Source organism: Coregonus lavaretus, assembly GCF_964263955.1.
Source record: "Coregonus lavaretus genome assembly, chromosome: 12".
Classification (NCBI taxonomy): domain Eukaryota; kingdom Metazoa; phylum Chordata; class Actinopteri; order Salmoniformes; family Salmonidae; genus Coregonus; species Coregonus lavaretus.
Window position 1 is genome coordinate 31847230 of NC_139999.1, and position 144179 is coordinate 31991408.

The 144179-nt window shown below is 44.6% G+C and overlaps 3 protein-coding genes across 3 annotated transcripts; 2 read left to right on the plus strand and 1 right to left on the minus strand.

The window, feature by feature from the left end:
• Positions 1-2389: 2389 nt before the first annotated feature.
• On the plus strand, positions 2390-30710 carry LOC311138598 (scm-like with four MBT domains protein 1; the record flags this gene model as incomplete). The annotated part of the gene is made up of 21 exons (XM_084173351.1): positions 2390-2465; positions 5560-5655; positions 5738-5829; positions 6105-6348; positions 6520-6608; positions 8361-8613; positions 8860-8954; positions 9051-9152; positions 17117-17276; positions 19419-19501; positions 19589-19715; positions 19946-20059; positions 20173-20215; positions 20355-20419; positions 20492-20631; positions 22622-22731; positions 24786-24961; positions 25103-25278; positions 30027-30251; positions 30345-30473; positions 30570-30710. Exons 2-21 carry the CDS (start codon positions 5631-5633, stop codon positions 30708-30710), a joined length of 2589 nt encoding a protein of 862 aa, XP_084029477.1. The 5' UTR covers positions 2390-2465; positions 5560-5630.
• An 11423-nt stretch (positions 30711-42133) lies between these two features.
• LOC311138587 (ruvB-like 1) lies at positions 42134-59176 on the minus strand. Its single transcript, XM_084173338.1, has 12 exons — positions 58775-59176; positions 49487-49649; positions 49227-49313; positions 48814-48946; positions 47768-47919; positions 47424-47513; positions 43876-44025; positions 43589-43652; positions 43180-43378; positions 42946-43048; positions 42714-42805; positions 42134-42612 (listed from the first exon to the last, which is right to left on the minus strand). The coding sequence occupies exons 2-12, from the start codon at positions 49625-49627 to the stop codon at positions 42453-42455; spliced, it is 1371 nt and encodes a 456-aa protein (XP_084029464.1). The 5' UTR covers positions 49628-49649; positions 58775-59176; the 3' UTR covers positions 42134-42452.
• LOC311138581 (selenocysteine-specific elongation factor-like) lies at positions 49922-76000 on the plus strand. Its single transcript, XM_084173330.1, has 7 exons — positions 49922-50728; positions 62772-62979; positions 63080-63167; positions 65168-65332; positions 66093-66764; positions 68608-68764; positions 72941-76000. The coding sequence occupies exons 1-7, from the start codon at positions 50425-50427 to the stop codon at positions 73120-73122; spliced, it is 1776 nt and encodes a 591-aa protein (XP_084029456.1). The 5' UTR covers positions 49922-50424; the 3' UTR covers positions 73123-76000.
• Positions 76001-144179: the final 68179 nt, after the last annotated feature.

Here is a 144179-nt window from a genome sequence, read left to right on the forward strand (position 1 = left end):
CACTCTTGGATTGCGTCCTACCTGACCGGTCGCTCCTACCAAGTGGCGTGGCGAGAAGCTGTCTCCGCACCACGTGCTCTCACCACTGGTGTCCCCCAGGGCTCAGTTCTAGGCCCTCTCCTATTCTCGCTATACACCAAGTCACTTGGCTCTGTCATATCCTCACATGGCCTCTCCTATCATTGCTACGCTGACGATACACAACTAATCTTCTCCTTTCCCCCTTCTGATAACTAGGTGGCGAATCGCATCTCTGCATGTCTGGCAGACATATCAGTATGGATGATGGATCACCACCTCAAGCTGAACCCTGGCAAGACGGAGCTGCTCTTCCTCCCGGGGAAGGACTGCCCGTTCCATGATCTCGCCATCACGGTTGACAACTCCGTTGTGTCCTCCTCCCAGAGTGCGAAGAGCCTTGGCGTGACCCTGGACAACACCCTGTCGTTCTCTGCTAACATCAAGGCGGTGACCCGATCCTGCAGGTTCATGCTCTACAACATTCGGAGAGTACGACCCTGCCTTACACAGGAAGCGGCACAGGTCCTAATCCAGGCACTTGTCATCTCCCGTCTGGATTACTGCAACTCGCTGTTGGCTGGGCTCCCTGCCTGTGCCATTAAACCCCTACAACTCATCCAGAATGCCGCAGCCCGTCTGGTGTTCAACCTTCCCAAGTTCTCTCACGTCACCCCGCTCCTCCGCACACTCCACTGGCTTCCAGTTGAAGCTCGCATCTGTTACATGGTGCTTGCCTATGGAGCTGTGAGGGGAACGGCACCGCCGTACCTTCAGGCACTGATCAGTCCCTACACCCAAACGAGGGCACTGCGTTCATCCACCTCTGGCCTGCTGGCTCCCCTTCCTCTGCGGAAGCATAGTTCCCGCTCAGCCCAGTCAAAACTGTTCGCTGCTCTGGCACCCCAATGGTGGAACAATTTCCCTCACGACGCCAGGACAGCGGAGTCACTCACCACCTTCCGGAGACATTTGAAACCCCACCTCTTTAAGGAATACCTGGGATAGGATAAAGTAATCCTTCTACCCCCCCCCCCCCTAAAAAAAATAATAAAAATAAATAAATAAATTGTAAAGTGGTTATCCCACTGGCTATAGGGTGAATGCACCAATTTGTAAGTCGCTCTGGATAAGAGCGTCTGCTAAATGACGTAAATGTGGTGGAAAACGCTGTCTCAGGCGCCGCTCCAGAATCTCCCATAAGTGTTCAATTGGGTTGAGATCTCACATACACAGACACCTCTTTCAAAGTCACTGAGATCTCCTCTTTTAGCCATGGTAGCCAAAATAATGGGCAACTGGGCATTTTTATACATGACCCTAAGCATGATGGGATTGCTTAATTAACTCAGGAACCACACCTGTGTGGAAGCACCTGCTTTCAATATACTTTGTATCCCTCATTTACTCAAGTGTTTTCTTTATTTTGGCAGTTACCTGTGTGTGAGCAAGTCTACAGTCATTGGAACAAGCACTGAAAACACTGTTTCACCTGCACGTTATTGTTTTTTTTATGCTTGAGAGGTATTTTGTAACCAAATTTAGGTTTTGATTAATAAAATCACAGGTGGATTTTGGCTGATTGTTTTGTTGTAGCCTAGGCCAGATTACATAGTGCATTAGGGCATCTTGTTGTCCCATATTGTTGTCAAAAACATAGCTAAATAGTACAGTTTAGTTTTGCAGAAAGCGCATGCAATGTATCTACCAATTTACTCTGCATGATGGCAACGAATATTGTCTAGTATCAATAATTGAAAATTCAATGGAAGTAATTGAGTCGAGTTTCCCACCACCCCACATATATCCTTTCGTGCGTCTCTTGATGCTGTTGCCATGGAAACGGAGAAGACCTACTTACTGCTGGAGTCTCCACCCTGCGAGAAGAAAAAAAGTCTATAGTCATAGGGAATCCAAAATGTCCTACCTGCCGTGTCTAAACCAACTTAGTCTTTTGGCCTACAGAAATATACCATACAAATGAAAAGTTGCATTTAGGCTATAGAGAATGTATGCGGACAAGTCAAAAAACAGGGTATTGAATTGCATTTTTTTGCATTAACTAGCCAACTAGTGCTGTATAATGTATTGCATGGCTCACGACGACAGGCTGTGTAGGCCTATTTTCTTTATGCTTATCCTTGACAGCGCGTCGTTGTTTGTTCGCAGGATGTGTTTGTTGAATTGATTTAGATATGCTTTTGTAGTTGAAACAACGACAACACAATGTTTTGGGCAGAGTATGTTCATATTTTCTCTCTAATCGCTGAAATATATGAACAAGTCCATCTGTGCGGGACGCCTTTTCCTCTTGACAGCCCCAGGTTGAAAAAGTGAATGATCGAGCATGCGCAGTTGAGGTTCGTGCCATATCGCAAGGAAGCAGAGAACAAGAGAGGGCGACGTTTTAAATTTACTTGGAAAAACTAGGAAAAGGTGAGATTCACGTAAGTGTATGAAATACTTATCTAATATTTACAATGTACTAACGGGCAAACGTATTTTCAGCTGCCTTGGTGGCTCACGTGTGTTTTTTCTTGGTGTTAAAGAAGCTGTTTTGTGCTCGATTGAGGACGCAGCGCCATACCCATACTTGACATTTCAGCTGCTAACTTGCTCGTGGACAGTGGAAACGGTGCGCTAGCTTCGCGCGCCCGATCATTTTCATTGCGCAGATTAATATCCACGATAAACATTGCAAAACCGTCAGAGGCACGCCAGGTTTTGTTTTCAATGTGGTGAATTCAATTTTACTTGATCACGACCACAATATACAATTTAAAGTTGCCTTTGCCTGCAAGATTGTGTCAACAGATTGTCATATTGCTGATGCTGACATAAACTTTCCCTGAAAAGTCTGACTAGTTTTTTTGTAGTCAAGATGAGTGTTTTAGCTCATGGTTGTTTAGCTTGCGATGTATCAATGCAAGCGTCTGATGTAACATTGTAAACATTTGTAACATTGTAATATTAAATACAGTGCAGCCTGTTACACTGTTTCACGCTAGTCTGTGGCTATATGTGACCAATACTAGACAGTGTCTTACATCCATTTTCGCAACCAAACATAAACAAAATATTAATTTATGTGTAGGCTGGCATTTTTGTGCTGGGTTTGAAATGCCATGGTCAACCAACCCCTTTTCTGAGATGGGACCTCGTTAAGCTACTGGCGGGAACACCTGTCACTGCAGGCGTGAGGCAGAGGCAGCTATAGTGCAGTATATAACCTCAAAAGTGAAGATTTACACACACATCGCGATCATCGTTTGATGTCACTGCTTTGTCACATTGACATTATCGGAGGAGGGAGTCAGGCAGGGATTTCTCAGGGTGAGTTCAGTTAATGACTTCTCATATTGATGAAGATGTCAACAACTCACAGGCTGATCGAAGGCTGTGTGGGTGTGTGGTATGAATGGGTCTAGGCCGGATAGCCTGCTTTAATCATGGCTCTAATCCTGCCTGAGATTGATCTCCCCTGACAGAGAATGGAGAGAGCACCTGTCCTACAAGAGAGTGAGAGATGGACAGAGAAAGAACGCCTAAAGGCAGGGCCGATCTTTGACGTTGAAAAGACGTCTAAAATACGTATTTTCCAGAAATTGAAGTTAGGTTCAATTTAGGTTCTGAATTATGGGGGAAAATACGTATTTTCCAGGACGTTGAAAAAGCATCAGACGTTGAAAAATACGTATATTCCGGATGTTGAAGTCGGGTTCATTTTCGGTTATGAATGAAAGTTTAAAATACTTGTTTTCCGGACGTGGAGAATATGTATTTTCCAGACTTTTAAAATATGTATTTTTCGGACGTTGAAATCCTGACCGGATAAAAATCCATGTCTGTGGATGTTGAAATCAAGGCCGGTCTGGACCACACCAAATCTGAAGCAAACATAGACGTCTATGATTGGTTCAGATTTGTTCCGGAACGGACCAAAAACCAATGTCTGTGGATGTCGAAATCAAGGCCGGTCCAGACTGCACCAAAAAAAAGACGTCCAAAAGGCGACGTCGTGGTAAGCCTACCGTTTGTAAACCACCACAAAAAAAATACTTCCAAAAGACGTTGGCTCGTGTTTACTGGTGTGTAGCCTACCATGTCTGCCAGCAATGGAATTTTATGGATGCCCATCCATGTGGTAGGCCCGCCATTTGTAAAACAGGCCATTGCATTGGCTTTATTAGTCATGATTCCTGTGACTAATCATTTTGGCTATTTAAACTCTGAATATCAGCTACCCAATTTTTTTGGAGTTATCGTGTACGGATACAAACTTCAAACCACTGAACATGTCAATGGGGTGAAACTCCTGGACAACAGTAGCAATTCCATATTGTCCATTTTACTTTGACCTGTCTGTTTTTAGGATATGTTTGTTAACGTGACAGCGCATTTTATATTTGATTGGGCGACATTTAGGTTAGGCTATTTGATCGGAGAAACCTGCATGATGGAAAAAGTGTCCGTCTCAATATATTGTCATACATTCTATCTCCAGTCTGTAAGCTACAGAAAATATGATTTTTTTTGTGGAACGTCGCAGCGATGCATTTCTCCAACAGCACACTAGAGGGGCGCACGGGGAATGGACAAAGTGGGCGCTGCTTATCATAGGACGGCATCAGCGCTCACCTAAAAAGACCATATGCCACTAGTTGAGAGAAATTGTCATTTTTTGGGAGGCAAAATGTGAGGTTTTATGTTTTGTTGTTAAAATCAAATCAAATTGTATTTGTCACATGCGCCGAATACAACCTGTGTAGACCTTACAGTGAAATGCTTACTTACAAGCCATTAACCAACAATGCCTTTTTAAGAAAAATAAGTGTTAAGTAAAAAAGTTGAGAAGTTAAAAACTACAAATTAATTAAAGAGCAGCAGTAAAATAATAGTAGCAAGGCTATATACAGGGGGTACCGGTACAGAGTCAATGTGCCGGGCACAGGTTAGTCGAGGTAATGGAGGTAATATGTACATGTAGGTAGAGTTAAAGTGACTATGCATAGATAATAAACAGAGAGTAGCAGCAGCGTAAAAGAAGGGGTGGGGGGAACAATAAAAATAGTCCAGGTAGCCATTTGATTAGATGTTCAGGAGTCTTATGGCTTGGGGGTAGAAGCTGTTAAGAAGCCTTTTGGACCTAGACTTGGCGCTCCTGTACTGCTTGCCGTGCAGTAGCAGAGAGAACAGTCTATGACTAGGGTGGCTGGAATCTTTGACCATTTTTAGGGCCTTCCTCTGACACAGCGTTGTATAGAGGTCCTGGATGGCAGGAAGCTTGGCCCGAGTGATGTACAGTTTAGCTCAGAAAATGCCACCGTTGCCTAATGAGTGGGCCGGCCGTGCCTGAAGGTCCCACATTCAAAAGGGACAGCTTTCCAAATGCAACTCTCCTCTCAACCTACCTAAATCTACATGATTGCTAACCTTTTTGTAGTCTTGGAAGTGGAACTGTATAGTGTGTAGTAGCCACTGAGTACCAGGCCCTAAACACAGACGTGTTTATTTAACAGCTTGACTTTGTATCTTTTTCAGTTGGATCAAAGTGGTTTTAGCTACTGCTAATACAGTCTTCTGGGTGGTGTTGGGAACACAGTGGGGGCATCATGAACCCCGAGGCACAGGAATCTGGTGAGTCTCACAATGGTTCAATGGCAGTGGTGTATTCAGGTGTATTTTTCTGTCTTTATAAATTCGTTTGTGTGTCTTTCAGCAGGGGGCTCTGAACTGGAGTCTGACTTCAACTGGGATGAATATCTGGAGGAGAATGGAGTATTGGCGGTTCCACATCACGCCTTCAAACATGTATGTCTTATTTCACTGCATCAGGGCCCATTTGCAGATATGGTACTTATATTTTTTTATTTTACTTTTTTATTTAAAAATAAATGCATTGTTGGTTAAAGGGCTGTAAGTAAGCATTTCACGGTAATGTCTACACCTGTTGTATTCGGCGCATGTGGCAAATCAAATTTGATTTGATTATTTAGGGCCCAGAGTTTTTCCTGGCCAGGGCCCTATTTATTGTATATCCACTCACACATTAATTATGGTTGTGTTTCCCCTTCCCTCCCTCTCAGGTGGACCATAGCCTGCAGACAGGGCTGACTCCAGGGATGAGGCTGGAGGTGTGTGTGCGTTCGGAGCCTGACCAACCCTACTGGGTGGCCACTATCATCACCACCTGTGGCCAACTGCTGCTGCTGCGCTACAAGGGTTACCATGACGACCGACGAGCAGACTTCTGGTGTGACGTCATGACCTCTGACCTCCACCCTCTGGGGTGGGGTAGGCAGCAGGGGCGACCAATGAGACCGCCCTGTGGTGAGGAGGGGGTGACAAAGGGGTTAAGGGCAATATACGCTTGTGTTGCTGTAGACCGTTTGGGCCCTGTGCTCAAATAAATGTATTGGAATACGCTGTTAAAGCTTTTCATATATACAGGCATTAACAGCATAAAGATGTACACAATATATGAATGTGATGTGAGTCCAGGTGTCCGTAAGAAACATGGTGACTGGGAAGCTGTCCTAGAGGAGGCTCTGGCTCAGGGAGGGAGCGCACCAGCACACCTACTGAAGGGGGTGAGTCTGGGGGAGGGAGGAGTGGGGACACCAGGACCATAACTATAGCTACAGTGGGGGAAAAAAGTATTTAGTCAGTTACCAATTGTGCAAGTTCTCCCACTTAAAAAGATGAGAGAGGCCTGTAATTTTCATCGTAGGTACATGTCAACTATGACAGACAAAATGAGGGGAAAAAAATCCAGAAAATCACATTGTAGGATTTTTAATGAATTTATTTGCAAATTATGGGGGAAAATAAGTATTTGGTCAACAACAAAAGTTTCTCAATACTTTGTTATATACCCTTTGTTGGCAATGACACAGGTCAAACGTTTTCTGTAAGTCTTCACAAGGTTTTCACACACTGTTGCTGGTATTTTGGCCCATTCCTCCATGCAGATCTCCTCTAGAGCAGTGATGTTTTGGGGCTGTCGCTGGGCAACACAGACTTTCAACTCCCTCCAAAGATTTTCTATGGGGTTGAGATCTGGAGACTGGCTAAGCCACTCCAGGACCTTGAAATGCTTCTTACGAAGCCACTCCTTCGTTGCCCGGGCGGTGTGTTTGGGATCATTGTCATGCTGAAAGACCCAGCCACGTTTCATCTTCAATGCCCTTGCTGATGGAAGGAGGTTTTCACTCAAAATCTCACGATACATGGCCCCATTCATTCTTTCCTTTACACGGATCAGTCGTCCTGGTCCCTTTGTAGAAAAACAGCCCCAAAGCATGATGTTTCCACCCCCATGCTTCACAGGAGGTATGGTGTTCTTTGGATGCAACTCAGCATTCTTTGTCCTCCAAACACGACGAGTTTAGTTTTTACCAAAAAGTTATATTTTGGTTTCATCTGACCATATGACATTCTCCCAATCCTCTTCTGGATCATCCAAATGCACTCTAGCAAACTTCAGACGGGCCTGGACATGTACTGGCTTTAGCAGGGGGACACGTCTTTCACTGCAGGATTTGAGTCCCTGGCGGCGTAGTGTGTTACTGATGGTAGGCTTTGTTACTTTGGTCCCAGCTCTCTGCAGGTCATTCACTAGGTCCCCCCGTGTGGTTCTGGGATTTTTGCTCACCGTTCTTGTGATCATTTTGACCCCACGGGGTGAGATCTTGCGTGGAGCCCCAGATCGAGGGAGATTATCAGTGGTCTTGTATGTCTTCCATTTCCTGATAATTGCTCCCACAGTTGATTTCTTCAAACCAAGCTGCTTACCTATTGCAGATTCAGTCTTCCCAGCCTGGTGCAGGTCTACAATTTTGTTTCTGGTGTCCTTTGACAGCTCTTTGGTCTTGGCCATAGTGGAGTTTGGAGTGTGACTGTTTGAGGTTGTGGACAGGTGTCTTTTATACTGATAACTAGTTCAAACAGGTGCCATTAATACAGGTAACGAGTGGAGGACAGAGAAGCCTCTTAAAGAAGAAGTTACAGTTCTGTGAGAGCCAGAAATCTTGCTTGTTTGTAGGTGACCAAATACTTATTTTCCACCATAATTTGCAAATAAATTCATTAAAAATCCTACAATGTGATTTTCTGGATTTTGTTTTCTCAATTTGTCTGTCATAGTTGACGTGTACCTATGATGAAAATTTCAGGCCTCTCTCATCTTTTTAAGTGGGAGAACTTGCACAATTGGTGGCTGACTAAATACTTTTTTTCCCCACTGTAGGACCTATTCAACATTACTACTCATGTCAGAAAAGCTTGATTTTTTTGTATCGATAAATGTTAACATTTTCTAACATTCTCTTGTCTGTGTCCAGGCTCAGACAGGGGGAGACCCAGCAGACCTGTTTCCCCCGGGGTGGTGTGTGGAGCTGCAGGACAGTGTGGACCCAGGGGTGGCCTGGGGGGCTCAGGTGGAGGACAACATAGGGGGCCGTCTGTGTCTGCGCTACGCTGGGACAGAGGGGCTCACCCAGTCACAGGCCAGGCGCTGGGTATTCTACCTGGACCCCCTCCTGCAACCACCTGGCTGGGCTGAGGAGAACAGCTGCTCTCTCACTCCACCTGCTGGTAAGGAACAGAACTGCCTCTGCACCTTGTGCTGTTGACCAACCCTGGTCCTGAAAAGCAACAGAGTAAACACAAATACACCTCAATCAATGAATCATTAAGACCTTGTTGAATAAGGTGTATTAATGTTGGGCTGGTTGCATGCTGACCACTGTTGTAGTGTGTTTGTGTTTGTTTGGATGCTTTTCTTTGTGTTTTAAGTATTAATGACAGTTACTTAGTGATAATGTCACTGCTGTGTTTCAGTGCTTTGTGGTTTGCGCAGCGAATCAGAGTGGGAGGAGGTGAGAAAGAACATTAGACAGCCTAAAGAAGAAGCTTTCAATCGAGACTTTTTTAAGGTATACTTTACATCTCGCTCTCTCACTCTCTCTCTTTCTCTCTCTGCCCTCTTTCTGTCTCCCTCTCCCTCTGACATATCTTCTGTGTGTTTGTAGGACCGGCCAGTCCTCTCTCCTCACTGCTTCTCTGAGGGGATGAAGTTGGAGGCAGTGAACCCCGCTGCCCCCTTCAACATCAGCCCAGCTACTGTCACCAAGGTAACGCCCTCATGTCACCACCAGGGTTAGCGTTAATTTGACAAATTCAATTCTTATTCAATTCCCTCTCCCTGTAAATTCAATATAATTCAAATTCCAGGTCAGTCTTTGAATTCAGAGATAATCCAATTCCTCTCAATACCAATTTTAGGTCAATTCCAGAATTCAATTCCCAATTCAATATTATCCCCAACAATTCCACAAATTCCAATTAAATTCCCTCAGTCTTTCAGGCTGATCGTGTCACTGTTCAGAAAGCTATACTGGAAAAAGTCACTTTTTTATACTAAGTGCATTCATTCCATTAACTGGAAAATGTACTAATATTTAATCCCAATTCAATTCCAAAGATTAAACGTTTTTACAATTCAAGTTCAAACAGTCTAATTCCAATTCAATTCCAGTTCCATAACTTTGATTGTTGAAATTCAAATTGAATTAAACGTAAATTCTCCACTTCATGAGTGAATTAAATAATTGAATTGGAATTTCTAATTAAAAGGGAATTGACCCCAACCCTGAGGCCTCATTTAAAAACGTTGCGTACGAGCAAAATATAGGCCAAAACATGCGTGTGCCAGTTTTCACACAAAAGTTGGAATTTATAAAAATGTGCTTATCCTCCCACAGACTTCAGACCATGCGTACACACAGTGTCTAGTGGTTGAAGTATTGCATTGCAAGAAGGCAAAAGTAGCCTAGTAGTAGCCTTGTGCAGGAATATATTATGACATTCTTATTTATAACAAAAAAACTGGTAGCTAAATATAATAACAAGATACAATCATTTGCTGTTAGCGAGAAGAGCAAAAATCTATTTATTTTATCTTTGCATTCTAAAATAATTAGAAATATAGTGGGGAAAAAAAGTATTTAGTCAGCCACCAATTGTGCAAGTTCTCCCACTTAAAAAGATGAGAGGCCTGTAATTTTCATCATAGGTACACGTCAACTATGACAGACAAATTGAGGGGAAAAAATCCAGAAAATCACATTGTAGGATTTTTAATGAATTTATTTGCAAATTATGGTGGAAAATAAGTATTTGGTCACCTACAAACAAGCGAGAGTTCTGGCTCTCACAGACCTGTAACTTCTTCTTTAAGAGGCTCCTCTGTCCTCCACTCGTTACCTGTATTAATGGCACCTGTTTGAACTTGTTATCAGTATAAAAGACACCTGTCCACAACCTCAAACAGTCACACTCCAAACTCCACTATGGCCAAGACCAAAGAGCTGTCAAAGGACACCAGAAACAAAATTGTAGACCTGCACCAGGCTGGGAAGACTGAATCTGCAATAGGTAAGCAGCTTGGTTTGAAAAAATCAACTGTGGGAGCAATTATTAGGAAATGGAAGACATACAAGACCACTGATAATCTCCCTCGATCTGGGGCTCCACGCAAGATCTCACCCCGTGGGGTCAAAATGATCACAAGAACGGTGAGCAAAAATCCCAGAACCACACGGGGGGACCTAGTGAATGACCTGCAGAGAGCTGGGACCAAAGTAACAAAGCCTACCATCAGTAACACACTACGCCGCCAGGGACTCAAATCCTGCAGTGCCAGACGTGTCCCCCTGCTTAAGCCAGTACATGTCCAGGCCCTTCTGAAGTTTGCTAGAGTGCATTTGGATGATCCAGAAGAGGATTGGGAGAATGTCATATGGTCAGATGAAACCAAAATATAACTTTTTGGTAAAAACTCAACTCGTCGTGTTTGGAGGACAAAGAATGCTGAGTTGCATCCAAAGAACACCATACCTACTGTGAAGCATGGGGGTGGAAACATCATGCTTTGGGGCTGTTTTTCTGCAAAGGGACCAGGACGACTGATCCGTGTAAAGGAAAGAATGAATGGGGCCATGTATCGTGAGATTTTGAGTGAAAACCTCCTTCCATCAGCAAGGGCATTGAAGATGAAACGTGGCTGGGTCTTTCAGCATGACAATGATCCCAAACACACCGCCCGGGCAACGAAGGAGTGGCTTCGTAAGAAGCATTTCAAGGTCCTGGAGTGGCCTAGCCAGTCTCCAGATCTCAACCCCATAGAAAATCTTTGGAGGGAGTTGAAAGTCTGTGTTGCCCAGCGACAGCCCCAAAACATCACTGCTCTAGAGGAGATCTGCATGGAAGAATGGGCCAAAATACCAGCAACAGTATGTGAAAACCTTGTGAAGACTTACAGAAAATGTTTGACCTGTGTCATTGCCAACAAAGGGTATATAACAAAGTATTGAGAAACTTTTGTTATTGACCAAATACTTATTTTCCACCATAATTTGCAAATAAATTCATTAAAAATCCTACAATGTGATTTTCTGGATTTTTTTCCCTCATTTTGTCTGTCATAGTTGACGTGTACCTATGATGAAAATTACAGGCCTCTCTCATCTTTTTAAGTGGGAGAACTTGCACAATTAGTGGCTGACTAAATACTTTTTTTCCCCACAGTAGGCATCTACAGTTGTCTGATGTTTACATACACTTAGGTTGGAGTCATTAAAATTAGTTTTTCAACCACTCCACACATTTCTTGTTAACAAACTATAGTTTTGGCAAGTCGGTTAGGACATCTATTTTGTGCATGAAACAAGTAATTTTTCCAACAATTGTTTACATACAGAGTATTTCACTTATAATGCACTTTATCACAATTCCAGTGGGTCAGAAGTTTACATACACTAAGTTGACTGTGCCTTTAAACAGCTTGGAAAATTCCAGAAAATGATGTCATGGCTTTAGAAGCTTCTGATAGGCTAATTGACATCATTTGAGTCAATTGGAGGTGTACCTGTGGATGTATTTCAAGGCCTACCTTCAAACTCAGTGCCTCTTTGCTTGACATCATGGGAAAATCAAAAGAAATCAGCCAAGACCTCAGAAAGAAAAATTGTAGACCTCCACATGTCTGGTTCATCCTTGGGAGCAATTTCCAAACGGCTGAAGGTACCACTTTCATCTGTACAAACAATAGTCTTCAAGTATAAACACCATGGGACCACGCAGCCGTCATACCGCTCAGGAAGGAGACGCGTTCTGTCTCCTTGAGATGAACGTACTTTGGTGCGAAAAGTGCAAATCAATCCCAGAACAACAGCAAAGGACCTTGTGAAGATGCTGGGAGAAACAGGTACAAAAGTATCTATATCCACAGTAAAACGAATCCTATATCGACATAACCTGAAAGGCCGCTGAGTAAGGAAGAAGCCACTGCTCCAAAACCGCCATAAAAAAGCCAGACTACGGTTTGCAACTGCACATGGGGACAAAGATCGTACTTTTTGGAGAAATGTCCTCTGGTCTGATGAAACAAAAATAGAACTGTTTGGCCATAATGACCATCGTTATGTTTGGGGGAAAAAGGGGGAGCTTGCAAGCCGAAGAACACCATCCCAACCGTGAAGCACGGGGGTGGCAGCATCATGCTGTGGGGGTGCTTTGCTGTAGGAGGGACTGGTGCACTTCACAAAATAGATGGCATTATGAGGAAGGAAAATGATGTGGATATATTGAAGCAACATCTCAAGACATCAGTCAGGAAGTTAAAGCTTGGTCGCAAATGGGTCTTCAAAATGGACAATGACCCCAAGCATACTTCCAAAGTTGTGGCAAAATGGCTTAAGGACAACGAAGTCAAGGTATTGGAGTGGCCATCACAAAGCCCTGACCTCAATCCTATAGAACATTTGTGGGCAGAACTGAAAAAGCGTGTGCGAGCAAGGAGGCCTACAAACCTGACTCAGTTACACCAGCTCTGTCAGGAGGAATGGGCCAAAATTTACATTTACATTTTAGTCATTTAGCAGACGCTCTTATCCAGAGCGACTTACAGGAGCAATTAGGGTTAAGTGCCTTGCTCAAGGGCACATTTACGTCATTTAGCAGATGCTCTTATCCAGAGCGACTACAAATTGGTGCATTCACCCTATAGCCAGTGGGATAACCACTTTACAATTATACATTTTTTTTTTCTTTTTCGGGGGGGTAGAAGGATTACTTTATCCTATCCCAGGTGTTCCTTAAAGAGGTGGGGTTTCAAATGTCTCCGGAAGGTGGTGAGTGACTCCGCTGTCCTGGCGTCGTGAGGGAGCTTGTTCCACCATTGGGGTGCCAGAGCAGCGAACAGCTTTGACTGGGCTGAGCGGGGACTATGCTTCCGCAGAGGAAGGGGAGCCAGCAGGCCAGAGGTGGATGAACGCAATGCCCTCGCCTGGGTGTAGGGACTGATCAGAGCCTGAAGGTACGGAGGTGCCGTTCCCCTCACTGCTCCATAGGCAAGCACCATGGTCTTGTAACGGATGCGAGCTTCAACTGGAAGCCAGTGGAGTGTGCGGAGGAGGGGGGTGACGTGAGAGAACTTGGGAAGGTTGAACACCAGACGGGCTGCGGCATTCTGGATGAGTTGTAGGGGTTTAATGGCACAGGCAGGGAGCCCAGCCAACAGCGAGTTGCAGTAATCCAGACGGGAGATGACAAGTGCCTGGATTAGGACCTGTGCCGCTTCCTGTGTAAGGCAGGGTCGTACTCTCCGAATGTTGTAGAGCATGAACCTGCAGGATCGGGTCACCGCCTTGATGTTGGCGGAGAACGACAGGGTGTTGTCCAGGGTCACGCCAAGGCTCTTCGCACTCTGGGAGGAGGACACAACGGAGTTGTCAACCGTGATGGCGAGATCATGGAACGGGCAGTCCTTCCCCGGGAGGAAGAGCAGCTCCGTCTTGCCAGGGTTCAGCTTGAGGTGGTGATCCGTCATCCATACTGATATGTCGGCCAGACATGCAGAGATGCGATTCGCCACCTGGTTATCAGAAGGGGGAAAATTCACCCAACTTATTGTGGGAAGCTTGTGGAAGGCTACCCGAAACGTTTGACCCAAGTTAAACAATTTAAAGGCAATGCTACCAAATACTAATTGAGTGTATGTAAACTTCTGACCCACTGGGAATGCGATGAAATAAATAAAAGCTGAAATAAATCATTCTCTCTACTATTATTCTGACATTTCACATTCTTAAAATAAAGTGGTGATCCTAACTGACCTAAGACAGGGAATCTTTACTAGGATTAAATGTCAGGAATTGTGAAAAACTGAGTTTAAATGTATTTGGCTAAGGTGTATGTAAACTTCCGTCTTCAACTGTATTTCCTATTATTTATTTATTTAATTTCCATGATCATTATAGAATAAATTCCTCACCTTTTCTGACTGTGATGGTTTCATATTTGCGAAATAGCCTGTAGGCCTACAACAAGTTAGGATAGGCTACCATTCGTCCCATCTCTCTTTTAATTGGACCCACTTCACAGTAGTAAATAGATAAGCTATTTTAAGTATTTTACTCTATGCGATCTGTTCCGAAGCACAGTTTAATGTAGAATAGACGGTTCACCTTTTCCATTGACGTTTGTAGGCTACTACAGTGGGGAAAAAAAGTATTTAGTCAGCCACCAATTGTGCAAGAGAGGCCTGTAATTTTCATCATAGGTACACGTCAACTATGACAGACAAAATGAGAGTTTTTTTCCCAGAAAATCACATTGTAGGATTTTTAATGAATTTATTTGCAAATGATGGTGGAAAATAAGTATTTGGTCAATAACAAAAGTTTCTCAATACTTTGTTTTATACCCTTTGTTGGCAATGACACAGGTCAAACGTTTTCTGTAAGTCTTCACAAGGTTTTCACACGGTGTTGCTGGTATTTTGGCCCATTCCTCCATGCAGATCTCCTCTAGAGCAGTGATGTTTTGGGGCTGTCACTGGGCAACACAGACTTTCAACTCCCTCCAAAGATTTTCTATGGGGTTGAGATCTGGAGACTGGCTAGGCCACTCCAGGACCTTGAAATGGTTCTTACGAAGCCACTCCTTCGTTGCCTGGGTGGTGTGTTTGGGATCATTGTCATGCTGAAAGACCCAGCCACGTTTCATCTTCAATGCCCTTGCTGATGGAAGGAGGTTTTCACTCAAAATCTCACGATACATGGCTCCATTCATTCTTTCCTTTACACGGATCAGTCGTCCTGGTCCCTTTGCAGAAAAACAGCCCCAAAGCATGATGTTTCCACCCCCATGCTTCACAGTAGGTATGGTGTTCTTTGGATGCAACTCAGCATTCTTTGTCCTCCAAACACGACAAGTTGAGTTTTTACCAAAAAGTTATATTTTGGTTTCATCTGACCATATGACATTCTCCCAATCCTCTTCTGGATCATCCAAATGCACTCTAGCAAACTTCAGACGGGCCTGGACATGTACTGGCTTAAGCAGGGGGATATGTCTAGCACTGCAGGATTTGAGTCCCTGGCGGCGTAGTGTGTTACTGATGGTAGGCTTTGTTATTTTGGTCCCAGCTCTCTGCAGGTCATTCACTAGGTCCCCCCGTGTGGTTCTGGGATTTTTTCTCACCATTCTTGTGATCATTTTGACCCCACGGGGTGATATCTTGCGTGGAGCCCCAGATCGAGGGAGATTATCAGTGGTCTTGTGTGTCTTCCATTTCCTAATAATTGCTCCCACAGTCGATTTCTTCAAACCAAGCTGCTTACCTATTGCAGATTCAGTCTTCCCAGCCTGGTGCAGGTCTACAATTTTGTTTCTGGTGTCCTTTGACAGCTCTTTGGTCTTGGTCATAGTGGAGTTTGGAGTGTGACTGTTTGAGGTTGTGGACAGGTGTATTTTATACTGATAACAAGTTCAAACAGGTGCCATTAATACAGGTAACGAGTGGAGGACAGAGGAGCCTCTTAAATAAGAAGTTACAGGTCTGTGAGAGCCAGAAATCTTGCTTGTTTGTAGGTGACCAAATACTTATTTTCCACCATAATTTGCAAATAAATTCATAAAAAATCCTACAATGTGATTTTCTGGAAAATTTTTTCTCATTTTGTCTGTCATAGTTGACGTGTACCTATGATGAAAATTACAGGCCTCTCTCATCTTTTTAAGTGGTAGAACTTGCACAATTGGTGGCTGACTAAATACTTTTTCCCCCCACTGTACGTCTGAATACTGTAATGTACAATTTCTCAAGTAGACAATAATTTGATTTGATATTTCATTTATAAACAGAATGCATATATCGTAACCATTGCAGAATAAATTCCTCACCTTTTCTGGCCATGACGAGTTCATATTTCCGAAGTAGCCAAACAACAAATGACCATGCGCATCTCTCATTGCGCCTATTATATATTATAATTTCAAGTTTTTGCATCCGAAAGCGGGAGAAGTTTCTAACATACAGTAGAGTTTAACAGACGTTAAACACTTTTGCATTGAAGTGTGTAGGCTACCACTGTAAGTAGTAGGCCTACTGTAGTTTTCATTTTCTTCAGAGTAGACAATGTTTCAGAATTTGCGGGCAGTGCAGCATATTTAGGTTTGGGAAAAAGTAAATGCAAAACATTATTGAATTCAAACGATCTGTTTACAGGTCCACAACAATGTGTAATTGGTTTGGTCTTTCAGACATGGTCAGATACAGCAAAAGTCACTGCAAAATAAAACATTCTGCCACCCCCCTAAGTTTGCCATGCATTGCTATTTCCTTAGATACTGTCTTGGCCTAATTCCAAAACTTCCAAAGTATACAGCAAATAAGGGCGTTATTGTCACCATAGAAGGTGAATGATGGGCAGTTTTCAGGTGGAGTTATAATGCTCGTTCACGACAGGTCTAATTTATAACGGGAAACATGGGTATGTATGGCATGCGCCAAGTTTATAAATCTAAATATTTTGGTGCATGCGCAGTCTTTTCAGAAATGGCACACACAGATATTTAGTGTTACATTTACACAACGGTTATAAATGAGGCCCCTGGTCACCACGGTAACATCCCCACTGCACCCACACACAGCATCCATCTTCTTCAGTTTTTATCAATTACATATAGTGTGTGGTAGGTTGCCCCTAGTTGTATGGGGCTATAACAGTGATGTCATCATTGTGTCCCCCAGGTGTTGAGCGACAAGTACTTCCTGGTGCAGATGGACAGCCTGCAGGGAGACAGTGAGGGGGCGGGGCCTGACTCATCCTTCCTCTGTCACCATGGAAGCACCGGAATCTTCCCTGTCCATTGGAGCCTTAAAAATGGGGTACCCCTCAGTCCCCCTCCAGGTAAGGCAGAATACACCAGAGGTGTGGACTCAAGTCACATGACTTGGACTTGAGTCTGACTCGAGTCACAGATTGAATGATAAAATAAAATAACTTCAGACTTGACTTGGAGCGTCAAGACTCGGGACTCGACATTGACTTGAGACTGATGACTTGAAATTATCTGGCCAGGGTTTTGTAACGTTTTGTCACTAATTTTTTGGCACAGTCTCCGGATATTCAATGTCTGCTTTTTTTAAAAACTTTTACCCATCTAGCAATCGGTGCTCTTCATTGCGAGGCATTGGAAAACCTTCCTGGTCTTTGTGGTTGAATATGTGTTTGAAATTTACTGCTCGACTGAAGGACCTTACAGATAATTGTATGTCATTCAAAAATCATGTTAAACACTATTATTGCACACAGAGTGAGTCCATGCAGCTTATTATGGGACTTGTTAAGCACACTTTTACTCCTGAACTTATTTAGGCTAGCCATAACAAAGGGGTTGAATACTTATTGGCTCAAGACATTTCAGCGTTTCATTTTTAATTAATTTATACAAATTTGAAAATACATAATTCAACTTTGACATTATGGGGTATTGTGTGTAGGCCAGTGACACAAAATCTCAATTTAATCCATTTTAAATTCAGGCTGGAACACAACAAAATGTGGGAAAAGTCAAGGGGTGTGAATACTTTCTGAAGGCACTGTATAGCCTACCATTTGTATTTTATATTTATGCCTTTGCTTATTCAATCTGGCCACTAACATAGGCCTACAGCGTTGCACGGAATTCTTCTTTCAAAAACATCTAATCTGTGCTTCAGAACCAAAAAGTTGTGCATCTTGACTGTTGACCAATGACCAGTCATCAGCATTGTCGCACAAAGGCGGGCGTACATATCCAGATTAATGACCAGAAAGCACTTGTTTCATTTTCTAAGGTTTTGCCTGGCACTTAAAAAAATATATATATAAAATACAGTTTAGCAATCTGCTACCGACATATCTTTGACAGAACAATAGGCTACCTGGATATTTCAGATAGGCCTAGTTTGGGTGGGTTAATTATATACCTCAGTGGTGGGTAGGCCTACTGGCTAGAGATAGTTCTAACATCAATACTCATGGGATGAAGATGTAACATATTCTGGCGAATTAATTCCGATATTTGTGAGGAAGAAAAAGTCTACAGACAAACCATGCTTTCCATCCGATCCTGCAACCTCCGCTGCATACAGGTAGGCCGTATGATCCTGCTTGCCTGGACTCAAAGTGCAGGTGTATCTTGTGTTTTTAAATGCAGCACCATTTATATCTGTAATGAAAGGCAACATCTTCACAGCAATTGTGTGCACGTGCATGTGCATGCACTGGGGGTCGCAAGCTTTGAAACACTCCTTTTTGGGGGTCGCGGGTCAAAACGTTTGAGAACCACTAAGCTAGTGAACAGATGGCTGATTTTCTGTACAGCTATAGGATCGGCTGCAGCACAAACGGCAAATTGTAGGGAGAGAGGATTGCCATAAATATATATGCAGCTCTAACAATTGTTTGGTGATCAAGAATAATCAAGGTTTACTTTGCAAGCTCACCAGTATTTCCCACGGGGGGGCCAGTATGAAAAATAAAATTACAATAAAAAAATAATGTATGCACTCACTAACTGTAAATCGCTCTGGATAAGAGCGTCTGCTAAATGACTAAAATGTAATGGGGCATCAATCAACAATGACTAACATAGGCCTACTGGTCTTTTGGTATGTCAAAATTGCATGAAATGGATCATTTACTCATGAAGCTTGCGTTTGGTATTTGTTGTTAAATTAACTATTTCATAATCAAAATATGCTGTAGACAAAATAATGAAAAGGGCTGTCTGCTAGCCTAAAGAAAATGTATAAAGTTTTATTTTTAACTTGACTTGAAAAAACTTGACTCGACTTGCTCTTAGAATGCACAACTTGAACTTGACTCGAGAATCGACCGGTTCCACTTGGGACTCGACTTGAGACTCGGACCTTGTGACTTGCTTGTGACTTGAATAATAGTGATTTCGTCCCACCTCTGGAATAGACTCATCTCAGGCACTGTACTGCAGTCACCAGTGAAATGGATCTCAGATTTGACTGTGTTCCTGGGTATGTGGGTGTGTAGGTTACCAGGGTCAGGACTTTGACTGGGCGGATTACCTGAAACAGTGTGGAGCAGAGGGAGCGCCAGAGAGCTGTTTCCCTGTGGTGAGACACACAAACACACACACACACACACACACACACACACACACACACACACGCACACCACTCAGACAAGTGTTTTTCCTCCAGGAGCAGAGTGATCATGACTTTGTTGAGTCCATGAGGCTGGAGGCGGTGAATCCCGTCTCTCCTGAGTACGTCCACGTGGCAACTGTAACCAGGGTCAGAGGTCAGCACATCTGGCTGGGTCTAGAAGGTGAGAACAGAACAGCTGGAGGAAGGAGAATAAGTGCTGGGTTGTAGAGATGTAAGGGTTTTTAGGGAAGGATGAGAAGGATGTTGATCTTGTGAATATTATCACTATGACCAAGTCCATTTTGGGTGTTAATTTCAGCTACCTGAATACTCAGTGTTGTTCTATTTACATAGTGTTAATGTGTTCAGCCACTCATAACCTCCTCCCTCTGCTCTGTGTGTTCTCCCCAGGTTTGAAGCAGACTCTGCCTGATGTCATCACGCATGTGGACTCTCTGGACATCTTTCCAGTCAGCTGGTGTGAGAGTAACGGCTACCGACTCCAACATCCCTCTCAACCTACAGGTCAGGCTCCAAACAAGACCCTCCTGTCCATTTTGGCGATTGGTCTATGTCAGTGTTTTATCTGACGGTTACTGGCAGGTGTAGATTTTGACTTTTGACCTCTTCTGTTGCAGCTCAGAAGAAGAGCCGTGTGGCCGTGTTGCAACCAGAGAAGCAGTGAGTTTTTGCAGACCTTGCATATTACAGAGAGCGAGAGTGGGTATAAAAATGTAAAAAACTTACTTCCTCTAGTCTTAACCAACTTTGTGACTTTTATTTCTAACTGTATGTGTATTTGGGTTTGATCTGATGGCAGATCTCAACTTAAAGCCACGCCCCCTGATGCAGCGAGGCAGCAGGATCTGAGCCAATCAGAGAGCGGTGAGTGTAATTCCTTGTGAAAAATAATTTGTGAAAAAATAATGCGTATGACGTGCGTGTCTGTGTCAGCAGCTCAGGGTAACGGGAAGTACAGCTGCCCAAAGATCTTCTTCAACCACCTCTGTTTCTCTGGCCCCTACCTGAACAAGGGCCGCATCGCTGAGCTGCCCCAGAGCATCGGCCCCGGCAACTGTGTCCTGGTGCTGAAAGAGGTGAGAGAGAGAGCAGCACACATCTGCCAGCTCCTCTATCTAAAAATATCAAGGCCATCAGGCCAATATCCAATCTCCCCTTCCTCTCCAAGGTTTTGGAAAAAGTGCTTGCTGTACAGCTCCAGGACCATCTCAATCTGAACAACCTACAGTATTTGAGAAGTTCCAGTCAGGTTTCTGGCCGGCCCACAGCACTGAAACGGCCTTACTCAGGGTCACCCACAACCTGCTGATGCAGGCTCATCCTGATCCCCCTGGACTTGAGCGCAGGGTTTGACGGTCGCCCACCCCATCCTCCTGGAACATCTCCTGGACACCATCGGACTGTCTGGACCAGCTCTGAGCTGGTTCCACTCCGACCTCTCAGACAGGACTGAGTATGTGTCGCTAGGTGGGTCCAGGCCCCTGCGGTGTACCACAAGGATCTGTTCTTGGACGCATCCTGTTCGTTCTGTACATGCTCCCCCTCGATCGTGTCGTTAGCCGGCATGGAATCCCATTCCACTGCTATGCTGATGACACCCAGCTGTATGTAAAAACTGCCCCAAGTCCCTCTGATGCATGTGCCCATCTGAACACCTGCCTTGAGGAAATGGATGAAGCAAAACGTCCTTCAACTGAACTGCAGCAAAACCGAGGCCCTACTTGTTGGCACCCCCCCACCAGGTCCAGCCCTCACCATTGCAGGACAGAACATCCCTCTCTCCCCCTCAGTTTCCAATCTGGGTGTAAAGCTTAATTCCTCCATGACCTTTGACAGTCACATCAAACAACTGTGTAAAGCGTAATTCTATCACCTCAGGAACAATGCCAAACTCCGTCCCAGCCTCACACAGTCTGATGCAGAGAAGCTCATCCATGCCTTTATCTCCTCAGGGCTGGACTGCTGCAACGCACTCTTCATCAGGATCCCTGGCAGGAGTCTCCAGAAGCGCCAATACATTCAGAACAGTGCTGCCAGGATCCTGATGAGAGTGCGGAAACACCATCACATCACCCCTATACTGACATCTCTGCACTGGCTCCCCGTCTCATTCCGGATTGAATTCAAAACCCTCCTGCTGACTTTCCAGTGTATTCATGGCAATGCTCTCCTTATCTCAAAGATGCCCCTCCATGTCTCCCAAGTGGCGCAGTGGTCTAAGGCGCTGCATCGCAGTGCTAGCTGTGCCACTAGAGATCCTGGTTCGAATCCAGGCTCTGTCGTAGCCGGCCGCGACCGGGAGACCCATGCGACGGCGCACAATTGGCCCAGCGTCGTCCAGGGTAGGGGAGGGAATGGCCGGCAGGGATGTAGCTCAGTTGGTAGAGCATGGCGTTTGCAACGCCAGGGTTGTGGGTTCGATTCCCACGGGGGGCCAGTATGAAAAAAATATATAAAAAAACATAATGAATGCACTCACTAACTGTAAGTCGCTCTGGATAAGAGCGTCTGCTAAATGACTAAAATGTAAATGTAAATGTAAAGAACTGCTCTCCCTCCATAACCCCACCCACACCCTCTGGTCAAGCAATAGCCTGCTCCTACACGCAGTTCCGCTCCTTGGGGAATGGGTCTTTCAGCTCGACCGCCCCCCAGCCTCTATAATGCCCTCCCGGACCACCTGAAGGCACCACAGACTCTGGGCTCCTTTAAAAGGGGCCTAGACTTTTCTCTTTAGGAAGGCTTTCAGTTGATAGCTGTGCTCCTTGGTGTCCTTGTCTCTTGTAGTGTCAGCTGTGTTCTTTGTGTCAGTTGCCCTGTCTAGGTGTCAATATTTATTTATTTGGTTTTTATTTTTTATTTTATGCACTTTGAGATTATTCTATATAATGAAAAGCGCTTTACAAATGTAATTAATTATTCATTATTATTAACACACGCACTACTGTAGATGGCAACTCACTATTATCCCCATACAGATGCATCATCTTCTGTGCTGTACCCTACCTTGTATCCTACAGTGTGTACTTCTAACCCCCCTGTATCCTCTCCTGTCCTGTGGTCCAGGTGTTGACTCTACTGATCAGCTCAGCCTACAAGCCCAGCCGGGTGCTGAGGGAGCTGCAGCAGGACCCAGAGCTGAGGGGGCACGGCCAGGGAGAGACTCTCAAGGCCAAGTCAGTCTACCCACCACACTATAACACTAGAATAACGCTAACGTTACATGATGATATACACTCACACTGTTTATAGGGATCATTAGCTATATGCAGAGCCAGGGAGCGATGCTTCAGGCCAAGTCAGTGGACAGACCACAGTATACACCATAACAACAGTGAAATGATAGTGATATCATGACTGTTTAGATTATACTATTTATGGTACAGTATTGTGATAAAATGAGAAACAGTACACACACTAATCCATACAGTTTCTGTACGCGGTAGAGTTACTTTGTTCTTGGTCACTATGTATGCACCATAACACTACTGTACATGGTAGTAGTCGAGTGACACTGAGGATATACATTCTCTCTGCTCCATAATCATCATACTGGATGCAGGACCTGGGAGAGATGCTCTTTGCCACATTGGTCTCTGACAGACCGTATTAATGGGTGTACAGTGAGGGAAAAAAGTATTTGATCCCCTGCTGATTTTGTACGTTTGCCCACGGACAAAGACATGATCAGTCTATAATTTTAATGGTAGGTTTATTTGAACAGTGAGAGACAGAATAACAACAAAAAAATCCAGAAAAACGCATGTCAAAAATGTTATAAATTGATTTGCATTTTAATGAGGGAAATAAGTATTTGACCCCTCTGCAAAACATGACTTAGTACTTGGTGGCAAAACTCTTGTTGGCAATCACAGAGGTCAGACGTTTCTTGTAGTTGGCCACCAGGTTTGCACACATCTCAGGAGGGATTTTGTTCCACTCCTCTTTGCAGATCTTCTCCAAGTCATTAAGGTTTCGAGGCTGATGTTTGGCAACTCGAACCTTCAGCTCCCTCCACAGATTTTCTATGGGATTAAGGTCTGGAGACAGGCTAGGCCACTCCAGGACCTTAATGTGCTTCTTCTTGAGCCACTCCTTTGTTGCCTTGGCCGTGTGTTTTGGGTCATTGTCATGCTGGAATACCCATCCACGACCCATTTTCAATGCCCTGGCTGAGGGAAGGAGGTTCTCACCCAAGATTTGACAGTACATGACCCCGTCCATCGTCCCTTTGATGCGGTGAAGTTGTCCTGTACCCTTAGCAGAAAAACACCCCCAAAGCATAATGTTTCCACCTCCATGTTTGACGGTGGGGATGGTGTTCTTGGGGTCATAGGCAGCATTCCTCCTCCTCCAAACACGGTGAGTTGAGTTGATGCCAAAGAGCTCGATTTTGGTCTCATCTGACCACAACACTTTCACCCAGTTCTCCTCTGAATCATTCAGATGTTCATTGGCAAACTTCAGACGGCCCTGTATATGTGCTTTCTTGAGCAGGGGGACCTTGCGGGCGTAGTGTGTTACCAATTGTTTTCTTGGTGACTATGGTCCCAGCTGCCTTGAGATCATTGACAAGATCCTCCCGTGTAGTTCTGGGCTGATTCCTCACCGTTCTCATGATCATTGCAACTCCACGAGGTGAGATCTTGCATGGAGCCCCAGGCCGAGGGAGATTGACAGTTCTTTTGTGTTTCTTCCATTTGCGAATAATCACACCAACTGTTGTCACCTTCTCACCAAGCTGCTTGGCGATGGTCTTGTAGCCCATTCCAGCCTTGTGTAGGTCTACAATCTTGTCCCTGACATCCTTGGAGAGCTCTTTGGTCTTGGCCATGGTGGAGAGTTTGGAATCTGATTGATTGATTGCTTCTGTGGACAGGTGTCTTTTATACAGGTAACAAGCTGAGATTAGGAGCACTCCCTTTAAGAGTGTGCTCCTAATCTCAGCTCGTTACCTGTATAAAAGACACCTGGGAGCCAGAAATCTTTCTGATTGAGAGGGGGTCAAATACTTATTTCCCTAATTAAAATGCAAATCAATTTATAACATTTTTGACATGCGTTTTTTTGTTGTTGTTATTCTGTCTCTCACTGTTCAAATAAACCTACCATTAAAATTATAGACTGATCATTTCTTTGTCACTGGGCAAACGTACAAAATCAGCAGGGGGTCAAATACTTTTTTCCCTCACTGTACCTATTCTGCTCTGGACGGTGTTGTGGTGTGTAGGTACAAAGGGAAGAGTTACCGGGCCACTGTGGGGATTTCCCGTACGGCTGACCAGGTGGCTGAGTTCTGCAGGAGGACATGTGTGAGGCTGGAGTGCTGCCCCAACCTGATCGCACCTCACATGGTGCTGGAACACTGCTCGGAGAACTGTTTCCTGCTCACCAAGACTAAATACAGTACGTGCTACCTTACACATACACATGCGAATGCACGTACACACAGACAGATTGTATTTACAATGTACTTATCAATATTTAGCTATACAATCATATGAATAACACTCCTGTTATTATTTTTGGTGTCTATGTGCTCTTTAGCTCATTACTACGGTAAGAAGAAGACCAAGCGCATTGGCCGTCCCCCTGGCGGTCACACTAACCTGGAGAGCAGCACCAAGCAAGGGAGCAGGAGGAAGAAGAGGAAGCCCCTGTCTGTCCACAAGAAAAAACGCCTGTCTACATCTGTGGACAGCACCCCTGCTTGCTCCCCACTGGTACTGCATATACTGACATTCAACTCATTAAAGTAACTGTCCAGTGAAAATCTCACTTTTAAAAGTGTATATTCTGTTGACCAGTGGCGGTTGATGCTGTTTAAGATGAGGGAGGATGATTTTTTTTCTTCTCAAGAACATGGCCTTATTTCTATTCCAGCATATTGGATGACTGTCAATTAATATTCCATTCACCCAGTTCAATGTAACAGCGATAGGTTTAGGCTACTACGTGATACTCATATTTTCCCTTTACCCATCATGAGGTTGCTACAACCTAGCCTATGAATGAAAGTTTACAACGTAGGTGTACACAGGTCGAGAGAAAAATGTAAGGTGACAGACAGGGACACATGGACAGACAGTGACACATTCAATACCGCTTTGCACACTCTTGCCTGCATCTAGCTGATCTAGGGTGTAATCCTAAATCCAACAGTTGCGAACAAGAGTTTCAATTGGACAAATCCAGGTATGTTAATCCCTGTTTCGTTCCGTTTGCTTCTGTTTAAGAAACATTTTACAACAGAATCGGTGGAATGAATACACCCCGATCACACGTAAACACAGTTCACTTTCATAGCAGCCATGTTGTATTCCTTCTCGCTTCTATGTGCTCTCCTCCTCTCACCTTTTCCCTTAGCTTGTGGACTTCAATGCACAACACATCAGCTGTATGTGACCAGGCGAGAGAACCTTTCCAAGCCAAACCATATCATAACCGCTACACACAGCCTACATCGTTGTCACCATATTAGCTAAAGTAACGTTAAAATCAACATAGCTAATAGAACTAACGCATTAGTAAACCCACTACAATCATGCAGTAACGTTACAGTGTACAGTCAGTAAGCAGTTCAAAAAGCAGTTTAGCAGTTACATCGACGGGCCCTGGTGGCAATAAATTAGTAAAATTAAAAGTGTTGGATAGTGATAGCCAGCTAGCTAACATAGTATCTCTCTGTTTGAGCCGGGTGTTTGAGTAGGCTAAACTAGCTAGTTAGCTGCATTTGCTAGCTAAGTAAGTGAAACTGAAAGTAAAAAATATATATATATCTCTCTCGCTCTCTCTCTTCCTTCTCCTTCATTTTTTAAGAAATGAATTTGTTCAAAACTGTTAAACTATTGTATTTCTCTCTCTTTGAGTCAACTACTCACCACATTTTATGCACTGCAGTGCTAGCTAGCTGTAGCTTATGCTTTCAGTACTATATTAATTATCTGATCCTTTGATTGGGTAGACAACGTCATTGTCACGTTGTATACTGATAGACAGGCGCAGGAATACGTAATAGGGTGTTTTATTACTCAACCCAACATAAGGTACGTCATGGAAAAACGACGTGGATGAAGCCCAAAACAAACACGTGAATATATAACACAGGGCAGTAACCCAAACAAAAGAGCGAGGTGTAAACCTCTAAATAATACACGGGACGAGACCCGTAATAACAATTACGCGGCATGTAAACTGTAATACAATGTACTCACAGGACCAACGGACATTGGACAGTAATTGACCAGGACAATGGGGAACAGAGGGCACATACAGTTGAAGTCGGAAGTTTACATACACTTAGGTTGGTGTCATTAAAACTCGTTTTTCAACCACTCCACAAATTTCTTGTTAACTATAGTTTTGCCAAGTCGGTTAGGACATCTACTTTGTGCATGACACAAGTAATAATTTTTCCAACAATTGTTGGACAGATTATTTCACTTATAATTCACTGTATCACAATTCCAGTGGGTCAGAGGTTTACATACACTAAGTTGACTGTGCCTTTAAACAGCTTGGAAAATTCCAGAAAATGATGTCATGGCTTTAGAAGCTTCTGATAGGCTAATTGACATCATTTGAGTCAATTGGAGGTGTACCTGTGGATGTATTTCAAGGCCTACCTTCAAACTCAGTGCCTCTTTGCTTGACATCATGGGAAAATCAAAAGAAATCAGCCAAGACCTCAGGAAAAAAATTGTAGACCTCCACAAGTCTGGTTCATCCTTGGGAGCAATTTCCAAACGTACCACGTTCATCTGTACAAACAGTAGTACGCAAGTATAAACACCATGGGACCACGTAGCCGTCATACCGCTCAGGAAGGAGACGCGTTCTGTCTCCTAGAGATTAACGTACTTTGGTGCGAAAAGTGCAAATCAATCCCAGAACAACAGCAGAGGACCTTGTGAAGATGCTGGAGGAAACAGGTACAAAAGTATCTATATCCACAGTAAAACAAGTCCTATATCGACATACCCTGAAAGGCCGCTCTACGGTTGCAACTGCAACTGCACACAAAGATCGTACTTTTTGGAGAAATGTCTTCTGGTCTGATGAAACAAAAATAGAACTGTTTGGCCATAATGACCATCGTTATATTTGGAGGAAAAAGGGGAATGCTTGCAAGCCGAAGAACACCATCCCAACCGTGAAGCACAGGGGTGGCAGCATCATGCTGTGGGGGTGCTTTGCTGGAGGAGGGACTGGTGCACTTCACAAAATAGATGGCATCATGAGGAAGGAAAATGATGTGGATATATTGAAGCAACATCTCAAGACATCAGTCAGGAAGTTAAAGCTTGGTCGCAAATGGGTCTTCCAAATGGACAATGACCCCAAGCATACTTCCAACGTTGTGGCAAAATGGCTTAAGGACAACAAAGTCAAGGTATTGGAGTGGCCATCACAAAGCCCAGATCTCAATCCTATAGAAAATGTGTGGGCAGAACTGAAAAAGCGTGTGCGAGCAAGGAGGCCTACAAACCTGACTCCGTTACACCAGCTCTGTCAGGAGGAATGGAGCAAAGCACCCCCACAGCATGATGCTGCCACCCCCATGCTTCACGGTTGGGATGGTGTTCTTCGGCTTGCAAGCCTTCCCCTTTTTCCTCCAAACATAATGATGGTCATTATGGCCAAACAGTTCTATTTTTGTTTCATCAGACCAGAGGACATTTCTCCAAAAAGTACGATCTTTGTCCCCATGTGCAGTTGCAAACCGTAGTCTGGCTTTTTTTATGCCGGTTTTGGAGCAGTGGCTTCTTCCTTGCTGAGCGGCCTTTCAGGTTATGTTAATACAGGACTCGTTTTACTGTGAATATAGATACTTTTGTACCTGTTTCTCCCAGCATCTTCACAAGGTCCTTTGCTGTTGTTCTGGGATTGATTTGCACTTTTCGCACCAAAGTACGTTAATCTCTAGGAGACCGAACGCGTCTCCTTCCTGAGCGGTATGATGGCTGCGTGGTCCCATGGTGTTTATACTTGCGTACTATTGTTTGTACAGATTAACGTGGTACCTTCAGGCGTTTGGAAATTGCTCCCAAGGATGAACCAGACTTGTGGAGGTCTACCATTTTTTTCCTGAGGCCTTGGCTGATTTCTTTTGATTTTCCCATGATGTCAAGCAAAGAGGCACTGAGTTTGAAGGTAGGCCTTGAAATACATCCACAGGTACACCTCCAATTGATTCAAATGATGTCAATTAGCCTATCAGAAGCTTCTAAAGCCATGACATCATTTTCTGGAATTTTCTAAGCTGTTTAAAGGCACAGTCAACTTAGTGTATGTAAACTTCTTACCCACTGGAATTGTGATACAGTGATTTATAAGTGAAATAATCTGTCTGTAAACAATTGTTGGAAAAATTATTACTTGTGTCATGCACAAAGTAGATGTCCTAACCGACTTGGCAAAACTATAGTTTGTTAACAAGAAATGTCTGTAGTGGTTGAAAAATGAGTTTTAATGACTCCAACCTAAGTGTATGTAAACTTCCGACTTCAACTGTACTAATCAGGGGGAATGGGAACCAGGTGTGCGTAATGAGACAAGACAGTCCGGGGTTGGTGGTAATGAACCAGGTCAGTGACATCTAGAAGGCCGGTGACGTAGACCTCCGGAGCTGGTGAACGGAATGAGCAGCAGTACCGGGGGGATCCGTGACAGTCAGTTCATGCTGCAAGAGCTCTGATAGGTTGGAGGACATCCTCCGGAAGTTGTCATAATTACTGTGTAAGTCTATGGAAGTGGGTGAGAACCATGAGCCTCCTAGGTTTTGTAGCTGTCCTAGCTGTCCTCCGGCTACACCATGGTGCTATCCTACAGAGTGCTGTTGAGGCTACTGTAGACAGTCATTGCAAAACAGTGTGTTTTAATCAATTATTTGGTGACATGAATATATTTAGTATAGTTTTGTCTAAAAAGGATAACTTTTTTAATGTTTTACTATTTTTATTTTTATGAAATTCACTGAGTAGGATGGTCCTCCCCTTCCTCGTCTTGAGGAGCCTCCACTGCTGTTTACTCATATCCAAACATTGTTGTAGACTCAACCTATACTCTGTTTGTGGCCAAAGCATAAATTGTAGAAAAAGCACTTCAAACTGGTATCTCAAACAGACAGTTTAAAAAATGCTTGCTATTTCCTCATAGAGGATGATGTCATCCTCCTGATGAGGATGAGCTTGCCAATCAGTGGTTTCCCTCAACCACTGGTCCAAGGTCAGAGATTTTCTAATGGTTAAGGTTAGGATTTGGGGTAGAGCGCAGTGCATCTTGTTGTTTTTATCGCACTGCTTTGCTTTATCTTGGCCAGGTCGCAGTTGTAAATGAGAACTTGTTCTCTACTGGCTTACCTGGTTAAATAAAGGTTAAATAAAATAAAAAATAAAAATCTTATGGGCAACTTTTATATGGAAGGAGCCAGTAATCGAACTCATATCTGTGCTCTTTCTTTGCACCCCAGGGTAGTGGAGAGGAGGAGGACCTGGATGAGGACTACTTTCTGAGTGAGGAGGACTCGGGCTCAGAGCAGCAGGATGACTCTGAGGTGTCAGAGAGGAAGTCCCAGCCTGCCTCTCGCTGTCCCACCCCTACAGAACCACGCCCTCGGGAAGGACCCCGCCAGTGTAGGAAACCCCCCCACTTACCCTCCTACTCAGATGATGAGAACCAGCCCCCCTCACCTAAGGTAGCGGCTGTTGCATAATTATATACACACACACAAACACACTGATCCTAGAACTATATATGTGTAACCTCCTGTGTTTGTGTTCTGTCTCAGAGTGGGCGGCTGGAGGTGCAGGAGAAGCTGCATCTGGACAGCAGTCCTCTGGGCTGGAGCATCACTGATGTGACCCACTTCATCAGAACCACTGACTGTGCCCCGCTGGCACGCATATTCAGGGACCAAGTAGGAGTGACACACTCACACACACACACACCAGACACACATACACACACGCACAGTGCACTCATTTTCTGAGCCATGTTGTTTGTGTGTTGACAGGAGATAGATGGCCAGGCCCTGCTGTTGCTGAGCCTGCCCACAGTTCAGGAGTGTATGGGGCTGAAGCTGGGCCCTGCCATCAAACTGTGCCACCTTATAGAGAGGGTCAAACTGGCATTTTACCAGCGCTTTGCCGGCTGAGAAGTTTGTGTGAAGTGTGTGTGTGTGTGTGTGTGTGAGTGTGTGTGTGTGTGCGCGCATTATGTACACTGTTGTTTTCAATGATGTGTATAAACCCTGGATGACTGATAAGGGGCGTTGTATTGAAGCCACCGCACAGCCATCTTGGTACTCCTCCATTGTAAAAAAAAAGATTTTGGAAGCTATAGAATTGTTTTTTGACATGTGGCCAATACAATGGCCAATACATAACATCAGCAATCCAGGGTTTATATACATCATTGGTTGTTATGTGCAGTATGTGCTGCTCCAGGATGGACACAGTTTATAGCCTCAACTGAACACCCCTGTAATATGTGACTGGATTCTGTATCTTTCAGGGATTTCATGTTTGAGTTTGTTTACCATTTGTTTGTACACAGTTGAGGGGAATTGAAAAGCACAAGGTAATTGTATGGAGTCATGATGGAATTGTTTTCCATCCATTCATCACTTAAGACTTCGTTTGAAATGAAAATCCAAGGTAAAGCATTTCAACAAAATAGATCTGGAGACCGGTTTAGGTACTAGTTCCCCTCTTATTAATGCAAAGTCCCCTCATTGTGAAACAGTCAAAATATTGAATCTGTATAATGTGAATAACAAACAGCACCTGATGTGGGGAGACATATTTGCACTATCATCGCTAGGTTTTTACGTCGGTCTACAAGGTTAGGGTTATCAATTTGACTGACTTCTACTTTAATATGAATATCAGCTCATCAGACTTTTGGGGCCGATTTCCCACACACAGATTAAGGCTGGTCCTAGACTAAAAATCATGTCTCCATTGAAAGTGGTTCAGTCAAATTGATAACCCTAACCTTGTAGACTGACGTAAAAACCTAGTCCGCGAAATGCAATGAATCTTAAATGCATCCTATTAGATTCTCAACAGGTTAGGCTGTTCTTGACCTTTTGTCTTTATGATGACTATGATCACTTTAGTTGTGTGTACTATAGTTAGTCAGTCACTAGTTATGTGTGGTCATGGGGTGGTCGACAGGGTTATAAGACGGTCCTGATAATTATGGACGTCTCAGTTCAAAAAGTATTTTATTATCGATTATTATTATTGATTATTGAGGACCTGTTGGTCCTCATTTTACTTATTGTATATTGCAGCTTGATCAAAGTATAAACTGAACCGTTTATTATTATTTTTTAGGTATTTCTAAAGATTGAATGTCAACTATGTTTAAAAGCGTTTAGCAGATTGCTTTGAGTAAAACATTTATTGATGTATATTTTAAAAAGTACAGTATGTGATGTTTTTGAGGATAATATAATACACCCATGCTATCTCCAAAAACCAAACGGTACTCAAGGCCGGACTGTGCCATGTTTGAGACATTCCCTGTTGTTTATGCTCATTATCACGTTCCACATCAGCTTGGTGTTTCATTCAGGGCTGTCATTGAAAGTCTTCATGTTCCTATTCCCGTTCATTTGATCAATTACTTGATTTTACATTCCTGTTGCTCATGTTGAAAATAAGTTCTGGTCGATAAAAGTAAACTAAAGGGGTTTCCCATGAAACAATCTCAAATGTAAATGTAAATTGGTTTGTGGATGTTTCCAATGTGAATATGTTTGCAGAATGATTTTTATTTAAAGTTATTGCTTTTAAAAGTAATAAGATGATAAACTTCGATTTTATCTTATATTACCAGTGTTGTGTCGTTTTCTTAATCCCAGGAAGCTATCTTCACTGAATATCTCATTCATATTTAGTGAAGTTAGGGTCCACCTTTGAAAACCATTGCCTAGCAGCACTGTGAATGATAACATGAGTATTGTATTGGCTCTCAAATGGCTAGAGGAAGATAGATGTAAGGTGGAAAAGGCCTACTGTTGCTCAAGCTGTTCTTGCCATGATTCACAGTGTTAAAGGTCCTACCTACTAGGTTTTATATTGGACTTCTCTCAGCCCCCCTCCTCCAAAATCCAGAGGAACAGAATAATGACAGAACAGAGGAAGGAAAGGGGGGAACGACACATACCTCTTGCCATGTTAGTAATTTCTCTACCTTTTGTTATTTGTTTGCCCATTGAATGACTGAGATATGGACACATGCATACATGGTCAAGTGTTGCTCTATGTTTGACTGGGTTGAGGCTCTTCCATCGAGTGTTGAGTGTAACCGTTAGATTGGTCCCTTCAGTTGTTATTGTCAAGGACAGAAAGATGCGTCTTGAACTCATTTCATTTGTGTTCTAGTGACAAGTAGAGGGGAAAAGGAGGAGGGCCATGAGAGAATGTCGCCATAGTGGAGGAGGAGTTGAGTTGTAGACTTGGATTTGTGATATTTTATTAGTCTGTGAGGAGTTGCTTTAAAAGAATGCAAGACTGTTCCAACTGAAGAGGAGATCACGTCATTCACTCCCCAATGATAGTCCACCCTGAGAACAAACAGAACCAGAGAACGAGAGAGAAAAATGGGTGAGGAGTCCATTGACCCTCTGAGTCATCAGCCACTGGGCCTGTGAACAGACAGCCCACTGGAGAGATACTGGGTGTATCAAATCAAATTCTATTTGTCACATGCGCGAAATGCTTACTTACAAGCCAGCAACGCAGTAAAAAAAAAGTGTTAAAGTATTTACTAAATAAACTGAAGTAAACAATAAAGAAAAATGAAGAAAAATAACAAATAATTAAAGAGCAACAATAAAATATCAGTAAAGAGGCTATATACAGTGAGGGAAAAAAGTATTTGATCCCCTGCTGATTTTGTACGTTTGCCCACTGACAAAGACATGATCAGTCTATAATTTTAATGGTAGGTTCATTTGAACAGTGAGAGACAGAATAACAACAACAAAATCCAGAAAAACGCATGTCAAAAAAGATATGAATTGATTTGCATTTTAATTAGGGAAATAAGTATTTGACCCCTCTGCAAAACATGACTTAGTACTTGGTGGCAAAACCCTTGTTGGCAATCACAGAGGTCAGACGTTTCTTGTAGTTGGCCACCAGGTTTGCACACATCTCAGGAGGGATTTTGTTCCACTCCTCTTTGCAGATCTTCTCCAAGTCATTAAGGTTTCGAGGCTGACGTTTGGCAACTCGAACCTTCAGCTCCCTCCACAGATTTTCTATGGGATTAAGGTCTGGAGACTGGCTAGGCCACCCAGGACCTTAATGTGCTTCTTCTTGAGCCACTGCTTTGTTGCCTTGGCCGTGTGTTTTGGGTCATTGTCATGCTGGAATACCCATCCATGACCCATTTTCAATGCCCTGGCTGAGGGAAGGAGGTTCTCACCCAAGATTTGACGGTACATGACCCCGTCCATCGTCCCTTTGATGCGGTGAAGTTGTCCTGTCCCCTTAGCAGAAAAACACCCCCAAAACATAATGTTTCCACCTCCATGTTTGACGGTGGGGATGGAGTTCTTGGGGTCATAGGCAGCATTCCTCCTCCTCCAAACACATCGAGTTGAGTTGATGCCAAAGAGCTCGATTTTGGTCTCATCTGACCACAACACTTTCACCCAGTTCTCCTCTGAATCATTCAGATGTTCATTGGCAAACTTCAGACGGCCCTGTACATGTGCTTTCTTGAGCAGGGGGACCTTGCGGGCGCCTCAGGATTTCAGTCCTTCACGGCGTAGTGTGTTACCAATTGTCTTCTTGGTGACTATAGTCTCAGCTGCCTTGAGATCATTGACAAGATCCTCCTGTGTAGTTCTGGGCTGATTCCTCACCGTTCTCATGATCATTGCAACTCCACGAGGTGAGATCTTGCATGGAGCCCCAGGCCGAGGGAGATTGACAGTTCTTTTGTGTTTCTTCCATTTGCGAATAATCACACCAACTGTTGTCACCTTCTCACCAAGCTGCTTGGCGATGGTCTTGTAGCCCATTCCAGCCTTGTGTAGGTCTACAATCTTGTCCCTGACATCCTTGGAGAGCTCTTTGGTCTTGGCCATGGTGGAGAGTTTGGAATCTGATTGATTGATTGCTTCTGTGGACAGGTGTCTTTTATACAGGTAACAAACTGAGATTAGGAGCACTCCCTGTAAGAGTGTGCAAATAGTCTGGGTAGCCATTTCGTTAGCTGTTCAGGAGTCTTATGGCTTGGGGGTAGAAGCTGTTAAGAAGCCTTTTGGACTTAGACTTGGAGCTCCGGTACCGCTTGCCGTGCAGTAGCAGAGAGAACAGTCTATGACTAGGGTGGCTGGAGTCTTTGGCAATTTTTAGGGCCTTCCTCTGACACCGCCTGGTATAGAGGTCCTGGATGGCAGGAAGCTTGGCTCCAGTGATGTACTGGGCCGTACGCACTACCCTCTAGTGCCTTGCGGTTGGAGGCCGAGCAGTTGCCATACCAGGTGGTGATGAAACTAGTCAGGATGCTCTCAATGGTGCAGCTGGATCTGAGGACCCATGACAAATCTTTTCAGTCTCCTGAGGGGGAATAGGTGTTGTCGTGCCCTCTTCATGACTGTCTTGGTGTGTTTGGACACCAAGGAACTTGAAGCTCTCAACCTGCTCCACTACAGCCCTGTCGATGAGAATGGGGGCGTGCTCGGCCCTCCTTTTTCTGTAGTCCACGATCATCTTCTCTGTCTTGATCACGTTGAGGGAGAGGTTGTTATCCTGGCACCACACTGCCAGGTTTCTGACCTCCTCCCTATAGGCTGTCTCATTGCTGTCGGTGATCAGGCCTACCACTGTTGTGTCGTCGGCAAACTTAATGATGGTGTTGGAGTCGTGCTTGGCCATGCAGTCATGGGTGAACAGGGAGTACAGGAGGGGACTGAGCACGCACCCCTGAGGGGCCCCCGTGTTGAGGATCAGAGTGGCAGATGTGTTGTTACCTACCCTTACCACCTGGGGGCGGCTCGTCAGGAAGTCCAGGATCCAGTTGCAGAGGGAGGTGTTTAGTCCCAGGGTCCTTAGCTTAATGATGAGCTTTCAGGGCACTATGGTGTTGAACGCTGAGCTGTAGTCAATGAATAGCATTCTCACGTAGGTGTTCTTTTTGTCCAGGTGGGAAAGGGCAGTGTGGAGTGCAATAGAGATTGCATCATCTATGGATCTATTGGGACGGTATGCAAATTGGAGTGGGTCTAGGGTTTCTGGGATAATGGTGTTGATGTGAGCCATGACCAGCCTTTCATAGCACTTCATGGCTACAGACGTGAGTGATACGGTCGGTAGTCCTTTAGGCGGGTTACCTTGGTGTTCTTGGGCACAGGGACTATGGTAGTCTGCTTGAAACATGTTGGTATTACAGACTCTGTCAGGGACAGGTTGAAAATGTCAGTGAAGACACATGCCAGTTGGTCAGCACATGCTCGGGGTACACGTCCTGGTAATCCGTCTGGCCCTGCGGCCTTGTGAATGTTTACCTGTTTAAAGGTCTTACTCACATCAGCTACGGAGAGCATGATCACACAATCGAACAGCTGATGCTCTCATGCATGCTTCAGTGTTGCTTGCCTCGATGCGCGCATAGAAGTAATTTAGCTCGTCTGGTAGGCTCATGTCACTGGGCAGCGCGCGGCTGTGCTTCCCTTTGTAGTCCGTAATAGTTTGCAAGCCCTGCCACATCCGACGAGCATCGGAGCCGGTGTAGTAGGATTCAATCTTAGTCCTGTATTGACACTGCCTGTTTGATGGTTCGTCGGAGGGCATAGCAGGATTTCTTATAAGCGTCCAGGTTAGAGTCCCGCTCCTTGAGGCAGCTCTACCCTTTAGCTCAGTGCGGATGTTGCCTGTAATCCATGGCTTCTGGTTGGGGTATGTTCGTACGGTTACTGTGGGGACAACGTCATCGATGCACTTATTGATGAAGCCAATGACTGATGTGGTGACTGATGTGGTGTGTGTGTGTGTGTTGGGCTGGACTGGACAAAGAGGAATAGAGAAAGCAGAGTGGGAGAGCGAGACAGAGATCAGCAGTCATTCTGACCACAACAGCTTTTATCCAGGAGGTTCATCCACTACTTAAGAGTCAGTCACCATGTCTCCGGTAAGACTGCAGTGCTGGGCTAGGGAGGGACATGTAGTTATGATGACATGATCTCACCAAAGAGCTCACTGAAACTTGCCTCGAATGTTTCTGCCTAGTAAACCTACTGGAGAACTCTACATGGGAACTTTTATTTCACTTTCTTCAGTGTTCCATTTCTTCTGTCTTCTTCTCCAGCCTGGAGAGGGTGTTGAGGGACAGCTGAAATGTCCTGAGGTGAGGGAGGAGGATCACCTGAGAGCAAAGGGCTCCAAAACTGGGCTCCAAAAAAGAGCTGAAAGGAAAGACCATAGAAGTGATGGAGGAGTGTGGTGAACAATGTTGCTTTTATCGGCATGACAGATTTAGGGGGTCATGTCTAGGGGGCATTAGTGTGAAGTTAAAAACCTTCCACCTCTGTTTGACGTTTTTGTCGCTGACAGTTAAGATTGGAAATAGGTGTATACAGTGCATTCGGAAAGTATTCAGACCCCGTAACTTTTTCCACATTTTGTTACTTTACAGCCTTATTCTAACATTGATTAAATTGTTTTTTCCCTCATCAATCTACACACAATACCCCATAAGGACAAAGCAAAAACAGATTTTTAGAAATGTTTGCAAATGTATAAAATAAACCGGAAATATCACATTTACATAAGTATTCAGACCCTTTACTCAGTACTTTGTTGAAGCACCTTTGGCAGCGTTTACAGCCACAAGTCTTCTTGGGTATGACGCTACAAGCTTGGCACACCTGTATTTGGGGAGTTTCTCCCATTCTTCCCTGCAGATCCTCTCAAGCTCTGTCAGGTTGGATGGGGAGCGTCACTGCACAGCTATTTTCAGGTCTCTCCAGAGATGCTCGATCGGGTTCAAGTCCAGGCTTTGGCTGGAACACTCAAGGACATTCAGAGACTTGTCCCGAAGCCACTCCTGCGTTGTCTTGGCTGTGTGCTTATGGTCGTTGTCCTGTTGGAAGGTGAACCTTCGCCCCAGTCAGAGGTCCTGAGCACTCTGGAGCAGGTTTTCATCAAGGATCTCTCTGTACTTTGCTCCGTTCATCTTTCCCTCGATCCTGACTGGTCTCCCAGTCCCTGCCGCTGAAAAACATCCCCACAGCATGATGCTGCCACCACCATGCTTCACAATAGGGATGGTGCCAGGTTTCCTCCAGACGTGACGCTTGGCATTCAGGCCAAAGAGTTCAATCATGGTTTCATCAGACCAGAGAATCTTGTTTCTCATGGTCTGAGAGTCCTTTAGGTGCCTTTTGGCAAACTCCAAACGGGCTGTCATGTGCCTTTTACTGAGGAGAGGCTTCCGTCTGGCCGCTCTACCATAAAGGCCTGATTGGTGGAGTGCTGCAGAAATGGTTGTCCATCTGGACGGTTCTCCCATCTCCACAGAGGAACTCTGGAGCTCAGTCAGAGTGACCATCGGGTTCTTGGTCACCTCCCTGACCATTTGCTAAAATTTGTGAAAACCTATTTTCGCTTTGTCATTATGGTGTATTGTGTGTAGATTGATGAGGGAAAAAATGAATTTAATCAATTTTAGAATAAGGCTGTAAAGTCACAAAAAGTGTCTGAATACTTTCTGAATGCACTGTATGGAGAACAGTGTTATATAACAATAGGGAGTTAGTGTGAGTAGAGTTCCTTGCCATGATTACGTTTCCACTCCATATACAGCACAGTTGAGGATGGTCAAGACAAGAGGGAGACTCACTGAACTATCAAATACAGTGCTCCCTTCCCCTCTCCCTGCTGCATGAACTATAGATGTTTATGTTTATACACTCTTCGACTGGAGCTACTTGACTTCAGAGTGAGTGGGTGATGGATCTACAGTATGTTGTGTTCACAGAGCGTGCGGGTAAAGTCACCCTGTCTGTGTTCAGTGGAGCACGTTCAGGAGGAGAGACTGCCTTCAACAAGCCCCAGGCTCAACCAATCAGGAAGTAGCAGAGGCAGCAAAGACACTTCTTATACTCCACCCTGGCCTACATCGAAAACCACACTGGTGTGACTGAATGTGCCTTGTTCTGGTCAAGTATTTATTAACTTTTTTATTAAAAGCTTGAATCCTCATTCTGTAAGGAGTCTGATTGTCAAGAAAGGAGTTTAAGTGGGCATTAACTGGGTGTCAAGTTGAGTAGGCGGTATTGGTTCTTTATGAATATACACTGAACAAAAATATAAATGCAACATGCAACAATTTCAAAGATTTTACTGAGTTACAATTCATATCAGGAAATCAGTCAATTGAAATACATTCATTAGGCCCTAATCTATGGATTTTACGACTGGGAATAAAGATATGCATCTGTTGGTCACAGATACCTTAAAAAAACGGGTAGGGGCGTGGATCAGAAAACCTGCCAGTAGCTGGTGTGACCACCATTTGCCTCATACAGTGCAACACATTTCCTTCGCATAGAGTTAATCAGGCTGTTGATTGTGGCCTATGGAATGTTGACTCCTATTCAATGGCTGTGTGAAATTGCTGGATTTTGGTTGGAACTGGAACACGCTGTCGATCCAGAGCATCCCAAACATGCTCAATGGGTGATATGTCTTGTGTGTATGCAGGCCAAGAAGAACTGGGACATTTTCAGCTTCCAGGAATTGTGTACAGATCCTTGCGACATGGGCGCGTGCATTATTATGCTGAAACTTGAGGTGATGGCGGCAGATGAATGGCTTGACAATGGGCCTCAGGATCTCGTCACAGTATTTCTGTGCATTCAAACTGCTATCGATAAAATGCAATTGTGTTCGTTGTCCGTAGCTTATGCCTGCCCATACCATAACCCCACCGCCACCATGGAGCACTCTGTTCACAACGTTGACATCAGCAAACCGCTTGCCCACACAATGCCATACACGTTGTCTGCCATCTGCCCGGTACAGTTAAAACTGGGATTAATCCGTGAAGAGCACACTTCTCCAGCATGAAAGTGGCCATCGAAGGTGAGCATTTGCCCACTGAAGTCGGTTATGATGCCGAACTGCAGTCAGGTCAAGACCCTGGTCAGGACGATGAGCACGCAGATGAGCTTCCCTGAGACGGTTTCTGACAGTTAGTGCATTCTTCAGTTGTGCAAACCCACAGTTTCATCAGCTGTCCGGGTGACTGGTCTCGGACAATTCCGCAGGTGAAGAAGCCGGATGTGGAGGTCCTGGACTGGTGGGGTTACACATGGTCTGCGGTTGTGAAACCGGTTGGACGTAATGCCAAATTCTCTAAAATTACATTGGAGGCGGCTTATGGTAGAGAAATGAACATTCAATTATCTGGCAACAGCTCTGGTGAACATTGCTGCAGTCAGCATGCCAATTGCACGCTCCCTCAAAACTTGAGGCATCTGTGGCATTGCATTGTGTGACAAAACTGCACATTTTAGAGTGGCCTTTTATTGTCCCAGCACAAGGTGCACATGTGTAATGATCCGAGTTGTGGACTCGAGTCACATGACTTGGACTTGAGTCTGACTCAAATCACAAATTTTATGACTTGACTTGATAGAAAATAAAACAACCTGAGACTTGACTTGGAGCCTCAAGACTCGTGACAGGACTTTAACTTGAGACTGATGACTTGAAATTATATGTCCAGGTTTTGTAACGGTTTGTCATTCATTTTTTGGCACAGAGTCTAGGTTCATTACTCTACACGCAGCCAGAGACAGTAACCGCAGCATCGCCCTTGCAAAAAACCTGCAACAGATTTACTTGTGAAACGCACACTCGGCACTCTGATTGGACCAGCAAACTGTCAATCAACACAGATAATTTACTTATGAAACTTGCATTTGGAATTTCTTTATCAAATTAATTATTACTGTGGCGACGACGCACAATTGCGCTCTCCAAACTCCCGCCAGTGGAGGGTGTTTTCTTTCTCTTGTTGAAACGTTTGCTGTTGCTTTCACACGTTTAAATGCATAGGCCTTATGTGGTAAATCTATATTCCATCTAATCCTAAAATAATTTCTAGCGTTTCATCATTACATCCCCGTATGGTTTATTGCAACATGTAGAAATGTTTGTTCCATGTTTGATAGGCCTACATAGACATTTCTGTTTCATGTTTGATAAGCCTAGAGATACATTGGCGCGATGTTTATAGCGCGCAATGTTCTAAATTGGCGCGATGTTTATAGCGCACATGAACGTTCGTAAGAAGTTCTGTTTATTTAATGTATGGTTTCCTTTGTCCATATTTCCGGGTAATGACACAGTTCCGTGTGTCTGTGTCCTATGTCACTGTCATTTTTGTTGTGCGTAATAGGCGAGCGCGCGCCTCAGTGCGCATAGAAATAGGCTACTTGACCTGCGCTCCACGCTTTGGAGTCAGAACGTTGAATTAGAGAAAATGATTGTTCCATTTAATATCATTAATAATCATGAAGTTTGATTAAGACGAAGGTACCAATGTAACAATGGATGTGGAAATTGCCTTTTATATTGTAGAACCAGTTTATTGGTTATAATTGCTAATTGGGTAATTGTATGGTTATGTGGATCCTGTATTATTTGAGACTATTTGAGCTCCTGTTTGACAGATTCGATTTGGTTTCTCAAGGGGAGGCTGTGCATTCTTGCCCTCTACCTGTGTCCGTTCAGATAGGATATGTTAACCCTGATACAGAGGCTATTTATTTTGGGCTATTGCCCGTGTATATTTAGCATGATAAGACCTGTAAATAAATCTACATGTCAACCTACCTTGCCTTCTGCTGATGTCATGCCCTATTTTACAATTACATGGGCTAATCAAAATGTGTTGTAGACAAAATAATGAAAGAGCTGCCTGTAGCCTCAATAAATAGACAAAGATTTGTAGTTAAACAAGTCGTTGCATGTATATCTATATTTTTTACTTGACTGAGATTTGACTTGCCCTTAGAATGCATGACTTAAACTTGAATCTTGACCTGTTCTACTTGGGACTCGACTTGAGACTCAGACCTTGTGACTTGAAACTTGCTGGTGACAAGAATAATTGTAACTTGGTCCCACCGCTGGTAATGATCATGCTGTTTAATCAGCTTCTTGATTTGACACACCTGTCAGGTGTATGGATTATTTAGCAAAGGAGAAATGGTCACTAACAGGGAAGTAAACACATTTGTGCACACAGTTTGAGAGCTAAGCTTTTTGTGCATATGGAACATTTCTGGGATATTTTATTTCAGGTCATGAAACCAACACTTTACATGTTGTGTTTATATTTTTGTTCAGTGTATTTGAGTGTTAAGCTATTCACTGTGTTAATTTAGAAGAGGATGTTCATCATTGTGCTATGTAAGAAGCATCTCTGTCATTCCCTGTCCTTACAGTATCAGTTAGCTCTAGCTAGTGCAGTCGAGTTAATCTAGCAGTGTCTATTCTGTGTATCTGATAGAATAAGTCTGCGAGCAACAATGACAAACAAATCAAATTTTCCATGTTTTCCTTTTTATTGAAAAAAATTAATTTGATTAACAAGCAAATAACCTTTAAAAAAAGGTATTTATCAGAATAGTACAAACCACTACAGTTGATGGGGCAGCTTGAGGGGGTTGTTGAACAAGAGAAAGGATGAAATAAGGCATAAAAGAAAGAAGAGAGGGATGAATTTTACATGGAGAACTGGGAGAGAAAAAGACTGCCAGGGCAATGACTTTCCAAACATGAGATGCTTAACTCTGTGGTAGAAACTGTGGATGGAGGGATGTAGAGAAGGGTAGAGGAACTTTAGAAGGGGTGTTAGTTCTTTATTTCATGAACTTGTGCTGCTGGTCCTGGAGGATCTTAGCGGAAGACTTGGCATCATAGAAGAGCTCATTGATCTCCTCCACCTGCTCCCGCTCTACTCCCTCCTTCCCCTGGACTCTGCCTAACAGACTGGCTGGGGTCAGCAGCTGCGCCGCATACCTGACAGAGGAGAGGGGTAGGTGAGTCAATACACACACACACACTAGAGACAAGTGGAGTGTGTGTGCACACATGCAGAGTAACAGATTGGTGAGTGTTACCTGAGGGTGGTCTTGGTTCCGATCTCTCCCAGGTGACTGAGGGCCTCCTCACTGATGTTGATCCCCTCAGTCTGAGCACGGATTTTAATGATCTACAGTGACCACACAAACGCTGTCAGCATCACACCAGTGACCACACACTTCATATATAAACATACCGTCTCTTAAACACACACTTCATATTTTATATATAGGAATGCAATCTCAGACACGATGAGAGGCGCACACACACCTGCTTCATCTCCTGTGGTGTGTAGAGCATGGTGCGGATGATCATGACTCTGTCCAGCAGGTCCAGAGGAATGCCATGGGGAGAGCTGATGTCCTCTGTCCCCCTGAAAAACCAACCACACAGAAGGGTTAGTAAACAGAGCAAAGTTGGCTTCCAAAACAGACTGTCACAGTTACTCACATTCAAACTGAGTTGCAATCACATGCATGCACATTAGCACACACACCCACCCACCTGATGAGGCAGTTGCCCCTGTTGGAAGCAAACACTACGATGGGTGCGATGGTGCTCTCCAGGGCTCGGTGCAGATAGGTGAAACACTCAATGTCCAGCATGTGCACCTCGTCCACAAACAGCACCCCGGGGACCAGCTCAGCCACACCCTGGTCAATGTAACGGTTTACCACCTTGTTGATCTCAGCTCGCAGCTTGTCTAATGGACAGCAGGAAGAGCCAATGAAGAGCCAGGGGTCAGGCAAGGGAGCCAATCAAAAGGCAAGGACAGAACAGAAAGGATGGGTTTCTTTTGAGTGATGTTTATTGGGGGGAGGTTGGGGTTTTGAAAGTACAAGCTGCTATTACTACAAGGATATAAGTACGGTTGTGGGTTTAAAAAAGTTAAGCTTAGTGGTTGAGGGCTTACCTGTGATCTCGGTCTTCTTGGGCTTCATCAGTTGTCCCATCATAGACAGGATATCTTGACCTCCCTGAGAGGAGAGCAACCACACTTTATTCCTTAAGAGTAAGTCGGGGGGGGGGGGGGGGGGGGTCATACCAACGATCATTTAGATTACTGCAGGGCGCAGACATAGACTCAAGTGTTTTTGTTTGTGCACTATTATTTTTAGTGCAATAGTTATTTTCCCATAGTGTATATCTGCAGTGCAGTCTTATTCACTTTAACCAGGGTCTAGGGGACACTGTGTGTACCTGTGGTCTAGCGTTGGCAATATCCAGGTCGTGTAGCGTGACGTCTTGGATGATCTCTTTCTTCTTGTGGACGTCCCCCTTGGGCAGCGGCACGTACTCCTCAGCCTCCAGGTCAAACTCTGTGGCAAATGTGTCACACCGACCTTGTCTCTGCACACGCCACACAGACGGAATGGTTAAACACAGAACACAAGCATACTGAACAAAAATATAAACGCAACATGTAAAGTGTTAGTCCCATGTTTCATGAGCTGAAATAAAAAGATCACAGAAATGTTTCATATGCACAAAAAGCTTATTGCTCTCAAATGTTGTCCACAAATTTGTTTATATCCCTGTTAGTGAGCATTTCTCCTTTGCCAAGATAATCCATCCACCAAGATAATGATAAACTCTATGTGAAGGAAATGTGTTGCACTGCATGAGGCAAATGGTTGTAACACCTAGGGCTGTGGTGGTCATGATATTGTCACAGGTGATTGTCAAGCAAATAACTGCTGGTCTCACGGTAATTCACCGTTAATTAGCATCTCCAGATGCAGATCTTTGGAACATCTACATTTTAAAAAGTCTAATAAATCCATGTAATATAGCCTACACCATCACAATAAATCCATAATTTATTTTAGACAGGTCTAAAGAAACATGATATGAAGAAAATGTAGTCTGTTTCAGAAGAACAGAATAGCATACTCTGAGTTGTCCTTATGTTAGGCCCTGATATGGCTATGCCATATGGCTGTGGGCTACAGTAGTTCATTTAGCAGACAAGATTTGCTTAGAATTCCGTGGCTTTATTTTATAATACGAAGAATACAATTGAACATAGCTTAATAAAATATAAAGGATATTTTCTCCAAACAATTTCAAAGGAAGTGTGCACATGCGGCTATTCTGTGTTGAGCGGTTAACAAAGAAACTGGTCCTCCTATATGCTTAATTTAGAGTTATTTATGCAACTTTTGTTGTGATACAAACGTTGGGCTATATGTTTTGATGTTTAATACATTCTAAGGCTGCATGATGGGACTCTAATGATGATTTGAGAAATGTCGCAAGTTGCACATACTTCATCAGTCTCTCATTCACAATTTGACAAGCACTTGATATTCTCACCAGGCCTCAAATGTCCCGGCGGCATCCACCTTGTGTGACCATAATGCCCCCTAAAAAATCCATGCCTTTTGCGGCCAAAATGGCCATTGTGCCCTTGGGCTGAATATAATAGGCTAATTATAATTCCCTTCTCCTGGCTGCCGTGCTCCAAAGCACCCCTCACTCACATGGCTCTCTCAGATGTAACCAATGCCTGTCACGTGATCGGGTCCTTCTCACAGGCATTTCAGCTAAGTAGGCTTCAAGTGAATAAAGAGTGACACATCAGGGACGCAACTGCACAAGTCCCTCTTATCGAATTCTGAGGCGCATATTGAAAATGTTAGAACTGTCCACATTTAGCCTACTTTTCATCAGCCAACAAGATGAGTAGGCCTAACGAACAGCAAAAGCACTAGCCTATGTCAATCTAGTATCCGCCATAGTACAAAAGTTGACCTATTCTATTGGTCAACTTGTCCTTCTGTGCAAGGAATCAATATTCCAAACATACTCTGGGACAGTTGTGGGATGCGATAGAGCCCAAATTAATACCACTTTTTAAAGCAATGAGGCTGATCGTTTAGCTTAAAATGTTGATAAACTATTAGGCAATTTTTTCACATAAGTGCAGCAATGCGCACACGGCAGTAGGCTATAAGCGCGAATGTTCCAAAATCCAATCAATTAGCGGGAAAACACTGTTCTTGAAAGTGACGGCAAATGCGATTATGCATGTAATGCTTTATTATAAAGGTGCATTTTTATAGTGAAAATGTTAACTTTAACTTGAAACTCACACGCAGCCTATGTATGCCAGTTAGGCTCTAAACCGGTTATAAAGCAGATGAATGTGCTTAATTTTAAGAAGTTATTTGGCCACTTTAGTTGTGATACAAACCTTATCAAAACATATAGGCCTATGGGCTTGGCTACATTAGGTGTGCGACTATGATTTGAGAAAGTAGCAACAAAAAAAAAGTATGAGCTGTTTCTTGCCTTAATGCACAAGCTGGGCATCATTCACAAGTGATAGGCTAATATTGTCACCCATCAGACTATTCTTCATTTAATGTTGTCTTTACATATACTAAATAATATATGTGTGATATTAGTTTTGATTTAGAATGGACCATTATCATGCACCAGTCTCAGAACAGGGGCATGGGAAAATAAATACATAAACTTAAATAGCAAATGGTGGACGCTTTTCCCGTGATTAATTTTCATGCCAGCCAGGTAGGCTATGCTCCTGTTGTAAAGCAAAGCGCTTAATATTAGGAAAGTTGATCAATAAATAGTAGGCCTAGCCTATAGAAAGCTGATGGAATCCTCCTCTTTTTAATAGAGGCCATCAAAACTGTTCTCACGCAATGGCATAGCCTATGGAAATGTTGCGCAACATGAGCACTCATTAAGTGTTTGATTAGATTTTCGATTACATTTGCATTGATGGGAGTGTTTAGAGGGACAATAGCAGCATCAGATCTTGGAGAAGCCTAATTACCGTGACTAAACGGTCACATGGAATTTGACTGCGTTCATGACTCGTGACCACCGGTGTGACGGTAATACGGGACCAGCCCTAGTCACACCAGATACTCACTGGTTTTCTGATCCACGCCCTACTTTTTTGTAAGGTATCTGTATTCCCAGTCATGCGAAATCCATAGATTAGGGCCCAATGAATGTATTTCAATTGACTGATTTCCTTTTATGACCTGAACCTGAAATTGTTGCATGTTGCATTTATATTTTTGTTCAGTGTACTAACCCAATCCCATCAGAGGAGGTCTGGTGGCTGAAACTAGGCCAATCACTTCATAGGGGAATAAAAAGAAGGGAGGAGAGGGAAAGCAGGGGAATGATTGGACTCCATGCCAACTTGAGGAGGGCATGAAAGAGGCGGGGGGATGAAAGAGTAAGAGTCAGGGAGGGTCCTGCAAGGGCTGTCAACAGCAACAAATGTAAGGACCACCCCTCCCCCCGGGCCCACCTGCACCCTCAGCCCACCTGCACCAATTAAAGAAGCCGTCAACACACGTGTCAACACAGGCCACGAGGCCCGTCCGCCAGAACAGAGGGAGCGAAGGAGAGATGGAGAGATAGGGGGAATAAAACCCGGGCCGATGAAGGGCTGGAGGAATGAGAGGGGTCCATTCCAGCGTACAGTATAGAGATGAAACAGAGCCGGCATGGAGGACTGACGGAGATGAAACAGAGCCGGCATGGACTGGGGCAGGAGGGCACAGCAAAGCGCACTGTGTTGTTTTAGTGCATTCTTAGTTTGTGTGCTTGTTTGTAAGTTTTTGTAGTATGTCAATTACTTTAATTTTGAATTGTTTGAGCCACTGTAAATGTGTAATTTGTGTATGGGAGCCTTTTCAAGGTGAGTCTTTTCAAGGTGAGTGTTTGTATAGAAGTGTATTAAATAGGTGGAAGTGTATTGATACCTTGACGGCTCCACTGTTTGATTCAATGTAGATGACATCTCCCGCCTCCACACGCTCCTTCTGCAGGCTCTCATAAATACTGGGATCCAGCTACACACAAACACAGAGACACAGACCGTAAGATACAACAGTGTTTTTACAGAGCGCTTTGTGCCCCCTTCATGAGTAGAATGAAGTTGTCCCTAGACACTGATCTAGGGCCAGTTTTGTGTCCCCCACCCTCTATTTTACATTACATTCCCCTAACTGTTATAGCTGCGATTTCGAGAGGCTAACCTAATCCTAGATCTGTGTCTAAGGCCAACTTCTACATGGACTGGTCTAGTCTCCGACTCGTGCCTGACCTTGAGCTGCTTGGTGCCCTTGCCTGTCTTCAGTCCAATGATGACGTGGCTGATGGTCTTCCCGTAACCACCCATGGGGTTCTCCGTCTCACAGGGGGTCAGCTCTGTAACCTCCCCCTCATACACCTCCTTGGTCTCCTTAATACGCAACCCTGGAGGAGGGAGGACAGGGTCAGGGTCACACACTGAATGAAGACTCTGTAAAACCTTTATTCTCTTGAATCAATAAAACCACCACATCCTTTGGTCTACCTGGCAGACCATTTATTGGAGACTGTGTGAGAGTGAGTGTGTGTACAGTGCATGGTCCTCTCTCTGTGTAATGTGATCACACTGTAGCCCTTGTTCCTTCTGCATACAGTCTCTTGGTGTGTGAGTGGCGCACAGGTGGCTGGGCTATAGGAGGGGGGGGCACACTTCTGCGGGAGAGGCCGTTTTTCAGATTGCTCATCAGGGGGGTGTCGACATGCTCAGAATGTACCCTGCCCTTTCCCTCCATCGTAACGCTTGTGTTCCGTCCTAAGGGAGGGGTGAGGGTGCTGACCACCACCCCTCTCAACCCAAGCTCCATTCCCTTCTCTATGACAGGGAATTATTATTATTATTATTATTTGGGGGTGGTGCTTATATTTGTCCTGTTACACACAAGTGTGTAATGGAAATGTGGGAGTGGGGTCACGGCCATCAAGTGAAGTGCCTTGCTCAAGGGCACAGCAACATATTTTTCACCTTGTCGGCTTCGGTATTCGAACCAGCGACCTCTCGGTTACCGGCCCAATGCTCTAACCGCGAGGCTACCTACCATAATGTCAACACTTGAACAAACCCCTTCCGAGCCTTTTCCCCAGTGTCAACAGCCACACTGATCCCCTACCCTAGTCAGCCCAGTAGGAGGGGTGTGGAGGAGAACCCCTGGCTCTGGAGTCTATTCTGATGGTGGTGTAGCTGGTGAATGAAGGGTGCAGCTTTATCTGGTCTCCAATTGACCCAGGTGTGTGTGTGTGTAATCCATTCCCAGTGGCCCGTGTTTGTGTGTGGCCCCTCACCTATGGCCCTCCTGAAGTTCTCCATCAGCACCTCTGTTTTCTTTATCTCAGAAGAGTAGACCTCACTACCCACCATGGGGCAGAATGGCACCTTGTTGCCCAGCTCCTGTGCCATAGCCAAAGCCAGGGCAGTCTACAAGGGGGGAGAGAGATTGTGCAAAGTAGGGTTGGTTAAAGTCTCAAGTCTTGTATTCTTTCTATTACTGTGGAGGACAAAGGTATAACCATTAGTCCAAAAGTATGTTCTGCAACAAAAACGAGTTTCTATTGGACAAATTTAGGTAGGTCCCTCCCCGTTTCGTTCGCTTCGGTTGGTTCCTAGTGAATACACCCCTGGAGACACAGTAAGCATATCAGACATTTCACAATTACTTTGGGGTATCATTGAAGTACTGCAGTAACATTTTGTCTACCTTTCCTGTACCGGGAGGTCCAGCCAGTAAAACTGCCCTTCCTGACATCTTCTTTGAGCGGATCAGTTCCACAATAATACCACAAGCCTGTTGACAGAAAAAAAGGTAAAGAACAACATAAAATATTGAAAATAAGAAATAGAATAAAGAACAATGACCTGCAAAGTCACGTGATATCGGAAATACGGTGGCTAAATAACTAAAAGTAGCCAACTTCAAGACTTACGTTTTCACGTAACTAGCTAGTTAGGCTAACTTACCTCTCTTGCGGTCTCCTGCCCCACAAGACCTGACGCATTTTGCTTTGCATTCCCGGCCTCGTCTAGCCCGAGTCCTTTCACATGGCTGTGAGACGCGACACGCTGGGTTTTCGTGGTGCTTTTCACTTCCTCGATTTTCATGGCTGTGTTGTTTATTCAAGTCCTATAAGTAACCAATAATGCCCCCTTACTTGTTATTTATTCAATGTTTTAATCTGTTATAATCGGTGAGTTAACTCCAAACACACACAGAGCCGGTCTGTTTCCACGGGTGCATGTGGGTTACCAAGGAAGTTGAAGGAAGTACAACCGTAAAGGTGTTTTTCTTTTTTGCTCTGGAGGTACACTATTGGACAATTATGCTCTTTTGTTATAAAGCGATTGGATAGAAGCACTGTCACTCTCACTCATAAAAAAAACACCACGCCTCTCTTTGGCTTTTATTTCCGCTTGTGTTTAAGTCACTTTGACGTTACGGAAAATGGTACACACTTTGACATTGGTTCCGGCCAAAGTGCATTCCATCGCTTATCGAAAAATGTGCTTAACAATATTATTTGTGTAGAGCTCTAGACGGATATTTCTTCACATCTCACATTGATTTTGTAGCCTATGCTTGCGAGGGGGACTAAAACGTTACTTCAACCGGCATATTTTCCAGAGGACTGTTTTTATTGATACACAATTGACAGAAAAGTTTCGTGTAATTCGACAGCTAACGTTAGTGTTTTGCTAACGTCAACTATATTTCATAACAAATATGAATGAATTATAAGGTTAGGAGTTTAATGAATGACGGTTAGTTTAACGTACAAGTAGTCAATTGTGTTAAGTGTAATTACGGAAAGTAAACTAGAGTTCAAGGTCCAGCCAGCCACGCTAGGTGCTGAGACTGGTTGCGACAGGAGCAGATAGCTAGTTAGTCAAAGCTACCAGTCATGGCAGACTCGAGCAACAACCACCCGAAGACCCTCAATTTTAACGTGGGGGTACTTGGGCATGTCGACAGCGGGAAGACGTCGCTTGCCAGGGCTCTCAGCAGCACAGCGTCCACGGCTGCCTTTGACAAGAACCCGCAGTCCCGAGAGAGAGGCATCACCCTGGATCTAGGCTTCTCCTCCTTCACCGTGGACCTCCCCGAGCAGCTGCGGGCGGTGTCCGGGGGCCGCGGCTACGACAACCTGCAGTTCACGCTGGTGGACTGTCCTGGACACGCGTCCCTCATTCGCACCATCATTGGGGGTAAGAGAAGCGAATGAGGATAATCTCGTGTTACTGTTTTAACTGCAAAAATAAATCGATGCCCTAACAACAGTGGCAGGACAGCAAATGCTCAGGTGTTGACACTTGTTTAACAGTGGAGATCCCATCACTCACACAATGGCGGCAAGATTTACACCACTCCAGCCGACGCTTGGCATTGCGCATGGTGATTTAAGGCTTGTGTGGCTGGTCGGCAATGGAAACCATTTCACGAAGCTCCCGACGAACAGTTATTGTGCTGACGTTACTTCAAGAGTCAGTTTGGATCTCGGTAGTGAGTGTTCAACCGAGGACAGACAATTTTTACGTGATTCAGTACTCGGTGGTCCTCTTCTGTGAGCTTGTGTTTTTTAAATAATTTTTTTATTTAAGCAGGTAAACCAGTTGAGAACAAGTTCTCATTTACAACTGCGACCTGGCCAAGATGAAGCAAAGCAGTGTGATAAAAACAACAACACAGAGTTACATATTGGGTAAACAAAACAAAGTAAAAAATACAACAGAAAATATATATACAGTATGTGCAAATGTAGCAAGTTATGGAGGTAAGGCAATAAATAGGCCATAGTGCAAAATAATTACAATTTAGTATTTACACTGGAATGATAGATGTGCAAGAGATGATGTGCAAATAGAGATACTGGGTTGCAAATGAGCAAAATAAATAACAATATGGGGATGAGGTAGTTGGGTGGGCTAATTTCAGATGGGCTGTGCACAGGTGCAGTGATCGGTAAGGTGCTCTGACAACTGATGCTTAAAGTTAGTGAGGGAGATAAGTCTCCAGCTTCAGAGATTTTTGCAGTTCGTTCCAGTCATTGGCCGCAGAGAACTGGAAGGAATGGCGGCCAAAGGAGGTGTTGGCTTTGGGGATGACCAGTGAGATATACCTGCTGGAGCGCATACTACGGGTGGGTGTTGCTATGGGGACCAATGAGCTAAGATAAGGCGGGGATTTGCCTAGCAGTGATTTATAGATGACCTGGAGCCAGTGGGTTTGGCGACGAATATGTAGTGAGGACCAGCCAACAAGAGCATACAGGTCACAGTGGTGGGTAGTATATGGGGCTTTGGTGACCAAACGGATGGCACTGTGATAGACTACATTCAATTTGCTGAGTAGAGTGTTGGAGGCTATTTTGTAAATGACATCGCCGAAGTCAAGGATCGTTAGGATAGTCAGTTTTACGAGGGCATGTTTGGCAGCATGAGTGAAGGAGGCTTTGTTGTGAAATAGGAAGCCGATTCTAGATTTAACTTTGGATTGGAGATGCTTAATGTGAGTCTGGAAGGAGAGTTTACAGTCTAACCAGACACCTAGGTATTTGTAGTTGTCCACATACTCTAGGTCAGACCCGCCGAGAGTAGTGATTCTAGTCGGGTGCCAGCAGCGTTCGATTGAAGAGCATGCATTTAGTTTTACTAGTGTTTAAGAGCAGTTGGAGGCTACGGAAGGAGTGTTGTATGGCATTGAAACTCGTTTGGAGGTTTGTTAACACAGTGTCCAATGAAGGGCCAGATGTATACAAAATGGTGTCGTCTGCGTAGAGGTGGATCTGAGAGTCACCAGCAGCAAGAGCGACATCATTGATATACACAGAGAAAAGAGTCGGCCCGAGAATTGAACCCTGTGGCACCCCCATAGACTGCTATAGGTCCAGACAACAGGCCCTCCGATTTGACACATTGAACTCTATCTGAGAAGTAGTTGGGGAACCAGGCGAGGCAGTCATTTGAGAAACCAAGGCTATTTAATCTTCCAATAAGAATGTGGTGGTTGACAGTCGAAAGCCTTGGCCAGGTCGATGAAGACGGCTGCACAGTACTGTCTATTATCGATCGCAGTTATAATATCGTTTAGGACCTTGAGCGTGGCTGAGGTGCACCCATGACCAGCTCGGAAACCGGATTGCATAGCGGAGAAGGTACGGTGGGATTTGAAATGGTCGGTGATCTGTTTGTTAACTTGGCTTTCAAATACTTTCGAAAGGCAGGGCAGGGGCAAGTTGCAGCGGAGGGTGCAGAGCTGGTGGCCGGGGTAGTGGTAGCCAGGTGGAAAGCATGGCCAGCCGTAGCAAAATGCTTGTTGAAATTCTCGATTATTGTAGGTTTATCGGTGGTGATAGTGGTTCCTAGCCTCAGTGCAGTGGCAGCTGGGAGGAGGTGCTCTTATTCTCCATGTACTTTACAGTGTCCCAAAACTTTTTGGAGTTAGTGCTACAGGATGCACATTTCTGTTTGAAAAAGCTAGCCTTTGCTTTCCTAACTGCTTGTGTATATTGGTTCCTAACTTCCCTGAAAAGTTGCATATCGTGGGGGCTATTCGATGCTAATGCAGTATGCCACTGGATGTTTTTGTGCTGGTCAAGGGCAGTCAAGTCTGAGGAGAACCAGGGGCTATATCTGTTCTTAGTTCTGCATTTTTTGAATGGGGCATGCTTATTTAAGATTGAGAGGAAAGCACTTTTAAAGAACAACCAGGCATCCTCTACTGACAGAATGAGATCGATATCCATCCGGGATACCTGGGCCAGGTCAATTAGGAAGGCTTGCTCGCTAAAGTGTTTTAGGGAGCGTTTGACAGTGATGAGGGGTGGTCGTTTGACCGCGGACCTGTTACGGACGCAGGCAATAAGGCAGTGATCGCTCAGATCCTGGTTGAAGACAACGGAGGTGTATTTAGAAGGTCAGGATGATATCTATGAGGGTGCCCATGTTTACAGATTTAGGGTTGTACCTGGTAGGTTCCTTGATAATTTGTGAGATTTAGGGCATCTAGTTTGGACTGTAGGATGGCCGTGGTGTTAAGCATATCCCAGTTTAGGTCACCAAGCAGTACGAACTCTGAGGATAGATGGGGGGCAATCAATTCACATATGGTGTCCAGGGCACAGCTGGGGGCTGAGGGGTGTCTGTAGCAAGCGGCAACAGTGAGAGACTTATTTCTGGAAAGGTGGATTTTTAGAAGTAGGAGCTCAAACTGTTTGGGCACAGACCTGGATAGTATGATAGAGCTCTGCAGGCTATCTCTACAGTAGATTGCAACTCCACCCCCTTTGGCAGTTCTATCTAGGCGGAAAATGTTGTAGTTGGGGATGGACATTTCTGAATTTTTGGTGGCCTTCCTAAGCCAGGATTCAGACACTGCTAGAACATCAGGGTTGGCGGAGTGTGCTAACGCAGTGAATAACTCAAACTTAGGGAGGAGGCTTCTGATGTTAACGTGCAAGAAGCCAAGGCTTTTACGGTTACAGAAGTCAACAAATGATAGCGCCTGGGGAGTAGGAGTGATACTGGGGGCTGCAGGGGTTAACCTCTACATCACCAGAGGAACAGAGGAGGACTAGAATAAGGAAATGGCTAAAGGCTTTAAGAACTGGTCTTCTAGTGCGTTGGGTACAGAGAATTAAAGGGGCAGATTTCCGGGCGTTGTAGAATAGATTCAGTGCATTATGTACAGACAAGGATATGGAAGGATATGAGTACAGTGGAGGTAAACCTAAGCATTGGGTAACAATGAAAGAGATGGCATCACTGGAGGCACCGATTGAGCCGGTCTCCGCGTGTATGGGGGGTGGAACGAAGGAGCTATTTGAGGCAGTTTGAGAGGGACTTGGGGCTCTACAGTGAAATGGTATAATAAGAGCCAACTGGAACAGCAATAGGCAAGGCATATTGACATGGGAGAGAGGCATAAAGCAATCACAGGTGTTATTCAAGAGAGCTAAGACAACAACTGGCGATGAAAGTTTGGGCTGAGGCTAAACAGATAAACAGGACAGGGTACTGTGTAAAAGGAACAGTCCAGCAGGCATCAGCTGTGCAGCTGAGTGATCATAAGGTCCAGTGAACAGCAATATGTGAGTCCGAGAGCAGTTCAAATTGGTGCTACAGCACAGGCGAGCAGGAAGCACGGCTGTTGAATTGCGTGTGCTAGCGGGCCGGGGCTAGCAGATGGATCTTCGCAACGGGAAGCCTGTTGAAACCACAGACGATTACGTTGGCAGACCAGTCGTGATGGATCGGCGGGGCTCCGTGTCAACACTAGGAAGTCCCGTCCGGTTGACAGAGAGGTAGATAGCCGGGAGATGGGCCTGACTCGAGGCTAGCTCAAGGCTGATTAGCCAACAATCCATTCGGTTGCAGCTAGCTAGTTGCGATGATCCGGTGTTAAAGGTCCAGTGATTCAGTGATTCCGGCAGAAAATCCGGTATGTTCTGGGTCAATAACGCGCTGTGCAGACAGTGCAGACTGGCCGATAATAGTCCAGGCTAGAGCTGGCTGGTAGGTAGTGCAGGCCACGGACAATGGTGAAAAACCACTAACGGTGGCTAATAGCAAGTAGCTAGTTAGCTGGCTACTCCCGTCCAGTAGACCGAGAGGTAGATAGCCGGGATATGTGCCTGGCTTGAGGCTAGCTCAAGGCTAACTGGTGCTTGCTTCGGGGGCAGTGGTGATTTAGCCAACAGCATCATCCATTCGGTTGCGGCTAGCTAGTTGCGATCCGGTGTTAAGGTCCAAAGATTCAGTTATTCCGGCAGAAAATCTGATGTTCTGGGTGAAACCGCTAACGGTGGCTAATAGCAAGTAGCTAGTTAGCTGGCTAGCTAGTTTCAACTGGAGATTCTGGATAAAAGGTAAGTAAATAATAGAATCCGTTCCATATTGAGTGAGGCGGTTTGCAGGAAAGTATATTTAGTAGAAGGATGAAAAGTGTCTGATATATATATATATACACGAAAAAAACAAAAAACAGGCTATTTACACGGACACACTACAGAGTACACGACCGCACTGCTACCCCATCTTGGCCTACCACTGAGCCGTTGTTGCTCCTAGATGTTTCCACTTAACAGTAACAATTCTTACAATTGACAGGGGCAGCTCTAGCAGGGCAGAAGTTTAACGCAATGACTTGTTGGAAAAGTGGCATCCTATGGCGGTGCCACGTTGAAAGTCACTGAGCTCTTCAGTAAGGCTATTCTACTGCCAATGTTTGTCTATGGAGATTGCATGGCAGTGTGCTCGATTTTATACACCTGTCAGCAACGGGTGTGGCTGAAATAGTCGAATCCACTAATTTGAAGGGGTGTCCACATACTTTTATTTATATATAAACATGAAGAATAAATACACAATTAGTAGCGATAACTTGGCTATATACACAGGGTACTGAGTCGATATGCAGGGGTACGAGGTAATTGAGGTAGATGCAGTGCATTCGGAAAGTATTCAGACCCCTTGACTTTTTCCACATTTTGTTACGTTACAGCCTTATTCTAAAATGGATTAAATTGTTTTTTCCCCCGCGTCAATCTACACACAATAACCCATAATCACAAAGCGAAAACAGGTTTTTCGATTTTTTTGCAAATGTATTAAAAATAAAAAAACAGCAATACCGTATTTCAATATGCATTCAGACCCTTTGCTATGAGACTAAAAATTGAGCTCAGGTGCATCCTGTTTCCATTGATCATCCTTGAGATGTTTCTACAACTTGATTGGAGTTCACCTGTGGTAAATTCAATTGATTGGACATTATTTGGAAAGGCACACACCTGTCTATGTAAGGTCTCACAGTTGACAGTGCATGTCAGAGCAAAAAGCAAGCCATGAGGTCGAAGGAATTGTCCGTAGAGCTCCGAGACAGGATTGTGTCTAGCCACAGATCTGCGGAAGGGTACCAAAAATATGCAGCATTGAAGGTCCCCAAGAACACAGTGGCCTCCATCATTCTTAAATGGAAGAAGTTTGGAACCACCAAGACTCTTCCTAGAGCTGGCCGCCCGGCCAAACTGAGCAATCGGTGGAGAAGGGCCTTGGTCAGGGAGGTGACCAAGAACCTGATGGTCACTCTGACTGAGCTCCAGAGTTCCTCTGTGGAGATGGGAGAACCTTCCAGAAGGACAACCATCTCTGCAGCACTCCACCAATCAGGCCTTTATGGTAGAGTTGCCAGACGGAGGCCTCTCCTCAGGAAAAGGCACATGACAGCCCGCTTGGAGTTTGCCTAAAGGCACCTAAAGGACTCTCAGACCATGAGAAACAAGATCCTCTGGTCTGATGAAACCAAGATTGAACTCTTTGGCCTGAATGCCAAGCATCACGTCTGGAGGAAACCTGGCACCATCCCTACGGTGAACCATGGTGGTGGCAGCATCATGCTGTGGGGATGTTTTTCAGCTGCAGGGACTGGCAGATTAGTCGGGTTTGAGGGAAAGATTAACAGAGCAAAGGACAGGGAAACCTTGATGAAAACCTGCTCCAGGCCTCTGCATGGGGCAAAGGTTCACCTTCCAACAGGACAACGACCCTTAGTACACAGCCAAGACAATGCAGGAGTGGCTTCGGGACAAGTCTCTGAATGTCCTTGAGTGGCCCATCCAGAGTCCGGACTTGAACTCGATCGATCATCTCTGGAGAGACCTGAAAATAGCTGTGCAGCGACCCTCCCCATCCATCCTGACAGAGCTTGAGAGAATCTGCAGAGAAGAATGGGAGAAACTCGCCAAATACAGGTGTGCCAAGCTTGTAGCGTCATACCCAAGATGACTCGAGGCTGTAATCGCTGCCAAAGGTGCTTCAACAAAGTACTGAGTAAAGGGTCTGAATACTTATTTAAATGTGTTATTTCCGTTTCTTTATTTGTAATACATAAAAAAAAAAAAAAATGTGTTGGGGGGAAACTATTTAATCCATTTTAGAATAATGCTGTAACGTAACAATATGGAAAAAGTCAAGGGGTCTGAATACTTACCTTATGTACATATAGGTAGAGGTAAAGTGACTAGGCAATAGGATAGGTAATAAACAGTAGCGTATGTGAAGAGTCAAAATAATTAGTGCAAAGAGGGTCAATGCAGATAGTCCGGGTAGCTATTTGGTTAATTATTGAGTAATCTTATGGCTTGGGGGTAGAAGCTGTTCAGGGTCCTGTTGGTTCCGGTCTTGGTGCATCAGTACCACTTGCCGTGCAGTAGCAGAGAGAACAGTCTGTGACTTGGGTGGATGGAATCTTTGAGAATTTGTAGGACCTTCCTCTGACACTGCCTGTTATAGAGGTCCTGGATGACAGGGAGCTCAGCCCTAGTGATGTACTGGGTCGTACGCACTACCCTCTGTAGCGCCTTGCGGTCGAATGTCAAGCTATTGCCCGTTGCGAAGTCCAGCATCCAGTTGCAGAGGGAAGTGTTCAGTCCCAGTGTCCTGAGCTTAGTGATGAACTTGGAGGGCACTATGATGTTGGACAGCTGGGTTTCTTTTTGTCATCCGTGATAGTTTGCAAGCCCTGACACATCAGACGAGTGTCAGAGCTGGTGTAGTATGATTCGATCTTAGTCCTGTATTGACGCTTTGCCTTTTTTATGGATTCCTTATATGCGTCCGGATTAGTTTCCTTCATTGCGGATGTTGCCTGTAATCCATGGCTCTTGGTTGGGAAATGAAACGGGCCAGTCAGCTGTCTGATGGCTGCTGGTACTCCAGCCCTGAGTTTGACAGCCATGTACAGGAATGGCAAGTGGCAACATACAATGACTTTATCAGATAAGGACAACATGTTCATGGATAATTGATTGAGGGTGGTAACTTCCTATACTGTAGAGCTTACTACACTGTCTGTGAACTCATGAAAGTGCTGTCAGAGTTCAACTCTAGATCCAGCCAGCAGAGGGCGACTGAGGACTGCAGAATAAAGACTACACAACCACCCATACAAATATAATGTATTTCTTGAATCAACCATGCAAAGCAGCCATTACAAGGTTAACGCACACTGACTGACTGGCCCCTCCACTAGCCTGTGGCTTTGCAAGGAGGAGAGCGAGGAGGAATGGATTCAACATTCCAGGAGGACAAGAACAGCGCCGGAAGAAGATGGCTGCCGTTTTACAGCCCTCTAACCAATTGTACTATTATGTGTGTTTTTCCGCGTTATTTGTAATTTATTTTGTACATAATGTTTATGCCATCGTCTCTTATAACCAAAGAGAGCTTCTGGATATCAGGACAGCGATTACTCACCTCGCGTTGGACGAACACTTTTTTTTCAACGAGGCGTTCGCGAAGGATATTCTACAGACTCCAGACAAGGCCCAGATCCCCGTCATTCGCGTGAGGAAGAGACGGAGATACCGTGGACGTAGGTCGGGGTGCCTTGTAAAGATCCGACGGCGAACGAGTAAACTGCCTCTCCCATCAATCCTATTAGCCAACGTTCAAGCTTTGGATAATAAAATGGACGATTTAAGATTACGGTTATCCTACCAACGGGACATTAAAAACTGTAATATCTTATGTTTCACGGAGTCGTGGCTGAATGACAACAATGACAACATTCAGCTAGCAGGCTATACGCTACATCGGCAGGACAGAACGGCAGACTCGGGTAAGACGAGGGGTGGCGGTCTCTGTATTTTTGTAAACAACAGCTGGTGCACAAAATCAAATACTAAGGAAGTCTCAAGGTTTTGCTCGCCTGAGGTAGAGTATCTTATGATAAGCTGTAGACCACACTATTTACCAAGAGAGTTTTCATCTATACTTTTCATAGCTGTCTATTTACCACCACAAACCAATGCTGGCATTAAGATTGCACTGAATGAGTTGTACAAGGCCATTAATCAACAGGAAAACGCTCATCCAGATGCAGCGCTCCTAGTAGCAGGGGACTTTAATGCAGGGAAACTTAAATCCGTTCTACCTCATTTCTACCAGCATGTTAAATGTGCAACCAGAGGGGAAAAAACTCTAGACCACCTTTACTCCACACACAGAGACGCATACAAAGCTCTCCCTCGCCCTCCATTTGGCAAATCTGACCATAACTCTATCCTCCTGATTCCTGCTTATAAGCAAAAACTGAAGCAGGAAGCACCAGTGACTCGGCTAATAAAAAAGTGGTCAGATGACGCAGATGCTAAGCTACAGGACTGTTTTGCTAGCACAGACTGGAACATGTTCAGGGATTCTTCAGACAGCATTGAGGAGTACACCACATCAGTCACTGGCTTCATCAATAAGTGCATCGATGATGTCGTCCCCACAGTGACCGTACGTACATACCCCAACCAGAAGCCATGGATTACAGGAAACATCCGCACTGAGCTAAAGGGTAGAGCTGCCGCTTTCAAGGAACGGGACTCTAACCCGGACGCTTATAAGAAATCCCGCTATGACCTCCGACGAACCATCAAACAGGCAAAGAGTCAATACAGGTCTAAGATTGAATCATACTACACTGGCTCTGACGCTCGCCGGATGTGGCAGGGCTTGAAAACTATTACAGACTACAAAGGGAAGCACAGCCGCGAGCTGCCCAGTGACACAAGCCTACCAGACGAGCTAAACCACTTCTATGCTCGCTTCGAGGCAAGCAACACTGAAGCATGCATGAGAGCACCAGCTGTTCCGGACGACTATGTGATCACGCTCTCCGTAGCCGATGTGAGTAAGACTTTTAAGCAGGTCAACATTCACAAGGCCGCAGGGCCAGACGGATTACCAGGACGTGTACTCCGAGCATGTGCTGACCAACTGGCAAGTGTCTTCACTGACATTTTCAACATGTCCCTGACTGAGTCTGTAATACCAACATGTTTCAAGCAGACCACCATAGTCCCCGTGCCCAAGAACTCTAAGATAACCTGCCTAAATGACTACCGACCCGTGGCACTGACGTCTGTAGCCATGAAGTGCTTTGAAAGACTGGTCATGGCTCACATCAACAGCATAATCCCAGAAACCCTAGACCCACTCCAATTTGCATACCGCCCCAACAGATCCACAGATGATGCAATCTCTATCGCACTCCACACTGCCCTTTCCCACCTGGACAAGAGGAACACCTACGTGAGAATGCTATTCATTGACTACAGCTCAGCATTCAACACCATAGTGCCCTCAAAGCTCATCACTAAGCTAAGGATCCTGGGACTAAACACCTCCCTCTGCAACTGGATCCTGGACTTCCTGACGGGCCGCCCCCAGGTGGTAAGGGTAGGTAACAACACATCTGCCACACTGATCCTCAACACGGGGGCCCCTCAGGGGTGCGTGCTCAGTCCCCTCCTGTACTCTCTGTTCACCCATGACTGCATGGCCAGGCACGACTCCAACACCATCATTAAGTTTGCCGACGACACAACAGTGGTAGGCCTGATCACCGACAACGATGAGACAGCCTATAGGGAGGAGGTCAGAGATCTGGCCGTGTGGTGCCAGGACAACAACCTCTCCCTCAACGTGACCAAGACAAAGGAGATGATTGTGGACTACAGGAAAAAAAAGAGGACTGAGCACGCCCCCATTCTCATCGACGGGGCTGTAGTGGAACAGGTTGAGAGCTTCAAGTTCCTTGGTGTCCACATCACCAACGAACTATCATGGTCCAAACACACCAAGACAGTCGTGAAGAGGGCACGACAAAGCCTATTCCCTCTCAGGAGACTAAAAAGATTTGGCATGGGTCCTCAGATCCTCAAAAAATTCTACAGCTGCACCATCGAGAGCATCCTGACTGGTTGCATCACCGCCTGGTATGGCAACTGCTTGGCCTCTGACCGCAAGGCACTACAGAGGGTAGTGCGTACGGCCCAGTACATCACTGGGGCAAAGCTCCCTGCCATCCAGGACCTCTATACCAGGCGGTGTCAGAGGAAGGCCCTCAAAATTGTCAAAGACTCCAGTCACCCTAGTCATAGACTGTTCTCTCTGCTACCGCACGGCAAGCGGTACCGGAGTGCCAAGTCTAGGTCCAAAAGACTTCTCAACAGCTTCTACCCCCAAGCCATAAGACTCCTGAACAGCTAATCATGGCTACCCGGACTATTTGCACTGCCCCCCCACCCCATCCTTTTTACGCTGCTGCTACTCTGTTAAGTATTTATGCATAGTCACTTTAACTCTACCCACATGTACATATTACCTCAACTAGCCGGTGCCCCCGCACATTGACTATGCAACGGTACCCCCCTGTATATATAGCCTCCCTACTGTCACTTTATTCTATTGTATATATAGCCTCCCTACTGTCACTTTATTTTTTACTTCTGCTCTTTTTTTTCTCAACACTTTTTTGTTGTTGTTTTATTCTTACTTTTTTGTTTAAAATAAATGCACTGTTGGTTAAGGGCTGTAAGTAAGCATTTCACTGTAATGTCTGCACCTGTTGTATTCGGCGCATGTGACCAATAAAATTTGATTTGATTTGATTTGATTTGAAGAGACTTCCTTATCCTTACGGCTCAGTTGAACCCTGCTTACTCATTCCCCCTCTCTTCGTTCTTGCTGCTATTCCCCTTCTCTCTCTCTTCTCACTCCTAATGAGTGTTTGTAGGGTTGACAATATGTATCCTGTAAGAGGAGGACAGGCCTGAGAGGTGAGGGTGAGAAGAGAACAGGGGGAGTCACAGTAGAAGGAAAGCAGGATAAGGCGAATACACACACACACACACACACACACACAGGAGTGCAGCCTGTGTCAGTGTATATGGCTGGTAGTTTGCTATATAAAGCCAGTGTGTCCCTGTGGATGGCACATGCTGTGGATTAGGGCGGAAGGAAGGTGTGGGGAACGGGGTATGTAATAAGCTTCCCCTCCTGTCCCCAATGGGGAGAGCACAGGAAAGAAAGAGAGCCAAAGAGAGGCAGAGAAAAGAGGGGAGCACAGGAAAGAAAGACTGCCAAAGTGAGGGAAAGAAAAGAGGGAGGAAAGACAACCAAGCGAGCTGAGGCTCTAATTTCAGCCCTCTAGCCCTTCTCCCTTCTTTACATCCCTTTGTACCCTCCCTCCTCTTTCCCGCTCTTCTTGTTCTGTTGTTATTCTTGGTTGTCTGTTTCTGTTCCTGTTGCTCAACTTATGACTTTGGTCATATGGCCCTCCAAGAGTCCTGTGTAGATCAGCTGTAACCATGCAGTGCTGAGTGTGTGCAATCATTTCACTGCAGTAGTTTTGGACTGGGGTGTTTATTATTGACAAGTCTATAGCATACATCTAATTGTGCGTGTGTGTGTGTTCCAGGGGCTCAGATCATAGACCTGATGATGCTGGTGGTAGACGTGGTGAAGGGGATCCAGACCCAGACAGCAGAGTGTCTGCTGATAGGAGAGCTGACCTGCCCCCGCATGGTGGTCATTCTCAACAAGACTGACCTGCTGCCGCCCAACAAGAGACAGACCGCCATCGACAAGATGACCAAGAGACTGCACAAGACCCTGGAGAACACCAGGTAACACACACACACACACACACACACACACACACACACACACACACACACACACACACACATAGTCATTCTAACCCTCGTTTCATCCCCTGTTGGCCAGATTTAAAGACTGTCCTGTGATTGCCGTGGCAGCGAAGCCTGTTGGTCCTGAAACAGAGGAGCCCCAGGGAGTGCCTGACCTAATAGAGGTAAAGACCCTGAACACACTGGTGACCAAGGATGTGCCTGCACTGTTAGCGGTTTTGGTTAATATTCTGACTAGACAGGACAAACCCATTTTCACGATTTCTGGTATATCATCAAAATAAATTAATCACAGCACGTTTTTGGACTCATTCAGCAGTTTGTACCTGGTTAATTAGAATACTATTGGAAATTAATGTTGAAAGCAAACATTTTTATTCCTAAAACATACATTGAAAATTATGCTGTAGCTGATTCCTGTTGACAATAACTTTTGATAAATAGCCAAATGTCAACACCGTTTTGAAGTGTCCAAATCAATAATCAATAGATGCAAAAACAGTTTGTCATATATTGAAAACCTAAACATAAAATGTACTACCTACACATACATGTACCACAATAATAATCATATTACTTGTATTTTCTATCAACGAGAACCTTATAAACTGCATATGCACCAAAAACCCTTTTGGTTTGACAAGTGGCAATAAATCACTCATATTGATTAGGGGGGAAATCAGGAATATGCGCAACAAAAAACACACAGGAACTGGAAATATTGTTTACATCACTGGTTAGAGGACAACCTGATGAAGACAGCCAGATACATTTTGGAGTGATGCATTTTGATTTGGGGTTCGCCAAAATGGAAAGAGAAACGCAACACTTATTTGCCAATCACTCATAATCAATATCACGTTGAAATCAATAGAACGAGAGGGGGTAGTCAGGTTGCACGTCCTGATTGAACACTACTGAAAAAACACATAATCTGGTATGCTGTATCACTGGTTATAGGACAACTTGTAGAAAACATCCAGTTACATTTTTTATTTTGTTAAAGGGATACTTCGGGATTTTGTCAATGAGGTCCTTTGTCTACTTCCCCGGAGTCAGATGAACTTGTGGATAGCATGCTAGTAGATACCCATAGATTTCCAGTCATTGCGCTAACGCTAGTTAGCATTGGCTCACGAAACTACCTCTTAACTTCCTTCATACTGGACACAGAGACATAAAAATGGTATCCACAAGTTCATCTGACTCTGGGGAAATAGATGAATTGTCAACAACCCGAAGTATCCCTTTAATCACTCATATCTGTACCAAATTGAAATCAATAGAGCGAGGCAACGTTTGGGTTGTAGGTGCTGTTTGAACTAACACTATTCAAAGGCCACACTGAGTATGAGAATATTTTTTATTTCACTAGTTATAAGAGAATTTGCTACAGACAGTGGTCTACATTTTGGAATGTCGGATGGAGATTCTGGGAGGCTGCCGACAGGGGAAGAAACAAATCAGTTACTTTGTTATTTAACTTAAATGAATAACGACCCGGCATATGATATCAACGCTGACAAAGTTTGGCTGTTATTTAAGTGATCTTGTGTAATCGTAAAACGTGAGCTTGTGTAATCTAGTAACACATACTGTCCACATCATGGAAAGTAGCGTAATGTAAATTAATTAAATGTGGCTAAAAAATGCTATATCTTAATTTAGCATTATTGTTAATGAAGCAAACTCACAGATTTTTACAATAATCACCATATATTTCTCACTAGTTTAACCATTTAGAGAGTTAAATGCTCTCCAACACATTATTACCAGGCGCTCTAGACTAGAGCTTCCATAGTGTCTGTGCAGCAGCCTGAACGTTCCACGTTGCTATTCTGACTGGTGTGGAGATACTTTCAATGATACATACAGTATCCTTAATTGAAATGATACTGTAAAAGGTAGATATCCTAGAACAAAGAGGTATATGACAGACACTGTCATAGGTCAGGGAGTTCTGCCCTATGATTAAAACACGAGACACTGTCAGGAAGTGTTTATGAAACCACAGGATACACAGACTCAACACTAAGATATGGTTCTGAATAGGACTGGCCCTCTGCTCTGTGTGTGACTAGCCTGAATCATACTCATGCCTACGATGACCGTACAATGTTATGACAGCAGTTTTGACTTTGCTCCGTATGTGTGTCTCCCCTAGCTGTTGAAGATCCAGACGTACCTCCCTCACAGAGACCCGGGGGGAGCCCTGCTGATGGCCGTGGACCACTGCTTCTCCATCCGCGGTCAGGGCACGGTCATGACCGGAACTATTCTACAGGGGGCGCTAGCTGTCAACGACACTGTGGAGATCCCATCGCTCAAGGTACGGTCACTGACCACAGAACATTGATTTGCATGACCACTGAAAGTCTTGATCAGTGGTTCTCAATCTGCTAAGTCTATTGACCAGCAACAATTATTTGTGATATTGCTGATTATTATAGCGCGTTAGTCAATTTAATTAGTTCTATTTTTAGTTAAAGTGGTTTTAGTTCATACTATTGTTTGTCACTTTATAGGACCACATTAACTAAAATTAGAACCATGGCATGCTCATAGTCCCTGCTTCCAGAAAGGTGGAGAATCGTTGATGCAGTAGAAGAACCCTGATTCAGATGACCTGGACAGCACAAGGCTAGAGTAGAAGCTACGGAGTTCATAAGTTGACTGGAGGAGGAGGGAAGGAAAGAGGGATGGTAGTGTGGGGGTGGAGGATGTGTCTGTGTGTTTTTGGAGGGAGCAGGATGGGGAGACTGGGGAGGAGGGGTGGGGATTGACAGTACAGGAGCTGACTAATTTAGACCAGATGCAGTCACTCACACTTGTTTGTAGGCCAGCCTAGTCTAAACACCAGCTTATTGTATTGAACCTTACTATCAACTGGTGTCATTATAACATCCTCCATCAGGTGGCAGCAAAAGCCTGGAAAAACCAGCAGGCTTGTCTCAGCATTCAGTGTCAGAGAAGAATGGTGGTTAGGCCACACCGACCATACTCACCCACTCTCCCTCACACAACAACACAACAAACAATAAGAGTAGGTTAGTTTGATTGTCTCTCTGTGTTTGTCCTTTAACCCCTAGGTGACCAAGAAAGTGAAGTCAATTCAGATGTTCCGGCTGCCGGTGTCTGGGGCCATGCAGGGTGACCGCGTGGGCGTGTGTGTGACCCAGTTTGACCCCAAATTACTAGAACGGGGGGTGGTGTGTACCCCTGGATCCCTACACACCCTCCACGCAGCCCTCATCTCCGTCAGAAAGATTGGCTACTTCAAGGGTTCCCTGGCCACCCGAGCCAAGTTCCACATCACCGTGGGCCATGAGACTGTCATGGCCAGGGTCACGTTCTTCGGTCTGCCCCCTGGAGGAAGCCCCCAGACCCCCACCACGGACCCCCAACCACCTCCCTCCGACCCCCACTCCCCTCAGCCAGACCCCAGCCCCCTGAGCAAACCTTTTTCCTTTGACCGGGAGTACTTCCACCAGGACGAGTATGTGATTGGCCAGCGGGCGGCCGGAGGGGCTGGGTCAGACCCGGAGCAGTGGGCGCTGCTGGAGTTTGAGCGACCGGTCACATGTCCCTCTCTCTGCCTGGTGATTGGCTCCAAGCTGGACACAGACATCCACGCCAACGCGTGCCGGCTGGCGTTCCAGGGTCGTCTGCTGGAGGGCTTTGAGGAGAAGAACTACTCTGAGACTACACTACCCAGACTACACATCTACAAGACCAAACACAAGGAGGGACAGGTGGAGAGGGTGAGTGGACGCCCTGCTCGCCTCTCTCTGACTCCCCTAATAGTCTGTACACCCTCCCCTCCCATCACCCTTCATGGATCTCTGTCCTTGCTCCTTTGCCCTCTCTCTCACCCCTCTTCTCCCTCTCTCTCTCTGGTCCTTGTTTGGATTTTTCATTGCTGGTGGTGCTGGAGCGTGTTGCAGGGACTGAGCTCCCATTGTGCACACACACAGAGTCCCTGGGGCGGTGCGGGAGGGAGGCGTGGAGAGGTATGCGGGGCCTTGGCCTGTGCTGGGATGTGACACAGGCGTGTGGCCCTCTGATGCCAGTGGCAGCAGCCAGACAGACTGGTGCTGTTTGGACACACCTGAGTGGCACAGGAATATACCCATATGACTCTGCATTCTCCCAGACCCACACTCTAGCCTCTGCTCTCTCTCTCTTCTCTCTGCTCTCTCTCTTTCTCTGCTCTCTTCGCTCTCTCTGCTCTCTGCTCTCTTCGCTCTCTCTCTTTCTCTGCTCTCTCTGCTCTCTCTTTCTCTGCTCTCTGCTCTCTTTGCGCTCTCTCTGCTCTCTCTGCGCTCTCTCTTTCTCTGCTCTTCGCTCTCTCTGCTCTCTGCTCTCTCTGCTCTCTCTGCTCTTTTTTTTCTTCTTTCTCTCTCTTTGTGTCCTCGAGCCGTAATGTTTTTTTGTCTCTGACCTTTACCCTCTTTCTCCCTGGCTCCATCTCACTCTTGTAATATCTTTTTGTCATTTAATTCTGTTGTTCCTCAGTTTGTCTTCCCCCTTTTGGCTCATAAGAGTCTTATCTGCCTCTTGTTGCTCCTGTCTTTCTGTGTCTGTCTCTGTCTGTTTGAGTGTTGTCTGCCACCCAGCAGCAGCCAGCAGTGTGTCTGTGTGTACACACCCTCTGTCAGGGTCGCTAACAGGTCAGAGGTCAAGTGTGTGGACAAGTTTTACTGCTGTTAGCACCTCAGGCTGTCGACAGCCAGCCCCACAGTTACACAGCAGTCCTTGACCCTGAGGTTGACCCTCTCAGACTCCGTTCATGGGGGTGTGTGTGGGTTCCCTCACATAATGAGGAAGTCCTGTTTGTTTTTTTGTCTTCTAAGAGGACACATACCTGAGATGTTTGAATGTTTGAGATATGACTGTGTCTTTAAGTCATGCCTTTGTCCCAGTGTGTCTGACATGTGTACCAACTGTAGCTTATCAGTGGTCACGCTTCAGTCAGAACCCAACGTCAGAGAGAGAAAGGGAGCGAAGGAGGGAGGGTTAAGGAAAGAGAGCGGGAAGGAAGGGACAGAGGGGGAGAAGTAGAGAGACAGAGCGGTGCCCTCTCTTTATCGGATCAGTGACGGTTGAGAGAGTCTCAGTGATGGAGAGAAAATACAAACAACAAACAGAAGAAAAATGTGTAGAGGAATGAAAGAGGAGATACAGACAGACAGACGGGCGGCAGGCCTAGGGGAATGTGGCTCGTTGGATTGGGACGGGGTACAGAACAGTGTCGTGGTGGGGTCAGCCACCCCTCCACCCCCCACTATGGCGACAGAGTGGCAGCATGGTAACACAAGGTCATGCACCAGTGTGTGTTAAATCAGAGAGAGGAACATAAAAATCACCCACTGACCTCTCTGTTTATACTGTCAGCCTCAAGAAATCATTAAAGGATATGCTGGATAATTTTAGGATATTTTCCACTTGTGTTATTTGCTTTCATCATTAACTGGAAGCTGTTCATTTAATAATACTATTATTTAGGTTTATTACATATTAATTATATTTTCAATTTTCTTAAATTATTTCCTTGTATCTGTCATTGGTGCCCCTCATGTCTCCTTCTTCCTCTTCTCTGGTCAGGTGACAGATGACTACACTGTGATTGGGAGAAACCTGTTCAAGAAGGAGACCAACCTGCAGCTGTTTGTGGGGTTAAAGGTCACGCTGTCCACCGGCGAGACTGGGATCATTGAGGGCGGCTTCGGACAGAGCGGCAAGTTTAAGATCCGGGTGCCAGGTAAGTAGTGGTGGGGCTGGAGGTAAAGGTAGACGTGCTGTATGAATCTGTTAAGGAAGAAACGGACTGCGCCGACAATCGGTTAAAAGCAGCGGACCCATGGGTGTCCTATCACATCTTACCATCAGATATTGCAGCGGATGGGCGTCCTATCACATCTGACAATCAGATACCATCAGACCATCCGATACCACCCATCATTTTCTATAAATTTCCTGGCGATTCTACATGTTGAATTGCCACTGTTCGTTGACACCCAGCAGGTGATCTACTGTCCACGGCCGACGTTCATTATGGTGTTTCTCCTTTTTATACTCTATTAACAGTCAAGATAAGGACTGTATCGTTTGGATTTCTTACCTCATTTGTTGCCAAAGCATATTCCATTTGTTTATTAGTCAGAATTATGCAATTATATTTATAGTACAACCGAAGTATGAAAGGGGCCTTCTCTTTTTTTCCTGCATCTCTCACTCTGGTCTCAGTGCATTCGTTATTATGATGTGGTTAGAGTGGTGGGCTGGGAATCCCACTCCAGCATTCCCAGGATTCCTCTGGGGGTAGCTCTGTGTCCGAGGGAAGTCTGCTCCCTGTTTATTTTACCTTGTCGCTCCGCTCCCCTCCGACCCAAAGCTAGGCTCCACACCGGGCCGGGCAGGAAGAGAAAACAAAAACATTTAGAAAGAGAACCCTACCTATATCCTCTCAACTCACTCACATTCACATACACATACACACTCCCACACACATGCTCTTACATACACACTCCCACACACATGCTCTTACATACACACTCCCACACACATGCTCTTACATACACACTCCCACACACATGCTCTTACATACACACTCCCACACACATGCTCTTACATACACACTCCCACACACATGCTCTTACATACACACTCCCACACACATGCTCTTACATACACACTCCCACACACATGCTCTTACATACACACTCCCACACACATGCTCTTACATACACACTCCCACACACATGCTCTTACATACACACTCCCACACACATGCTCTTACATACACACTCCCACACACATGCTCTTACATACACACTCCCACACACATGCTCTTACATACACACTCCCACACACATGCTCTTACATACACACTCCCACACACATGCTCTTACATACACACTCCCACACACATGCTCTTACATACACACTCCCACACACATGCTCTTACATACACACTGACATACTTGGCTAGTCACTTGGGACATTCAGTATGCTCATTGCTCATACACACTCATAGTATGACGCTGCTGTGTGTTCCTCTGACCTCTAGCTACCCCAGGTGTGTTTGTGTTGTGTGTGTGCTCCCTTTCCCTTGTTGTTCTTTTCTTCTCCCCTCACACCCCTTCATGGCACATGATTAAAGACCGAGAAAGCCACAGAGAGAGGGAGAAATGGAAAGAGGAGGGCTAGTTAGATTTGAAGGCCCTCCAGACCTCTCCACAACCTCCCCCTTCTCACACAGACAGCACTGTCCAATCCCCCCTGCTATCCGCCCTCCCCTGGCCCTGACCCCAAACTCATCCCCTGCAAGCCCCTAAAGGCCACCAGCCTGGCACCAGACAGTTATTCTGTCTCTCCAGAGAGAGATGGAGGGAAAGATTGAGGGAAAGGAGCAGAGAAAGAGAGGGGAATACTGTGGTTTGTGTATGAGGTGTGTACGTGATGTCAGCCTGGATAGAACACATGTTTTCATTATGTGGTTTATATCAATAAAACAACTTGTTCTAAATGTGTGAAGGTGGCTTTAGGAGGATAATTCACTGTGTGTGTTTGTAAATTAGTTGTATTCTACTCAAACGTTGAACTGTGTTTGACCGTTTTTATTAGACACTGTATCACACGGATTCATTCTAGTTTGTATTTACTGCTATTTATCTAAGTGTGTGTGTGTGTGTGTGTGTGTGTGTGTGTGTGTGTGTGTGTGTGAGAGAGAGAGAGAGAGACAGCAAGAAGTGGGCTAAGGCCAAGCGAATAGATCGGAGATATCCATCCTCGTAATCCTAACAACCCTCATGCTGGCATAACCATAACAATCTCCTCGGTGGCGCCGTGTGACGCGGGTAGGCGAGGTCAGCCGGTGCAGAGGTTTGCTCAGGGAACATTTCTCAGTTCCACGTGAGCGGAACAACAAACACACACACAGGAAAAGATGCCCCATAGGAATCCACGGCACGTCCCCAACCGCCTGAGAACTGTCAGACACCTGTGTAAATGTCAGCCAGAACAGGACCGCCACAGAGAACCATGACAGAGACATGGTTCTTCTACGACCGTGAAATGGGAACCGTGAGACAAGACCATGTAATAAGTTAAGGAGACAATGACTGTGGTGGGACAATGTTGCATGTGTGATGGAATGGTCAATCTGGACTGGAAATGTCAGATAAGACAGGACCGTGACCATGACCCTTGTCTCCACTCTTCATGCTATCAGAAGCAGGATCAGGAGGCTAGCGGTTCAGTTCAGGAAACAGTGGCTCCAGCACTCTTACTCTTAAGTAGAGCAGAACAGATCTACACTATATATACAAAGTATGTTGACACCACTTCAAATTAGTGCATTCGGCTATTTCAGCCACACCCGTTGCTGACAGGTGTATAAAATTGAGTACACAGCCATGCAATATCCATAGACAAACATTGGCAGTGGAATGGCCTTACTGAAGAGCTCAGTGACTTTCAACGTGGCACCGTCATAGGATACCACCTTTCCAACAAGTCTGTTCGTCAAATTTCTGCTCTGCTAGAACTGCCCCAGTCAACTGTAAGTGCTGTTATTGTGAAGTGAAAGTCTAGGGGCAACAACGGCGCAGCCGCGAAGTGGTAGGCCACACAAGCTCACAGAATGAGACCGCTGAAGTGCTTAGCGTGAAAAAATAGTCTGTCCTCTGTTGCAACATTCACTACAGATTTTTTTCCAAACTGCCTTTGGAAGCGACATCAGCACAAGAACTGTTAGTCGGGAGCTTCATGAAATGGGTTTCCATGGCCGAGCAGCCGCACACAAGCCTAAGATCAGCATGCGCAATGCCAAGCATCGGCTAGAGTGGTGTAAAGCTCGCCGCCATTGGACTATGGAGCAGTGGAAACGCGTTCTCTGGAGTGATGAATCACGCTTCAACCATCTGGCAGTCCGACGGACGAATCTGAGTTTGGCGGATGCCAGGAGAACGCTACCTGCCCGAATGCATAGTGCCAACTAAAAGTTTGGTGGAGGAGGAATGATGGTCTGGGGCTGTTTTTCATGATTTAGGCTCCTTAGTTCCAGTGAAGGGAAATCTTAACACTACAGCATACAATGACATTCCAACTTTGTGGCAAAAGTTTGGGGAAGACCCTTTCCTGTTTCAGCATGACAATGTCCCCGTGCACAAAGCGAGGTCCATACAGAAATGGTTTGTCGAGATCGGTATGGAAGAACTTTAATGGCCTGCACAGAGTCCTGACCTCAACCCCATCGAACACCTTTGGGATGATTTGAACGCCGACTGCGAGCCAGGCCTAATCGCCCAACATCAGTGCCCGACCTCACTAATGCTCTTGTGGCTGAATGGAAGCAAGTCCCGGCAGCAATGTTACATCTAGTGGAAAGCCTTCCCAGAAGAGTGGAGGCTGTTATAGCAGCAAAGGGGGGACCAACTCCATATTAATGCCCATGATATTGGAATGAGATGTTCAATGAGCTTAGTGTACTTTTGGTCATGTAGTGTATCTGTTCTCTCTCCCATCTCCTCCATCTCTGTCATCAACAGTCTAAAGAGCAGATACATACTGTTGACCCTGAGTCACCACTGGAGAGCAGTCAGAACAGGTCTAGTGGAGTTCTGTTTTTAAATTGCCTCCAGATCACATATAGCGCTGCAGCATGGGTACGAATCCGGCCCACTGCTATTTCAGCACACTCCGTCTTCTATGTTTTCTCTCTACCTCTGTCCTATCCTTTGTTTAATTTTGATAATTTAAATGTTTTTATTTTTGTATTTGTTTAATACCTATGTGAGGAATGGGACTTCCCCACTGCTTAAATTTTTTTTTTAAGGGGGAAAAGTGACTTGCATAAACCAACAGCAGTTCTAATGCTCATACGATTTCTCTTTATCTCTCCCTCTCTTCCCCATTCCCTCTTTCCTCTCTTCAGAGGGTCTCAGTCTAGAGACTAAGCAGCTCCTCTCCTCCACCTCCAAGAAGAAAGGAAAGGGTGGGGCTAAGGGGGAACCAACCAAAGAGGAAGAGGCCAAGATGGACACTCAGCCAATCAACATCAACCTCCGATTCAAGCGATACGTCTTTGACCCCCACAAGACGATGGTTCAGTCCTGAGGTGCGTTAGGATCACTTGAACGTTTGCTACGTTGTGGAGCGGTTTGTACTGAACGACATGTTTCCCCAAAACTTTCTTGTATGTTCTTGAACAGACTTTGAGCTACGTTTGGTGGGTGTGGTGAGGTGTGGCTTGAAGCAACGAGAGGCGTATTTAAAGGGCAGTGGCCATGCTGACAACCCACAACCCAACCCCTCCCCATTTTAATACTGGTCTTTCAGTACAGCACTGTTTCCATTCAATTGAACGTTCAAGAATGTAAAAACGCACTGACCGCAGCCCTGACCTCTGCAGCAGTAGCTAGAGGATGAGAACAGTGAGATATATATATATATATACACACACCCACACACAGTACCAGTCAAAAGTTTGGACACACCTACTCATTCAAGGGTTTTTCTTTATTTTTACTATTTTCTACATTGTAGAATAATAGTGAAGACATCAAAACTATGAAATAACACATGGAATCATGTAGTAACCCAAAAAGTATATATTTTATATTTGAGATTCTTCAAATAGCCACCCTTTGCCTTGATGACAGCTTTGCACACTCTTGGCATTCTCGCAACCAGCTTCACTTGGAAAGCTTTTCCAACAGCCTTGAAGGAGTTCCCACATATGCTCAGCACTTGTTGGCTGCTTTTCCTTCAGTCTGCCGTCCGACTCATCCCAAACCATCTCAATTGGGTTGAGGTCGGCGGATTGTGGAGGCCAGTCATCTGATGCAGCACTCCATCACTCTCCTTCTTGGTAAAATAGCCCTTACACAGCCTGGAGCTGTGTTGGGTCATTGTCCTGTGGAAAAACAAATGATAGTCCCACTAAGCCCAAACCAGATGGGATGGCGTATCGCTGCAGAATGCTGTGGTAGACATGTTGGTTAAGTTTGCCTTGAATTCTAAATTAATCACACACCGTGTCACAAGCAAAGCACCCCCACACCATAACACCTCCTCCTCCATGCTTCACGGTGGGAAATACACATGCGGAGATCATCCGTTCACCCACACTGCGTCTCACAAAGACACGGCGGTTGGAACTAAAAATCTCAAATTTGGACTCCAGACCAAATGACACATTTCCACTGATCTAATGTCCTCTTCTTCTTATCGGTGTCCTTTAGTAGTGGTTTCTTTGCAGCAATTCGACCATGAAGGCCTGTTTCACACAGTCCTCTCTGAACAGTTGATGTTGAGATGTGTCTGTGACTTGAACTCTGTGAAGCATTTATTTGGGCTGCAATTTCTGAGGCTGGTAACGCTAATGAACTTGTCCTCTGCAGCAGAGGTAACTCTGGATCTTCCATTCCTGTGGTGGTCCTCATGAGAGCCAGTTTCATCATAGCGCTTGATGGTTTTTGTGACTGCACTTGAAGAAATGTTCAAAGTTCTTGAAATTGACTGACCTTCATGTCTTAAAGTAATGATGGACTGTCATTTCTCTTTGCTTATTTGAGCTGTTCTTGCCATAATATGGACTTGGTCTTTTACCAATAGGGTTATCTTCTGTACCTTGTCACAACACAACTGATTGGCTCAAACGCATTAAGAAGGAAAAAAAATTCCACAATGTAACTTTTAAGAAGGCACACCTGTTAATGAAATGCATTCCAGGTGACTACCTCATGAAGCTGGTTGAGATAATTCCAAGAGTGTGCAAAGCTGTCATCAAGGCAAAGGGTGGCTATTTGTTTAACACTTTTGGTTACTACATGATTCCATATGTGTTATTTCGTAGTTTTGATGTCTTCACTATTATTCTACAATGTAAAAATAAAGAAAAACCCTTGAGTGAGTAGGTGTGTCCAAACTTTTTATTGGTAGTGTATATATAGTGGTAAAATAAAGCTGGGTACGCTGTTCTCCGTTTCGAGGTGAAAGTAACGATCACTATTTTCAATACTTTTTTCAACGATAGGTGAGTAAATGCTTGCACAAAATAAAGGTGCGTCAACCATGTTACAGTAATGATGGAAAGATTACAGTGTAAAGGCTGGCCTCTGTATCTGGAGTACATACAGTGCCTTCAGAAAGTATTTATACCGCTACAGCCTGAATTCAAAATAATGACAAAGTGTAAATGTTTTTAGAAATGTTTGTAAATGTATTGAAAATTAAATACATAAATATCTAATTTACACAAGTGTTCACACCCCTGAGTCAATACTTTGTAGATGCACATTTGGCAGTGATAACAGCTGTGAGTCTTTATGGGTAAGTCTCTAAGCTTTCCACACCTGGGTTGTGCAACATTTGCCCATTTATTCATTTCAAAACTCTTCAAGCTCTATCAAATTGGTTGTTGATCATTGCTAGACAGTCATTTTCAGGTCTTGCCGTAGATTTAAGTCAAAACTGTAACTCTGCCACTCAGGAACATTCACTGTTTTCTTGGTAAGCAACTCCAGTGTAGATTTGACCTAGGTTATTGTCCTGCTGAAAGGTGAATTTGTCTCCCAGTGTCTGGTGGAAAGCAGACTGAACCAGGTTTTCCTCTAGTATTTTGCCTGTGCTTAGCTCCATTCCGTTTCTCTTTTTATCCTGGAAAACTCCCCAGTCCTTAACGATTACAAGCATACCCATAACGTGATGCAGCCATGGAGAGTGGTACTCAGTAATGTATTGGATTGGATTTGCCCCGAACATAACACTTTGTATTCAGGACAAAAAGTCAATTGCTTTGCCACTTTTTTGCAGTAATACTTTAGTGCCTTGTTGCAAACAGGATGCATGTTTTGGAATATTTGTATTCTGTACATGCTTCCTTCTTTTCACTCTGTCAATTAGGTTAGTATTGTGGGGTAACTACAATGTTGTTAATCCATCCTCAGTTTTCTCCCATCACATCCATTAAACTCTAACTGTTTTAAAGTCACCATTGGCCTCATGGTGAAATCCCTGAGCGGTTTCCTTCCTCTCCGGCAACTGAGTTAGGACAGATGCCTTTATCTTTTTAGTGACTGGGTTTATTGATACACCATCCAAATGTAATTAATAAACCAGAAAGCAATGCAAATGGATAGTTATAGCCTAATGCTAGCTAGCTAACATTGAACGTAGTTGGTTAGCTTTAGCTACCTGCAGATTCATACTCCAGCATTTCATGCATGGGGGCTAGCTATGACAATCCGTTTGTACTGTAGCTATGGGTTGGGATTATGGTTAATTGTTTAGCTAGCTGGCTAACATATAACTTTATTTCAGCTAGTTAGCTACATGTCTAAACAAAATACTCCACTTCGCAAGAGAATGATTACGTGACCCATCAAGTTAGCCAGGTGTGTCTGGGTGTGATTACGGCCATCTATTGTATTTCATGAACACGTGTACATGTCTAGACAACAGTGACCCATCCACTTAGCTAGATGTGGCTGGGGGGTGGTTATAGCATTTCTTTCACATAACCCATCCATTTAGACAAGTGTCTGGGTAAGCATCATCTAATAATTTATACAATATTTTTATCTGGACACTTTCAAAGTCAGATTAGGATATAGGCCAAGGACTAGATAGTGTATTGTTACCTGGAGATTTTCATTAATGTAGGCTACTACTTAAACCACTTTTAGTCTTGAAATCTTTGGTTGTTTACTACACTACAGTGCCTTGTAAAAGTATTCATCCCCCTTGGCGTTTTTCCTATTTTGTTACATTACAACCTGTAATTTAAATTGATTTTTATTTGGATTTCATGAAATGGACATACACAAAATAGTCCAAATTGGTGAAAGTGAAATGAAAAAAATCACTTGTTTCAAAAAAATTAATAATGGAAAAGTGGTGTGTGCATATGTATTCACCCCCTTTGCTATGAAGCCCCTAAATAAGATCTGGTGCAACCAATTACCTTCAGAAGTCACATAATTAGTTAAATAAAGTCCACCTGTGTGCAATCTGTGTCACATGATCTGTCACATGATCTCAGTATATATACACCTGTTCTGAATGGCCCCAGAGTCTGCAACACCCCTAAGCAAGGGGCACCACCAAGCAAGCGGCACCATGAAGACCAAGGAGCTCTCCAAACAGGTCATGGACAAAGTTGTGGAGAAGTACAGATCAGGGTTGGGTTATAAAAAAATATCAGAAACTTTGAACATCCCACGGAGCACCATTTTTATATCCATTATAAAAAAATTGAAATAAAATGGCACCACAACAAACCTGCGAAGAGAGGGCCGCCCACCAAAACTCACGGACCAGGCAAGGAGTGCATTAATCAGTGAGGCAACAAAGAGACCAAAGATAACCCTGAAGGTGCTGCAAAGCTCAACAGCGGAGGTTGGAGTATCTTTCCATAGGACCACTTTAAGCTGTACACCCCACAGAGCTGGGCTTTACGGAAGAGTGGCCAGAAAAAAGCCATTGCTTAAAGAAGAAAATAAGCAAACACGTTTGGTGTTCGCCAAAATCCATGTGGGAGACTCCCCAAACATATGGAAGAAGGAACTCTGGTCAGATGAGACTAAAATTTAGCTTTTTGGCCATCAAGGAAAACGCTATGTCTAGCGTAAACCCAACACCTCTCATCACCCCGAGAACACCATCCCCACAGTGAAGCATGGTGGTGGCAGCATCATGCTGTGGGGATGTTTTTCATCGGCAGGGACTGGGAAACTGGTCAGAATTGAAGGAATGATGGATGGCTCTAAATACAGGGAAATTCTTGAGGGAATCCTGTTTCAGTCTTCCAGAGATTTGAGACTGGAACGGAGGTTCACCTTCCAGCAGGACAATGACCCTAAGCATACTGCTAAAGCAACACTCGAGTGGTTTAAGGGGAAACATTTAAATGTATTGGAATGGCCTAGTCAAAGCCCAGACCTCAATCCAATTGAGAATCTGTGGTATGACTTAAAGATTGCTGTACACCAACAGAACCCATCCAACTTGAAGGAGCTGGAGCAGTTTTGCCTTGAAGAATGGGCAAAAAATCCCAATGGCTAGATGTGCCAAGCTTATAGAGACATACCCCAAGAGACTTGCAGCTGTAATTGCTGCAAAAGGTGGCTCTACAAAGTATTGACTTTGGGGAGGTGAATAGTTATGCACGCTCAAGTTTTCAGTTTTTTTGTGTTATTTCTTGTTTCACAAAAAAATTATTTTGCATCTTCAAAGTGGTAGGCATGTTGTGTAAATCAAATGATACAAACTCCCAAACAATCAATTTTAATTCCAGGTTGTAAGGCAACAAAATAGGAAAAATGCCAAGGGGGGTGAATACTTTCGCAAGCCACTGTACCTTACTCACACATGGCCTCATGTGAATCCTTAAAGTGATGGGTGGGGCTAACGTTTAAGAGGGTGTGAATTATGCTGAATGGGTGTAGACAAAGAAGAGCTCTCCAGTAGGTGTACCAAAACATTCAAGTGCTATATTCTCAAAAGTGGGGTTACAATTTTATCAACTTTCAAAGCAGAATTACTTTCCCATTGTTCCTCAACTGCAGTGTATAATATACAATTTTGTAGCTCTGAGTCTCAACTTTTATCCAATGTAAAAATAAATAAATACATAAGACCTAATTAAGGCGGTCAGTCACAAATGTGAAATAAGTCAAGGGGTGTGAATACTTTCTGAAGGCACTGTAAGCTTCCACCCTCTCTTCCACACACGGACTGAGGACACAAAGGTCTTGCCTGAATCGCATCATAGTGGCCTGCTGAGAAGCCTGAGAGAAAAGCAGAGAATGTATGATGATATGTTTCTGTTTAAACCACACTTTCCCAGTGATAGTAGTGGCAACCTAGACAACCCAGAGATATGGCCGACACCACTCCCTCGTTGTTTTGTTGGCTGACCTGGAAGTTGCTCATGATGTGGCAAAATGTCAAGAGAATATCCGGAGTCTCTCTCTCGCTCGCTCTCTCGTTCCTCCCCTATCTATTTCCGCTTTTTTCCCTCGCTCTTACAACTGCCTTAATGGGCATGACCAAATTGGCTAGTGTCATCAAAAGCAATCATACGTTTTACAAACATAACACATAACCAGTTCTGTCTCTGCCCTGATCTCATCCTCATGTTGGGGTGAAAGGTCACCTCTTTCTGGGTTTGGACCCATTCACTCCTCTCATGTGATTTCATTTTCAATAAAGCAAACACATGTTGAACGTCCACTTCCGCTTCTTATTGATGTGTGTGTGCACGTTTGTCAGTGGTTAATAACGACACCCCCCGGACATAGTTCCCAGTGGTAAAGATTACATGATTGTGATTGACATGAATCTGTGGGATATGAATACTGTGTTGGGTTTGACTGGGTGTTTTTTATTTTTTATTTTTTTATTTAACCTTTATTTAACTAGGCAAGTCAGTTAAGAACAAATTCTTATTTACAATGACGGCCTACACCGGCCAAACCCGGACGACGCTGGGCCAATTGTTCGCTGCCCTATGGTACTCCCAATCACGGTCGGTTGTGATACAGCCTGGAATCGAACCAGGGGGTCTGTAGTGACGCCTCAAGCACTGAGATGCAGTGCCTTAGACCGCTGTGCCACTCTGCCTGTTTGTGAGGTGATGCTATTTTGGTGGGCTCATTCTGATTGACATCTAATGACTCCTGCCAAGGGCTGTGGCGGTCATGACATTTTGTCAGCCGGTGATTGTCAAACAAATAACTGCCGTTCACACGGTAATTGACCGTTAATTAACGCAAACACATTTAGCATCTCCTGGCTTCCACGCATAGCCTACAAGCCACTGATGCAGACCTTTTGGAACATCTACAATTAAAAAAAATCGAATAAATCCATCCATATAGCCTACACCATCACAATCAATCAAATGTATTTATAAAGCCCTTTTTACATCAGCAGATGTCATAAAGTGCTATACAGAAACCCAGCCTAAAACCCCAAACACCAAGCAATGCAGATGTAGAAGCACGGAACAGCAGCACGACCAGGTGGACTGGGGACAGCCAGGTGTCATCAGGCCAGGTAGTCCTGATCCTAGGGCTCAGGACCTCCGGGAGGGGAGGGAGAGAGAATTAGAGGGAGCATACTTAAATTCACACAGGACACCAGATAAGACAGGAGAATTACACCAGATATAACAGACTGACCCTAGCCTCCCGGCACATAGACTATTGCAGCATAGATACTGGAGACTGAGACGGGTGGGTCGGGGGACACTGTGGCCCGGTCCGATGATACCCCCGGACAGGGCCAACCAGGTAGGATATAACCCCATCCACTTTACCAAAGCACAGCCCCCACACCACTAGAGGGATATCATCAGACCACCAACTTACTACCCTGAGACAAGGCTGAGTATAGCCCACAATAAATCCATTATTCATTTTAAACAGGTCTAAAGAAACATGAAGAAAATGTAGTCTATTTCAGAAGAACAGAATAGCATACTCTGAGTTGTCCTTATGTTAGGCCCTGATATGGCTATGCCATATGGCTGTGGGCTACAGTAGTTCATTTAGCAGACAAGTTTGCTTAGAATTCCGTGGCATTATTTTATAGTATGAAGAATACAATTGAACAAAGCTGAATAAAATAGAAAGGATATTTTCTCCAAACGATTTCAGGGAGTGTACTCCTATATGCTTAATTTAGTTATTTATGTAACTTAGATGTGATACAAATGTTGGCCTTTATGTTGCGACTCTAATGATGATTTGAAATTTTTTTGCATGAAAGGCATGAGCTCTGCTTTGATTTTTGCGCAGGCTGTACACACTTCATCAGTCTCTCACTCACAATTTCACAAGCACTTGATAATGCCACGAATTTCCCGGCTACATCCCCTTTGTGTGGCCGTAATGCCCCCTAAAAAAATAAATTCCTTTTGCGGCCAGTGACCGTTGTGCCCTTGGGCTGAATATAATAATTATAATTCCTTTCTTCTGCGTGCCAAGCACCTCTCACTCAAATGGCTCTCCGTCACGTGAGCAGGTCTTTCTCACAGGCTACAAGTGAAGACAGACACATTGGGGACGCAACTGCGCCCGTCCTTATCCAATTCCGAGGCGCATATTGAAGATATTGGAAGAACTGTCCACATTTACTTTTCGTTAACCAGCATGATGAGTAGGCCTAACAAACAGCAAAAGTACTAGCTTATGTCAATCTACTATCCCCCATAGTACAAAAGTTGACCTACTCTATTCTGTGCTATAAATAAATATTCCAAACATAGTCTGGGACAGTTGTGGGATGCGATAGATCCCAAATTAATACAACCACTAGCATCAAAAAACCTGTTTTAAGCAATGAGCCTGACGCAACAAATGAACGTTTAGCTTAAATTGTTGATAAACTGTTAGGCTATTTCTTCAAATTATAAGCGCAGCAACGCGCACACGGCAGTAGGTTATAAGTGCGGATGTTCCATTAGCAGGAAAACACCATTCTCAAAAGTAACCACAAATGCGATTTTGCGCATAATCCTTTTATTATAAAGGTGCATTTTTATGGTGAAAATTATCTTCCCCAAACTTGAAACTCACGCGCTGCTTTATGCCATTTAGGCTCTACACCCATTGTAAAGCGGATTAATGTGCTTAATTTTAAGAAGTTATTTGGCCACTTTAGTTGTGATACAAACCTTATCAAAACATATAGGCCTATGGGCTAGGCTACATGAGGTGTGCGACTATGATTTGAAAAAGTCGCAAAATAATCATGGGTTGTTTGCCTTAAACTGGGCATCATTCACAAGTGATAGGCTAATATTGTCACCCATCACACTATTCTTGATTTAATATTTTCTTTACATATACTAAATAATATATGTGTGATATTAGTTTTGATTTAGAATGGACCATTGTCATGCATCTGTCTCAAAACAGGGGCAGTGGAAAAAAAATACATGTCATCTATGCACTTAAATAGCGACTGGAGGACGCTTTTCACGTGGTTCATTTTCATGCCAGTCAGGTAGGCTATACTCCTGTTGTAAAGAGAAGCAATGTGCTTAATATTAGGAAAGTTGAGAAATAAATATAGTAGGCCTAGCCTATAGAAAGCTGATGGGCTCATCCTCTTTTTAATAGAGGCTGTCACTCTGTTCTCACACAATTGCATAGCCTATAGAAATGTTGCGTAACATGAGCTCATGGGCTCTCATTAAGTGTTTTGATTAGATTTTCGATAACATTTGCATTGATGTCAGTGTTTAGAGGGACAATAAAGTGCTGAGTACCAGGCAGTTAGCAAGTTTGGTAGGCTACTAATGACCCTCAGCAGCATCAGAGCTTGGAGAAACCTAATTATCGTGACTGTACGGTCACGTGGAATTTGACTGTCGTCTTGACTCGTGACCGCCGGTGTGGCGGTAATATAGTCACTGTAACAGCCCTACTCCTGCCCAATGACATCATGATAGAAAGGTCACGGCATTAGCGTGGGTTAATTCTGTTTTATTTCAGCTGTGTGTGTGTGTGTGTGTGTGTGTGTGTGTGTATATGTATATATACTTATTTTGCGTTCGCCAGGCCTTGGAGGTAAGCCAGTGGGGTATTGAGGATGTAGTGTGTGATGTCAGCAAACCGTCTCTGTGGACCCTTCCTGTATCTGAGCTGGAATCAGTGGAAATAGGAGGGAGAGAGAGAATGAGAAGGGGACACTACCAGGATTGTTCCTTTCCTCTGACTGACAGTCCTTTTAGTCTTATCTCCTCCTGTTCCTCTTATAGAAAACCAGACGGAGGGGAAAAACCCTCCCATGTTCTTCTCCTTACTCCTCTCTTTCTCCAATTTCTCCCTTGCTCATGTCTCTCCATCCAGCTTTTTATTTCTGCCTGTCACTCTTATCCCCCTTTCACATTGTTTCTTCCTATTTTCCCACTCTCGCGTTCTGTCTTGTTTTCCTCAGTAGCACCTCACAGCTCTGTGTGAAACCTCTCTCACACAGAATGTGTCAGATTATTCTCTGTTGTAGAGTTAACTAGAAGGCTTTACCAGAGACAACAGAACATGGATGCATGTATGTTCATATACACATTATTTGCACAGATGTGTATATGTAGTGCATATATGTGTGTGTTTGTACACAGATGCATGTTCATGCTCATGTGCAAGATAATGTGTGTTTGTATGTGTACCCAATAACATTTCCTCAGACGGAGACAGTGCAGCTCAAGGATGATTGTGGAAATGTACAAATCTTTACATATATTGCTTTATTGTGTTGGTCTTGATCTGTGAGGTAATGTGACTAGGTGTTCATTTATATACACCCCAACCAGACGGAGAATAACAGTGTTACAGGAGTAATAAACCATTGTCATCATCCATCCATTTTAGTTCTTCTCTGTAGTTCTGCTTATCACACAGATGTATCAGTCAATTACATCTATAATGAACAGGGGTTTTTCCCTGTTCTGTATAGGTCTTAAATATTCACACCACCTAATCTGTTTTTTAGTATGACTATTCTCTGTTTTTGCAAAGCAAGACAGAAACCCTACAGAACGTAGAGAATTTAGGCAGCATTTATTGGGGAACAGAGGAACAGTTAGAGATGGAGAGAAAATGTTGAAGTGATCGTCTTGTTTCAGTCCCTCTTCATTCTGCTCTCCCTCCGTGATAAAGATCTTCCCGCGGTTCATTAAGACAGACAAGCCAGTGTGGGCTGACTGCTTTCTTCCCTGTGTGTGTGTTATAAGATGCATGCTAATCCTGTTGGCGAACTTGGCCTGTGTGTGTGTGTGCTTGGCTGCTTGCATGTGTGTGTTGCTGGGAGCGTCACTGGAGCCCTATCTAGGCTTAGGTGAGGAGGGTAGAGGGGGTGGGGGTATAATCTGGTTTTAGAGCCATGGCTGATTGTGGCAGGAGGTGGAGAGGAGCCAGACAGGGAGGTCATGTGACTTGGGCTATGGGTGCGTTCTCTCCCCAGATCAGTACCCGCTTAATACACCAGACAGACAGGTGAAGAGACAGACAGACATCAGACAAACAGTGCGATCACACCTTTTCTCCCAGACCAGCACACAGACGCCCACACTCAATAAGTAATGTTACTAGATGACTTGTATGTGTAAGTCTATGCTCACGCTCTGTATTTATCCACATTTAATCCAGTGACTGAGACAATCAATCTGATGGGGAGGTTTTGCCAGGTCTTCTCTCCACACAGAGATAACAGGGAACCAATGACGTGTTTCAATTTAGGTCTCCAATCAACCTAGTATCGTCAAAGATGGTGGATAGTAAAGATATTTCACTCAGGCTGTTTACCATAAAAAAAAAAAAAAGGTAAGTTCCGGTCTACTTAAATGGGTGTCTCCCCTATAGACACCAATGCAATAGCAGCTGGGTCTGGTCTACTTAGGTCATTGACTTTCATTGAACCGGAAAAAAACAATGAATTACGTGTCTCGCTTCATCTTCCATATCTGGTACTGTCTCTGTCCATGACCTCAAGGTCATGACGGGGCCAAGGGTCAACTGCTGAGCAAACCCGTTTACAGACAGAAGAGAGGGATGGAGAAGGACACAAAGACCGAAAGAGAAATGCTATAGAGGAGTGGTTAAAGAAAAGGAGATGAAGGGAGGGGGATGGTAGGAGGGTAATTGACAGGGGAAAGGAGGAGAGAAAAGGAGAAAGTGTTGGGAGGCAGAGGAAGGAGATTAAAAATAATAATTAACAGGCATTTGACTGATAAATGAGCGTGTGGTTAATTAACAGCCGTTTAAACAGTGGGGATGCGGTTAGGCTACTAACGTCCTCTGTTTCTCCTAACTTCCTCACTCTCTCTCATTTACTTTTGTAGCTCTGGTATTAGTCTTTTTACTCCATGATTTGTTTGGATCATGTGTGGATTCTTCTCTGTCACTCGCGGCGTCTTTCGATCATGGCTTGTAAAGGGTTTGCTCAGAAGATAGAATTTGTTGTCAAGCGCCATGGCAGGCCTATGCTACATGACCCTATTCTCACAGTACTGTTGTCACAGCGCTGTATTCACATGAAGTCATCCATGTTTATGTTATTGATGATATGAAGAAGGAAATATGGTTGCTGTTTCTATTGAAAAGAACCCCTGCATTGTGTAGATGAGCCTGAGTGATCAAATAATACGAGTGCAGATAGAATCACCCTCTAACCCCCTCTCCTCCTCTCTTGCCTTTTCCTCGCCTTCAAATGTAATTAACTATGATTAAAATGGTCATTCTTTAATTAATGCCACACTGCCTCTTTTCTCTCTACCTCTCCATTTCCTGTCTCTCCTATTTCTCATCCATCTGCCTTTTCTTTCCCCTTTAGCTGCTGTTTTGTTCTCTCATTCTCTCCCTCTCTACTGCTTGTATCATCCTCAACATTGATGGATGTGAATTGTGAACATGAATGTACATGTGCAGATTCAGCAATTTCGTTATTGTTTTGCTTAATGGTCTTATTTTGCCATCCAAAAGGACCCTAACAATAAAGAGCATAGGAAAGTCGGAATCTCCATCTCTCCGTTCTCTCTTTTATGTTCGTTAATTTATACTGCATAGTTGGCCAAAGGATGGATGGATCTAAATACATAGGCTACAGTACAACAGTATACATATGGGAATACATTTTAAATGATGTGGTCATAGGATTGTTTTAACAAATAAACGTGTGTGTTGCCATGGCCTCTGCCCTGCCAACAGGCCTAATGCCCACAATAAGAAGAAACAGCAACAATGTTACTATGTCTCAGCAGAATGGGGTAGAAATGTTAAGTCCTTTTGACTGAATGTATACATGAATATGGAAACTATGTTGTTTGGATTAGCTTTCTTGGGGAACATGAGAACTGAGTATGGTTCCAATAAAGCAGGGCACTGGTCGTCATGGGATCCAGCATACTGCCATTTTCACCCTCCCTCCTCCAAATGGGGGAGAAGAGATGGGAGGGGTTTAGGATCAGTTCCAAGTTGAATGGGAAGAATGACAGGTGGGGGAGGCAAGAACTTTCAGTATTGTATTATAACTAAGATAACTTCATATGAGCCATTTAAAGGGAGATGCATCTTCACAGTCCATGAGGCTTTTTACAGCTCTACGGGTCATTCTACGAAAATAGTGCCTTTTGCATCTCTTTGAAATTTTAAGTAGAAATTGTGCACCAGTATTTCATTTAAAAATCCTGTTATAGTAAACGAAGTGGCCTTTAATGTAGACCACATGGAGAGTTCAATAAATCAGATTTTTAATGTGAATAAATGCTTGCTTTATTGGAGAGTGTTTAGTGTTATTTGGGTTGTTAACTGGATACGTCCTGACATTCGTGGTTTTTAGTTATTGATTATTATTAGTGTACTTGTCTGACATTTTTACTGTACTGTTAAGGAGTTAGTAACTCAAGCATTTCACTGCACCTGCTATAACATCTGCTAAAAGTGTCCCTCCGTCAACCCTGTATCACGATTTTAACCCACTTAATACCAAAATGCCTCTGTTTCACCATCATTCTAAAGTCATATTTCCTCTTACTTTGACAAAGTCATTTCTGAATATTATTATTTATTTAATGCGATTAGTGATTCATTTACGATTGTCCCTCATTTTAAGGTCAACCCTGTTACGTGAACAACTCTCGTTTTAATATGGTGAAACTATTCCTTTTTCAATGTGTTTTTCAAAAGAAACATTGAACAGATAATAGTCAAATCATAGAGTAAAAGCAGGTGAGCTGGTTGTATACTTTTTGGCTATTTTCTGGTGTTTTGTGGTGGAAAACTGAGTTGGTCGATCATAACACGTCAACCCTGTTACCCATAAAACATTTCTGACCTTACAATTTATTTCTGGTACCATCCCCATGGTCTGGAAGGCAGCCCATATACTACCCCTTCACAAAAGTGGTGAGACGTGTGATTTAAATAATCGCCCCATTTCCAAACTCTCTTGCCTAGCAAAAACTCAAAGATCCTTGGTAAATACTCAACTTCGATCCTTTTTAATTACAAAATGTATTCTAAATGTACAACAGTCAGGTTTCAGACCAGGTCATAGTTTCAAAGTTTATTCGCCACGTGAACAGGATACAACAGGTGTAAAACAGTACGGTGAAATTCTTACCTTGACAGCTCTTTCCCAACAATGCATTGATAATAATACAGATAATAATAAAACATGGAATAAAAAATACAAGTTTGACTAAAAACCACACAAGAGCTAAGATGAGAGTTAAAGAACATGAGAATGCAAGTATATACAGGTCAATGTCAGTACCTTATTCAATGTGCAGGGGTACTGGAGTGGTTCAGTTGGGTATATACATAAAAAGTGACTGGTAGTAGGATATACACTATATATACAAAAGTATGTGGACACCCCTTCAAATTAGTGGATTCGGCTATTTCAGCCACACCCGTTGCTGACAGGTGTATAAAATTGAGTACACAGCCATGCAATCTTCATAGACAAACATAGGCAGTAGAATGGCCTTACTGAAAATACAGTGACTTTCAACGTGGCACCGTCATAGGATGCTACCTTTCCAACAAGTCTGTTTGCCAAATTTCTGCCCTGCTAGAGCTGCCTCAGTCAACTGTAAGTGCTGTTATTGTGAAGTGGAAACGTCTAGGAGCAACGGCTCAGCTGCGAAGTGGTAGGCCACACAAGCTCACAGAATGGGACCGCTGAAGCACGTAGCGCGTAAAAATCGTCTGTCCTCAGTTGCAACACTCACTACCGAGTTCCAAACTGCCTCTGGAAGCAATTTCAGCACAATAACTGTTTGTATGGAGCTTCATGAAATGGGTTTCCATGGCCGAGCAGCCGCACACAAGCCTAAGATTACCATGCACAATGCCAAGCGTCGACTGTAGTGGTGTAAAGCTCACCGCCATTGGACTCTGGAGCAGTAGAAACGTGTTCTCTGGAGTGATGAATCATGCTTCATCATCTGGCAGTCTGACAGACAAATCTGGGTTTGGCGGATGCCAGGAGAACGCTAACTGCACAAATGCATAGTGCCATCTGTAAAGTTTGGTGGAGGAGGAATAATGGTCTGGGGCTGTTTTTCACGATTCGGGCTAGGCCCCTTAGTTCCAGTGAAGGGAAATCTTAACGCTACAGCATACAATGACATTCTAGATGATTCTGTGCTTCCAACTTTGGAAGGTGTACACTCAGTGTACAGCACCATCTCTGCTACTTCTTTGGTTTTAAATGATGTTGTTAATTGTTTGGATAAGAAGAAACACTGTGCGGCTGTTTTTATTGACCTGATTAAAGCCTTTGACACTGTGGATCACTCATTACTTATTCAGAGGCGTTCATCAATAGGTCTGGACCAGGCTGCGTGTTTAAGGTACAAAATGCAGTGTGTATTAACTGATGGTGTTAAATCAGGTTTTCTGGACATCAATTCTTGGTCCAGTTCTTTTCACTATTTACATTAACAATATTGGTTCACCTTTATGCAGATGACACTGTGGTGTATGCTATTGCCCCCACAGCTGACCAGGCTCTGTCAGAGCTTCAATCTGTCTTTATTGCCCTGCAGAAAGCCTTTGTTGAACTGGAATTGGTACGTTTGCAGGTATAGCAAGTTTGTTGTTTTCCAAATCAAGTAAAAAAGTATCTGAAGGACTAAAAACAAACAAATGATAACTAATGTAAAATATACTGTGTCCGTAAAATGTATATAGAATGTATAAGCTGGAAGTAGAAGCCTAAGTTTTGTTGTCCATTAGTTTACTCCAATTAGGGGAGGGGTGGTAGGGTTAGGGGAAGATAATGAAGGAAAATATATAATATATATATATATATATATATATATATATATATATATATATATATATATATATATACACAGTAGTGTTCAAAAGTTTTGAGAATGACACAAGTATTGGTCTTCACAAAGTTTGCTGATTCAGTGTTTTTAGATATTTTTGTCAGATGTTACTATGGTATACTGAAGTATAATTACAAGCATTCCATAAGTGTCAAAGGCTTTTATTGACAATTACATTACGTTTATGCAAAGAGTCAATATTTGCAGTGTTGACCCTTCTTTTTCAAGACCTCTGCAATCCGCCCTGGCATGCTGTCAATTAACTTCTGGGCCACATCCTGACTGATGGCAGCCCGTTCTTGCATAATCAATGCTTGGAGTTTGTCAGAATTTGTGGGGTTTTGTTTGTCCACCCGCCTCTTGAGGATTGACCACAAGTTCTCAATGGGATTAAGGTCTGGGGAGTTTCCTGGCCATGGACCCAAAATGTCGATGTTTTGTTCCCCGAGCCATTTAGTTATCACTTTTGCCTTATGGCAAGGTGCTACATCATGCTGAAAAAGGCATTGTTCGTCACCAAACTGTTCTTGGATGGTTGGGAGAAGTTGCTCTCGGAGGATGTGTTGGTACCATTCTTTATTCATGGCTGTGAGTGAGCCCACACCCTTGGCTGAGAAGCAACCCCACACATGAATGGTCTCAGGATGCTTTACTGTTGGCATGACACAGGACTGATGGTAGCGCTCACCTTGTCTTCTCCGGACAAGCTTTTTTCCGGATGCCCCAAACAATCGGAAAGGGGATTCATCAGAGAAAATGACTTTACCCCAGTCCTCAGCAGTCCAATCCCTGTAACTTTTGCAGAATATCAGTCTGTCCCTGATGTTTTTCCTGGAGAGAAGTGGCTTCTTCGCTGCCGTTCTTCACACCAGGCCATCCTCCAAAAGTCTTCGCCTCACTGTGCGTGCAGATGCACTCACACCTGCCTGCTGCCATTCCTGAGCAAGCTCTGCACTGGTGGTGCCCCTTTCCCGCACCGCAGCTGAATCAACTTTAGGAGACGGTCCTGGTGCTTGCTGGACTTTCTTGGGCGCCCTGAAGCCTTCTTCACAACAATTGAACCTTTCTCCTTGAAGTTCTTGATGATCCGATAAATGGTTGATTTAGGTGCAATCTTACTAGCAGCAATATCCTTGCCTGTGAAGCCCTTTTTTTGCAAAGCAATGATGACGGCACGTGTTTCCTTGCAGGTAACCATGGTTAACAGAGGAAGAACAATGATTTCAGGCACCACTCTCCTTTTAAAGCTTCCAGTCTGTTATTCTAACTCAATCAGCATGACAGAGTGATCTCCAGCCTTGTCCTCATCAACACTCTCACCTGTGTTAACGAGAGAATCACTGACATGATGTCAGCTGGTCCTTTTATGGCAGGACTGAAATGCAGTGGAAATGTTTTTTTGGGATTAAGTTCATTTTCATGGCAAAGAGGGACTTTGCAATTAATTGCAATATATCTGATCACTCTTCATAACATTCTGGAGTATATGCAAATTGCCATCATAAAAACTGAGGCAGCAGACTTTGTGAAAATTAATATTTGTGTCATTCTCAAAACTTTTGACCACGACTGTACACTACCAGTCAAAAGTTTGGACACACCTACTCATTCAAGGGTTTTTCTTTATTTAGAATTTTTTTTACATTGTAGAATAATAGTGAAGACATCAAAACTATGAAAAAGCACAAGTGGAATCATGTAGTAACCAAAACAGTGTTAAACAAATCAAAATATATTTGAGATTCTTCAAATAGCCACCAGTTGCCTTGTTGACAGCTTTGCACACTCTTGGCATTCTTTCAACCAGCTTCATGAGATAGTCACCTGGAATGCATTTCAATTAACAGGTGTGCCTTCTTTAAAGTTAGTTTGTGGAATTTCTTTCCTTCTTAATGCATTTGAACCAATCGGTTGTGTTGTGACAAGGTAGGGGGGGGGTATAGCCCTATTTGGTAAAAGACGAAGTCCATATTATGGCAATAACTGCTCAAATAAGCAAAGAGAAACAACAGTCCATCATTACTTTAAGACATGAAGGTCAGTCAATACGGAACATTTTTAAGAACTTTGAAAGTTTCTTCAAGCGCAATCTCAAAAACCATCAAGCGCTATGATGAAACTGGCTCTCATGAGGACCACCACAGGAATGGAAGATCCAGAGTTACCTCTGCTGCAGAGGATAAGTTCATTAGAGTTACCAGCCTCAGAAATTGCAACCCAAATAAATGCTTCACAGAGTTCAAGTAATAGACACATCTCAACATCAACTGTTCAGAGGAGACTGTATGAATCAGGCCTTCATGGTCGAATTGCTGCAAAGAAACCACTACTAAAGGACACCAATAATAAGAAGAGACTTGCTTTGGCCAAGAAACACAAGCCATGGAAATTAGACTGGTGGAAATTTGTCCTTTGGTCTGGAGTCCAAATTTGAGATTTTTGGTTCCAACCGCCGTGGCTTTGTGAGACGCGGTGTGGGAGAACGGATGATCTCCGCATGTGTATTTCCAACCGTAAAGCATGGAGGAGGAGGTGTTATGGTGTGGGGGTGCTTTGCTGGTGACACTGTCTGTGATTTATTTAGAATTCAAGGCAAACTTAACCAGCATGGCTACCACAGCATTCTGCAGTGATACACCATCCCATCTGGTTTGGGCTTAGTGGGACTATCATTTGTTTTTCAACAGGACAATGACCCAACAGAGCTCCAGGCTGTGTAAGGGCTATTTTACCAAGAAGGAGAGGGATGGAGTGCTGCATCAGATGACCTGGCCTCCACAATCCCCCGACCTCAACCCAATTGAGACAGTTTTGGATGAGTTGGACCGCAGAGTGAAGGAAAAGAAGCCAACAAGTGCTCAGCATATGTGGGAACTCCTTCAAGACTGTTGGGAAAGCATTCCTCATGAAGCTAGTTGAGAGAATGCCAAGAGTGTGCAAAGCTGTCATCAAGGCAAAGGATGGCTATTTGAAGAATATCAAATATCAAATATATTTTGATTTGTTTAACACTTTTTTGGTTACTACATGATTCCATATGTGTTATCTCATAGTTTTGATGTCTTCACTATTATTCTACAATGTAGAAAATAGTAAAAATAAAGAAAAAGCCTTGAATGAGTACACTACCGTTGAAAAGTTTGGGGTCACTTAGAAATGTCATTTTTTTCGAAAGAAAATCAATTTTTTTGCCCATTAAAATAACATCAAATTGATCAGAAATACAGTGTAGACATTGTTAATGTTGTAAATGGCTATTGTAGCTGGAAACGGCTGATTTGTAATGGAATATCTATGTAGGCGTACAGAGGCCCATTATCAGCAACCATCAGTCCTGTGTTCCAATGGCATGTTGTGTTTGCTAATCCAAGTTTATCATTTAAAAATGCTAATTGATCATTAGAAAACCCTTTTGCAATTATGTTAGCACAGCTGAAAACTGTTGTGCTGATTAAAGAAGCAATAAAACTGGCCTTCTTGAGACTGGTTGAGTATCTGGATCATCAGCAATTGTGGGTTCGATTACAGGCTCAAAATGGCCAGAAACCAAGAACTTTCTTCTGAAACTCGTCAGTCTATTCTTGTTCTGAGAAATGAAGGATATTCCATGCGAGAAATTGCCAAGAAACTGAAGATCTCGTACAACGCTGTGTACTACTCCCTTCACAGAACAGCGCAAACGGGCTCTAACAAGAATAGAAAGAGGAGTGGTTTTATAATGATCAATTAGCATTTTAAAATTTTTTAAATGATAAACTTGGATTAGCAAACACAACGTGCCATTGGAACACAGGACTGATGGTTGCTGATAATGGGCCTCTGTACGCCTATGTAGATTTTCCATAAAAAATCATCAGTTTCCAGCTACAATAGCCATTTACAACATTAACAATGTCTACGCTGTATTTCTGATCAATTTGATGTTATTTTAATGGACAAAAAAATTGCTTTTCTTTTGAAAACAAGGAAATTTCTAAGTGACCCCAAACTTTTGAACAGTAGTGTAGGTGTGTCCAAATGTTTGACTGGTACTGTATATACCAGTTTATACCAGTGCATTCAGAAAGTATTCAGAGCCCTTCACTTTTTCCACATTTTGTTATGTTACAGCCTTATTCTAAAATGGGTAAAAAAAATAAAAAAAAATCTCATCAGTCTACACACAATACCCCATAATGACAAAAACAAAAACAGGTTGTTATGAATTTTTTGCAAATTTATTTTTAAAAAAACAACTGAAATATCACATTTACATAAGTATTCAGACCCTTTACTCAGTACTTTGTTGAAGCAACTTTGGCAGCGATTACTTCTTGGGTGTGACGCTACAAGCTTGTCACCTGTATTTGGGGAGTTTCTCCCATTCTTCTCTGCAGATCCTCTCAAGCTCTGTCAGCTATTTTCAGGTCTCTCCAGAGATGTTAGATCGGGTTCATGCCCGGGCGCTGGCTGGGCCACTCAAGGACATTCAGAGACTTGTCCCGAAGCCACTCCTGCGTTGTCTTGCCTGTGTGCTTAGGGTCGTTGTCCTGTTGGAAGGTGAACCATCGCCCCAGTCTGAGGTCCTGAGCACTCTGGAGCAGGTTTTCATCAAGGATCTCTCTGTACTTTGCTCCATTCATCTTTCCCTCGATCCTGACTAGTGTCCCAGTCCCTGCTGCTGAAAAACTTCCCCACAGCATGATCCTGCCACCACCATGCTTCACCAAAGGGATGGTATTGGCCAGGTAATGAGCAGTGCCTGGTTTACTCCAGACGAGATGCTTGGCATTCAGGCCAAAGAGTTCAATCTTGGTTTCATCAGACCAGAGGATCTTGTTTCTCATGGTCTGAGAGTCCTTTATGTGCCTTTTGGCAAACTCCAAGCGGGCTGTCATGTGCCTTTTACTGAGAAATTGCTTCCGTCTGGCCGCTCTACCATAAAGGCCTGATTGGCTGAGTGCTCCAGAGATGGTTGTCCTTCTGGAAGGTTCTCCCATCTCCACAGAGGAACTCTGGAGCTCTGTCAGAGTGACCATCGGGTTCTTGGTCACCTCCCTGACCAAGGCCCATCTCCTCCGAATACTCAATTTGGCCGGGTGACGAGCTCTAGGAAGAGTCTTGGTGGTTCCAAACTTCTTCCATTTAAGAATGATGGAGGCCGCTGTGTTCTTGGGGACCTTCAATGCTGCAGAAATGTTTTGGTACCCTTCTCCAGATCTGTGCCTCGACAGAATCCTGTCTCGGAGCTCTACGGACAATTTCTTCGACCTCATGGCTTGCTTTTTGCTCTGACATGCACTGTCAACTGTGGGACCTTATATAGACAGGTGTGTGCCTTTCCAAATCATGTCCAATCAATTGAATTGACCACAGGTGGACTCCAATGAAGTTCTAGAAACATCTCAAGGATGATCAATGGAAACAGGATGCACCTGAGCTCAGTTTCAAGTCTCATAGCAAAGGGTCTGAATACTTATCTAAATAAGGTATTTCTGTTTTTAATTTGTAATACATTTGCAAACATTTCTAAAAACCTGTTTTTGCTTTGTCATTATGGGGTATTGTGTGTAGATTGATGAGGAAAAACATTTATTTAATCAATTTTAGAATAAGGCTGTAACGTAACAAAATGTGGAAAAAGTCAAGGGGTCTGAATACTTTCCGAATGCACTGTATATGTATCTGATGATTTATGCATATGTACTTTGGATGGTGCCCCCATTGATCATGGCCAGGCTTATAAATATCTCGGCATCTGGATTGACAAAAAGCTACCTTTCAAAAAGCATGTTGATTACTTAAGAAATTAAGAATTAAAATAGGCTTCTTCTATAGGAACAGGTACTGTCTTTCGTTAAATAGCAGAAAACAATTCAGTTTACATTAATTCTGGTTATTGACTGTGGCAATATGTTCTATATGAATGCAGCTGCCACTGTACTGAATTGAAGCCATTGGACGCAGTTTATCATAGCACATTACTCTTCATTATGGGTGATAGGTTCAGTACACATCATTGCATTTTGTATCAGAAAGTAGGCTAGCCCTCCTTGAAGTCTTGTAGATCGATACTTTGCACTCTTTTTGTCTATAAAGCCTTCTTGCATAAACCTCTCCTACACCTTACCTCATTGTTAACCTTCAGACGTACAAGTTACCAGACCCGGACTCAGGGATGGCTGTTACAGTCAGCCCTGTTACTTTATTTGGCACTTAATAGGCACTTACTATAGTATTTTTTTATTTAACCTCTTGAGATTAAATTGTGAAGTTGAACATGTACTCTTTATAACAGAATGTTAAAATTAGGTGAAATCTAATGTTGTTTTTTGCAAGTTACACATCTCAATAGGCACCGAATTGGTAGGAATGACCTCTACAGTTAAACCTACACTGATTCATGGTAGCCATCTTTATCACCTTCCTTATGGTCCTGATTTGAGTTGTGGTTTAATATCATCATTAGATGTAACTAGCAACAGGAAAATATTACATATCATGTGCTATTGAGTTCAGCAATACTGGGTCGTACACTGCTCCAATCAGCTGTGATGATAACATATGCATGATTCCATGAGTCCCTCAGAAGTTCAGTTACCAATTCCACATTTCTGTTTTATTTACATACAAAATAAACCCATTAGCTGATCCCTCAGTAAAATTGGTGCAAGGCAAAAAGCAGAACACCCTTATGAAAGAAAAGCAAATGACCCTTCAAGGCCACCATTGTTCTCCCATCAACGCTGGCTTGTTTGCATATCTATTCCTGTCTCATTACTCACACAGAGAAAAACATTCATGCAAATTAGTGCTAGCACCCCAGCAATGTATTGATATACTGTTTCCATATCCCTGATGCAAGCACGCACACATGCACAAACACACCAACCTCTCCCACCCAAAGGTCCAGTTATTGTGTGACTGCTGTCTTTGTGTTTACCGGCCCTGTCATTCCCAAGCTCTCCACGTCACCTTCTCCACATCGCTTTAAGAAGAGGATGGCCAAAGAGAAAGCGAGAGAGTGTGTGTGTGTGGGGGGGGGGACTGACAGCTAAAGAATAAGCGCCAATCATGGCGACTGAACAGAGCTCAGCAGAACCCAGCCACTGAGGTCAGGGGTCAGAGGCAGCGGCACCTTGAGAAATGCCAGGCAGCCCCACTGTACCAGAGTCACTGTGTCCTCCTGTCCATCCTAGACCCCCTATCACCACTCCCACCAGACGGCCTGGCCCTGGGTGCTTTATGATGGGCTGCATGGACACTGCCACCACCACCCCCCCCCATCTGTCTGCAGCTGTGAGCTAGAGATTGGGACTTCTGTGACAGGGTGGTGGAGTCAGGCAGACTGGCGATGTCAGGACGGTTTGGGGGGGTCGAGCTTTGAGGATGAAGGATGGAGGGGATGAGGGCAGCCTTCTGCCAGACTCTTTCTTCTGCTTGTCTTCTTCTTCCCTTACCATGCCTGCTTCACCCCTTCCTCTCTCCGTCATATCTCCCTATCTCTCCCATTATTTTACCCCACTCTGTATTGAAAAGGCCTGCTGACAGCTTGGCACTGCTGGTCAGAGAGCAATTGGGAAGTTTGGGCAAGAGAGAGAGAGAATTATAGATTAACGGTAAGGGAACGTATACTTAAGAGTATGGAGTGTTTGTGTTTACTGAGTGAAATGAGGGCAATATGGGAGAGTGTGTGAAGTATTCAAGTCTGTTATCAGTGTTGAGTGTTTTAGTGCAGAGAATTTTCGCTTTTTATGTGTGGAGTTTACTGTGCTGTTGTGTATCTGACCCAAAGTGAATAGGCACCAAGTTTCAGAATGCACGTTTCAGGTAATCCTGAATGCTAAAAGGATTTCACTCTCTCTCTCCTGTGTCTATCTATTCCATCCCTCCATCAGTACTGCCCCTTGGCTATCCGGGTGCACATGTCTGGCCCTCCCCTTGAGGCCTTGTACCACCCACATGTCTCACCTACACTAGCCCTGTTGTGTGCATAGTAAAGCAATAGCTCTTTGTTGTCGGTGTAGAGAGAGATGTCGCTAATTTGTCATGGACATGTTACACCAACTCTCTCCCCTGGGCGAGCTGCAGACACACATCACAGTGAGGAGAGATAAATGGAGAGGAGAGATAAATGGGGAGAGATGAAGAGAGAGAGGGATGGAAGAAAGAGAAGAGAACAGGGATGAAAAATGTTAAAGCCAAACTTAGTTTCAGACACAAGCTAACAAGAGTCCATAAGCAGTTTGTGTTTCACAGTTATGATTAAAGTATTTCTTTCTTTCCCTCCCTACCACAGTTTGTCAGGGAGACAACAAGAGTTGAATCTCCTTTTTCCCTCTGCAGTTCGTGCTGTTATTCAAATGTCTTGAACCACAGCACCATTTAACTCTTTCCTGTCCCTAATTATTCCCATGCCACATTGACTGCACACCAGTGTTGTCTCACAGTTAACCGTGAATGCTCTGTGTAGGCTGTGACCAGGCCTTAGGGAGGGGAGGGGTATGGGGGAATTTTGTGTCCCAATCTGGCAACCCCACCATGGTGATCAGTCAATGTCACCTTTGATCGGGGGCCAGTTGGGCATCATGACAGCATGGTGACATCATGGCTCTGGACTGCCATTGTCACAGATTGAATGTTCAGAATAGAACAGTTGGCAGAAGTTGGTGTTAGCTCTCTCGCTCTCTCCCTATGTCTCTCTCTCGCTCTCTCTCTCTCTCTTTCAGTAAATGAACTTCTAACCCAACATCTTCATCATCATCATCATCATCATTAACTCCGTGTCGAGGTTATTTTACCATGTTCAAATAGCAGGGTTGGGTTCAGGGGTTAGGTGGCGGACAGAGGGGCTTTTACTGGCTGTCTTAGGGAAGCCCCTAAGGCATTCTGTGTTTAGCCGGGTTGTGGGGATTGAGATGGGGGTGCAAGATGTGGGTGGGGGTCTGAGAGGGGTAGTCAAAAGGACGTGAAGTTGGAGCAATACTTCTGCTTAGAATGGGATGTGAAAGGTCGTGTGAAAATTCCCCTTCCTCACTGGATGACCAGAAGAATAGGCTGCACACTCCCACCCGGAAGTGATGTCACAGAGCTTGTCAGTGTCGTCTTGGGGTCGCTTACTCCGCTTAAACCTCATTTTCATTTGACCTTTTACTCAGAATGACTGTATTTTTTTAAATCTGCTTCATGCTATTCGTATTATTTTACTAGATGTGCATCTCTATTTAAAGATGTAGCTCATGGATACTCCATAGAGAGTTGTTGTTCAGCTTTACTCTTGACCTGCTGCAACCCTGGAGGGTGTTTTAGGATTAGTCCTTTAAATAGAAAAAATAAAGAATCTTTACTATGCCACATGTCAAAGTTGACCTGTCTGACTGTCTGTCTGTCTGTGGATAGAGAGATATTGTTCATACAGTATGTTCCTGCAGTGAAAATGCTGTAATGAAAAGAGTAGCACCATAGATACACTACATCACCAAAGGTATGTGGACACCCCTTCAAATTAGTGTATTCGGCTATTTCAGCCACACCCGTTGCTGACAGGTGTATAGAATCGAGCACACAGCCATGCAATCTCCATAGACAAACATTGTAAGTAGAATGGCCTTACTGGAAAGCTCAGTGACTTTCAACGTGGTACCGTCATAGGATGCCACCTTTCCAACAAGTCAGTTTGCCAAATTTCTGCCCTGCTAGAGATGCCCCGGTCAACTGTAAGTGCTGTTATTGTGAAGTGGAAACGTCTCATCCGCAAAATGGTAGGCCACACAAGCTCACAGAACGGGACTGCCAAATGCTGAAGCACTGTGCTTCCAACTTTGTGGCAATAGTTTGGGGAAGGCCCTTTCCTGTTTCAGCATGACAATGCCTCCGTGCACAAAACGAGGTTCATACAGAAATGGTGTGTGGAGATCGGTGTGAAAGAACTTGATTGGCCTGCACAGAGCCCTGACCTCAACCCCATTGAACACCTGTGGGATGAATTGGAACACCGACTGCGAGCCAGGCCTAATCGCCCAACATCAGTGCCCGACCTCACTAATGCTCTTGTGGCTGAATGGATTCCGCTCCATTCATTATCATGAGCCCGTTCTCCCCAACTAAGGTGCCACCAGCCTCCTGTGTTTTATATTCTGTTGCATGTATCTCTCTAAACTACAACTGAGATTATATTTCTATGATAGCATGTTATGTGTATATGTACAGTATGTACGTGTTGTATTAACAGTGTTCCTGATATAGTACTGTATCATAGTGAAAGAGACTTTGTTGAAACTGTACTGTAAGGTTATCAGATCAGGGCAGTAGAGGATATTTATTGTGGACTAAAGGCTGTGCTGTATGGACTGTAATAGCAGCAGATTTGTATACAGAGTTAATCCTGGCCTGACAGGCTCAGACCAGCCAGGGTTCTTGTGGCCCCGTTGGGGGGGGCTGGATCTGGGCTGCTCCGACTGTCTGCGACCCGTCTAGGGCTGTCAGGCAGGCCCAAGGTGGAGGTTCAGGGGGGGCTCAGAAGGGACGGGGGCATGGGGGGGGGGACACGAGGGCCTGATGGGGCTTTTAGAGCGGCAGGCAGAGTGAGTGACGGAGGTTTGGAGGAGACCTGACACGGCAGACTGGAGAGCTGCTGTTTATGTATGTATGCTGGCCCTCCAAAACGGTGTTTATGAAAACAGTGGCCTGCTGCCAATCAGATAGGGCTGGGATGGGGACTGAGGGAAATAGAGAAAAGGGGAGAGAGGGGGGGGGGGGGGGGGGGATAGTGAAGGATGGTCAGAAGATCAGAGCGAGTAGATGGTAAATGCAAAGGATGAGAGACTAGATAAAAAGAGAGAATATATATAATGTTCTGTGTAGGAAACTATTCTGAAGTAGATCCACTCTGCAGCGCTAGCCAAACCTTTCCCAATCCATCTCTCTGTATCCATCTCTTTCTCTCCTTCCCTCTCCCATGTTTCCGCTCCTCCTCTTCCTCCCTGTGTCAGCCAAGCTCAATTCTCTTACAGAAGTAACACAACTTTGTCTGTTTTACTAATCCTCTCCTGCCTCTAATTTGATTTGTCTCTCCTCTGTAATTAGATCCTTTCGTCTCCCTCTGGTTTCACAGATTGGGAGTGTTGACTCGCACACGGCGCTGCCACAAATCAACTATATCTACCTCCTCTCAATACTTCACCCTCTCCACCCCCCTCTTTCTACCTCCCCATCCGTCCGGTTTCCCTGGCACTCCGGGAGCCAAAATAGCGTTGTAGTGCCGACCCCTCCCCCCCTCCCTCTCCCCAACTCCTACATTGCTTGCCCACTGGCTGCAATCGACTGAATTCCCTTGTCTTTGAAGTGGCACATGCAGAATGGAGATTCTGTGGTTGTTATGCCCTGCCCCGTGCCCGTTACTATAGCCCACAGGCCGTAGTATGCAGATCGCTGAAAAAGGAGTCGCATTCACAGCCCATGACCGTTCCTGTGTGCATAAGATGTTTATTTGAGAACGTTTATTTTTCTCTCTGTGTGTGTGTGTGTGTGAATGTGCATATTCTTTCTAAATACTTTTATACTTTCTGTAATCAATGGCATGTTTTGTCAATGTACTGTATATTGTATATATATATAAAAAAGTTGTTTTATTGTCACAAACACTAGATAGGTGCAGTGAAATGTGTTGTTTTACAGTGTCAGCCGTAGTAGTAGTAGTATGGAGCAAATTAGGGTAAAGTGCCTTGCTCAAGGGATTTTTCACCTTGTCGGCTCGGGTATTCAAACCAGCAACCTTTCGGTTACTGGCCCAACGCTCTAACTTCTAAGCTACCCGCTAACTCAATTTATATGCCACTTACTGGGTTCATCAGACACATCTTGTGTTGATGATATTTCCTCTGTGTGTTGTCTTGACTGTCTGCATCGCGTCTGTGTATTTGTGTTTATAGGTCCACAGAGGCCACCCTACTATTTCTCTACTTTGTTTTAGTCATATGACATTATAGTAGAGCATACAACAGGACAGAGGTGAGGGAAAAGTGAAACGACTGAAATACGTAGTTCAAGAGCGTGTTTCAAATGTCCCTAATTGTTTTGTGCTTCTTTTATTTATATCTGTAATATGCAGAATCCCCTGAAGCTGCTTTGTGGCTGAAATACTGTTTACTTCCTTTGATTAGGAATCCTTTGGATTTTTACTGCTAGCGTTAATTAACCTTCAATAGGAAAATTAGCAGGGAGGCAGAGAAGCACACATTGTTACAGGCACACATACAGTACACACACAGACGCAGAGCTGATGAAAGTTTTCTCAGTTTTTGATCTGACATATCCCTCCCTGCTGTTTTTATTTTCTGTCTGCAAACTCTATTACAAACATTTTCTGTCTCTCGCTCTCCTCTCTCTTTATGTACAGCGGTCTGTAATTCCATCTAGTCTTTGTTGCGTCCTTTCACTGATTCTTTGAACTTCTGTCAGAACAGAAACAACATAACAGGTTCAAAGAATAGACATCTTTTTACTTTTTACAATGAATCCCTCTGCTGTTAACTCTCTCTCCCTTTTCGTTTCTCTCTGTCTACGCTGTGTCATCATCTTCTCTCATGTTTTTAATTTCCTGTACACGGCCCTTTGTCTGGTAAAACACTCCATCGTTCTGATACAGCCTCTCATTAGCTGTTCAGTTTAATTAAAAAGCTCATTCATGTGAAAATGGGACTGATAGTGATTTTCCACCCAATCATCTACCTCTCACAGCAACTTTTAATTAGAATCCTGTTTGATTGACATCGGGCTCGCTGACTGTTCTCTCCGTGCACACACACGCACACACACACACACACACACACACACACACACAGTGTGACAGTCTACTAGCACTGCTCTTTTACTTAGTGTGAACTCTCCTTCGTCTTCTCCTTGCATCTCTCTGTCTCTCCTTCTCTCGTTCCCTCTCTCCTCATCTGTTTTCTAAACGTGCCCGCTGGTGTCAATGTTCTGATAGGTTCATTCACTCAGTGTTTACTGTGCTGAACAGATTCCCGTCAGGCCTTTTTCTCTCTCACGCTTTTCTTTTCTCCGTCCCTCGCTTCATCTCTGCATCTTAATCAGGTGTGTGTGCACAGCTTCATCGTAGGAAGGCACACAGAGGGAGCAGGGGATGTGGCGACAACAGAGGAGGAGGAGGAGGGGATGAAAGGAGGAGGGTGACATTGAGCAGCAGACACAGTGAGTGATGATGTAGAACAAACACATCTTCTTCCTCTTCCTCCTCTTTCTCCTCTGCTTCTTCTTCCTCCTCTTCCTCCTCTTTCTCCTCTGCTTCCTCCTTCTCTTCCTCCTCCTCCTCCTGTGTGGTTGACACCATGGGTGGTGCGGGGGATTGGGGTGTTTTTGATGGTGTATATTGATACAGACTAATATCAATATTGTGAACTGGATCCCATCCAGCCTCACCTTTATGTAGACTATACAGCCAGGTCAGACTGCGTGTCCGTTATTCAGGAAGGGAAATGCAGTGAGGAAATCACATTAGACACACTCCCAACTCAGATTCTCATTCCATACCGAAGGGGGGAGAGTGGGGGAAGATGGACGGACTGGGAGCTTTGAAGGAGGGGGGCGCGGTGGAGTGGGTTAAAGTGGGTCTCCACTACAGTCAGGCTCAGAGCTGCAGGGTAGTGTCCCACGGAAATGAGCCATTAGAATTTAGGATTTTTTTTATCTTCTTTCTTTTTCCTTTTCTGCGGTAGTTTCTATTATTGTATGTCTTTGTTGTTCAATCATGATTATTTAGGGATGGGGGGAATGGAACGTCTTGGACATTTCCGATCGCCTTATAGAGTAGACACAGAACCCTTGGTCTCCATCTACTCTCCTTCCTAGAAACATCACATGCAAGGGATTCAGGGTAAAGCAAGCCCAGAAAGTAAAGAAGGCACAGCCAGTAAAGCAGGCCCAGACAGTAAAGCAGGCCCAGACAGTAAAGCAGGCTCAGACAGTAAAGGAGACCCAGACTGTAAAGCAGGCCCAGACTGTAAAGAAGGCCCAGCCAGTAAAGCAGGCCCAGACAGTAAAGCAGGCCCAGACAGTAAAGCAGACCCAGACAGTAAAGCAGGCCCAGACAGTAAAGCAGGCCCAGACAGTAAAGCAGGCCCAGACAGTAAAGCAGGCCCAGACAGTAAAGCAGGCCCAGACAGTAAAGCAGGCCCAGACAGTAAAGCAGGCCCAGACAGTAAAGCAGACCCAGACAGTAAAGCAGACCCAGACAGTAAAGCAAGCCCAGACAGCTTTGTGGGCTGAGGACAAGTCTCCCACCCTACTCCCCTGCCCCACCCCGCTCCAGTGTTGAGGAGATGGGGCGATAAGATAGTGGTAAGAGCTGAGGGAGGTGTTTGAAGTTACGGATGAGGTGTTGCCTTATCGCTGGGAGCAGGTCTGAGGCATCCGCCAGGGCTTTTGCAGTAACAGATGAGGCAGAAGGGAGTGTAGACAGCGAGGAGGTGAGGGATCGCCGTGACGATGAGGGGTGATGAAGAGCCAGGACACACGCAGATAAAGATGAGCTCCGCCACACCAGAACATCAGCTATCCTCCTGACAACAAACATCCACCAACACAACACTTCCATTGTGCTACTGCTGAGCTGTGAGGACATCAGACAAGACTAGAGAAGAGTACTGCAGGTCCCCAGCTCAGCTCAGTGAAGACGCTAATCCCAGTATACTGTCTAATGTGCATGGTCGATATTGTAGCTAGCGACTCTTGGTTGGTGTACTTCAGTATGACTAACGTTAAATTGCTCAACCTGAATAACACTGTGGTTACTGTGCCCACTGCCAAGCTTATGGTGCCTAGTTCATCCCCAACCCACTCATCCATTATCCCCAACCCACTCATCCATTACTCATCCATTATAATATATTTTTCCTTATTTATTTGGTTAACATTCCAGCATCTCCCTGTGAGGAAGACAGCCATTGACTGACTCCAGTGTCAGACTCGCTCCTTCTCACTGTGTATTAATATCCATAATCCCAGTTGTTATTGAATAGAAGGTGCAGTTGATTTAAGGCCTGAGTGAACTGGGAGGGAGGAATAGACATTAGGACTGCTTCATCTGGAAGAGGTTAGCCGGCCAGGCCGCCCTCCCGCTCTCATCTGGATGTAGTTTTGACTTATGGAATACACATTTTGGTTCACTCGTTCATTTTCTTCTCCTGCTAATCCTTTCTTTCCTCTTCATCCTAATGAAGCGAAACTGTTTGCAAACACGAACACGGTTTCTCTTTCCTATGCCTCTCATTTCTGGGTCCGTCCTACTGCCAATGCCACTCTGGTGCCAGACTAGCCCCCCCCCCCCCCCCTCCTCCTCCTCCTATCCCAACTCTGACGACCCAAACCTACTCCAACTTTATTTATTCTCCTCAGCTTTATTTTTCATGTTGACTCTCTCTGGTCTTTCTGATCAAAATTGCTCCAGCCTTTGGCACCCTGTGCATCTCGCCACCTGTGTGTGTGTCTGTGTGTGTCTGTCTGCATGTGTGTCTGTATGTGTGAGTGTGTATGTCAATCTTTGTGTCAGTCTGTGTATGAGAGGTGGGGTGTCCGGGTGTGTGTTGCTTGATTAAAGCCCTGCTGCGTCAATGCTTGCCCTGTGCATGAACAGTTGAACCATGTTTTAGTATTCTAATGCAGAGTGAGGTTAGATTACTCAGATGGGCCCTCTGTGTTCTCTGGCCTGTGGCCCCCCAGGCCCCCCAGGCCCATGATTGGTAGAGAGCCGTGGCCGGTGGCCCTTGCTGGCCCCTGGGTTCTGCTCCTGTCTTCCTGTTCCAATCAGGATAGAGGGATGAAAGGAGGGCGTACCGTTCGCTGAAAGAGAGGCCTCAGAATAGGAAACAGATCTCTCCCGCTCTCTTTTGCTGTTTGTCTCTTTGTGCTCTTTCTGTCTCCATCTCATCTCATTTCTCTCTCTCTTCCTTTGTGTATTTCAGTCTCTTTCTCCACCTGTCTCTCTCTGTTGTATTATCTATCTGTGTTTCTCTCTCATTCAGGTCTCTTCTAATGTATTTTCTCGTTCTCTGGTTCTTTGTGAGTTGTGGTTCAAACCATTTGGAATGCTCTGGCCAGAGCCTTTGTTCCGAGTTCCGTTGCCGTGTTCCGTTGCTGTGTAGCGTGACTGGTTCTCTCCCCGTAGGGTTCTGTCTTTCCTGTTCCCTCTGTATAAATATGAATGAATCGCCACAGTTCAGCAGAGTGCAATTTCATTAATTAGAACATGTTGAGTAAAGAAAGCTTCTTTCAGTTAGGTCAGTCTAACTGAGCTTATGAAAACACTGCAGGCAAGAGGGCCTACATACATTAGTACATGATATACATGCATATACTGACAGATATACACACACACACACACCAGCCATATCGGCATGTACAAAGACATGCATAATCGCTCTCTAATATGTAGGTTCATACTTCCATCACTCTTGGCCTTTATTTCCCCTTCGCCTGTTCTCGTTCAGCCCATATCGGTCTCATTACTGTGGGCAGAGTGAGCTGTAATGCCCCATGAGATAAGTCCCACCTGGATGAGCAGGGCTTTGAACAGCCATGATTAGTCCTGCTTCAGAGATAACAGAGCCATTAGCTGAGGCTGATCATTTCATGGCTAGTGCAACAACAAGAGAGGCAGCTCCTCCTTGATGAGAGAGGCAGCTCCACCCAAACCCTATGAATTTAGAGAGACCTTGGTTCAATGCGTGTGTGCGTTTGTGTGTGTGCATGCATGCGTCTTTCTGTCTGTAAAGTGGGGAAAGGAGGTTATTTTAGTAAATAAACAAACTGTATAAACGTTAAATGTGCCTGACGTCTTCAGTATCCATTACTGCAGAAAGCAGGCCAGAAAACAGAGAGAAGAGAAAAAGTGTAACAGGTAGAGAGAGGAGATGAGATCAATAGAGCCGGAATGGACGATTGATTCAGCCTGTCAGATATTCCACATTAGCGGCTTGATTAGAAACAAATATGGAGTCCTAGTCATGTGTACCATAGATGTGACAGGTTGAACTGAGTCGTCAAAAAGTAATTACAGTTAACCCCTATGGATGGAGGACACTGGGAGACACTGGGAGATGGTTGCTGCTGTGCTTGCTGAAGTAGCATCCTCTGGTACTGAAGAAGTCTAGCTATGGCATTCTGATATAGGCCTACGGTATACTGAATATCCGGCCATAAACAAACCCTGTTCTCGTGAGGCACAATTCTTATGGTTTTCCTCCCCCCAGGCACCTAATTGATCAATTTATGTCATGTATTGGTGCTAGAGTCCCCACACTTGGTTAGCCAGGTATTGATCAGTCTGTTTAGAAGACAGGGATGAAAACCAGCAGACACTGTGGCCCTTGATGATCAAAATCAAAGTTCATTGGTCACGGTACAGTGAAATGCTTGCTTGCTAATTCTGCTCAACAATGCAGTACAATATCAATCAATAATCAAATGCCAAAAACAAAAGTCCAAAAATAACAAGCAGTAATAAAAAGTACTTGAAAAAAAGAGTAATACAAACTAGTATGAGAAGTATGTACATAGTAGATTATACAGTTTGACTGATTTATCAAAATGAAGATTGTTTTATACCAGTAGTAAAGTGAAGTGAGTAAAGTGAGTAGTAAAGTGATTGGAGTCATAGGTGTGTCATGGTGGGGCGGCTTGGGCGTTAGGCCCCCCGGCACTCTGGACCTCCCGTTCCAAAAACACACCATGCAAATGTACAGGTACGGTAGGCAAATGAACACGGGCTGAACACAGCCTCACTGACTCACCTTGACATCTGTAGCCTACACTCAGAACCGGTCTGACTGGTGGGTGCACACCCCAACAGAACTCTTACTTCCCCTTTATCTGTCTCTCACTCAGAAACCTGTCTGGGTAGCCTTTTGATTGGATGTTCAGGAGTCTTATGGCTTGGGGGTAGAAGCTGTTTAGAAGCCTCTTGGACCTAGACTTGGCGCTCCGGTACCGCTTGCCGTGCGATAGCAGAGACAACAGTCTATGACTAGGGTGACTGGAGTCTTTGACAATTATTAGGGCCTTCCTCTGACACCGCCTGGTATAGAGGTCCTGGATGGCAGGAAGCTTGGCCCCAGTGATGTACTGGGCCGTACGCACTACCCTCTGTAGTGCCTTGCGGTCGGAGGCCGAGCAGTTGCCATACCAGGCAGTGATGCAACCAGTCAGGATGCTCTCGATGGTGCAGCTGTAGAACCTTTTGAGGATCTGAGGACTAATGCCAAATCTTTTCAGTCTCCTTAGGGGGAATAGGTTTTGTCGTGCCCTCTTCACGACAGTCTTGGTGTGCTTGGACCATGTTAGTTTGTTGGTGATGTGGACACCAAGGAACTTGAAGCTCTCAACCTGCTCCACTACAGCCCCGTCGATGAGAATGGGGGCGTGCTCTGTCCTCTTCTTTTTCCTGTAGTCCACAATCATCTCCTTTGTCTTGATCACATTGAGGGAGAGGTTGTTGTCCTGGCACCACACAGCCAGATCTCTCTGACCTCCTACCCATAGGCTGTCTCATCGTTGTCAGTGATCAGGCCTACCACTGCTGTGTCGTCTGCAAACTTAATGATGGTGTTGGAGTCATGCCTGGCCATGCAGTCATGAGTGAACAGGGAGTACAGGAGGGGACTGAGCATGCACCCCTGAGGGGACCCCATGTTGAGGATCAGCGTGGCGGATGTGTTGTTACCTACCCTTACCACCTGGGGGCGGCCCGTCAGGAAGTCCAGGATCCAGTTTCAGAGGGAGGTGTTTAGTCCCAGGGTCCTTAGCTTAGTGCACTATGGTGTTGAACGCTGAGCTGTAGTCAATGAATACCATTCTCACATAGCTGTTCCTTTTTTCTAGGTGTGAAAGGGCAGTGTGGAGCGCAATAGAGATTGCGTCATCTGTGGATCTGTTGGGGCGGTATGCAAATTAGTGGGTCTAGGGTTTCTGGGATAATGCCAGAGATACTACAGTAAACAACACTTACAGCCATAATTACCGTAATCAAGCCCCTTTCTCCCATACACAATGCTAGTGTGCGGACGGCCATTTCAAATTAGATGAATACATTTGAAAGCGTAATTATTTTTGGCGCTTTTAGCTATTATTCTCAACTATGGAAAAGGGAGGGGGAGATGAGAAAGAGAAGGGGTGCTTGATCCCTAGACTTGTGTACATATTTTATTTCTCTCCTTTTTTCGCCCTCTTTTTTTTTCTCTCTCTCTCTCTCTCTCTCTCTCTCTCTCTCTCTCTCTCTCTCTCTCTCTCTCTCTCTCTCTCTCTCTCTCTTTCTTTCGCTCTCTCGCTCTCTCGCTCTCTCGCTCTCTCTCTCTCTCTGTCTCTGTCTCTCTCTCTCTCTCTCTCTCTCTAATATACATAACTTTCTTTCGTTTTCCCTGCATATGGAAGGCCTCTAAACAAAGCAATCTCAATTAACCTCACTTGGCTCTCCCCTCATCCTAACCTCTCAATTCTAACAAACACACACACACACACACACACACACAAACACACACACAGAGTGATGTGAATAAAAAACATCAAAACAAACTAAGGAGCTAAATTACACACACTGCTGTAAACAAAAAAAAAACTTGCTTTTTAGTGACTATCTGCTAGATTTGTTTATAAGGAGATTGTCAGAAGTTATCCCAACCATTCCATGTTAGACTTCACTGCTCCCCCATTTCTAAAATACTGCCATCCAGACGGTAATCTAATTACGATTGGGAATATATGGGGTCACCCTCCCTCCCCCATACCCCTTAACCCTTACCCCAATCACTTCATGTCTCTGTCTGAGCACTGCAGACAGTCTACATTCAGCTGTGTTAACACACACACACACTGAACATGATTGAATGATTGAAGTCCATTAATGCAGGAATTACTGTGCGAATAATGTAATTACATACCACTGTACGTCTGTAGACTATAGACTAGACATGAATTTACAGCCTCCTCACACATGGCATTTGTAGCAGCAAAGTGAAAGCTGTTTAACTTTAATTCAGTCAATTCACAATTGCTCTCCCTCCCTCCTAAACATCCTCCCCTCTTTTTCTGCTGTACATTCCAGTTCATGTTCTGTGGTTGATATGTTTGATTGAGTCTCTCACTTATGTCTGAGAGTGGAGAGGTGGCTTCCACTGGGAGAGAAGGCCTGGTCGCACTGGGACCACACTTCCCTGGGCTGGGAAACAATTACTACTCCCCTCTCACCTTCCTGCCTTCTATCCCCTTTTCATTCTCTCTCTCTCTCTCTCTCTCTCTCTGTCTGTCTCTCTCTCTCTCTCTCTCTCTCTGTCTCTCTGTCTCTCTGTCTGTCTGTCTCTCTGTCTGTCTGTCTGTCTCTGTCTCTGTCTCTGTCTCTGTCTCTGTCTCTGTCTCTGTCTCTGTCTCTGTCTCTGTCTCTGTCTCTGTCTCTGTCTCTGTGTCTGTCTGTCTGTTCTCTCTCTTCTCTCTCTCGCTCTCTTTGTCTGTCTGTCAATTAAATTCAAAGGGCTTAATTGGCATGCAAAACATATGTTTACATTGGCAAAGCAAGTGAAATAGATAATAAACAAAAGTGAAATAAACAATCAAAAATGAACACTAAAAATTACACAAGTTTCAGAGGAATAGAGACATTTCAAATATAATATTATGGCTTTATACAGTGTTATATCGATGTGCAACTAGTTAAAGTACAAAAGGGAAAATAAATCAACATAAATATGGGTTGTGTGCCTCGCGAGTGGCGTGGTGGTCTAAGGCACTGCATCGCAGTGCTAGCTGTGCCACTAGAGATCCTGGTTCGAATCCAGGCTCTGTCGTAGCCGGCCGCGACCGGGATACCCATGGGGCGGCGCACAAATGGCCCAGCGTCGTCAAGGGTAGTGGAGGGTTTGGCCAGCAGGGATGTCCTTGTCCCATCGCGCTATAGCGACCCCTGTGGCGGGCCGGGCGCAGTGCACGCTGACTCGGTCGCCAGGTGTACTGTGTTTCTTCCGACACATTGGTTTGGCTGGCTTCCGGGTTAAGCGGGCACTGTATCAAGAAGCATTGCGGCTCGGTTGGGTTGTGTTTCGGAGGACGCACGACTCTCGACCTTCGCCTCTCCCGTGTCCGTACGGGGGTTGCAGCGATGGGACAGGGACTGTAACTACTACCAATTGGGTTGTATTTGCAATGGTGTTTGTTCTTCACTGGTTACCCTTTTCTTGTGGCAACAGGTCACAAATATTGCTGCTGTGATATTTGTGGTATTTCACCCAATAGACATGGGAGTATATCAAAATTGGATTTGTTTTCAAATTCTTTGTGGGTCATTGTAATCTGAGGGACATATGTGTCTCTAATATGGTCATACATTTGGCAGGAGGTTAGGAAGTGCAGCTCAGTTTCCACCTTTTGTGGGCAGTGTGCACATAGCCTGTCTTCTCTTGAGAGCCAGGTCTGCCTACGGTGGCTTCTCTCAATAGCAAGGCTATGCTCACGGAGTCTGTACATAGTCAAAGCATTTCTTAATTTTGAGTCAGTCACAGTGGTCAGGTATTCTGCCACTGTGTACTCTCTGTTTAGGGCCAAATAGCATTCCAGTTTGCTCTGTTTTATTGTAAATTCTTTCCAATGTGTCAAGTAATTATCTTTTTGTTTTCTCATGATTTGGTTGGGTCTAATTGTGTTGCTGTCCTGGGGCTCTGTGGGGTCTGTTTGTGTTTGTGAACTGAGCTCCAGGACCAGCTTGCTTAGGGGACTCTTCTCTAGGTTAATCTCTCTGTAGGTGATGGCTTTGTTATGGAAGGTTTGGGAATCACTTCCTTTTAGGTGGTTGTAGAATTTAACAGCTCTTTTCTGGATTTTGAGAATTTGCGGGTATTGGCCTAATTCTGCTCTGCATGCATCATTTGGTGTTTTGCGTTGAGGATGTTTTTGCAGAATTCTGCATGCACAGTCTCAATTTGGTGTTTGTCCCATTTTGTGAATTCTTGGTTGGTGAGGGGACCCAAGACCTCACAACCATAAAGGGCAATGGGTTCTATAACTGATTCAAGTATTTTTTGCCAGATCCGAATTATGATGTCAAATGTTATGTTCCTTTTGATGGCGTAGAAGGCCCTTCTTGCCTTGTCTCTCAGATCATTCACAGCTTTGTGGAAGTTACTTGTGGTGCTGATGTTTAGGCTGAGGTAGGTATAGTTTTTGTGTGTGCACTAGGGCAACGATGTTTAGATGGAATTTGTATTTGTGGTCCTGGCAACTGGACCTTTTTCGGAACACCATTATTTTTGTCTTACTGAGATTTACTGTCAGGGCCCAGGTCTGACAGAATCTGTGCAGAAGATCTAGGTGCTCCTGTAGGCCCTCCTTGGTTGGGGACAGAACCACCAGATCATCAGCAAACAGTAGACATTTGACTTCAGATTCTAGTAGGGTGAGGCCGGGTGCCTGGGCCAATTCGTTGATGTATATGTTGAAGAGGGTGGGGCTCAAGCTGCATCCCTGTCTCACCCCACAGCCCTCTCCAGTCTCTCTCTCCAGTCTCTCTCTCCAGTCTCTCTCTCCAGTCTCTCTCTCCAGTCTATCTCTCCAGTCTCTCTCAAGAGTCTCTCTCTCCAGTCTTTCTCTCCATCTCTCTCTGTCTCTCTGTCTCTCTCTCTCGCTCTGTCTCTCTCTCTCGCTCTTTCTCTCTTCTCTCTCTCTCTCTCTCTCTCTCTCTCTCTCTCTCTCTCTCTCTCTCTCTCTCTCTCTCTGTGTCTCTGTCTCTCTCCCTCTCCCTCCCCCCACTATGCCCTTCCCTTTAGTTACATATCAGGACAGGAGAAGTCCCACCCAGGGAGGTGAAGTGTGTGTGTGTGTGTGTGTGAAGCACAACCTCCTTTGTTGTCCAGCCATCCATCTAGAACACCCAAAGATGAGAGGTGTTGCTATGACAACGGAGTAGAGTATCTAAAAGCAGTAGTCTACAGAGAGACAAGAAGCCATTCTGTGATCGATTGATGTGTGTTGTTGTTGTTGGCTTGTGGATTCACCCACAAATCCCCTTAAGACACACATATCCTTACTTCCCTACCGTAAAACACTAATTCGATCACTCTGTGGTTCTGTGGTTGGACTGTGGTGAAGATGGACTGGTCTGGAGGAGAGGGAATCCTTCTAGAGAGAGGAAGTGGTTATGTTAAGGATACTGTAACATGTATGGATGCCTACATCAGTTAGCCATTTCAGTCTGCCATTTTCCTCTGGGTCTCCCCTTTCCAGGCCTTAAACTGATAGGGATTTCTCTGCACACACATAGCCTTCATAAGACCAGGGTCTCAGGGAGCAAAACCCTACACCCTCTCTCTGCCCCCCATGTCCACTCCCATGTCCCCCCATCTCTGGTATGGTCTGGTCCCACTTCTCTGACCACTAACCCTTCCCTCCTGTCTCTAGCCTCTCACTGTGTTATATTTGTAGTTGTGTTAACACTGTAAATAGTGAACTCTCATGGTCTCCATTTTGGTTACATCTCTAACCAGTGTTGGGGAAGCTACTCTTAAAATATATTTTAACAAGCTACCAATTACTTCACACTGGAAGGAGTTAAGCTACACTAAATCTACCCTTAAGAAAAATATAGTTTACTTAACTAAAGTTACTTTGAAAAAGTAGTTCACTACATCCAAACTACTATTTTGTGATACATTTTCATATCTAAATCTGAAATGTAATAGACTACAAATTGCAAGAACATAAAATTCTGGAGTCAGATGTTAACAGAATATGTTTCAAGTGAGAATAAGGCCGGTCTGATGCTGAAAAACTAAGGAAATTCTTGCCTACTTCCCCCATATTTTATTTTCATTTAGCAAAAAACGTAGTGTAGAGAGGCTAGAGACAGGAGGGAACACCGCTACACCGCTACATGTCAAAAAAGTCATTAACTACTGAAAACATTACCAAGATTTTAATTTAGTTCAATAACCACCAAGCTACTGCAAAATGTAGTTAAATCACTACATGAAGTTCACTACTCCCCAACACTGTCTATAACTAACTTGAAAATGTGTAACACCATGTACATAACCAAAGGTTTCACATTCTCAGTGATGGGGGAGGGCCTACCCATCATGCCTGTGCAAAAAAGACTCAACCCCAAGAAATCATTAGAAACTAACAAAAAGTGGAAAAGAAAGGGAAATATTTATTTATTTACAAAAGCGAGAGGGCGCCATCAGATTAGGTTGGTGATTGGGCGTCCTGCACTTCCCAGCTCCTTCCTGTACCTGACCCCCGGTTGACCCCTGGACAACCCCTCTGAGAGGAGTCAAGGGCTTTATTCTGCTGGCCGGGGCTGGAGGGAAGTGGGGCGGGGGGGTCTGCACTGCGAATGCCAGCATTCCTATGCCGTTAGCCTGAGCGCTAGTAGTGCTATCGCCTCCATCACTCCAACTGCCACACTGATATAATTGCAGCCTGTGATCTCTGGCGGGCCAAAACGCTCTCATTTTCCTGAAAGACCAGTTTGAAGTTCCTCCAAACACCCCCCCCCCCCCCCCCTTCCCTTCTCTTGCTCTCCCTCTTGTTCAAATGTTCAAAAATACACATATTAAATCCCTTTCTCTCAATTTGCCTCCTCTCTCTCTGTTCATCTCGTAGCTTGCCCCTCCTCACCCTCTCCTCTCTCACTCCAATATTACTCATTGCATTAAAGTTTCAAATTATTTCAAGGCTTTACTTATCGATTTATGTAATAAGCGCCTAATACGTTAACTCTTGTTTCGTCTTGGAATCTCTGTGCTCTTGTTTTGGAGCAAACTGTTGAGCGTGCCCATGCCTCTTCGTCCTGTTTTGGGATGGCCCGTCCAGACATAGACATAGACCATGACATCATTCTTTGACTTTCTACAGATGTTTACAGAGAGTTGACCATGCACTCAGAATTCTACACGACCACTTGTCCTCAGTCCGACTCTGTGTATGTCCCTGGTCCTGGCAGGATAAAGCGCTGTGGCGAACAGTTACCATTCTGCTGGACTTGATTTGAAACAGAATCCCTGATGTGTCTAGTTATGTAAATAGTTGTTACTCAACATTCCCTGCTCCTAATCATGCATCTGTTTGAGGTCAATCCAATGTTTGGAGGTTTTGGAAAACCATCAGATTATCTGTACTGAATTTACCACTGATATATGATATGACATAATGTGATATGGTTTAATATGATGTAATGTAATGCAACCAGAGCTACAGTACCTGCCTACAACCTCTGGAATGGGAACTTGGTATCTCCATAGACAGCCTCACCCGCTTCACCCTCTCCTTTGCCCAGTTGGCACCCTGCCACCCTGGCACCAGTCAATCAGAGAATGTGGTCTGAAATGTAATTTTGATCAATCAAAATAAGGCAGTGATGATGACTCGGTAGTGTTCTCTGAGAGAGAGCGCTCGCTGCCTTATATGGGCTTGATTTACTGTAGATCTCCACTCACTCTGGGCTCGCCTGCCACGTCTTCTTCACATGGGACGAGGTCTCTCCTTGCATGTGTCTGCACGGTTCTGTTTGTGTGTGTGTGTGTGTGTGTGTGTGTGTGTGTGTGCACATGTTTGTTAGTTAAACAGGACTAATTGAATAGCTGATGGAGCGTGCTGTAAAAATACTGTTACTGTGTGAGAAACTCTCTTTCTGAGCTAAACATTCTCCTCTGGCTGACATTCCTGTTTTTCTCTGTTCTCTTCCCCTTTAAGCAGCAGTGGACCTCCATCATTAAAGGTTCAGTGGCGTGAATGTCCAGTAACCAGAATAAAAGAGCATTCATTCATCCCCATTAACGTATTGGGATTGCAGGCAGTTACCAAGGTCAAGTGTGTGCACTCGAGCTGAGTTCGAGACAGTTACACTGTGTGTGTGTGTGTGCGATAACGTGTTTATCTCAGCGTGTATGTGTGTGTGTTTCTCAGTGTATGTGCGTCTCAGCGTGTGTGTGTGTCTCAGTGTATGTGTGTCTCTGTGTGTGTGTGTGTGTCTCTGTGTATATTTGCATGTGGTTTGCGTGGGTCTGGGCCAGGCCTGTCCTCGTTTCTACAGATCCTTAACTCACCTGCAGGCCAGGTCTGCTCCTTATCACTCCCCTGTTCTGATTGGCTCTTATCTGCTGGCCCTGCTCTGATTGGGGGTCATAAAGCAGCGCTTTAATGGACCATGAATGTCCAGATAACTCACTGATACCAGGGTTCGACCCAAACACAACCACAGTGATAACACAACCAGACACACATCCTCATCCTACGAGTCCTACCACCACACTCATCCTTTTCTTCCCCTCTTCTCCCCCATCACTTCCCACACAAGGGATGTTTGAGCTGCTGACAAAATGGCCATACAGTTTATCTTCTGCTCTGTGCTGTCACAGCCAGTCATTATGTAAGTAGGTGTACTGGCCTGCGTGGGACTTTTTAGACCTATGTAAAAAGGGATGTATTTGCCTGTTGGCTTGCTGTCTACTACAGTGTTGTACTAAATCTGTTGGACTCTCTCTTCATCTGTTGGACTCTCTTTTGAAATGTCTCTGTTCATCCTCACTGGAATATTTGGCATGTTCCTTTATTTGACACAACCTGACTTACTGCAGTGGTTTCTTCCTTGGGCTTGTTGTGTTATATGTTATTCCTCTGGGGGGCAGTAGTGATCTACAGTGCTGGACATTGTGTTTGTGAGAGAGAGCAAGAAAGAGTGTTGGTACTGTAAAAGAGAGAGAGAGAGAGAGAGAGAGAGAGAGTGAGTTTTATAAAGGATGAGTGTGTTGTAAAGCTGGTAGGGTTGTAGAGACACAGAGACAGGGGGATTTAGTAGATTTATAACAGGGGAACGGACATTTTAACTCCTCTTCTTCACTGAACGGGGGGGGGGTTGAAGAAACCCAAATAAAGGCTATAGTGTCAGTATGTGTCTCATGTAGTGGGAGAAAGTACAGCAGTCCCTGTTCTCTCTCTCTCTCTCTCTCTCTCTCTCTCTCTCTCTCTCTCTCTCTCTCTCTCTCTCTCTCTCTCTCTTTTTCTCTCTCTTCCTATCTCTCTCTCTCCATGTCTTTCTCACTCTCTCTGAATGTTTCTCTCTTGCTGCCATCCTCCCTCAAAGGCCCTTAGATTTATCTCAGCACTGTGCCTGTGGTTTTATCATGCCATGTTATCACGATTCCTCTTTCTCCCTCTCTCTCTCTCCCTCCTTCCCTCTCCCTCCTTCGCTCTCATATCCTCTGTCTCCATGTTGTGATTCCTAACCTCAGATAAAACCCAGCCAATCACACAGAGTTAACCTGCAGTCTCCATACATGACATATGTGACCTCTGTCTCTATTGGCTCTGTGCAATTGCATACTAATTACATTTAATACATTATAGTGATTAGTGATGATAGGGATCACACTCCAGGATCCTCAAATCAATCACATTTGTCTTGTTTGTCTCTGATTCTTTACACAATCAAACAAGTTTAGTATTCTACAGTTTTACTACTGAATAATGAATATATTGGTTTGTATTCTTGTGTGAGTTTAAATCTAGTAAAGTGCATGTCTATCCAAACCACTTCATGTGGAAGGTTTTATGTGCATTGTGTTAGAGTCTAATTGTTTTGTCTTCCTATCTAAATGCATGACCTTTGGTTCTCTGGTCCATATCAAACTTGTCCTAATCTCAATTATCATGAATTATGAGAGAATGACTCCCTCTCCATTCACAACCTTCAGAGTACCTTCAGAGAACATCTGAGGCTTTATCTGGGAAAGTTTCTCTTTAATTGGAATAATTCTCTAAATCGGCCAGAGGGAGATATGGGAGTGAGGAGTGAAGTCCTAAAGTCCTGGAGCTGAATGAGATCTGAGAATAGGAGGGAGGGAGAGGGAGAGAGGGAGAGAGAGAGAGTCTGTGATATGGATTAGAGAATATGGATGGATATCTCATAGACACACACAAACGCGCATGCCCACATATACACACGCACATTTAAGTGCGTGCAAGACTCTCATTATTACTTGCAGTGAGCCCTTGGATGGAGGGGCAGGTTCTACCCCCCCCCCCACACACACACACACACACACACACATACACACATAAATACACACACACACACACATACACTCAGACACACACACACTCAGACAAACAGACGCACACACCACGCATACAGTAAATGTAGGGTTAGGAGCTGTCAGTGGAAGGGAGAGAGGGGCTAAGATGGGTCTGTGAGCAGTATCTCATTTCATAGGAGTGTGATAGCCATCATTCACAATAATATTTAGCACATGCTGCCTGTTAATGAAGCACTAATATCACTGCTGAAAATGAGAACCAGAACTCTCTCTCTCTCTCTCACTCACTCTCTCGCTCTCTCTGTCTCTGTCTCTCTCTCTTCTCTGTCCACGGCACATCCTCTCCCTCCATCCCCTCTCCTCTTTCCTCCATCCCCTCCCTCCATCCCCTCCCCTCCCCCCCAGATAATCTGCTTTCACAGAGAGATGGACCGAAGGAGCAGAAGTTAGAACCTTCCCTCTCCTCTTCTTTCTCCCTCTCCCTCTCTCCTCTCCTATCTCCTTTCTCTCTCTCCCTCTCTCCTCTCCTATCTCCTTTCTCTCTCTCCCTCTCTCCTCTCCTATCTCCTTTCTCTCTCTCCCTCTCTCCTCTCCTATCTCCTTTCTCTCTCTCCCTCTCTCCTCTCCTCTCCTATCTCCTTTCTCTCTCTCCCTCTCTCCTCTACTATCTCTCTCTCTCCCACTCTCCTCTCCTCTCCTATCTCCTTTCTCTCTCTCCCTCTCTCCTCTCCTCTCCTATCTCCTTTCTCTCTCTCCCTCTCTCCTCTCCTCTCCTCTCCTTTCTCCTTTCTCTCTCTCCCTCTCTCCTCTCCTCTCCTATCTCCTTTCTCCCTCTCCCTCTCTCCTCTCCTCTCCTCTCCTCTCCTCTCCTCTCCTCTCCTCTCCTCTCCTCTCCTCTCCTCTCCTCTCCTCTCCTCTCCTCTCCTCTCCTCTCCTCTCCTCTCCTCTCCTCTCATATCTCCTTTCTCTCTCTCCCTCTCTCCTCTCCTATCTCCTTTCTCCCTCTCCCTCTCTCCTCTCCTCTCCTCTCCTCTCCTCTCCTCTCCTCTCCTCTCCTCTCCTCTCCTCTCCTCTCCTCTCCTCTCCTCTCCTCTCCTCTCCTCTCCTCTCCTCTCCTCTCCTCTCCTCTCCTCTCCTCTCCTCTCCTCTCCTCTCCTCTCCTCTCCTCTCCTCTCCTCTCCTCTCCTCTCCTATCTCCTTTCTCTCTCTCCCTCTCTCCTCTCCTATCTCCTTTCTTTCTCTCTCTCCCTCTCTCCTCTCCTATCTCCTTTCTCTCTCTCCCTCTCTCCTCTCCTCTCCTATCTCCTTTCTCTCTCTCCCTCTCTCCTCTCCTCTCCTCTACTATCTCATTTCCCTCTCTGTCCTCTCCTTCTCCTCTCCCCTCCTTGCTTTATGCAGTGTGGTTATTCATACAATCTTGCTAAATGTATCACCAGATTTTATAAACGGTTTTAAAACGTACAGTTAGTTCATTGATCCAGGCATCATACTCAGGATGTTAATATGGAAGAGCAATAGAAAGAATATGACTTTTGTTCATAAATGACTTTTCTTTCATGGATAAATCAGGTGCTATAATTACCACAGTGTTACTACAGTTTGTGTTAAAAATGCACCTCATTTATAGTGCATTCGGAAAGTATTCAGACCCCTTGAGTAGCATTTTTCCAAGTGGGGACCACTTGGCCAAATTGTCCTTGTTTTACTATCCTTGTGACGTGCCCACAAGGATAGTAAAACAAAAACACACACACACACACACACACACACACACACACACACACACACACACACACACACACACACACACACACACACACACACACACACACACACACACACACACACACACACACACACACACACAAATATCCAAACACTCTTAAACCATTGTTGACTTTCTTTTGAAGATGTTCAGACCACCCTCATACCTCTGATGTGGTAATCCCAGTTTATAGTTCATATAAATTATCTTTATAGTCTTCCAGTTAAACAGTCATGATGATTCTCTTTCAGATGGACTGAGAATCCTCTTTCACAGCTTTATAGTCGTCATGTAGTTAATGGTCAAATTTATGCACACACCTAGTGATGTGAACCTAACTGACAGGTTTAGGAGATGGTTCACAAATACGAATCCCAGCTTTGATCAAATAAGAAACACTTCCCATGTTCAGACTGTATGAGAAGAGATGACTCATACCAAATAACATAGTCTTTCATACATTTTATTTTGTTTGTTTCATTTTATTGACACACACACACATACAACACACAGCAGTGAGGTCTGCAGCCGCTAAAGGCCATATGCAAATCGTCAGAAAGTTGAAGAACGGGAGAAAGCAGATCTGTGCTCAGCTTATTTGGTTAATTCATTAACTCTCTGTCTCATATACACACATACAGTCTTGTACAGCTAACCTTGTGAGGACACACAATTCAGTCCCATTCAAAATCCTATTTTCCCTAATCCCTAAACATAAACCTAACCCTAACCCGTACCCTAACCCTAACCTTAACCCTAACCCTAACCCTAACCGTAACCCAAAAACCTTAACCCTAAACCTAACCCTAGCTCCTAACCCTAACCCTAGCTCCTAACCCTAGCTCCTAACCCTAACCCCTAATGTAATTCTAACCCTAACACTAATTCTAACCTTAACCCTAACCCCCCTAGAAACAGCATTTGACCTTATGGGGACTAACAAAATGTCCCCGGTTGGTCAAATTTTTGTTTGTTTACTATTCTTGTGGGGACTTCTGGTCCCCACAAGAATAGTTAAACACGGTAAACCTGCAAAAAAGAGCAGTCATTGTTTCAGACCTCCACCCCTTCCTCTCCCCCTCTTTTTCTCTGTCCCACTCTTCCCTGTTGAGAATATTTACTTGTTCTTCTTTTCTCTCTTTCTAGCAGCGGCCCCCTTCTCTGTGTGTGCACCCCTCTCTTTAATACCAACCGTCCCCCGTCTCCCCGTTGTCTGTGAGCCCCCGTCCCTCTCCTGTCACTACACAAACACAGCTGACAAGTGGGGGCTCTGCCACGACCTGCTCGCGTGCCGCCCCACAAATCCCCCTCTAGCCAGCCGGCAGGCCCTGTGTGTATGTGTTGGTTTTATCTATAGATTGAAACAGTCCCTATACTTGTGTGTACAGTTTGTGTGTAACAGGACGGTTTTGAGAGTTTTATGATTGTAGCTGTGTTCTCTTGATTCAAAAGGACATTCAATGTATAATTGTTTCTTTCAAAGTGTGAAGCAGAAAAACAGAGAGGTTTAAGCAGTAAAGGTTAGGCCTAATGTGTTGCGTTTGGATTAAAATACACTTTTTGTTTCACTTAAAGCCTGTGGAAGCAACAACCAGTAGTGGACATAACCCTTTTTCCATCTAAGTTTAATGTATTGGACATCAGATACAGTAGCTATGTCCTTAGTAAACCACAGAGATTGCTTGTTATGTCCATCAATCCTCTGTCTAGTCAGTCCGTCACTCTCAATCAATCAATCAATCAATCAATTTATCAGATAGATCAATCTCTCTATAAATCAATCAGCCATGACTTGCCTCCATACTTGTTTAAATTGTTTTCCTGCCTGCAAAGTATTGGACATTGTTCAGTAAATGACTGAAATATTCAGTAATGTGGGTGAAAGTCTCAGAGTGGACTCAATGGGACTACTTAGCCAAAGTGACCTGTTATATAACATTATCGCAAATCTATGATCACCCTCATGCAAAAAAATGCAACTTCATAATATAAGTCCAGTTATAGCGATTTCAGGAACCAAAACTCCACACATCCCTGCACTCATTTTCCACACAAATGTTTCTTTATATTACTGTCAAATAACAGTTAGACGCCATTTTGTTAACCGTCAAATAGTTGTTTTTAAAAGGAGTGTGATTGTGTATCCATGCCCGTATATTATCTTTTCCCCTTTGAGCATATATAAGGAGTTGAGGTGGCCATAGGGGCTGAATTGGGCTGGCCAGTGGTCTGTTTGGGTTGGTTTCAAACACAGACCAGCAGGTCTTTCTCATGCAAACTAAACTGGGCCCATGTTCCTCTATTGTATAAATGTGTGTCTCAACCTCTGACTGATCACCCAGGAGCACAGCAATGGCACAACACAGTTGTGTTTAATTTCCTTTCGTCTATCTCTCTGTTTGTTTTGGTGTGTGCGTGTGTGTGTGTGTGTGTGTGTGTGTGTGTGTGTGTGGGTGCGCGCATCTGTTTATCAATTTGTTTGACTGTGTCTTTCTGTGTGTGTGTCTGTTTGTACAGATGCACATCTTAATTTGACCCTGCTTCTCACAGGAAATGTGAGTTATTACGTGAATTATAATTAATGGACATTTATGTAGGTGTTGGTAAATTTTTTGTTAGGGCAAATCAAGTCTGACATTTTAAAGTGGAAATGACAAACTTTAGCAGCCTTTTTATAAACCTTGAATTCACTATAATTTGTATTCTCTGCGACAACAGAGTGATCTCTTTGTCTGTCTGTCTGTATGTATGTATGTCTGTCTGTGTTTTGCAGTGTGTCTGTCTGTCTGTCTGTGATGCAAGCGGTCAGTGATGGATGTGGTGTGTTGTGTTCTGTGTTGTGTGTAGTGTGTGTGTTCTCTGTGGTGTGTGTTGTGGGTGGTATTCTAACCATGCTGCTTTACCAGTCCCATCGCTCCTTTAGAAAAGGCCTCTGCAGCTGCCTGCTGCCATGCAGCACTGCGGGTTAAACACACACACTCACACACACACTGCACCCCTCCAGCCCTCCTCCTCCTCCCTCTCTCCTCTCCTCCATCTAGGGGGCAGTAAACTGGTTATCTCTCTCTCTCAGATCCTAATCTGACAGCAGCTCCTGCCTGTTGCCAGGTTACCCCTAGGGGCTCAATCTACATTTAAATCCCAGCCTGCCCTGCCTACCCGCCCACCCATCAACACCAGCACTGTACCCCCCATACACCCAGCCCTCCACCGCCTGATGCCGCCCTCCCCTCTCCGCCCTGGCCCTGAGGGGAAAGGCCCCCTCCCTCTCTGACTGGAACCAACACTTACCGGTTTCAGCTGACGGGGACTTCAGCATCACTCTATAGAAGAAAGCAGGTGACACACCAGCTATAGTGGGCATCCTGGGCATCCAGCATGAGATGTATGGTGATATACAGTGGGGAAAAAAAGTATTTAGTCAGCCACCAATTGTGCAAGTTCTCCGACTTAAAAAGATGAGAGAGGCCTGTCATTTTCATCATAGGTACACGTCAACTATGACAGACAAATTGAGAAAAAAAATTCCAGAAAATCACATTGTAGGATTTTTAATGAATTTATTTGCAAATTATGTTGGAAAATAAGTATTTGGTCACCTACAAACAAGCAAGATTTCTGGCTCTCACAGACCTGTAACTTCTTCTTTAAGAGGCTCCTCTGTCCTCCACTCGTTACCTGTATTAATGGCACCTGTTTGAACTTGTTATCAGTATAAAAGACACCTGTCCACAACCTCAAACAGTCACACTCCAAACTCCACTATGGTCAAGACCAAAGAGCTGTCAAATGACACCAGAAACAAAATTGTAGACCTGCACCAGGCTGGGAAGACTGAATCTGCAATAGGTAAGCAGCTTGGTTTGAAGAAATCAACTGTGGGAGCAATTATTAGGAAATGGAAGACATACAAGACCACTGATAATCTCCCTCGATCTGGGGCTCCACGCAAGATCTCACCCTGTGGGGTCAAAATGATCACAAGAACAGTGAGCAAAAATCCCAGAACCACACGGGGGGACCTAGTGAATGACCTGCAGAGAGCTGGGACCAAAGTAACAAAGCCTACCATCAGTAACACACTACGCAGCCAGGGACTCAAATCCTGCAGTGCCAGACGTGTCCCCCTGCTTAAGCCAGTACATGTCCAGGCCCATCTGAAGTTTGCTAGAGTGCATTTAGATGATCCAGAATAGGATTGGGAGAATGTCATATGGTCAGATGAAACTTTTTGGTAAAAACCCAACTCGTCGTGTTTGGAGGACAAAGAATGCTGAGTTGCATCCAAAGAACACCATACCTACTGTGAAGCATGGGGGTGGAAACTTCATGCTTTGGGGCTGTTTTTCTGCAAAGGAACCAGGACGACTGATCCGTGTAAAGGAAAGAATGAATGGGGCCATGTATCGTGAGATTTTGAGTGAAAACCTCCTTCCATCAGCAAGGGCATTGAAGATGAAACGTGGCTGGGTCTTTTAGCATGACAATGATCCCAAACACACCTCCCGGGCAACGAAGGAGTGGCTTCGTAAGAAGCATTTCAAGGTCCTGGAGTGGCCTAGCCAGTCTCCAGATCTCAACCCCATAGAAAATCTTTGGAGGGAGTTGAAAGTCCGTGTTGCCCAGCGACAGCCCCAAAACATCACTGCTCTAGAGGAGATATGCATGGAGGAATGGGCCAAAATACCAGCAACAGTGTGTGAAAACCTTGTGAAGACTTACAGAAAACGTTTGACCTGTGTCATTGCCAACAAGGGGTATATAACAAAGTATTGAGAAACTTTTGTTATTGACCAAGTACTTATTTTCCACCATAATTTGCAAATAAATTCATAAAAAATCCTACAATGTGATTTTCTGGAAAAAAAAATCTCATTTTGTCTGTCATAGTTGACATGTACCTATGATGAAAATTACAGGCCTCTCTCATCTTTTTAAGTGGGAGAACTTGCACAATTGGTGGCTGACTAAATACTTTTTTCCCCCACTGTAGCCTATTTGAAATTTGGTGAGAATAATAATATGATATACTGTTGGTTTATGGAATGAGTCCCCAGAATTGTGGGTTTTTATCTGAAGAGGCAAAGTTCCAACTAGTGCCAGATTAGCTAGAAAGGGTAGCACCTAGACCAGTTACACCAGAGCTCCCCCAGGGGGCTATAGACACAGACAGCAACCCTACGAAGGGAGAGCCAGGATGGGGCAGCTCACCACTGGACCACTAGATGGGGAGGTAGGAACAGGGGGATGGTGGTTGAGTGGGCAACGGGTGTCGGCAGGGAGGAGGCCAGTTGCTAGAAGAGGGGGCAATGGCTAGACGGATGAGGGTGGAAGCTAAGGGGCCAACGCTGGTCAGACAGACGGAATGGAGAGATGCGATGGAGAGATATGGCCTCCACTCCTCTAGTCTCCTTCTCCTCCTCTCCTTCTCCTCTCCAGGCCCATGAATGGAGGTCCATTGTGTGTGTCGGAGGGGACGTCCAGGGGCGTGACCCCTAGCCAGAGGTCACAGGGGAACAGGGGCGGATGAGAGAGAGGCATAATTGCAGCACAAACACAAAGCCCAGGCCACAGAGAGAGAGGGGCCCTCCACACCCCAGCCTGCTACAGCCCCGCCACACCACACCACCACAGCCAGGCCAGTCCAGGGGGGCACCGGCCGGGACAGGGGAGGCCAGGTGGGGGCAAAGGCTGTTGGATAAAAGGGGACATTTCAGAAGGGGATGGTGGGTTGGCTTATCTCTTATCTGATGGTAATTGGTTGAGGCCCGCGGGCACAGGAAGTGGCAGCCTTGTTTCCCATGGAAAGGGAGAGGGGGAGGGAGTGCTTGTGTCAATTTTTTACTTTTGTGTTTTTTTGCTGTTTTTGCCAGCGTGCTTCGGCTAGGCGAACCGAACGAGTGTACTCGCATACTCCCTTAAAAGAGTTTAGCTAGAAAAACAAGAAAAAAGCGGCTATAGTACAGTTTGTCCATCTTGAGAGGCCATAGCCAGTATGCACTTCCTCAAAATAGTCTGAATTAGAAATCTGTTATTAATTTTGACGTTTTTGCAGAGGAGAACTTAGTTGCACAATTTTACATCTAACTAAGATGTTTGGTGCAGTATTCCTCAAGTGAAAAAAATGTGCTGTTTGTCCATCTTGAGACACCGTAGCCAGTATGCACTTCCTCAAAATAGTGATCCATCAAGAAATCTGTTATTAGTTTTGTCGTTTTTGCTGAGGAGATCTTAGTCTCTCAATTTTACATCTTTCTTTCAGTATTTGTCATGTAAAATGTTTTGCATGAAAACGAGTCGTCTCTCGTTGATAGACAACAAACACTTAATTGAAGAATCCCTACTGTTGAACAATCACCAACGAAGGGACGTAGACCTCTGCTACTGACTTCAGCTTGCCTCAATCATTTTTTGGGTGTGCACGAACAGCTGAAAAAACCCTTGCTGAAGACCAAAACAAACAACACTGCATTCACCACTCGGTTGCCCTTTCATGTCATTAATGGTTCATGCATTTGTATACTCAGCTATTGGATGTCATTGAGTATTTTCTGCCAACTGAATCCACTGTGCAGCAGCAGTAGGGGTGGTGTAATAGAAACCGGTATGTCTGTGGACTGTGAATTGTAAATGCATTCCTGTGTATGGGCGGTATTCATCTGTATTCCTACTGTGGCTCTCTAGTACTTCTCTCGTCTATTCAGTGGGAGAGCAGCAGTCATGTTCAGTCAATGCATAGAATAGAGGCTGCCTCCATTACTTTATGAATCCACCTTAATGACACATGAATTCCTTTATCCAGAAAGAAGTGTTTCTCAGTGTTTTGTACTTGATATTATGAGATGTGTCCATTGAGGCTCACCAATAAGCCCTAATGTTAGTATGTGGCAATTACCTTTGCAAATGTTGTCTCTCAAATACACAGTTCTGTGCAGTGCAAAATGTGTGTATTTGTTTGACTTGGTGACCGTTCAGAGTCTCGCTTCATGTTCTTTGGCTTCAGTCTTAATCAGTGTATATATAGGATATATATATAGGATCTTTATTTGACCAGTTTCTCACAGTAGGAAAATAATCCTACAGCAACAAGAAATGTGAATTATTGTGTGGATTATAATTAATTGACATTTTTGTAGGGGTTGATTCATTTTCTGTTATAGGGCAAATCAAGTCTGAAAATGTTATGTGGAAATTGCTAACTTTAAAAACCTTTTTAAACCTTGAATTCACAAGTTTCCTGCAACAACAGGGTGATCAAATTAAGATCCTACATCTGTAGAACAGCTGAAGTCTTTTATGGGACTCTTTGTACATGTCTTAACTTGTGTAGCTGTAGTCTGCACACACAGTCAGTTAGCAAGGAGGTTTTTTCACAACATCTCGATAGGAGAAGCTAATCTTTCTTTTCTTGATATCAGTGTGATATCTGGAATACTATCTGATGCCCGGTTGGTTGGCCAAAGCCACCCAGAGACACACACAGCTCTGATGGATCACTGTTTAATGCACAGGCGCCTGGTGGAGGAGAGGTCGAGGATAGTTTTTTTTAATGTGAGGAATGGTGGGTAAAATATGGAGCGCTGCAGTTGTGTGTGTGAGGGGTGTGTGTGTTAGAGTGTATATCATCACTCCCTCTCCTATCCTGACTTCAGCAGCTGTAATTCAGCCTTGTATCCAAAAGAGGAGTTTCCTGAGCAATCTATAATGGGGTCCAACATTTTTGGATCCCTTGATAAAGATGAGAAAAAAATATAAATGTAAGATAATACAAATACTGAGCTATATTGTATGCTAAAAACATTTCAAAAGTATATTATTTTATACTAATACAATTGCTCAGATAAATATATTTTGTTTAACAAGTAATACAAAAAAATCTAAAAAAGTTACGAATCAGAATTATTGGATCCCCTGTTTTCAACACTCCAGCACCCTCCCCTTGTGAACATAACGTCACTGCGCCTTTTTCTAAAATGTTTTATAAGATTGGAGAACACATTGGGAGGGCTCTTAGACCATTCCTCCATAGAAAATGTTTCCAGATCCTTGACATCCTTCATCTGCGCTTGTGGACTGCCCTCTTCAATTCAAACAGTAGGTTTTCAGTGGGGTTCAAGTCCAGAGACTGAGATGATTTTGTGTTAAATTAACAATTTCTTTGTGGATTTTGATGTGTGCTTGGAGTTATTGTCTTGCTGGAAGATCCACTTGCGGCCAAGTGTAAACCTCCTGGCAGAGGAAACCATGTTTTTTGGCTAAAATGTCCTGGTACTGAGTAAAGTTCATGATGCCATTGACCTTAACAAGGGCCCCAGGAACAGTGGAAGCAAAATAGCCCCATAACATCAAAGATCCACCACCATATTTTACAGTAGGGATGAGGTATTTTCTGCATATGCATTGTTCTTTCAAAGACCAAACCCACCATTTGTGTGTGTGGCCAAAGACCTCTATTTTCATGTCATCTGACCAGATCTATGCTGGCCAGAGACACTACTACAGTCTACTGACTCATCAAGTACCAGTGTGTGTGGATGTGTGTGTGGATGTGTGTATATGTGTGAAGGTGTGGTCGGCTCATTCCATGGGTCAGTGTGTCTGTCGTGTGTGGGAGCGTGCTCGGTACATCTGAAACCTTTGGGCTGCCGCCGGGCATTGTGGGCCAGCGGTGCTCCACCTGGCTGACTGATGCAGGTCTGTTTGAAGTCTGGTCCGGGAGAATGAGACCCATTCATGATCCCCCCTCATCCCCTCCACCTCCCCAACTCCACCTCTCATACATCCCCCCTTCCATCCCCCCTCCACTCTGTTAACAACTGAAACACTACACTGCCTCTGCTCATAGAGTGGTATGTGGGGGGGACAGGGAGAGGTTGGGTGGGGGGAGGGGGGACAGACAGGTAGATGATAAAATAATCTGAAGATGATCTTTGGAGGTGAGGAGGAAGGATGGAAGAGAGAGGAGGAACGAGGGAGAAGGAAATGGAGAGGATATGACTGTGAACTAGGAAAATAATTAAGTTCAGAGATGCCAACTTATTTTAGGATCTACCTAATGTTCAGGTACAGCTACTGTTGTCAGGACAGTGCAATGTACAGGTGTATGTCTGGGTTTATGCGTCATTCAGGTATGTTCTTGCATGCGTGTATATGCTCGTGCCTGTGTGTCTGTGAATATGAGAGTATAGGTTACACTCCCCCTGTCGGTGGTATCAGAGAGATCAGTTGCTGATGGACAGATCCTAGGTCAGTTCCTGGCCCTCTCACCAGGCTTTGTCAGTGGGATTACTCTGCTGGAATGTGGCCTGGGACAGACAGACACACTCCCCCCTCCACCCTTTCTTTCTGTGCCTATGTCTGTCGGTTTCTATCTCTGTCTGTCTCTATGTCCGTTGGTCTGTCCATCCGACCGTCCATCTCTCTCTTTGTCTCTGTCTGTCCTCACCCCACCTCCTCTCCCACAATGGCCTGCTTTGCGCCTGTGTAGCCCTTCTTCTTCTGCTGCTCTATTTCTCTGTCTGTCTCAGTCTCGCTCTCCTCATTTGACAGTTTAGTCATTTAGTAGACGCTCTTATTCAGAGCAACCTACAGGAGCAATTAGGGTTAAGTGCCTTGCTCAAGGGCACATCGGCAGATTTTTCACCTAGTCGGCTCGGGGATTCAAACCAGCAACCATTCAGGTACTGGTCCAACACTCTTAGCCGCTAGGCTACCTTCCTCGTGGCTACCTCACCCTCCCTTTCTTTCTCTTTGTCTTGCTATCCCTCACTCTCGACTTTGTCCTCCCCATGAATGACAGGAAATGGCTATCCTCTCCTCTCCCAATGGGTAGAGAGAGGGAGAGAGAGGGAGAGAAAGGGGTGATTTAAAATGTGAACAGGACAGGCATTTCCTTTGATTCTTCTGCTCTGTATTTGTCGTCTTCTCTGTCTGATTAATTGGGTTCAGGGTCCATTCTCACACCTGTCACATGTGCCTCTGTATTTCATGTTATTCCCATTTCCCTGTGGATGGACTGTCAGGACCATCAGCAGCATTCCCTAATGCTTCCCCATTCCCTTGGAGGACCCTCCTTTCCCAATCCCTTTTGGGACGAAGTCACCTTTCTTTTGTGGAGAGGCAACAAATCTACAATGATCATGTCTAAGAAATTGACTCCATTTCTCTACCTACCTATACACCCATTCAATGCCACTCTCTCTCTCTCTCTCTCTCTCTCTCTCTCTCTCTCTCTCTCTCTCTCTCTCTCTCTCTCTCTCTCTCTCTCTCTCTCTCTCTCTTCTCTTTCTCTCTCTCTTTCTTTCTCTCTCTCTCTCTCTCTCTCTCTCTCTATCTCTGCCCCCCCCCTCTCTGATTGTTATCGGCAGTTAGCTTATTGCTTCCTGTAGGGTTCAGGAGCTCTCTCTCTGGTCTCAGTTTGATACTGTTTATGTTTATTATAAAGACAAGTTTTCGTATCACCTATAACCTCAACAGCCACTGCCATAAAAGTATTGTTCAAGAATTGAAGCAATAACCTGGTCCCCGTATAAAGGCATGTACAGTCACGTCCAAGATTATGCTTAGATATATTGTATGCTCCAATTGCTCAGAGAAAGAGATTTTGTTTAACAATAATACTTTTTTTTGCTAAAAAAGATAGGGGTCAAAACTATTGAATCTCCTGTTTTCAATGCTCCAGCACCCTTCCCTTTCAAGGATAACGACACTGAGCCTTTTTCTACAATGTTTTATGAGATCGGAGAACACATTGGGAGGGATCTTAGACCATCCCTCCCTACAGAATCTTTCCAGATCCTTGATATCCTTCGTCTGCGCTTGTGGACTGCCCTCTATAATTCAAACCACAGGTTTTCAATGGGGTTCAAGTTCGGAGACTGAGATGGACATTGCAAAATGTCGATTTTATGGTCAATTAACCATTTCTTTCTGGATTTTGCTGTGTGCTTGGGGTTATTGTCTTGCTGGAAGATCCACTTGCGGCCAAGTTTCAGCCTCCTGGCATTCAGCCTCCTGGCAGAGGCAACCAGGTTTTTGGCTAAAATGTCCTGGTACTGAGTAAAGTTCATGATGCCATTGACCTTATCAAGGGCCCCATGACCAGTGGAAGCAAAATTGCCCCATAACATCAAGGATCCACCACCATATTTTACAGTAGGGATGAGGCTATTTTCTGCTAATGGATCCTTATTTTGACTCCAAACCCACCACTGGTGTGCATGGCCAAAGAGCTCTATTTTAATGTCATCTGACCATGGCACCGGTTCCAATTCAAGTGTCTATGCCATTTAGCAAACTCCAGGCGCTTACATTTGCTGGAAGACATGAAAATAGAGCTAGAAACTGCAAACAATGACTATGACTTTTTTTGTGGGCCAATGGGCAGAAAATAAACAGAGTGAAAAAGTGGAAGTCCCCTGCTGAGTTTCCTCTATGTTTTCAGCCAAGCAAGTAGTAGATCTCTGAATACAATAGTCATCTGTAAGAAGTGTGGGTGTGCGTTTTTAGGTTGTAACGAACAGCTATGCCCTTTCTGTCACATGGTCTATGTGTGCGTGTATATGCGTGTGTGTGTGAGTTTGTCTGTGTGTTTTGCACTAGAGATACGGTTTTTATTGAGACAGCAGAGATACACACACACACACACACACAAACACACATAAATGTTCCAATAATGCATCCTGTGGTTTAATCACCTGACCTTGGCAAAGTGGACACACACATACACACACACACACAGGGGCGTCATACACCCATTATTTTATAAGGGGCACGGAGTACGTGAGGGAGCGGTGGGGTGTTGGAGAATTTAACATTTTTCAAACACCTGAAATCGCTTTTTCCTGCAATCTAGAGCCATAACCATTATGCCTGATTTGACGTTAAAAATATTACTTTTTCTGCATAGGTTATCTAAGTATACCTCTTTACATGTTCAATTGTCATTTTAATGAGGGTGTCATTCTGACTGTTTTAAATTACACATCTCAATACAGGGCCCCGTGTAGCTCAGTTGGTAGAGCATGGCGCTTGCAACGTCAGGATTGTGGGTTCGTTTCCCACGGGGGGCCAGTATGAAAAAAATAAAAAAAGATTTAAAAAATGTATGCACTCACTAACTGTAAGTTGCTCTGGATAAGAGCGTCTGCTAAATGACGTAAATGTAATATACTACAATAACATGCCTAGGATATTACATCCAAATTACAATACAGTACATGGGATCATAACACACATCAATACAGGCACATATTGGCAGCAGCTAATGGGTATCCATAATAAATACAAATACAAATAATCAATACACAAAAATCATAATGTCATAATATCATAATAAGGTGCCAGATTACATTTAAACCAAGTATTTTTCTGCATATTTAAGCATGAGCTGTCTGTATTCTCCTGACTGGTGGTTCTGTTTTAAAGAAACTAAATATGCTTTTCTGCATCTCTGCTAAATTCTGGGTAAAAGATTGAAAGGAATGTGAGTCTTATTCAGTCCATTTGGTAATTGCTGCTTTTGCCAGCAGGCATGAAAGCTAAGATAGTTAGACAAGCTACTCTAAGTTGATTGACAGCCTGAAATGGCTTGGTTGTTATGAGGTTGGGAGATTGGGAACCTATCTAGCTGGCTAGCTAAAGCCAACTTCATAAAATTGCTAGGTGGTTAGTATTACAGAAGGACATTTTTTATAAATGTTTTATTCATCAATAAGGAATTAATAGGCTACATAGCATGATCAAATTCATTTACAAACATACCTCCTGCGAGTCCTGCCCATCACCGGCAGCTAAAATCAAATCAAAGCATCTGTGTGTGTGTGTGGGGTTACTCTTTGCCAGGTCCCATCAGTGTGCCGTGGCCCCTCCGCAAAATACCGCTGACATCTTATTGTACATAATAATAAAAAAGTTGTCTTAAAAATTAAGTTTAGTAATTAATTGAACATCTTTTTTTCTGGGGGGGGGGGAAGACAAATCTTAGGGGGCACGTGCCCTTTTGCCCACTATGGACATGACGCCTCTGCGACACACACCATCCTAACTTCCTGTGTTACCACGCTGCGATGATAACCTACCTCCACCCTCCTCCCCCTCCCCCTCCACATCTCCAGCCCTGCATATAATATCCATCAGCCTCCCTGTCCCATTACTTTATCCCCCCTTCTCATCCCTCATCCCCACCTCCAAAACACCCACCCCTTCTGGGGTAACCAGAGCCCCCCTGGTCCCTCAGTCACCCTCTCAAACTGGCACAGTCCTGGGGTGCAACATTTTGGAACATTCTGATAGAAATAGGCTACGTAGAACCAACATGCCTCTGACATGTGGAATAAGGAATCACATCAGCTCTATTCATGGCATTTCTATCTGCAACGTTCGACAATGTTTGGCAACTGAATGGTGGCCCTGCTAAACTCCAGTGCTCCCTGATTAGATTTGACTCCTCCAATTGAATCTCTCACTGAAACAAGCACCCTTAAACACACACACATACGCTCGCTGGCCAGTGAAACCTAACATAGTTGTCTTGTTTACACCATGACCCTTGGTCTCAGTAAAAGCTGCTAATAGGAGCAAATTACTGCCAACAACTTGGAAATATCAAGTGGCTGACTGCTCAACCATGATGCTATTAGCTCCCGGCCAATCTAATTACAGCCCTGAGAGAGGGCCGGGAGGGGGGCAGGGGTTGAGTCGGCGGAAGGAGGGAAAGTGGGGGGCACACAGCCCACGGGAGGGTTGGGGGCGGAGTGTACCTGCCTTTTTGTCCGCTAACTGTGACTGTTAGTGTGTAATGTAATTTGGAGAGCACCGTGGGGTAGAGTGGCCATGGTACTGCCGTCCAGGCTCTTTAGCAGGGAAGTGATCAGATCACCACTGTCTATTAGCAAATGGAATGGGCCTTGACAGAACACTCTCACTCTCACTCACTCTCACTCACTCTCTCTCTCTCTCTCTCTCTCTCTCTCTCTCTCTCTCTCTCTCTCTCTCTCTCTCTCTCTCTCTCTCTCTCTCTCTCTCTCTCTCTCTCTCTCTCTCTCTCTCTCTCTCTCTCTCTCTCTCTCTCTCTATAAGTCTGTTACCATAAAGTGATTTTCCAGTCATTCTGCAGTAGTACTATAATGAAACCAGCAGACAGACAGATGAGTGGAAGTGAAAACAATATGAATTGTCCTCCAGTACTCCAGCATAGCGTGTGAATGACACGGTCCATTATGACACCTCAGTGTGTCAGGTGATGGTGTAATGGTGTTAGATTCCTGCTGCGCTCTGTCTGTTTGTTATGGTTGTGCTGGTTGAGAGTCATTAGGGTGTCAGTGACCCGAGGGTCAGTTATGTCAGTTATAGCACGGCTCACAGCCTGCCGGGTCAACTTTGTTTGACGTCTGGAAACGTAAGAAAGTCAGCCAGTAACTCAAACCAGGCCTGTTAATCGACGCTAATGCAGGTTTGATGTAGTCGTATTTCTCTCTCTCTCTCTTGCGCTACTCCCCCTCTCTTTTAACCTCTATTACCGTGTCCCGCTCTCTTGTTCCTTGTCCCTGTCTCCCTCCTCCCCTTCTCCACTTCCTCTCCCCCCTCCCCTCTCCCTGTGGTACTCTGTCCTCTCGGCTCCATTACCCCCCCTCCCCACCCATGCACCCCCCAGGCATCTCAAACCTAATTTACACAGATCTGTTTAGCCAGCACAGGAAGCAACCCGCGCCCTTAACGAAATTAGCCGTCCGGCCAGCGAATGGGCCGCGGGGCTGGTCTGCAGGGACCAATCACAAAGGGTCTAGGTCGTACCACTTTCCCCCTGCACGCGGGGAGGGTGGTCCCTAAGTGCTGAGCTCCAGCCGGTTCCACCACTGCACCCCCCTGTCATGGGGACTTGGACCGGTCCGAAAGCTCACCTTTAACCAGGCTGATTCCTCCTGCATAATGATTTACATCCCCAATGACGGGGATGTAAATGCACTGAGTGCTGCACTAACAGACTCATGTGCACGGCTTCACTCTGATCACTATCTCGCCGGCGCCTCAGTAATTTGGCTCTGAAGTTTGACCCATTACTCTGCCCTATGCATTTCCTCTTTCCTCCCTATCCCTTTATCCCCCCTTCATCCATCCATCCATCCCTCCATCGCCTCTCTCTCTCTTTTCCTTGTAAGGGCTTCTACCAGGGTTGTAGATCAGGCCCTTTGTCAGAGGTGGAGGTTACACATAATAATGCTAATCTCTTTTGCATGATTGACTTCATCACAAAGTCCTAACTCTGTTAACAGAGTGGGTATTGGCCCAGACTTCCACCCTGGCTGTCTCTGTAGGTCTGTAACTTTGTGGTAGGAGATAGCCAAGAGATGCTGTGGCTCCCATGGGTTCCTGTTTAATATTCCAGTGTTGAATGGGGTCTCAAGAGGAGGGTGAGGCCTCTAAAGCCTGCTACACACTATAGTTCTATTTACTTTTGTGCCGCTGAATTTTTGGAACGGACTGTATACGACGCGCTGTCGCTCAATTTGCGTAGTGTGTAGCAGGCTTTACACATCACAATAGCCCCATAGCCCCCTGCCACCACCTACCCCTCCATCCCATCCCAAATCTGTTTCTGTATGCGTCAGGGGCTCTGGAGGGGGAGATCTGTGCGCTATCTCTCTCTCCTTCCTCGTTCCAATCACCTCTCTCTCCATGCCCTCTGCACAGGTAATTAACTTCTCCTCTCCTCCCCCCATCCATACCCCCATCCACCCTCCTCCCCTCTGCTCCTTATCTGGGCTCCTTTGAAACACTTAAAACTATCAGCCACTCTCTCTTTTCCTCTCTCTCTCTCTTTCCCTCTCTCTCTCTCTTTCCCTCTCTCTCTCTCTTTCCCTCTCTCTCTCTCTTTCCCTCTCTCTCTCCTTCCTCCTGTGTTAATTCTCCTGAATGAAGGTGGGGAATAGTTAAAAACTTTAATCCCAGACACCCTCCTTTCTCCATTCCCCTTTCTCCTCCACTTCCCTCCTCTTCCTTTGTTTCGACCTGTTCTGTCTCCCACTCACCCCCAGCTTGTCCCTTGTCCTTACCTTTTCTTAACTGGAAAAACGACCTACATAAATTCTTCTTCTTCTCCTTGGTTTTAGAGAGAGACTTAAGAGAGAGATTGGATTCATTTAACCTGTTATCCTGATCAGTGAAAGACAGATTCTTGATCCTTTTACACTCCATCCTGATTATGACTACCCCTGAGACTGAACACACACATGCACACACACACACACACACACACACACACAGCGACAAAGGCAAGATGAGCTAAGAGAGGTTACATCTCTGACTTTAGGCACACAGAGGGATTAAATGTGATTGTAATTACTTTTTCTTTCACTGGGGTTCATTTGTATTGAAACCCTCTTCCTCCTCCGTCGCACAGTAGAAGAGACCACAGCAAGGTCACAGCTCTGAGAATAGGACCGGCCTACACCACACAAAGACACACAGAACAAGAGATAGAGAGAGTGAAAGAGAAAAGGGGAGATACAGAAAAAGAAAGAGAGAGAGGTCTCATCCCTCTCCTGTGAAGAATAGATACCTGGTGACTGATATGCTCTCTGTTCTCTGTGGCAGACGCCATCTTGTGATTTCATTTGGAGTGTGTGGCTCTGAGGTAATAAGGAGATAGTTAACTTGACTGAACAGAGAACACAGAGGAGGGTACGATCCCTAACGCGATAATCACTGTCAGAATTAACACACTGATAATGGAGACACACTACACTGATTGAATGTCAGAGGAATTAAGGAGGACAGATATCTAGGCTATCTCTATATCCCTTGTCCTTTCTCTCTATATATCTCCACACCTTTCTTTCTTTCTTTCTTTCTTTCTGCCCCCCACTCGCTCTCTCTCTCTGTCTCTCTACGTATCCCTCCATCTCACCCCCTGCTGACTCCTGGTGTGTGGCAGTCCTGGCAGGTCAGGGGTCACAGTGTTAAAGCAGTAGTGTGGGTGGTGGAGGGATTTGTTCCAGATCGTGTGTGGCGAGGCGAGGAAAGGGGGGCGAGGGAGTCTCTTTATCAGGGATCTCTGTTGAGGGTTCAGGGGAAGGTAGTTACCTCCAACATTCTTCTGGCCTTTTACCATTGACCTGTGAGAGTCACTTTGTTCATAAAAACCAAAAGCCAATGACTCGTTCAGTGCTGCAGTCCAGAGTGGTTTTGCACATGCTTTTAGTCTTCAAGGAGATGCAATAACAGCTAATATAATAAAAGGTAAGATCAAATAATTTAAGACTAGGATGAAATACTGTTTCATGATAAATTGTGTCATATCACACCATATACTACACTACTGTATGTTACCGTAAAAATGCTAAATCTATATATTTCCTGTGAAATGTATAGATCAACTGTTTTTACACATTTCCTGTAACATACAGTATAAGCATCTCAAGTATAAATCAAAACCTCTTTTCATTCCCCTTTCTCTCCCACTTCTCTCTCACCTCTGTCTATAGTGGACAGACAATGGAGTCACACACACCATCTGTACAGAAATCAGCCTCTCCAAGTGACTACAGTTTACTCTTCAACTACCCAGCAGCACTGCTGCAGGACAGGCCTGCCATGCCAGGGTGGTCTCACTCAGGGAAGTATAGGGGCCTGGTCCAAAAACAACCCCTAGCCCCTAGGCACTTCGTATAGATCTGATAGAATTGGATATTGTAACAATATGGCAGTAGCTTCATCCTGCTCTCCGATAAGCTCGGTGGAATTTCACCACGTTGCTTATACCTATCATTTCACATTCAGAACCAGCCAAGTGCCTAGGGGTTGCTTCTGGACCGTCGCCACTGATGTGCAGTGTTACAGCACGGCTACCTCGGGTCACATGATTCTGGTGAGAGTGGTGCATGCAGGGTAGAGGTATATCCTCTTGTGCAGGTCTGTCTGTGGCCTGCTGGGGAGGGAGGGAGGGAGGGAGGGAGGGAGGGAGGGAGGGAGGGAGGGAGGGAGGGAAGGAAGGAAGGAAGGATGGATGGATGGATGGAGGGAGGGAGGGAGGGAGAGAGGGAGAGAGGGAGAGAGGGAGAGAGGGAGAGAGGGAGAGAGAGAACTCAGCCCCTGCTTATCTCAAAGAGAAAGAAGGCCAGGATGAGGAAGAGCGGGATAGTAGAGGAGTGGTGGGGAGCAGGGAAAGGGAAAGGGCTATGGTGGGGGAGGAGGGTTAGGGAGGGAGAGTGGAGGAGGGTAAGGGGGGAGAAAGTAAGAGAGAGTGGTGGTGGAGGGTAAGGGCACAGAGGGTGAGTGGAGGGGTGGTGGAGGAGGATTAGGGGGGAGAACACTGTGGCTCCTATTAAAATCTGGACCTCCACTGGTGTCTGATCCTCCTGCAGTGACTCACCTCCAGATGAAATAATATTGCCTTTCATCTCTTCTTCTTTCTCTCCTCCTTATCCCTCCATCAATCCTCCTCTCTTCCTCAATCCCTCCATCCGTCCCCACTCACCTCTTCCCTCCTTTAGAGGTCACAGTAAGTCACAAAGAGGTACAGGTTGAGCCTACTCCCTTCCCCACCATTTCTGAATTCAAATGTGTGTGTCCTCTAACTATCACTCTGTCCCACAACCATCCATCTCCCCTTCTAACAAGCTCCACCCCTCCTCACCCACTGAAAAACAGAGCATGTGGTGGCATAACACTGAAAATGGTCCCCTCTGAGGTAAAATACGTTCCATCTCCTTATCCACTGTATCTGTGCCCAGTGGTGGAAAAAGTACTAATTGTCATACTTGCGTAAAAGTAAAGATACCTTAATAGAAAATGACTCAAGTAAAAGTGAAAGTCACCCAGTAAACTACTACTTGAGTAGAAGTACAAAAGTATTTGGTTTTAAATATACTTTAAGTATCAAAGTAAAAGTATAAATAATTTCAAATGACTTCTATTAGGCAATCCAAACGGCACAATTTTCTTGTTTTTTTTATTTACAGGTAGTCAAGGGCACACTCCAATATCATTTACAAATGAAGCATTTGTGTTTAGTGAGTCTGCCAGATCAGAAGGGATGACCAGGGATTTGTTCTGTCCTATACCTTAATCTGCCCTCCGCCGACATCTTCCACCTCTTTTTTCTTAGGTCGATCATTATCCTCTTTTCTCCAGCCTCATCTCTTTGCCGGTGTTGTAGGAGCCTCAGGTGTGTTCTACTGTGTGGTGCTAAATTGCTGTTTTGTTGCATCTTTATGTTATAGGAGTGTCCTAGATTTTTTTATGTTGACTGTGTGTTATGCTGAGGACTACACATTTTACGTTTGAGTCATTTAGCAGATGCACTTATCCAAAGAGACTTACAGTAGTGAGTGGATACATTTTAGTACTTTTTCCCGCACTGGTCCCCTGTAGGAATCGAACCCACAACCCTGGCGTTGCAAGCGCCATGCTCTACCAATTGAGCCATACGGGACCCCATCTCTTACCGTTGGTCATTTTGAATAAACACCATACACACTCATCCACAGTGTAGCACAGATGCTAGTGTGCCGTTACAAGCTATACCCCAGGGAGAGAGCAGAGGGGGGGGCGGGGGGGGGGGGTGGGTGGACTGGTTCATAGGGGCCTGGTCCAGTGAAAGAAAAAACATTTCCACGATAGTCATGCTTAATACTATTTCATGTTTGTAACTAAAATTGTTCTGATGTTTGTTATTGATCAGTATGAGAGCTTCCCAACGGAAAGAGAGGGAGAGAGGGAGAGAGCAGAGGGGGGGGCGGGGGGGGGTGGGTGGACTGGTTCATAGGGGCCTGGTCCAGTGAAAGAAAAAACATTTCCACGATAGTCATGCTTAATACTATTTCATGTTTGTAACTAAAATTGTTCTGATGTTTGTTATTGATCAGTATGAGAGCTTCCCAACGGAAAGAGAGGGAGAGAGAGAGACAAACCGAGTGGGGGAGGAAAAGAGAGTTAAGTTATATATATATTCCTAATAGGATTAGGACAGACAGACAGACAGACAGACATACAGACATGTGGCCCAACATGCATGGGCCTGGGACCAAGATGGGTAATGTAATGGGTAATGGTATTAGTACCTTTAGTCTGAACGACAGTGGTCCACACAACCCAATCCAAACTCACTCAGCCATGATGGATTGGTGATAAAGACTCTGAAACGATGTGCCCTTTGCCCTCTGACCTCTGCTTGATAACCATCCTGAATCTTAGGAAGTTTTGTTCCACTGCAACTTTTAAAGAACTAATCATCTTGTCATGTCTCTGATTAATCAAACCTGAATGACTGACAGGAAGGGAGTGAAATGTGAAAATGTGAAAGAGTTTGGGAGATTTACTTTGTCTTTGCACAACACACTCACTGATTACAATGATTGATGAGCCAACTGGAGTATCCTCCCCTCTCTCGGAACACAACATGTCTGGGAGGAAAGGGGATCATTGTAGAGGAGAGAGAAAGGTAAATGTAGCGGGAAAAGTGGGTCTGTGTGATGGTATCTGTTGGGAGCTCCTGTAAGTGACAGTGTCACAGAGAGACAGAGATAACCTTGCTGTCTGAAAGCCTCCTCTATCAGTTAGAAACTCACATGATTAGATTAACAAGCACCTCCCTCATCCCACAACATCAGATCTCCAGCCGATAAACATGAATATTAATGACAGAGTGCAATTAAGGTTTGATGGATGCCAATTAGAGTAAAGATAATTAGTGTTTTACAGTAACTCTGCTCTGTGTTCTGGTCAGAGAGACAGGCAGGCAGATAGAGACACAGATTCAACAGAATCTTTGAATTAAAGATCGGTTTCAACTTTCATTCAGAAAGTTACAAATGAGTTTTTTGAAGACGTCTCAGTCTGCAGACAGTCCTTGTCTTATATGCAAGGCTGTGACACTTTCTTTAAGAGGTGAACATTTCACAAAATGGACAGTACCACATAATGAGAACATATTTTGGACCGTGTGAAATTACAAGTAAGGGCATGTGTGTTGATTGTGAGGGGTCCCTCCTGAGGCTTGGCTTGGTCATGGAGGAGGAGGAGAACAGGGAACAGGAGTAACAGGGATAACACCCCAGAGAGTGGTGGGGGATCAGATAAGACACTCTTCCCAGAGAGGGACCAAATTGACTGGGTTACTGGGACAGAGTGATGGGATGGGGGTTACAGGAGACATGGGCGACGCTGTGTGTGTGTGCGTGCGTGTTTGTGCGTGTGTGTGTATGTACATGCGTGTGGGTGTGTGTATACGTGCATGCGTCCTTTGGCGCTCATAAATATAACTAATAAAAGGCCTGAGCAAGGCTGTATAATGAACGTAATTGATGGGGGATGGTTGCTTGGTGATGCTTGATGCTCAGACTAAATGTCCATCAGTGTAAAGTGATTTTGGGGAAGGGGTGTGGGGTGATGCTGTGGGTCTCCAGGGGGCTCTGAGAGGGGTCTGGGAGGAGATGCTGTGGCCCATTCTCACGCTGTGTGGCTGGGATAGGACAGGACTACATGTAGGGGGGGTCACCTGTGTGTCTGAGATCCTCATATCTGCTCCATTCTCAGTAGGTTCATATTGAGCTCACGGTCTGAGTGATAGCCCTATTTATAGACAATGTTGTATAATATATAATAGAATAGTAGAGTAAAACCCACTGAATCATAAATGTCTGGCCCTCTGACCCAGATGTGAATATCTGATCTTCGTTACTTAATTAATGGGTTTACATTATTTTCAGGCTCAGATGTAGTCCCACATGTGACCTTTAATAACCCTAATACATGTAAAATATTGACAGTACAATGTCCCACACATTTATACCTGAATAGTCACACACATATGAACAGTAATACACAATTAACTCTGAGTAGCCCCCCACATCTACTACAGCTCCAGGATGGCTCATCCAGACACCCAGTGTTGGGCTGCCCCTTAACCAGCTCCCCTCTCTCTATCTCTGGGTTGCTGGGTTGAGCTGCCTGCTGGCCCAAGTCTGACCTCTGTGGAGCCCCAGCAGCACAGGCCAGCACAGAGCTCAGCTTTGATACATTGGATACGGTTTAGACTGGAATGAAGGCCTGAGCCTGTTTACTTTAGAACTGGATTAGGGCACCGAGGAGAGGAAGAGAGGGGAGGACAGGGGGAGACGAAAGAGGAGAGAGGGGAGGACAGGGGGAGACAGAAGAGGAGAGGGGGGAGGACAGGGGGAGACAAAAGAGGAGAGAGGGGAGGACAGTGGGAGACAGAAGAGGAGAGAGGGGAGGACAGGGGGAGACGGAAGAGGAGAGAGGGGAGGACAGGGGGAGACGGAAGAGGAGAGAGGGGAGGACAGGGGGAGACGGAAGAGGAGAGAGGGGAGGAGAATAAGGAGGGATATAAGAAAACATGCTTCTAAAAATGTATCAATGTGAGTAATTAGTCCTAGTGCACTTTGAATGGGAGAAGCTTTTTATTGTAAATAATAATCATAATAAGTGTATTGGGCTAGGGGTTTCCATGGTGATGGGTATATGGGATGATGAGTGTGTTATTCATCATTTCTAGATGTCTCCCTTTTTGATAGATGTTGATGTTAGTGGGGACATTGTAATATTATGCTTTTGGTGTCAAACTGTTGGTTTTAAATGTTGTTTCAAAGGAGGCGAGTACGTGGGAATAAAGATGTTGGAGTTTCGGGGTAGAGAAAGGCACCGTTTACACAGAGGAACTTAGCGCTGTTCATTTGACAGCAGACGGATGGCGGCCATTGAGAGGAAAAGCTTTTAATTTGGCTCTGGTGTGGTAATTGGGTTTACATTTTCTCCTCTCACTAAGAGGAATGGGCTGGGTAATGAAGTTAGTCACTCTGTGTGTGTGTGTGTGTGTGTGTGTGTGTGTGTGCGCACGTGTGCGTGCGTGTGTGTTTTGGTTTGTATTTACTGTGTATGTATGCATGTGTGTGTATGCTGCCAGCTTGCATGTATGTGTGTGTATGCTGGATATGTTTCAGTGCACCTCTCTCTCTCGCTCTCTCCCCCTAATTCATTGTGTAATGCTGTTTATTGTGGGTATCATGGTGCTTTTATGCATTAGTTAAATGGACCCAGCACATTACTGTAATGGAGAGGGAGCATGAAAACACACTGAAACTAGATCTACTTCTCCCTCTCTCTGTTTTCTCTCTTTCCCTCTCTTTCCTCTGTCCCCTCTTGCCATTATACCTTCATTTTCACTCCTTCCTTCCATCTCATTCACTCCATCCTTCCATCTCATTCACTCCATCCCATTTTCATCTCCCTCTCCTTTCTTTCCCCTCTATCCTCCTCTCTCTCTCACTCTCTGCTGTTCCCACTCTGCTCTGTCCTTATCACCCTTTTCCTCTTTCTCCATCCCTCTGTCCCTCTTTCTCCCCCTCTCCCTGCCTCTGTACTGATTTGATGTCACTAATGGCTGGGGATACTTAGCAGAAAGAACAGAATAGTGACTTCTCATGTTACATGACCTGGGAGAGAGCCAGGAGAAAAGAGGGGAGCAAGAGGGGACAAATACGAAATGAATCAGACAGGAGGAGTGAATAACATGGAGGGGAGGGGGGAGGTGGGGGGGCAGTAGAGGAAACGAGGGGAAAACAGGGAGGAGGGGAAAAGAGCATAACAAGAGGTTGTTAGGTACTAATGTTCTGATTTTCCAGTTTGATGTAATCAATCTCTCAGGTGTGCGTTAGTGATGTGCGGGTCAGCTGTTTGTTCACCTGCATCCGCTCGCAATTGCTAATAACCAATCCGCAACCGCCCAACTATATGTGATAAAGTGAAAAACCGAAACCGCAAATATAGAAAATGCGCTGTACAGTCAGAGATGCCAGAACTAATTTTTGACGGTGTGCAGGATTTTATTTTAAAGCCTAATTTAGATGGGCCTATATTTCTGCTTATAATTTACAACATTTTGGTAGGCTATTTGTTAGTCAACTTGTCTATACACAGAAAATTGGCCAGTGTTGATTTTTCAGTGTAACATTTCTAGTGTTGATTCAGGAGTTAGATTCACTCTGTTAGAGTGAAATGAACACTCAGTGGTGTAAAAAATAAACAGTGTTGGTGTTAATAACCAGAGTTATTGTTTTAAACTGTGGATAGTAAAACAATCCTATCAAAACCACACCATCATTATCGTATTTCCCAGCATGCTCTACAAAAATATGATTAATGGCTCTGGATAAGAGCGTCTGCTAAATGACTAAAATGTCAAATGTAAGACATCTTCCCAAGTTATGACATTGGTCAGTATTGAAATCTGACATGTATGATAGATGTTTTCGCGATCTAAAAGTCGTATTCCTATTAACTTCCTGTGTAGTGAGAGCGACTTTATCACGGTGCTATGTCATACCAGCCGGATTTCTGCTTACTTGAATGCCAATAACACAGATACACATGAAAACACTAAATTACCAAAGGAATTGATAGACCATCACTCAGAGATGCACAAAAACAATATAACATTCAAAATAGGTGAACCTTTCCTTTAAGTTTCATTTTGGGTCTTTTACTTTCAGTTTTGTACACCAGCATCAAACAGCTGAAAACACAATATATTTGGTTATTGAAAATATATTTCACAGTGGTTTAGATGGTACATTGATTCTCTACATTCTCTATGCTTGTTTTGTCACATAAACTGAAATTAGGCGAAGGCCCTTTCCTGTTTCAGCATGACAATGCCCCCATGCACAAAGCGAGGTCCATATAGAAATGGTTTGTCGAATTCGGTGTGGAAGAACTTGACTGGCCTGCACAGAGCCCTGACCTCAACCCCATCAAACACCTTTGGGATGAATTGGAATGCTGACTGCGAGCCAGGCCTAATCGCCCAACATCAGTGCCCGACCTCACTAATGCTCTTGTGGCTGAATGGAAGCAAGCCTCCGCAGCAATGTTCAAACATCTAGTGGAAAACCTTCCCAGAATAGTGGAGGCTGTTATAGCAGGAAAGGGGGGACCAACTCCATATTAATATTTTGGAATGAGATGTTCGACAAGCAGGTGTCCACATACTTTTGGTCATGTAGTGTACGTCATACATTGATAGAATGAATGAATGCTTCAATCTAGTTCGCATCAGTAAAGTTTTCTGTTTCCTCTCTGCTTCTCTTGCGCAGCAAATACATTTAGGGACTGGGGAGAAAATGCAATAACATGCAACATTTCCAAATGACCAGTTTGACTGGTTTTAAGGGAATTAAACGCTTTGAAAACGACTCAACATGTTTCTGACAAGATTTCAGTTCGGCATGGATGCATATTTTATGTTGTTGAAATACTATCTATCAGCTTTTATGATGCTGATAAAGATAGTACCTTTGCAGATGGTCGCCAACCGCACAGTCATTCTCTCAAGATGCTGAAAGAAAGAAAAAACGTTTCTCCACTGCTGTTCCCGTGTCAAAATGTACACTTGATGTATCATTTTACTGCAAGAACTGCTTAATTCTGCAGTTCATATTATATCAAGTTATGTAAGAGGTTATAGCCTACCTACAGT

Coding starts and splice junctions, on each gene's coding strand:
- LOC311138581 (XM_084173330.1), top strand. CDS start 50,425: ATGGCAGACTCGAGCAACAACCACCCGAAGACCCTCAATTTTAACGTG. Junction 62,980..63,079: donor AAGACCCTGGAGAACACCAG/GTAACACACACA, acceptor CCTGTTGGCCAG/ATTTAAAGACTGTCCTGTGA. Junction 65,333..66,092: donor TGGAGATCCCATCGCTCAAG/GTACGGTCACTG, acceptor TTTAACCCCTAG/GTGACCAAGAAAGTGAAGTC.
- LOC311138587 (XM_084173338.1), bottom strand. CDS start 49,627: ATGAAAATCGAGGAAGTGAAAAGCACCACGAAAACCCAGCGTGTCGCG. Junction 43,049..43,179: donor AGGGGCAACTGCCTCATCAG/GTGGGTGGGTGT, acceptor TTGGTTTTTCAG/GGGGACAGAGGACATCAGCT. Junction 42,806..42,945: donor CACCACAGGAGATGAAGCAG/GTGTGTGTGCGC, acceptor TGGTCACTGTAG/ATCATTAAAATCCGTGCTCA.